This window comes from Amblyomma mixtum, chromosome 3 (assembly GCF_055824585.1).
Source record: "Amblyomma mixtum isolate Tamu chromosome 3, ASM5582458v1, whole genome shotgun sequence".
In the NCBI taxonomy this organism is placed as follows: domain Eukaryota; kingdom Metazoa; phylum Arthropoda; class Arachnida; order Ixodida; family Ixodidae; genus Amblyomma; species Amblyomma mixtum.
Window position 1 is genome coordinate 182,643,879 of NC_143014.1, and position 144,179 is coordinate 182,788,057.

General features: G+C 48.7%; 1 long non-coding RNA gene and 1 pseudogene across 1 annotated transcript; both read left to right on the forward strand.

Moving 5' to 3' along the window:
* Nucleotides 1-15,536: 15,536 nt before the first annotated feature.
* Nucleotides 15,537-87,344, forward strand: LOC149352937 (uncharacterized). The gene is made up of 2 exons (XR_016289567.1): nucleotides 15,537-15,637; nucleotides 87,072-87,344. It is a non-coding gene; the product is annotated as an uncharacterized LOC149352937 (long non-coding RNA).
* Nucleotides 28,693-29,527, forward strand: LOC149352938 (uncharacterized; annotated as a pseudogene).
* Nucleotides 87,345-144,179: the final 56,835 nt, after the last annotated feature.

Here is a 144,179-nt window from a genome sequence, read left to right on the forward strand (position 1 = left end):
CCCGAGGGGCGAAGTGCATAGCCTCGGTAGCAGCGTTTCGAAATTAGAATACAACGTCGGCAATAAAAATGGCGTTTTATTGAACGCCGCTAATTTTTTTTTTGCCCTCTTGTTCATGTAAACTTATTTGCGTTGCCATTAAATATATATACTGCACATATTCCGACATTCTTGTTTTCAGCTGCAATAATTTTTTAGGCAGCCGCAGCGGTATGGCTATGGCGGCTAGCATGGCAACCGTAGCAACCATCTGCAACCGTTTCGGTGTGACGGTGCAACAGTGCAGTGTTTGCAATCCAACGAGGTTCTTTGTCAGTGCAGTGAGTGTGTGCAACATGGAGTTCTGCGCAGCGGCTGATGCAAGAAGAGAGCGGGCGTCAGCTGCGCAGAAACGTTATCGTCGTGGGTCGCCATAATGCTTCAAAAAGGGAAGCACTGCTCCTGGCTTGTCTCGTCTTGCGAAGCCTTTTTTGTAATCGCCAATATTGCACAAAGCTCTTTGATAATCATAAAAAATTGCTTGCAGTTTGGAATCTACTGTACATTAACTGTACATTAAAGCTTTGAAGCGCGAAAAGTAATATTTTTTGTGCCTTACTTGAAAAGCCATCGTCACCACCATCAATTCCGAATGACACTTTATTTTTCCGTGTAGCAGCACGCCCCGAAAGTGTCACTCGTTCTGGAGAAGTGCACTTCGTGAGAGTGTCACTAAACTTTCCCGTGTGACAGGGGTTAGACTGCTCCCTCACTCCAGGGAGGATTTGTAGATGGACGGTTGCCTGCCCCCCTTCCACAAACGAGAAATTTTACATAGGAAAACCATGACGAACCACCCCCCCCCCCCCTTTTCCCCTCCATGGGCCCTCCTAGTATGACCCATAAATCCACCCCTGTCTCGCCCCTCCCCTCAAGTTCTCCCCGCTAGCTAGTCACCATGACAAACCACTCCAGGAACACTATTTCATTTTTCCGCAGCCAAATATAGCTACGTTCGGGGAGGTAGCAGTACGTGGTGATCGAAATACCATAGTGTGGTTCGTGACTGGCCGGCGCCTTCCTCGCTGGACATGACGACCTGCAAAGAGCCCTGGGCCGTACATTCGCACAGTGCCATTACGTATCACAAGTTACGTGAACACAGCCTCGTGTGTCTATCCACACGCGTTAACCGCGTTCAACTTGACAGCATTTCGCCGATATCCCCGCCCCGGCGGCGTTATGCAAAATACATGCACAGTCCCGGTGTTCGGGGACCGGACGCGGTCTTCCACGCCGTCGTCTCGGGGAGGGGCCGAGTCTCGAAGGTCGCCCAACGAGCGGTCTCCGGCAACGGCACGCCCGCCGCTGCCAGCGACGGGCCGTGGTGGCGGAGTCGCCGCCGCCTCGGTCGCCGCACACACGACCGGTGCCGCGGGGCGCGGCGGCCACGTGTGTGGTCCTCGCAGTCAACCGCGGCGGTCAGCGGCGGCCGGCCGGTCCCTGATGAATGGGGCGCGCTGCGAGGCTTGCTCCCGCTGCCCATTATGACTCTCGCGCCGCTCTGCGTGCGTGATAGATTTTTATCCCCGAAGCGGCGGAAGAAGACCTGCGCGCATGGCCGAGGCTTCCCTTTCCTCGGGCGCAGCTTCATCGCTCACGCTTTGCCGAAGAACGAGGGGAAGGCTTACCTGTCGAAAGCTGCTGCTGCTGCCGCCGCTGTTCCTGACTTTTCGGTCAACCTGCTGGTCGGAGGGCTCTCTTACGCTACGTGAGCTTGCCCGTTCTGGGCAGCAGGCTGGTTGCCGCGGTCGAAACCAAAGCATTCAGCAAAGCGAACGAATTTGAACACTGCTCCACTAACGCGGGCCAGTCTTCGCGTTGTGTCTAGTTAGGTCTCTTGTTCCATACAAACTCTGTTTTGCGTCCCGGCACTCAGTAAAAGCAGGCCGTATCATCTACGTTACCTCGCGTAGTAGTGTAGTGGCCGCCACGTCCCTGGCCTGCTCATCATCGACTGCGCTGCACGCAATAGGCGAAGCCAGACTGTTCAGCCGGCAGCAGTCCCACTCTGAGCCCTTGGCAGTCCGTCTTCTTTCCCTCTCCACTTTCTTTGCGATCCAAAGTGCGTAAGCGGCTCTCGATGACCACACGGATGGGTGCCCGAAGGTCCGCCCTAGCCCCGCCGCCGCCGAAGGGCTCTCACCATCGCTCTGACCTCCGCCGCGCGGCGGCTTCGCCCCCTTCGTGGCGGCGGGTCAGTCTGTCTTCCCGGGCGCAAGGAAAACGTTGTTCCTCTTCGCTCTTCTCTGGGAGACTGATGACAGCCCCGAACGAAGCAGCGGGCGTGAGGTCCGAGGCGTCTTTTTCTGGGAGCTCGTGTGGCGTAATGGATCCCCCCGGGTGATGAATAAGGCACCCAGTTCGCGGTATCTCGACGTGTACACGAGCGCTGCTTTCGTTTACCGCTGTGCCGAGGACGTTGATTGGTGTTTCTCTATTGCGGCGACCAGCTTGTTTGTTGCCCAACACGATCTCGGAAAAAAAAAAGGGGGGGGGGGATGAAGCAGTCCGAAGGCAACACCGAGGCCACACCGGCCACAGGTAAGGAGTGCAAGCTGATATATGTGAAGCTCTATATTGAAAACGGCCCAGAACTGGAGCCGCAGATACTTTTGCGCAAAATTACAAACGCCGCCTTTCAAGGGCACTGTTCAGCCTTGTACATTGCCTTTGCGCGCTTCGGCGAATACTGCTTCGTATGACTATAGGCGGATTTATAGAGGGAGAGGGAAAAATTATGCTCCTTCCTCCTCACCCACAGCATGATAAATTATATACCAAAACTAACCCCCCCCCCCCCCCTTCATTTTTTTCAGGGAATAAAGTTACAAAAATGCATTACGCATATGGGTCTACCTCTATGCCCTTTCCATCAGGACCGCCAAGAGTTGCCCACGAATCCGGCCCTGTAAAAGCCACAAGGGAGCGCAAGTGTTTTTACATATTTTGAACATGTCACCCCATTACGCTGCCCACTGCAGTTAATGTAAAACAGGCTGTTGAGGTTGCTAGACAGCGAAGTTGCGTTGCTAAATCGCCATTGTGTCCAGTTTAACGCTCTTACACGTTTTTAGGGGCTCATATACCTGCAGTTTAGCAGCGAACGTGTAGATAAGATTAAAGCGCATGGGACGATGCTTTTCTTGGATCTCGAAAATTTAGTCAATCATAAACTTTGACTAACAAGACAGATGGTGTAAAAAGAAACTTGTGGTCTCTTCGTCTTTCTCCTAGCCCACCTACGGTGCGAGGTTCCGCATGCAAGCGCGTGCGGGAATGCAAAACTCCCCTTCTTCATTCGCCATCAGTGCAAATGCCCCCAAGGTGTAAAAATGATCTATCAAGGTGCAAAGTGTCCAGTGAAGACTGCGTGGAAACACAGCAAGAGGGGAAAAGGAAAGGTCCTTCAGTCATGGTAGTTGCGCGAAACACACACACACACACACACACACACACACACACGCACGCACGCACGCACGCACACACACACACACACACACACACACACACACACACACACACACACACACACACACACACACACACACACACACACACACACACACACACACACACACACACACACACACACACACACACACACACACGACCACACACGACAGGGTAAAGACGAGCGTAAGACTATAGGAAAGGTATCCCGAGGAACATTAAATAATCCATGGCATTCAACCCGTTTATCAGCGAGAATAATATAAGCCATAAAACTACGGAGTATATGCAATTGAAATTAAGTCCTGACAGAACATGAGGTAACAGAAGTGAAGGCAAGCGCAACGACACAAGCGGATCAGACGTGTCATATGCAAAGCTTTTCGCGAGTAATTAAGCTCCGATCGCGACTGGCCAGCGCACTGGCTGCCTTCGCATTGACTATTGCGACAGGCCGCTCGGTACTCTAAAGTCAATACGAACGGAAGTTAGGAACGGTTCCGAGAGCTGTGCGTCACGTCCCCAATATCACTGCGGCATGACAAAAATTGTACATAATATACACTGTCGCGCACAAAAGTTCACATGATCCCCGAGCGTCGGCTGGGTGCGAGTGCACAAGTAGCGCAACCTATATAGTATACGTAGCGGTATACCATTGCAGCTCTCATTGACACTTCTTGGTCCAGGGGCACTGCTAGAATTCGTAGTTTCTTCGTCCATGCGTGCGTATGTCCGCATGTGCATGTGCATGTGTCTGTATGTGTGTGTCGTGGGGGGGGGGGGGGAGGTTATAAGGAATGCCCAGTGAGTTCTGCAGCTAAAATCCCCAACGAATAAAGCGCAATGCTCCAATCACGCAGAGCCTCGCGTGTTCATCTTTACATTGCGGCTGTTAAGAGAGTTTCCGCAGGAAAACTGCCTTCGAATGAAACCTGGGACTCCTTGTGCTACTGTCGCATGTTCTTGGACCTGGTCCATGTACGCGCTTCACTCCAGCACACGATTTGCCAATGGACATGCAGTCTCATTATTGCGTTTCATTGACTGTGCATGAACGCGTGTCTTCCGACCACTGACTTTGATTTTAAAATTGCGGTCTTAAGGCGCCCGTGTGCTGCGCGATGTCAGTGCACGTTAAAGATCCCCAGGTGGTCGAAATTATCCCTTAGCTCCCCACTACGGCACCTCTTTCTCTCTTTCTTATTTCACTCCCACCTTCCTCACTTCCCTTACGGCGTGGTTCGGGTGTCCGCCGAGGCGTGAGAAAATTCCTGCGCCATTCCCTTTCCTCAAAAAACCAAATTTCATTGCGCTGTAAACGCAGTGATAAGTACGGGCATACAGTGCTATAGATGGACGCAACATAGAAAGGAGAACATGTTTATTTCTTGGGTGACTAACCTTTTTCAGTCGCCGGCTCTGCTCTCCAAAACCATTACAATGAAGCCTCGTGAAAGGTGTGACCTAAACCTGCCGCTGAAGATATTACAGTGCTCCGAAGAAGCGGGGCAAAGAGAGAAATTTGCGCCAAATTTCGGGGGCATGCTGTTCTGGCTTCGCGTTATCACGCGTTCGCCATCAGATTACATGACTGCGCTTGTTGTAGAAGTGGTATAGGTGCACAATACCATGCGTCCTGCAAACGCATTCCGCCCCAGGGTGAATGGCCACTGCTAGTGAGGCGGTACGCCGAGGAGCCAGCGATCTTTGCGCCGCAGCGAAATGGACGCATCCTGCGCTGCAGACTGGTGGCTGAGCCCGTGATTCTCTAATGGGAATCTGCTTTGCAAAATGATGACTCCGGGCTGCGCTGTGACAGGCCCTCATTAGTGCGGATGAAGCGGCAGTGTCTTACATCGGGACACGCGTGCGCTATATACTACCCCCATGATTTGTTTCTCCACAGATGGATGGCGCACATTTAATTGTTTCCGCCGCAGGGCAGTCCGCATACGGGCGACTTCGGGCCGGGGCTTATGGTACCGCTGCGGGATGATCGTGGCACGGAGCGCCCGCTTTCCGCAGGGCTTCGAGAAGCGAGTGCCGACTGCGCACGCCCTCCGCTTGAGGGTCCGCCGTTTTGGTGCGCGCAGTGTATAGCCGCTCTGTGGAGGAGTGAGCGCTGCAAGAAAGAAGGGGGCAGCTTTACCGCGTGTGTCGTTCCTAAGAAAGGGCTTATTATAGGCGTGAAATGCTCACTGCTCATTATTGCTTACGCATGCACATTAAGCGACAAGCTTTTTTTTTTTTCTTCGGCACCTTATGCGCAGTTATCATCCATAAAGATTTACAGCACAGGCATTCATCGCCCACACTGGGTTTATTTCACATCAGTATAGATCCTGAAAAGCATTTTTTTCTTCTGTTTTTAAGCTCGACCTGTTAGATCTCCAAGCTTGGAAGCGACTAATCGGTGCTGGAAACCGTAGTCGTAGTCTCTTTTTGGTGACAAGCTTCTTTACGAAGCTTACAAGGGTAGAGGAGCGGGCTAGTTGGCTATTCATGCTTCTTAAAACAGCGCAAAGGATATGGACGAAGACACATGTGGACTTACACGGCGACAAGGAGTCGTAAAGATCACGCAGCTTCGTATTACAGACGCGTACGTTGCACGCGATGCGTACAACCAGCATATGTGTACATATAACCTCTCCCGAGGTTTTCAACAGTAATAGTAGCGGGTGTTTTTTTTAGAAGGTCCAAAATATTTAAAGAAAGGTAAATTCCTTTAGGTTTATTTTAACCCTGGGGCTATACTGAGGGCTACGGCGGATGCCAGGTAAGAGACAAACTACTTTAATTAGTTCCCTGATTAACTGAATACGTTAATTAAGTTTTATAATTTTTATTTTAGGGGATATGTTGTATTAGCAGAATGTGAGATCGTCTTCCAAACAGTCCAGCCAAGAAAAAAAAATTTAATGAAAAAATTTTTTGCGCGCGTTACGAAGCGAGAAAAAGTCCCCCTGGTAGGCAGCTTCACACTGTAACACAGCGTCTTTGAGCGCCTGTGACGTAATTCGTTCCGCCCTGTGCTTTGTGTCAGTGCGTTTTTGTTCCGACGCGGCATTCCGTGAGGCCGCGTCCGGGCTTCAGGTGACATCAGCCGTGTGACGCAAAGCGCAGGGCGGAGCGAACTACGTCAGAGGCGCTCACCGCCGCTGAGTTACGGTGTGAGGATGCCTACCAGGGTAACTTTTTCGCGCCTCGTAACGTGCGTGAGAAATTTTTAATTAAAATTGTTTTTTTCCCGGTTGGACTGTTTGGAGGACGATCTCCAATTCTGGGAATACAACATACCCCCTAAAATAAAAATTAGAAAAGTTTATTAACATATTTAGTTAATCAGTGAACTAATTAAATCACTTTTCCTCTTTCCTGGCGCCCGCCGTAGCCTCCAGTATAGCACCAGTGCTAAAATAAATCTAAAGCAATTTACCTTTTTTTATAATTTTGGACCTTCTAAAAAAAAACACCCGGTATACTGCAAGAATAAAACTGATCTAAGATTTTTAGCGATCACTTGATCCGCGTGGAAATATTTCGGCTGTTAGACTTCTGCACGATATTTGAGGTTGAACCGTAAAGCAGTGAACTGATCTGTTTTTTAAATTTAGGGTATGGAGCGTGCACGAAATGATCCGGTAAGAAATAGTGATCGTTTTTAAAGGCGGGGAAAGAATAAAATAATCGCAGTTACCTGCGCACGTTTATCTCGAGGCTGATAACATGTACTTGGAAAGTCGAACCGAGTACTACGAAGCGTGCTGTTCCGGTCGTCGGTTCCTGGCTATAACAAAAGAAGAAAAAAAGCATAGCTACATATGGAACGCTTCATCTCTTTGCCCCGTCTATCTTGCACCTGAGTATCGCAGCGATCGTCGAGGAGGAAGACCACAAACCGTGCTGCTAACTGTTATTTCAAAGCCTTTTGGTGTTTATTCAACCGGGTACGGATGCAGTGGGAGTAGTTGCTTGGTTTTAGATAGGAGCCGTGTATCCTGTTTGAGAAAAGTGAACACCAGGTTTACGCAATGCATTTTCCTGCGACGCCAGAGACGTCGAAGCGGCGCGTATGATTTACGTTCCTTATAGCGGTATGGTAACAAGAAAGGGCTGCTGTATTGACATCTACGCTTGTGCGCTGGGAGACGGTGTGGTGTCATGGATGCAATGTTTCATGAGAATTAGCGGAGATACGTGCAGGTTAGTAGCATTTGGCTAAGTTTAGTTTAAATCCCCTCATGCGCAATGCTGTCGGTCTATTTGGGGGCAATATGTTACCACACGTTAAACACCGTCTATTGCGCTGCAACCAATTAATCTAAAAATAAAATCGCTTTACGAAGCATCTCTTCCAAAGCCTGGTTTTGCCTTGCAATGCTCTGAGTTTATCTTCTCAATATAAAAGACAGCTGCTGCATATGTCCCTGAAGACGAGCATCGTGCATGCTAACGCAAAGTCCCAGGGTGCATATAGCATAAAATGTCTTGCAAATGCTGCGAAAAAGACTTCCTTTCCAAATTTTGCGCGCTACCCCGCATTTAGCTATAAAGTCGAAACTGCGCCCCCCCCCCCCCCCCCCCCCCCCTCCTCCACCCCACTTCCCCCGCCAGTTGGTCAGTCGGTGCACATTTTCCCTTGCACCAACGTCATTTTGGAGTCCTCCTATCAAGATTCACTGCCTGGAGTTTTTCTCTCTCTTTTTTTGCAGATTAGGTGCCATAAGTACTGCTACAACACTGCAAAACCGTGCCCCCGCATAGTAGTGGCGCTGTTCGCAGTGACACCACTGCCTGAGCAGGTTTTATAGCGTCCCTTTACATGTGAGATGAGGCGCGCGAGAGAGATAATGCGCAGTGTCCGGACTCACCCGGCTTCCGGGCGCGCAGGTAAGCGACAGCCTCCTCCTCCCCCTGCGGCGAACGCGCAGAAAGGGCTGGGAGCGAGATAGCAAATGGAGGAAGGCCAACCAAAGGGAATTTACGAAGTCCGCCAGGGAGACGTCCTCAAGCGACGGCGGTTTCCGCGCGCTTGTTGCTGGCTGCGCGCGCGGCCAAGATTTACGCGTTCCGCGTGGCCGCCTCTGTCGTCCTCTCTGCCCGAACCTTAGTTTACGGCCAGCGGGCCGGTCGTAAAGCTCCCTGACAAGGGGAACACTGAAATGCGAGGCCATTTCTCGCTCTTTGCCCATGCGCCGCTCCTCGCCTCTGCGTCGACGAGGCCCGGGGCGCGACGGGCCAACGACGCCGGCGACGAAGCGCGCAGAGGCGCGCGTTGACACCGTTCCTCGCATGCGCTCCTGATTTACGTGCCGTCCCCAAAGCTCCACGGGCGTGCGTGGGAGCTTCTCGTGGCCGCGCCGCCGCGGCGAGCGACGCCGCTACGCTGACCCATGCATGGCAGCCCCTTTATGCGCTGCACTGGGCCGAGCGGGTGGAGTGGCGACTCGCGTTACCGCGCCCGCGCCGGGGGCGGCCCTTCGCTCGCACCGCCAGCGCAGTGTTTTCCCAACCTCGGCATGTCGTGGCAACAGAAGTGGCGCAGATGGTAGAGGGCGCTGCGGCTCTCGAGTCTGCGATCAGTTGATGTATTTTACCACAACGCCGCACTGCTCGGGAGGAAACGTGAAGTAAGAGCAGGCAGTCGAGCCTCGAAAGACGCAGCGTGCTCCGTATTTAGTCACGGCCTGCTCCTCGTGACAAATTTGATATAAACAGGGCCTTTCCTTGTAAAGATTTTTTTTTCTATTCGTTGTCCTGCCTGTGTGCCATTGGGCAGCTTCCCCTTTGAGAAAGGAGCCGGCGGCTGGAAGTGCTTGGGAGCTATCGCCCTTGATCTCATATGCAATAGCTATCAACGCCATATATAGGGCAAAATACTGCATCGGCAACAGAATCATTGTAAGGTGGTCCCCGAGAATTCAGCCATGCATTAATTTCGCTACCTGGGCTATCGACTTTTGGAAAAGGAGTTGAAAAGTAGCAGGAAGATGCTTCTGGGCGCGTCCATATATACGCTGCTCTTTCCTTGCAGCAGGAATGAAGCTCGGTGCAGCCACCGGTGCAGCAGGTGTGCACTGGACGCTCGTTTAATTTTGGACCTGCAGATGCCAGAGAGATGGACAACCATTTGGATTTGGTTTGGCCAACCCCTTAAGGAGGCCATGGACACGCATGCATGTTAAACTGAGAGACAGAGCCCCGTGGGGATGAATTAGCGAAATCTGTAGATGCCAAATCGAATATGGATCTTCATGTATGCTGTATTTTCATCTTGATGATTGAAAATTTGTTTTTGAGGAAAGGAAATGACGCAGTAACTGTCTCACTTATCTCGGTGGACACCCGAACCGCGCCGTAAGTGAAGGGATAAAGGAGGGAGTGAAAGAAGAAAGGAAGAAAGAGGTGATGTAGTGGAGGACTCCGGAATAATTTCGATCTTTAACGTGCACTGACATCGCACAGCATACAGGCGCATTTTCGTTTCGCCTCCATTGAAACGTTTGAAACGTATCCGGCGCGGTGGTGTTCGAACCCGGGTACTGGCTCAGTAGACGAGCGCTTTAGCCACTGAGCCACCGTGGCGGGTAATTTCATCTTACATGATTTATTTACTGCCTACTGAATAATAAGCCCTATCGCCGCGCGGTATGGTTACTGTGGCTTCACGAGAGCGGTATTCCATGTAGAGCTGCTGACTGCTGTTCAGGTACTAATGGTTCTGCGATGATTAAGTTATTAATTCTTGACATGTTTAACACATATAATGCCTAGAGTATCACTTGAGGCGTAGATTAAAGATGCGAACAAATGCGTTGAAAACGAGAGCTTTATGACATAGATGAGATGTAATGATGGTATTTCCGCAAAGCTATTTAAATGCTCTTTAAATGCTCTTGTTTTCGGCGCCCTCTGCTCCGAGTTGTCAATGTCAGCGATAGCAATGACTCCGCGGCTTTCGAGTAAATTCAGAGGTGCGGAAGATGTGGTATTGGGTTTACGTTAGAGAGTGAAACTCGTAAATTTGGTGAGGAAAAATTTTCAGAAGTTCTTCCGATGCAGAAACGAAGAAAGGTATGTTGTGGGGCCTGTTGATCGTCCATATTCATGCGCAAAAACCACCTGAATAAACTAAACACACACAGAACGAATATGGACATCGAAACAGACAAACACATAGACACATAGGTACATAAACACGCAGACACATAGCCACAGACATAGACACAGGCGTATACATGGAAATAGCTCCTCCTTACTCCTATCTATGTCTTTTCTTTGTATATCGTCGTTTCTGTTGATCTTTCTTCATGAGCAAAAGTGCAACAGCTGCGTATAATGTGCCGTCGTCATATCTTGAAAAGGAAGAGGTCACCGACACTAACTTAGCATACTAAGCAGCAGGTTCAACTTTGGTCGCTGAACTTCAAAATAAAACTTTGTATTTTCTTTCTATACTGCAGCAAGAATCGAAGACAAAGAAGAGACAACAGACGAGAACTCTGCTGCACTGGCAACTCATCGTCCTCAACCCCAGGTGGTCGAAATTTCCGGAAACCTTCACTGCGGGGTCCCTCATAGCCTGAGTTGCTTCGGGACGCTAAACCCCCGTAAACCATAAACAATCACCTGTTGGCTGTTTTTTGTCTTTGTTTCTTCTCTGCAGCAGTATGTGGAAAACCTTGTATGTGGAGTATGTATGTGGAGATTTTTCTCTCATAACGCCGACAACGACGCCGTATATTCTCTATAACGGGCGACAGCATTTTATTAATGCTGTCGCGTTAAATATGCACCAGCTAGCTCAGCTATCCCCGATTTTAACGTTCACATATTGCAGTAAGAAAATGCCAATCATGTTCTAGTTTGCCCCTTTAGCTAAGAACAATTTCCTCGCTGAACTCGCGTGATTGGACCTTGCCAACAGTTGAAAGACAACGTGACAAGCTGGCAGTCGCATGACTCCGGCCTAATGTTGTTGCTGTTTCATCGGCGCCATTCTAGCATTAGTTAGGCACACTGGCCAGGACCGCACATATGGCCTGTGAGCTATTGTGCACAGTATATACCATACTGCGATACGATAGTGGCTCACAAGGAGGCGAATTTTCTATAAATCATGTCCGACATTTTGGGTACCAGGGCACAGTACTTGGATATGTAGCTGTCGGGCTTGAGCTGGCCTTGCCGTTCTCTTCCTCCGAATCAATTCACCCGCCATGTGTGCGTCTGTACGTGCGCGCGCAATCGGCTACAGCAGGGGTTCTCAAACTTTTTTGCTTGGAGGAACCCCAAAAGCCTTCAATAAATTCCAGGGAACCCCCCCTCCCGCTTTCACTTAGCAGCAATGTTGTCGAGTGCATTTTTGCAGAGAGAGTTGCAAAGGTTAAATGTTTATTGCACAGATTAATACAAATACTAAAGTGATGGGTGGTACTGCTTCCCTTTTAAGAGCAAGTCAAAGCGTGGCTCAGTAGCACTCAGAGACAGTCTCATATCAGCTGCCGGGTCAAGACCGGTGAGGGTTCTCGCGGAACACAAGAAGACAGCCCGCGGAACCCCTGTGTTCCGCGGAACCCAGTTTGAGAACCCCTGGGCTACAGTAAGCGAAACAGCTATTAAATTTTCAACGTTCGAGTGCCGTTATTCGCTTCGATTCCCAAACCTTGCAAGACTGCAAGAGCACGCGATTCGAGTGCCGTGTGAGCGGCGAGCACTGCCTGAGCGAGCCGGCCGCAATCACGGCGCGGGTCTGGAAAAGCGGGCCCAGGGACCGTGTTACCCTGCAGCGCACTGCGGCGAGGCTTTGTCGCGCCTATTCATTGCGATGATCCGAGGGTTGCGAGCGTGCTGTCGGCTCCCGCAGCATCTTTATTAACGGCCTCGGCGAAGGGCTCGACAGCCGAACCCGACAAGCGGCGGTGGGGCGATGGGGACCGCGTCATTTATCAGGCAACTGGGTGACGTGCCGGGCGCGGAACGCGGTCTCTCGATCGCGCTCTCTTCTATCCTCGCGACCTCCGGAAGTGCGCGAGAGGACACAACGACGGGGCTTGTGGTTGCCGGGCTCGATGTGCCACTTTGTTATTGGGGTGAACTCTCTGATTAATGTTTCTTCTGGGCCCATTCCGTTGGAGATTGCCACCTCCCTCCTCTGCTCCTGTTTCTTCTCCCGTGCGATCTGTTTCTTTCCGTCACGCAGTGCCTTCCAGAAGCCACAGAGAAAGAGAGAAAAGGGTGGGAGGGGGGGGGGGGGGATGAAAGAGAATAAGCGACAGAGCAGCATATACAACAATATAAAAGGAGCCTTCACGATCATTATATTACCCACGTTGCTACCGTGCTTCTAGATAATTGTCTTTCATCAATTTAATTTTTTCGTCTCACGACTGCTGCTATATAACATAAGCAGTGAAAGCCTATAACCATATTCTCTTCAGCTTGTCCACTCCCACATAATAGTTGTGAATGATTTGCTGCCTTAAACTATGCCAACATTGATGCTGGAAGATGTTACTGGAAGTACGAATAATTCTCTGGCCATCACGTTTCTGCTGGGTTATTTCCACCAAAAATTCACAGGGACGCCTAATTACCTGATGATGTGTTGGCAATGCGATAGCATTAGAAGCTGTTGATGCCTTTGCAGGAAGTGACGTCACTTCCGGTCTGGTGACACCACTTCCCTGCAGCCAATGCAGCCGACAAGGCTTTTAATTTTGCTGTCGCGTTAAGATGCCGCCCAGAGATATGTTTTCAAAGGGAAATATCTGAATTACATAGTTAGAATAGAGACGAACACGAGAATGCAAGCGAGGAGCCTACTTTTCAGTGCTTTTCTTTCATGTGTCATTATTGTAGCCAAAATTTTGGTATGCTTTGGTTTATATACCGTCCAATTTGTGTTGTCCAGTCCAGCCAAAATTATAGCCTTCCCCGGCAGCGTTGGGATAGCGGCACCAGTTGCGTCAGTTTGATACAAACACGCTTTTCTGCGCATTGCTGCTACGAAAGCAAAACACTGGTTGGAATTACGCCAAACTGCGCCGAAGGCCAGGCGCCCCAACAAGCATTTTTAGTGCGCAGCCCATAGGCGCCCGTTCGTGGCTTCCGCGTCGTAGTCGTTGGCGTCGGTGTTGTCGGCGTAGTCTTTGGCGTAGTCGGCGTAACCGGTTGTCCAAGTAGCAGAGCGAAACGCCACCTCCAAGGTGGCTGCCACGGGAAGATCCCAGACAGTGGCTAGCAGCGTAACACGCCACCTGCCAGCCATGAAGAAGTCCGCTCAAATTTCGCATTACCGGCGATCACAATCGTCTGTCAATTTTTTTTTGGGGGGTGGGTGGGGGGAAGGTGTTCTCTAGAGGTAAGCGAAAATAAGAAATTTCGAAGTCTTCGAATAGTGCATGCTCGCTATTCGAATCGATTCGCACCGTACTTTTGTCTTCCAAAGTATTCAACTCTTCTGAATATTCGCAAATTACGAAATTTTCTGTTCTAATGAACTCGCGGCCAACCATTTCACGGTTTCCAAAAGGCGCTCAGCAGACGCAGCATCTAGTACTTGTTACGTCACTTAAAGGGGCTCTGAAAAATCATCCAAGGAGAGCGCATCAACTATCTCAATCACTGCTCTGTGTTGTCATGAACACCTGAGCCAAATAATACACTTCTACTCGCAGCGGAGAACCCATAATCAAGAGCGAAAGATGGCGAGCCCTTCCCGGCGACTTTTTCAAGCTCGCTCCCTCCTCAGTCACTCGCACCTGCGTATACAAGTTGAGATATGGTTATCGGTTAGCTTCTTTCAGACGTCAGGCAGCTACCATTGCCACGGCCAATAAACCGCGGGGCTCCGGTGGGTGAGGAAGCTCCGCCTCCGGAGGTGGGGCCGGCGGAGGAGCGCCGACCATCCAGAGTGCAAAAACTTCAGTGACGAGAGAAGATAACTCAGCTCAGAAGATAACTAAGCGAGAGAGATAGCTCAGCTTCTACAAAGCGCCTTAAAAAAAATTCTTGCGGGACAATATTCCTGAAGCGGGTTGCTTTAACATCCCACGCATACCGCAGCTTTATTAGAGCCCCTTTCAGAGCCCTTTTAACTCGCACTTCCTTCGTATAACATATACAACCATGCGGCAGAAGTGCCCGCTCAATAAAAACATCGACCGTAAATAAAGTCAGTGCGTTGAAGACTGCCTAGAGCCGGTTGCTAATAGCGACCACCCTGCGTGAATAGTAGCACGCGCAGTTTTTTCAATGTCTCAGGGTTTTTCAATGATTTTTCGGCGCCAGAACAGCATGGAAACTCGCCAGGGACGTTTCGGTGCTGGTCTGGCGCGCAGCGAACTTTTGTGAAGTAGGAGCTAGCTTTCTTCTCCTGCACTTGCCTTATTCCCTGTGATGCTAGTCACGTCTGTACTGGCAAAATTTTGCGGTACTCGCGGACCGAAGAGGAGTAGCCGGCGCCTGCTGAGTGTGTCAACATCTCGTATCGCACGTTTAATAAACCACACATAAGGAGAAAGCGCGGCGCCAGTGCGTTTCTGCTTTCGTGTCCTTGTGTTTTCCTGCTCTGTCAACCACCGACATGGTTGGTTGGTTGGTTGGTTGGCCTCAAGTAGAATGGCACATACCCACTACGGGGGAGTGGCCAAGACACAGGCGGTGAACTGTTGGAATGATTAGGAGCTTTAGAGGAAAAGGAGAATTAATAGGGTATAGGCTGACAGATTGGACGACGCAACGAAAGGGGTCCTGTTACCTTTTCTACTTATTCACCCGCTTCCTCCTTCTCTCCCGGAGAGCTGCTTCCTTCTCTGCTACCTGCCTGTCGTGCCTCGATGCAGCTTAATTTACAAGATGGTCACGCCCATTGTTCGAGATGGAGACGACATTTTGAGGCATAGGGATTGTTCCGACACTTACAATGGAGAGAGAGCTTTTATAATTCAATATGAAATAAGGCTTCGATGTCTGGAAGCAGTATTGGACGCGCCAATGTGTCAACTACGCTAAAACGCCGATTTCCGCAATAAATATGTTGGTGTGGCTAAATGAGCCCGCGCCCCAAAACCCAGAAGTCCACCCTGGAAAGGAACACTCCACTCGGGAAGTGCCATCTGCCAGCACGAACGGAAAGGTGAGACCCTTCACGCTCTGGCATAGATGCAGGGAAGTTGTCCTGCTTGCACTCGGAGTTACCTATTTAATTATAACCGCAAACTTTTGAAAAAATTGAGGTGTACACTGTTATACCCACTCCTTCACAGCCGTTTACATTTCGTCAGTACCGTCAAATCGCTGTCCCCGAAGAGTGTCTTTCACTAGACCGAATAGATAAAAGTTGCAGGGCTCCAGATCCGGGCTGCGCAGTGTATGGGGACCTCCGACCAGCCTAATTTATTGACCACCTGATTTGTCGCAGAAGGTATGTGGGGTCGTCCATTGTCATTGTGAATGTGGATCTTGTTCGATCTCTTGCTCCTTACTACAGTTGACTCACTGACTCGAATCAGAAGCAACGGGCCATCATTGAGATTTTGGTTGGTTTGCTTTGTGTGGTTTACGGCCCAAAGTGACTTAGGTTATATGAGTGACGGCGTAATGAAGGGCTCCGGATAATTTCGACCACTAGGGGTTCTTTAATTTGCGCTCACATCGTACATTACACGGGTATCAAGCATTTCGCCTCCATCGATACGTGACCGCCGCGGCCGGGATCGAACCCTTGTCTTTCGGGCCAGCAGCCGAGCACCGTAACCACTGAGCAACCGCGGTGGCTTTAAGTTTTTGACGACGGGAGGATGCAGGATTTCCGACATCCACAGAAGGCTACTGAGTTTTTACGGAGATGATAACATTGACAAAAGTGGGAGGCTGAGATGGATGAAGAATTTTAATGAAAGGTAAACTACCACTGAAGACAAACAACCCAGTGAGATACCATCAACTGCAAGCCGTGGCACGAATCGTCAGCTAGTGGACGAATTGATTCGCACGGAGAGTCTAAGTCCGTGAGCTTGCTGCCGAATTTACTGCGGTCACAATGCCATTCACAAGATGATGGAAGACTTAACATATTGAAAAGTTTGTGCAGAGGGGGTATCTCGGCAGTTAACAAAACACTGCAAGGACAGGAGAGAGGAAGCCTGCTGTGATCTGTTGGAAGCGTTTGAAGCCGACGAAGGCACGCTTTTTTCCGAGCTGGTGGCAATAGATGAAACATGGGCGTGTCTTTATAATCCGGAAACGAAGAAACAATCCACAGAATGGCGTCACACCTCTTCACCAAGGCCTAAGAAGTTCAAGAGCTAGTGATCAGCACAGGAAATCACGGTGACTGTCTGTTTTTGGGATGACAAGGGTGTCATTCTTCTTGATTTTCTGGAACATGGACGTACCGTGGCCAGCCAGCGGTAGATAGAAACTCCTGAAAAGCTGAAAAAAGCCGTAAGGAGCAAGAGATCGAACAAGATCCACATTCACCATGACACTGCTCTACCACCCACATCTGCCACAAATCAGGCGATCGGCAAATTAGGCTGGTCGGTGGTCCCCATACACCGCGCTGCCCGGATCTGGAGCCCTCCAACTTCTACCTGTTCGGCCTGGTGAAAGAGAGTATTCGGGAACAGCGGTCTGATGATACTGACGAGGTGATAGTGAATGTGAAGAAATGGATACAATAGTGCACACCTCAATTTTTTCAAAGTGGATTTGAAAGTCAGGTTCAATGTTGGCGCAAATGTAACGCTTGCGATGGAGATTACATTCAGGAGTACCCATGTATTGAGAAAGAGTTGCTCTGCAAACATGAAGCATTTGAACCACGTATGCCAGTCAATGAAAAATTAAACCAACTTTTTCATTACTTTCGGTGCAGCGTCGGCTACAGGGTTTCGTCAGCGCGCACATTGCTCTGGAGCGCAGATCCTGTCCTGTAATCGTTCCTAAGTCGCCTCATCTGCTGACTATAAGAACCGGCAGATGTCAGTAACTTCCAGATTTATCCACTCATTGCCAGCCAGCGTTTTATCATTCCACCACTTTGTCGAGCTTGGAATGGCGTAGCGTAAGGTTTAAGGGATTCCACAATGCTTCGCCTGAAGAGCCACCGACGCTCTCTGGATGAGTAGAATGTTCCTTCTGGAAGGGCAGGGCGAGTAGCCTCCTGGAAACTAGGGGCGCCGCGGAAAGTGGGGCACGATCGAGGAGTGGCTGTACGACGAGGGCTGCAGCTGCTGACCGACTGTTTGTTAGCTTGGAGAGTAGGCAGCATCGGTCGCGTCGGCCTGCCGGCGGCGCGGGGACGCAGGCGCCGAGAGGAGGCACCTCGGAAGCGTGCGATCTCCCTGTGGGGTCCGGACGCGATGAAAGCGAGAAGGGCGTGCTCGCGCTCGTTCATCACTGTCCTGCTGCCGCCGAGCCTTTCTCGATCCCCCCGGATAGGCGCTGGTGCTGACTAAGTCCTCCGCCCAACGCCCTCCTCAGCCCTGGAGAGACACGCGAGCACCGCCGTGACGCACGCATGCTGCTCCTCTAAACTCTACAGCCAGGTGTGCACAGGCCAACAGCAGCCATATCATAGTTCAACACGTTTTCTGTCATTCCTTGTTGCTGTCATCGACCCTGTAAGACAACTAACTGGGCCCGAGCAACGACGAAGCTCTGACAGCTTACTGACTGCATAGATACCACTACACGCAACTGCAGCCGCACCACAGAAGTCATTATTGACTTCGGTTTCATCATAGAAGAACGTGTATTTCTGACAAGTAAACACGTAATGAAACATCATTAGTTGAAGGGAGCGTAAGAGCAGCAGAGAGGCTAGAAGTAGAAATTGCAAACCACTGGCATTGTCTTGGCGTGAAATTTAATTATGTTCCCTTTTTACAACGATTAAGCGGAAGTAGCACTACATAGACCGACAAGCAATGCGGGCACGCGCATTTTATCTGAGAACCATGGACTGTTTTTGTATAGTTTCGTTTTAGGAACCGCCGTAGTTGTTGGCGTGTCGAGGAAATCGGGATTGGTTGAGAGGGTCGTGACGTCACAACCACATTACCTCGCGCGGGTAATTTAAATACTCCACAGCGATCACAAAGTGCAACTGTGATGACGTCACTACACAATTCCTCATTGGTCGTCCACCACCATTACGTAGTGCCTCTGAAGATACAAAAGCCACTGCGCTGAAAAGAAGAAAAGGTCGAGCCGGGACTCGGACCGCTGCGCCTTGACTCGTGAGCCGGGCGTGCGCTACCCCTAAACCACTTAGGAACTGTTTTTTATTGCTAAAGCAATACTGCTTGCACTTTTCTGCCATCGATGGTCGTGGCGCCTCCTTACACAGCGGCGCGTCACGTGACTGTGTGTCGTCACGACAGACCGAGAGACGGGGCCCCAGCTCGCGCCATCGATGGCGGAGGTACAGCATTACACGCCGGCTGCGCCGCTACCGAGACAGGGCGCTCGCCAGAGCGGGATAAAACGGGGGGGGGGGGGGGGGGGGGGGGCTGCAGCTGCGCTCCTCTCAGTGCGCTATGTCGGATGATGTGTACAAGGTGAGGCTGGAACGATCTGCTGCGGCCAAGCGACGGCGCCGCGCCGAAGAAACAGACGAAGAACGGGAAGAACGGCTAGCTAAACAACGTGCGTATGCAGCAGCCTGGCGAGCACGCCGGTCAACATCGCTTGATGCGGGTGCATCTACAAGTGCAGTGCCAAGTTTAATGAGTGGTGTTAACGGTAGCGAAACTATGGAGATAGCCAGTTTGGAGACAAGTTCCATGGACGCTCTTAATGCCGAAGATACTTCAATGGGTGAAGAATCTATGAATAGTATGGAACGATACAATTTCAACAAAAGAAAACGCCGTGCTGAAGAAACGCCGGAACAGAGAGAAGAGCTGAACCAACCAGCTGAACCTAGATGAACCAGCTGAACCTAGGCGCAGCCAGGGAGGTATTGCTTTCGCAATCTTCCAGGCTTAACCAAGCTAAGCCACAGCCAATTTTTCCCTTTCATGGTATCGATTCTACATGGTTATATACAGAAATGATGCGTGTGTGTGTGTGTGTGTGTGTGTGTGTGTGTGTGTGTTTGTGTGTGTGTGTGTGTGTGTGTGTGTATGTGTGTGTGTGTGTGTGCGTGCGTGTGTGCGTGCGCGCGCGCGCGCGCGCGTGTGTGTGTGTGTGTGTGTGTGTGTGTGTGTGTGTGTGTGTGTGTGTGTGTGTGTGTGTGTGTGTGTGTGTGTGTGTGTGTGTGTGTGTGCGCTCGTGTTAGTGATAAAACAAGACCACTCATTAGGTACCATGACCATTAATTTCTTGTTTTATTTTCAACAAAATTTGGTCTACAGAAAGAAATGCTCCTTAGTTTTGCAAAAAACGCGGTAGTTCTTAGCAGGGGCATCGTTTTGCACCCGTTGTGGTAAGATACTACTTTTTCCTTGAGAAATAGCAGCGTTTCTTGCAAGCATCATGTTTATTCCTTTCTGCGAACACATTAGCCCATCGCATATAAAATTTTCATTCAAAGCAAGAAATGGTCGTGGGACCTTGATGACTGCCCTTTCTTTAATATACCTTATGCATACATCCATACCCCATACCTACAAAATGCAATGAATGACGTGGGCTCTCGGTATCAGAGAGAAAGGGGACTGAAGGCTGAGAGGCAAAATAATGAGTACGGACGGAAAGAGCCCTTCTTTGGACGCTGACCCGGTCAGCAGAAAACGCTACGGTGGGCCGCTGAGCGCGACTGCCGAGCCTCTACGTGCGTAAGGGATTGGTATTTCTTCTGTTCGACTGCCACAGTGCCCATTTACTCGCTTCCCGGGTTGCGACATATCGACCTGCCCGATTCCAAATAAGTGCTGCCTTCCTTCCTGGCAGCATTACCGCTGTGCCCACTGGGAAACGTGCTGTACATTCCAAGTATGGCGCTTGACCAGCCGGACATACTCTCACAGCGCATGAGAATGCGCGGTAATTAGGTGTCGCTCTTCTGGGATGGATGGGACGTAGCTGCCGCTGCACCTAGCGCCGCGACGGGGTGCGCACGGTGGCCGCCTACACCTGCGTGCACGCTAGCGAACGGGCGCCCGTTCCGCGCGAGGCATGCGCGCCGGCCCGACGCCCTGAAATGGAGTGCCTCCTCCTGCGAGCGGCGGCTCTCCGCGGGGTGCCTCACCGACACTCGGCTGCGTGCATCTCCCTGGACAGCGCCGAGGACAGGTGACTTCGGAACGATAACAATTAGTGATCCATCAAGGCCGTATCCACGCCGGGACCCTCCACGAAGGAGAAGTCTTGATTGCTGCCGCCCGTCGGTCTCCTTTTCCGTCTCTGCGGGCCACGCAACGAGGCGGCGGCAAGCGTATGCGACTTCTTGTACTACATCATTCTGTGCCGCCGCGTTGTCGTTCTCAGCTCTCCGCGTCCCAGTCTATGCAGTAGTGGGGTACGTTATGTGTCCGCGGCAGGTTAGACAACCCGTGTGGTTTGCATTCGGAAGAGCGCGACGAAAACTACTGTGACGCCGGTATCGTTCCCAACAAGTGGTTATATGCCACCGTGCACACCCTCTGTTCATCACTATTTGCATAAACCCGCTCGACGCCAGTTCTGGGTCGTCGTCTCCCTTCCTTGCGACTGAGAAGGGTGCTCTCGAATGACGGACTACGGCTATTCTGTAGCGCGCATATGATCGGACCGCTCGCCACTGTCGTCCGTGCACGCAACTTGGCCGGTGAAAAGTGTTACCGCTCCAGAACTTCCGCAAGACGTAGTAGAGCCACGATTTTCGCGGGTTCGCTGCCTTGCCGTGGTGCTGCGTGCATCCGGTGTGCGTTGCGCGAAACGGCGGAGGAAAGGCCCAAACGGTGCGTGAGTCCTCGAGACGCATCACGCGACGAGACGACTGTCAGCCGGAGCGGATCCAAAGCGTCATTGCTTCCTCTGCGCGTTCTTTGTTTCTATGGGCCTGCGTGTGCGTGCCACATAGACATTAGGCAGCACCGCCTCCGTCGCTCCCCTCCTGCGCTTTACAACTCTCTTTTATGCTGGTGCGTGCGTTTAGCGTCGGATCAGTGTCTGCAGCGGCAGTTTTGAACTTTTCACTGGTCTGACTCGACCACTTTATTTTTCTTTTCTGTTCTCACATCTCTGTTGGTTCATGCATTTTTGTCTGCGAAAATACTGTGCCGCTTCTGAGCTCCACTCAGCACGCAAAAGCTATAGGAGCAAACTATACGCTAGGTTCGAGAAGATGAACTTCTCTGTTTGTTTTGGATATATCTGCCTACTAAAAGAAAACTTGTGAGCGTAAGAAGCACTATGGTAGAAAAAAAAAACATAAAGAAGAGGAATTCTCTCAAAGTAACTGCCTAGTTCCATAGCAAAAGTTGAGATAGGTTTTTCGCGTAGTATGTCCGTTAGCGGCTCGATGATACGCCCGTGTTATAGTATACGAATCAGGGTACTGTTTCGTTTCACCCAGCCTCCACGGGCACCTGGTTTCTGACAGTCAAGGTGTTTGCTTTTGTCCATCAGATTATGCTGAATACGCTTACTTTTCTTTTGCTCCTTTTACGGCTACTTCGAAATCCCCAAACATATCTCGAGGTGCACGGGCAAAGTAACGGAAACAAAAATCCCCGAGTCGAGTAGCCGGGTCCAGCAGATGCTCTTAGTGTACACACGCTTTGTTCGCGCCGAACGGAGCTCAACCAGCTGTTCAATATTTACCGAGCTAATGAAGTTACCACCTATCTCGAGCTCGGGTTCGCCGGCTGAATTCTAAATGAAGCACCTAAGTGTGGCCATCTAATACGATTTGCATCCTCATCTTTGCTCTCATTCGGTTTCTCGGCTCACTGTCAAAGCGCGAAACTTGCTCCCGTCTCCTTCTGCTTTCTTTATCTCGTTAGCTCCTTGAGTTTTTAGCGCATATATGTAACACGTCCACTTTGCCGCCACGGTTTTATCTCTTCTTGCAACGCAAAAAAATAAAAGAAACACGATTCAATTTCTCCCGTGACTCGTTAGGTGCCGCCAGCTAATCAGCCCAAAGTTGATTTGGCCCAGCGAAGGTAAGCACGAAGTTGGGCTGCGAAATACTCGCTGAAGAGCTGACACGAGTGTGGACGCCTTTCTTCGGTGCCATTTGTTTTTCTACCTTTCCTTTTTTGTTCATGCACGTGCTATGCAAAGTGAGAAAGTCTGATTGGCCGCCACTTAATGACGCTGACGGGGCAAATGGAAAATGTGATGCCGAAAGCCGGACGGAGACATAGGGTCCTGAGAGGCGCTGAATAATGCATGACAAGTGCTGCACGTGGTCAGTCCAAACTAGTGGTAAATAATAAACCTGAAGTGTAAGTAGATTCTTCAATACACCTGACACTACAAAAAAGAAGGACCCTCCTTTGTTTTGTTATGCTTGTCTGTATCTCTCTCTCTCAGTTTTCCGTGTCCTCTCTTTCGTCCCCCCCCCCCCCCCCCCCTCTTTTTTTGCAGTCAACAAAGTAGTTTTCCATTCGTCTGCAAATACTTGGAGGAGAAATATGCTCCAGTAGGTCTTGCCTTGCGCGTAGCTTTTGCATCGGACCCTTAGTTTTGTTCCTTTATGTACTTATATTCATTTGCAAGCACAATGCATTCCGGAATAAAATATCAAAGAACAAATCGACGTCCTGCGGCCATTCTTGGAGCATGTACAGTCTCTGTCAAATGTAACAAGGCTGCATGGTTTGCTTTTAGCTTGTATAGTGGAGTCCTTGTGACTTTCCTAAACATCAGAATTTGTTTGAAGGTAAGAAGACCCCCAGTCCTTACCTTTAACAACCATTTCAGCTTCAGGGAAGCTGTAAGAGCTACACTGTATGAGCTAGAAGCAAACCATGCAGCCTGGTTACTTTTGACAAAGACTGTACTTGTGCAATAAATGCTCACATAATCAGAAATTCTGGACAAGCGCATTTTTGAATGGGAAGCTGTTTATGGGGGTAATTTTTTCATATATCGTAAGATTTTACTGTAACAATCAATATATCCGCAGATATTCCCTCGGCAAACTTTCAGTTTTTTGCTTTAACGATTTTGCTATTGTCAAAAACGTTCCCCTCGGTTTTCTATTGCAGTCCTCACTACTCGAATAGAGCGATGGACAAACTTTAAAAGCGGAGTTTGGCTACTCATCGCAAAAATTGGCCATAACTTTAAGTATTTTCATAACAGTACCTTGCAATATGTCACAGTTACCTCACAATTAAAATTTACCTGCAAAAATGCTGGACTTGAGTATATTCAACAATGCACCGATTTGAGCGATAAAATCGCCGCCTAAACGAAACACGCTACAAGATTTCACATTCAGGTCGTTCACTCAACATTCACTCCTTTCCGTGTAATGATATTGTCTTTCAAATTGTAAATATCACTATATCGTAAATAATTAAAGGCCTAACATCGCTTATTTATCCTCGCTATGCGCTTCTGCCAAGCTAACATTCTGTTTACACACAACGATGACGTCTACATCACATACAACAACTTTTTCTTGTCCGCTATCATGGGCATTTTGTGAGCCAATCCGGTCGACTCGTATTGTCTGCTTCATGTCAGTTACTATACTATTCAGTATTTAACGAATGCATATAACACCTCCGAACCAGGATGGAAATATAATCTTTCAAAACATCATTTCTCCAGATCATGTGTGGGGTTTACTTGAGTACACATGTGTTGCCTGTAATCCACGGCAGCCACACGTTGTCAGCCAACTATACTCGACGCTTCACTCACCGTATTAAACTATATCTACACTTAAAAGCACCCTAAACAGTCTGCCGCTCCCAACATGAAGGCCATTGCGCCGCTTCACGAAACCCGATTGCTCACTGTCTACGACTGTGAAACAGGCGCACTAAACAAATTTTGTGCGGTTGCTGCTCATACAGGCCGCAAGTCTGCTGCGTAACCGTACTTGCCAACCTAGCTCAAGCATACATGACAGCCGCTTGATTCACTGCGTAGTTTGTTAATTACACTGACAGGATGTCCTCGGGTGAAATTTCCTGCACGTCTTGAAAAATGATACGTTCTGAACCGGAAACAGTGTTCGCGGCACTCTAAGTTGCAGAGTGCTGAAATTCGTTCAACTAAAACACCTTCGGATCTTCGGATTGGATGCAACGGCGTTTAGCCGGCGGATTTTGCAGAAATTTGTTCAGGTGGCGTTCTCTCAAGTTGTATTTCACTGCATTAACTTCGAGAAACGTATAACTTGCCTATAGCCCAACAGCATCAAAGTTGACCGCAGTACATCAACACCGTCTGTTCTTGTCTAGCTTTCTCTGCTAATTTAAGATACAAGTCCATGGTAAAACCGCCAACTCGGCATTCGTTTCTATCACCACGGAATTTGTTAGAATGTGTCAATCTTTTAACAATTTCTCTGCGACACTGTAGACAGACGCTTTAACATTTTTGGGGCTCCTGGCAGGCGTCGAATAACGCACAGCTTTCCGGATCTTGTCTAAAGGAACGAATCGTCCAGACGCCACAAAAGTGCCTCACTGCAAAGCCCCTTCTCGTTGAGAACTCTGTATCTGGAGACATTTTTTGCACAAAATTAATTTGTGTCGTACGGTTTGAGGAACACATCCTTTCTCTCGTTGAAGTTTCACACAAACGAACAGCATTCATGTTCACCCACGGCCTGCTCTGGGCCAGTAATCTCATGCGTGTCGTTCAGGACAACTAGGAGAATTTTGTCTCTCAGGGGAAACAGCCACAGCAGTATCGAAAGCAAGCTAGGTGGTTTCTGCTGCGCCCCTCAGCCGTAGTACCACCTCGTACGTAGTGCCAGTGTCGGCGCACCAAGAAGGTCGTCGCCCCAGTAAGCCATCCCTCCGCGCGACTTAGCCTGAAAAAGAACAAATTTCCCGTCCACTCTGCACCAAACCAGTACGCAAGTCCCGCGACGGGAGCTCCACACCATGTCACCCAGGCCGCCCGGCCCCCTTCTTCTTCTCCCGAATTAGCAGCTGCCGGCCCTGATCTCGTCGATCACAGAAAGACACGCCAAAGTCTTGTCACGCGGGTTTCGGATGGCGTAGTAAGTACTGTTAAGATCGCAGAACACGAGCCTGGGAAGAATTAGTATCGGACGTGACTCATCGCAAAGAAAAGATGCGGCGAGGGCTGGCGACGGCGGCAGCAGCGGCGGACGCAGAAACGACGGCGGCGGCTGTAGTGTGGCCGAGTCTGTCCTCGGGTCACCGGACGGGGTGGTGCTGCTCAAGGTCAAGTGGTTGCTGTTGACTGAAAGGCGGCTGTGTCCTCTACAGAGGTCTCGTGCTTCGGTCATCTGGCGGGGGAGTTCTAGGACGTTCATTCACCTGCAGGGAGACTGCTGGAGACTTCTTGCCCGCGGAGGCAACACACAGAAGACTTGCCGCAGTGACGCATCAGTGTTTGATGACTCTGTCTTCCCCTTCCCATCGATCGAGCTGCGAGTGAGCGAGAGAGCCCAGCACCACCCCCTGCCGTGGGTGGTACCACCAGTGTCCACACGCGCCCATCTGATTGGACATCGATCTCTGAACTTTATTCCCCAGTCAGGGATGTGGGGAATCCGAAGCCTATTTAACGGGATGTTGTTTTATGGATGGCACCCCTTGTCGGACACCTGGGGTTCGGACCACTTCCCTATCACTCTGGCGCCAAAGACAGGGAAGAGGGTGGATGGAAGACAGTGCAAGGTCGTCCACTGGGACAAGTTCCGGGACCTCCTTCGCAGCTTCCCAGGGCAGGACGACATCTTGGCCCACGTGTCCCGCTGTGCTGAGTCAACCACGATCTGCTGCGAGGTCCCACCCAACCAGCCTGTCCCTCCAGCTGAGGGCCCAACGGCGAAGGGCAGAGCGAAGGGCCCTTCGCACGGACAGGCCAGAGCACTGGACGGAACACAACCGGCTGGATGCAACCTGCCGTCGGACCCACCACCGGCGCCGCAGGGAGTCCTGGGAGGGGATCTGTGCCTCCCTGGTGGCTGCCTGGAGCAGTGCCAGAGCCTGGCGCCTGTTCCGGTCTCTCCTAGAGCCTTCCGTCCAGCGTGCTCCCTATCTGGCCATCGCACTGGCAAGTGGGCTCACCTTCCAGCAGCTGGCCGACAAGCTGGCAGAGGCCCTCCTCCCTCGAGAGCCCCCTCCATCAGGGCTCTGCCCCAGGCGGACCATGAACCAGGGGGCAGGTGGACAACATGCAGCTGACATTGCGGCCATTTATTCCACCCATCTCACGAGGGCGGAACTCACCACTGCCCTGCAGCACTCCAAGCGCCGCAGTGCCCCCGGACCAGATTTCATCACCTACCAAATGCTGCGGAACCTGGACGACACCATGCAGTCCAGCCTCCTCCAGACCTTCAACGAAGTCTTGAAAATAGGCTGCCTACCCGAGGCCTGGCGCACGGCACTGGTGGTACCGGTCCTCAAGGCTGGCAAGCCACCTGCAGACCTCTAGTCGTACAGGCCCGTCTCCCTGACATCAGCCCCAGGGAAGCTCCTGGAGTCCGTGGCGTTGACGAGGCTGGAGTGGATCGCTGGGGCCACGGGCTACCTGCCCGAGCAGCAGTATGGCTTCAGGAGGTACTGCAGCACTGCAGATGCCATTTCAGACATCGTCTCCAGCCTCGAGGAGGCACGTCACTCTCGCCATGTCGTCTGCCTCGCCCTTCTGGACGTGCAGGGGGCACTCGACAACGTGACACACGAGGCGATCCTCGAGACTGTGGACTGCCTTGGTGTCACCGGCAACCTCCGGGGGTATGTGCAAGGCTTCCTTGGAGACCGCACCAGCTGTGTCCGGGCAGGAGGAGCTACCAGCGCCCCCAGCCACTCACGAGAGGAGTTCCCCAGGGAAGCGTGCTGAGCCCCATGCTCTTCAACCTGGTGATGGCGGAGCTCCCCCGCTGCCTTCCGGAGGGCCTGCGCCTCCCTGTCCGCATAGCTATCTATGCGGATGACATTGCCCTCTGGTGCTGCGGACCACGGCGCCAGAGGGTGGAGGTCATCAGAAACGTCCAGCGTGCCATCACCAGGGTGAGCTCCTACCTGGAACAGGTGGGCCTGCAGCTCGCCCCCACGAAGACCGAGGCCATGCTGCTCAACACCCGACCAGGAGCACGCCCGGGGAAGACGAGCCTGAGCATAGCGGGCCGGGAGCTACCATGGCGGCACACCTGCTGCTACCTGGGCCTCCTGATCGACCGCCACCTCACCTGGCAGCCTGCAGTGAAGGCCTTCTCCAGGCAGGCAGTCAGGGTCCGGGGCGCCATCCGGAAGCTCCTGGCTGGAGGGAGAGGCATCACACCACGCATGGGCCTCCAGTTCTTTCAGGCCATGGCAGGGGCGCAGTTCCTCTACGCCCTTCCACTGATAAAACTGACCATCAGGCAGCAGCTGTCCATCGAGCGCTGCCAGAGGGCTGCCATCCGCCTGTGCCTGGGCCTCCCTCGAGGCCCCCAAGTTCCTGCAACACTGGTAGAGGCGGGGGTGTGGCCCATGGAGCTCCAGGCCCAGAGGGCAGCATTCCACCATGTTGGGCGGCTCCACCTTGCCCCTGACGGACTGGGGAGAGTGGGGATGGCTGCTGTATAGTCTGCAGCCATTCTGAGCAACTCCAGGGTGGCCCTCCAGCTCCTGCAAGAGCCACGGTGCCGACTCTCCATCGTCAGCAAGCTGGCAGCCAGGCTGAACGGAATCTGCTCCCGCGGCTGCTCCATCTCCCTGGGCTGTATAGTCTGCAGACATTCTGAGCAACTCCAGGGTGGCCCTCCAGCTCCTGCAAGAGCCACGGTGCCGACTCTCCATCGTCAGCAAGCTGGCAGCCAGGCTGAACGGAATCTGCTCCCGCGGCTGCTCCATCTCCCTGGGCTGGGTCCCCAGCCCTGGCCTTTGAGCAACTGGTGGGGGGGGGGGGGGGGGGTGGTAGCCGGAGTGCCTTCCTACCCCGCCACGTCCAGACCTTGGACACCAGTTCCGGGTGCTCCTGCCAGCGCGAGGGGCCAGGCCAAAACGACTGACCCCAGCAGTCGGCCTCCGACAGGAGGCAGCGGTGACCCTGGAGGAGCACCTGGGAGGCTGCACGCAGCTGTACACGGATGGCTCCGTACTGATGGGTGCCTGCCCATCCGCAGCGGCGGCCTGCATTTCTCCGGCACTGGGCGAGAGAAGGCAGGCGAGGCTACCATTCGTGGCTAGCTCCACCACAGCTGAGCTGGCAGCCCTACACCTGGCTGCCGACATCCTGGACTCGCAGCCTGCTGTATAGTCTGCAGCCACTCTGAGCAACTCCAGGGTGGCCCTCCAGCTCCTGCAAGAGCCACGGTGCCGACTCCCCATCGTCAGCAAGCTGGCAGCCAGGCTGAACGGAATCTGCTCCCGCGGCTGCTCCATCTCCCTGGGCTGGGTCCCCAGCCACGTTGGCGTGCAGGGCAATGAAGCTGCCGATGCCCTGGCCAAAGCAGGTCATGGGGGATCCACTCCCTGTTGCACATCAGTGGTGCCCCTGGCACATCAGTGGTGCCCCTGGATGCTGCCCGTTCCATCACGGAGCGGCAACTTGTCCTGGAACACCCCGACCCCAGGGTCGCCCAAGGGACAACCCCCAGCTCCTGTCGGACAAGGGTATCCCAAGGCGGCAGAGGTCCTTCCTCCTCCGGCTCCGAGTGGGCTGCTCTTGGACTGGGGCAAGGCTCTACCGCAAGGGTTTGGCCCCCTGCGCAGACTGCCCCCGCTGTGGCCACCAGGACGAGACAATCGAACACATCCTGCGTGGATGCCCTGCCTTTGCCGCACATCAGGCAAAGCTTGCTGCTGGCTACAGGGCCCTGGGACTCCCGGCTGACACGGCAAGTGCCCTGCTGTTTCCTCGTGGACCCAACGCACCCAAGGCCCTTCGGTCTCTCCTTGCCTTCCTGGAGGACACGGGCCTGGATAGCTACTGCTAATCCACGGCGGCTGATGACAGCGACGGCGCCTCTTGAGACGCTACACTTTCTCTCCCTTTATACCCTTCCTCTCCCCCTCTACGTATTTTCCTCCCTATCAGCATGCCAGCAGTGGTGGTGGTGACAACTCGCCAGTCACAGGCCCGTACTAATTTCCTTTCCTTTTCTTTCATCCTCTTACTACTGCTACTACGACCGAAGCACTCCCTTCTCGACTGTAAATATTTAACATAAACCTTCTGTACAGTTTCCTCTATAGCGAGTTCGACATCGTCCTTCGGAGCCGGGACCTGCGGGGCTGAACGAGTCAGTCATCACCAGGACCCCTCCGTATTTAACAGTACCAACTTGAGAACATGGCTTGAGAGTGTCAGCAACAGGGAGTGTTTTCAGGCGTTACGAAAGCGTAAAATCAGTATCGCTGTTAAAGAGAGAAAGAAAAATAGAAAAAGGAAGGCAGGGAGGCAGGGAGGTTAACCAGAAGTGTGTTTCGGTGGGCTGTCAGAGTTCTGGCCCCGGTATTTTGTATCTCTGTCATTTCCTGTTACTCGTGAACTATCCCATTACGTAAACAGAGTGGAAAATGCGTTTTTCTCTCTTTGTCACCCGCTTCCCGGGCGCTGCTCAGCTCTGTGGACAATTAGAGCCCCCGTAACCAGAGTCGCAACGGGACAAATGGTTACGTGCCGCAGCCCATCAGAAAGATCAAAGCAGCGAAAACTGCGCACTAACAATACGATATACTCAATATACCACTAATGCTGCGGCAGCAAAAGATGCTTTGAATGAAGAGCAGGAACTCTAGCTGCAGCACGAGCGAGTGGCTACAGGAATCTTTTCCGCGTTCCCTTGCAGCGCCCGTAGAATGTACCAACCGTAGCTTTATCGTCGTTGGCCGGCGTTTAGCCAACATGTGGTCGCCGACCCAGGGCCGACGCTGGCCCTTATCGCATGGTCGAGAAAATCGGCAGCCTACCAGTGCCCATTTATCTGCCGACCGTTAGCAGTTGGGCATTTTTGGCGGGGTAAAGGGTAAAGATCATGGGACACATTCTTGAGCCATAGCGTTAACGGTCGCACCTTAGTCAGTCCGAAGTCTAAGCCCCACGAAGAGTCAATAAATGGTATTGTATGCGATGTTTATGCCCAGAAGCTGCACATGGGCTATTAGAGCAGTCGTAGTAGAGGGCTCTCGATTATTTCGGCCACACGTGGGTTTCTTTAACGGGCACTGCAATCGCAGAGCACACGGGCGTATTTGCATTTCGCCTCCCTCCAAATCCGGCCGCCGCAGCCGGTATTTGGCCCCCCACCATGGGATCAGCAGCCGAACGCCATAGAATAGCGAATTTGTTTGGGTGGAATTTTTCCATGTCAACGTTTGGCTGACAACTGTATGCTCGCCTATGAGGAGGGCTTGTGGGTGCGGCTGAATGACACCTACGGCAAGGAGGTGGACCATATTTTTGGCGTTCTTCAATGTGCACCGATGTCCGGAAAATCGTGAAGCGTTCCACATTTTAAAGCCATGAGTTGGATGCTGCACAATTTCTGAACTACGAGGAACAGGGAGTGTGTGCTAATTAAACCCCAATTAGCAGGAAATGCACTCTTTCACCAGAATACGATCTGGCTAACATTTGTCAGGACAGGACGCAACAGGATTTAACCATGCACGGGATTTAACCTTGGTTCTCTATTAGTTGGTCACAACCTCCTCCTCCTCCTCTCTTCATGCGACTAAAATAATCCTTTAAAACAGGATACTTGAAGGCCGCTGCGGGACTCACTCTGATGATGATTACGTCCCCCGCACTTCAACCCGGGTTCCATCAATGTGCACCGACATCCAAGAACACACGAGTCTTCCATCTCACTGGGGACAAAACGCGACCATCTGATGTCGAACCTGCGACGTCGTGGTAGTCAAAAGAGCGCTACAGCATCAGAGCCATTGAACAGCATGCCTCCGAAATCGGTCCTCTAAACAGGTGCGCAAGGCAGCGCCCCCCGGAGGAAACGCTCTGTCGTCCAGTGACGCGGCTGCTCGTTGCAGGCACCCATCGCACCGTGACAGGCATCAAGGAGAGCGAAGGCCTCGTACGCGCGAGGAGCGAAACGAAGCGAAAATGGGAGGTTGGCCCCGTCACGTGAATCTCGAAATCGCGGGCGTCGTTCTCAAAGGGCGAGGCGGCCGGCAAAGCGCGTGCCGTAAGGCTTCCTAGCTGGCGAGTCTCTCTCTCTCCCCCCACTTTCTTTTTTTCACACACACACACACACACACACACACACACACACACACACACACACACACACACACACACACACACACACACACACACACACACACACACACACACACACACACACACACACACACACACACACACACACACACACGCGCGCGCGCGCGCGCGCGCGCGCACGCACGCATGCACGCACGCACGCACGCACACACACACACAGCGCACCTCAAGGCTGGCATGCAACGCCTAGCTAGGAGAATCCCTCGCCTACCGCATCAAACAAAGCGCTCACAGACGCACACATAACCGCGCTTGAGCGCGTGGCTGAAAGCGCCTCTACCGCCCAGCACCTTTCTGCCCTCGAAGCAGCGGCTGTGGCGGTGCTCCCACGGCACGCGTGTATACGTTCGGCTGTCATCGCAAGCCGTCTTGTCAGGCTCGTTGGCTCGCCTTTATTGCGCTGCCCGTCATACGCGCGTTGCCCCGCTCTCTCTCTCTCTGCGCTGGAGCCGTGTTTGGCAGCCAGAGCTTATCGGATCGTTATTTGCCTTTCCAGAAACGCCCTGCGAGAGTGGCGCTACTTGTACTTAACGCGCATGCGTTCTGCTGCGCACCAAATACACGAGCGAGCAGCGAATGGAAACAAATAGGGAAACTGGCTGGGCACGGGAGGAGCGCCCGCTGCCAGGGAGGGGACGCGGCGGGGAAAGATGTCGGAGCCGGCTCCGTCATCTTTGCATTGGCCACGCTGTCGAACCAAGACGATCGAGCGAAGTCTAGCTTCAATTGCCTTCTGCTGTCTGCCTGCCCGTCGCTCGACCTCCTCCCCCTCGCTGCTCCGTCGGGAGTGTGTCGCCTTGTGCGCGCTTTAAACTTCTGGCTTTGCGTCGCCCTCACGAGACAGCTTCGTTTTCCCGCATACCTTTTGGACACCAGGCAACTGTGCGATGAATAAAAGTGCATGCGGCGATGCGCACCCGAAATCACAGCACCCCGGGCGGAATCAGAAGTCGTGCTGCTCCTGACATCTGCTCTGGCATCGTGCTCTTGACAGCTCGGTGCCACTGGCGGCAGAGGCTTTGCCCAACATTTTGCCCGCTCCGGAAGTAAAATGCAAAGCGCGTTGGTCAGCTCCTCCGAGCCCAGCTCTTGAGCTGCCCCGCTTCTGCGGACCTCGGTCAACCAAGTTTTGAGAAATATTGTTGCTGCCTAATTAAGGAATAACGATGTTGTGCAGCTGTCGTGGTCCATATTGCGCTGAGTACCTATTTTTGGTTTGATTTGTAGAGTTTAACGTCCCAAAGCGACTCAGGCTATGAGAGACGCCGTAGTGAAGGGCTCCGGAAGCATCGACATCGCACAGTACATGGGCCTGTAGAATTTCGCCTCCATCGAAATGCGACCGCCGCGGCTGGGATCGAACCCGCGTCTTTCGGGTCAGCAGCCGAGCGCCATAACCACTGAGCCACTGCGGCGGCCTGAGTCCCTATTTTTCTGAGCGGCGAAGTTCATGAACGGGGCCAGTTTCGGTGCTGGACACTGTTCTCGCATAGCGTTTCCGGTCGCTGCCTTTCGCCCGATCTAGCCTTATTCGATCATATATGTATATAGTTTCTTTCACTGTTGTAATGTCATGGCACTCGTTCCGCGTTAGTTTCCTCTACCGCGAAGCCGAAGATTTTAGCAGTTTCTGTTACGTTTAATTTTTTTCGGGCGCTTGCCGTATGGCGTAAGCTGGGGCTCGCGAAATACGAGAACCCGCCGCGATTGCTCAGTGGCCTTGGCCTTGGGCTGCTGATACCATAGTCGCGGGGTCGCGGGTTCAACTCAGCCGCGGCGGCATTATTTCGATGGAGGCGAAATACAAAAAGCGCCCTTTTCTTGTGCTATGCCAACGCATGTTAAAGAACCTCAGAGGGACTAAATTAATCCGCAACCATCCACTGCGGCGTCCCTCAAGCCCATGTGCAGCTTCGGGACGTTAAACCCCACACACCAACACGAGCGATAGACATATTCGCGTAGGCTATTCTCACGCAGGAACTTGGGCAGGCTCAGGCTGTTATTATCACACTACTTTTCGCCGTTTGGTTTCAATACTTGCGATCAAAATTAGTTCCCTGGAGGTCGAAATCGCAGCAGCTCTTTTCACGTGCTGTCGAGTGGTCGCGGCAAATCGGGATGAGGCGTTACTGTCAGCTGTTGCAAACAGGCGCCGGCGGATCCGTCGCGTGATTTCTGCACTGTTAATCAGCGTGGCTGACTATTTTCTTCTTTTGAACAAAATGCGCTGAATTTCAAATGAGAAAACCTATGGTTAAGGCTAGCGAGAAGCGTAAAACGCATATTAGAACACTTCAGATGGCGTCGGCGGCCATGCTGCGCAGATTACATCTACGTCGTTTTTCCATCATTTGTTAAATTTAATCCTTGTTTTTCCAGTGAATCTTTGCAAGGAGGACACCTCTGTCACCAACCCTCTAGAAGCGTTCGTAGTACGCATGACAAGCTCTTCCCGTGCGATAAAGCGACCTCCCTCGGACTGCCTCCTCTTCCATCTTTCACTGTTGCTGGCGCGACGTGCAAGAAAAGCACCAGTTCAACATGGCCGCGTTCCTATAGGTGCGGCAGCCAGACACGTCAGAAGCCTAAATAACACGTTCGGGCGCTTTTAACGCGAGCGTGTCGCCATCAGCGCGCCTGCTACAGTACGCCGCGTCTCAGCGGGGCAACAGCATGTCCATCGCGCACACGGCTCATAACCCAACGACCACCGGTCACCGCGCGGCTAACCATACGCCCCTCCTCTCTCTCGGCTCTTCAGTGTCACGCATACAGGGTGGGAAGGGGGGGGAGGCTGACGTGCGTCCTCCGCGCTGCTGCACAGGCCGCGCCGTCATCGCGAGTGCAAAGCGGCGGCCGCGACGCGGGCGCTCCCTACGTGTCAGCCGTCAGGGCAGGCGACTAGAAAGCTAGCGACGTTTCGGCTGGCGCCGTAATTATTGTCTTCAGCAGGTTCCTGTCGGCCCGAGTGACGCCCCTGACAACGCGGGCGTGTTCTCTGTGGCTTGCCCCTATAAAGATTTCTCCGCTCCTGCGGGCGCGCCGTCAGCAACGACGCGCCGCCGCCGCTTCTCTTCGTTGCACACTGCACCGACCCTCACCGTGGGACAGCGGTGTGTTATTTTCGCGGGTCAGAAGAGGCCGTCCGCAGGCTTCTCTTTTTCTCTCTCTCTCTTTCCGGCAGCCGCATGCGTGACGTAAAAACCGCGTTCTGCTGCGGTGACCTGTCCAGTGCTGCCGATATATACAGCCGGGCATGCATCACTTGTCCATTCTCGACGCCAGGCGCGGGCGCTCACACACTTTCGAATGTTTAGTTTTGCCTCATTTTTTCGCATCTTTTGCAGTTGCCTGTTTCATCGGTCGCTCACATCGTGTTTTCAACGTCACTATTTATTGCTTTTTTATTTTAAAACGCTTGATCCGTCCGTCAAAGCTGTCCTGCTTTCACGGCCACCGCTCGCGCAGTCACCTGCGCGTTTAGTCCCCATTTTGGAGCCTCTCTGATGACTCTGGCCGGCCCGAGCAAGTGTGCATGCAGCTCGTCTTGGTTGACTTGTTTGCGTACCCGTTTTTGTTTGTGCGATCCCGACGAGTCTTCAACACTGCCATTCGCGACTGGCAGCTGCCGTCCTCTGAAATGAAGCGCCGTCACGTTCCTTATCGCAAACATGACGTTCACGGCGTTCTTGACGCGATTTAGGTTTTGCAAGCGCCTACTCGAAGCGTGTGTTTAGCGCCGCATCTTTCAGCGCACCTGAGATGGTGTTGACATTCCAATGCACCTTTCTAGAAATTGCGTTTCGTTACGCGTTCAACGCGCGCCATAATTGTGTGGCGCCTACCCTTCAGCGGCCTCTGGTATTAATGGAGCGCAGATGGTGGTGAACGGCATACGTCAATGCCATAGCGCGTAAATTTCCCTCATGCCATGGCGCGAAGTCAGGCCCGCATGAGTAATCTCCGCTCCGGTAGTCCGAAGTGATTTTTTTTTTTCAAATGTACAGTAAAGAAGACAACGATAATCTCTGGATCCATGAAACTTTTACTGGCGAGGAATAGATGAAATTATGTCCGGAACATTAAACAGCTACCATCCTATAGACCCCAATAAGAAAAAGCAATGAACGCGTCAGTATACTATTGCGATACAGAAATCCAGATCACTGTTTTAAACCTTCTGCAATAATATATAAAAAAAATTGTTTAAGACTAACATATCACGACCACATGACTCAAACAAGAGGCAAGCACCTCAACAGGCAAGCGACAAGAGAAAGTGTGCATCCTCGTTCGTTGAATATACGCCCAACGCTGGTCCTCATGGCTTGGCTTTTCTTTCTGGGGGTGGTGGAATCTGCCCTTCACTCTTCATTCTCATTCTTTCTTGATCACTGTAGTTTCAATTTGAGCTGTGGCATTTATTGCTTAGCTTCGGAAGCGGCATAACAGGTGCCTCAGTAGACAGAGAACAACCACTAGGATGAGCTTTTCAGTAAACAGAAAAGTGTTAACAAAAATGTAAATTCAAGCCATCCACTTCAATATTTCGTTAGCTCTAAAAAAGGCACGTTGTGTGTCGATGTGCGCGCGATGTTTACGAGGGATCTTAGATGAATGAACAATTGCTATACGAGCATATTTCTGTCGTTTCACTCTTTAGAAGCACTTTGCCTTTGCCTCTTATATTAAGTCTGTGCAGCCTTCTCCAGCGTTTCTCTCATCCTGGAAAGGCTTTCAATGGACGCATGCAGCACAGTTGGTTTGTGTTTAGCAACGAAGTCTAAGAAAGCTCCAGGTCTTACTACGTTTAACCCTAGCCTGGTGCTTGGTTTCTCCGTGGTGAAAGGCTTGGAAAATGGGTCTGTGACACAACCTGACGCAGATAGAAACAAAAAAAAAGGACACCTTGTGCCATGGCTATTTCTGGCCAAGCTGCCCTCACGGCATGAAAATCCATTGTCACACTCCCGAAACAAAGAAGGAAGCAATTGGCATAGCGGATATGTTTCAGGTTTTCGCACATAATTGTGGAACCACAGCATGGCGTCAGCAGGGCCGGATTGTCGACTGGTTGGTTGTCTTTTCCCAACCAGTGGGTTTCGGCACCGGGCGAAGATTTATTAAAAACAAATGTGGCGTCAACGGCGCAATTCATTCATTGTATATAAATATTTTATTTCCTGATAAATAAACTTCTTACTCATGTATCGCGACTAATTCGTTTTGACTTCAAAGTCACGCCAAAGACGAGAACGCGCGTAGCTTTATCCCGCAGCATTTCTATTCGATGCGTGGTAGGCCAGCAGCATTGGGAAACAGCAAAACCAGTGCACAGTAAGTTCGCTCGTAATGAACAGAGTATAGCCATTAAACATTACTAACTACTCAATACCTCTCTCTTTTACTTGCCACCGAGTGATGTATTTTTTCTGAAATCTGCAACTCTACAAATTAAAATTCCGCTGTTGCCGGCTTCAGTGAACAAAACAAATGCATTTATTCTTCAGGTCATGCCTTGGCAATACTTTTACGTAGATATTAAAAAAAAATCACTCCAAGGAATTTCTGTAGTACTATTGTACACGAGCCCTACCTCCACCATGCAGTTCCTGAAAATGCAGCAAGAGAAAATGGGAAAAAAATTTATAAAATGGCATTTGGACCACGCAGTAATACTGCACTTTCGTGTAGTATTAATCACTAGGCTAGAAAAATTTTATATCGGTATAAGAAGTGCATAAAGCAAAATGTTCTACAGGCCTGATCTTTCTTAGTTGCATTTTGGCTTTGTCTCTGGGGGGCTGGAAGCCCCAAAGCGTGACTCAAACCTGCGCTTGTTCAGGAGTAGTGTCGCCTCGTTTTTGGTCGAGTACGGATGTTGCAGGCGTCCCGCTGTTTCCACAGTGTTTGCAAACAAATCATAAATCAAAGAGCGCCATCGAATGCGAGCTCTGAGAGTCTTGCTTTGCCGGCACCTGTCTCTGCTGAGAAACATTTCATTTGTCAAGCCTTCCTTTGCCTGAAGTGCGCCCGAAAAGAAACGGGAAAGGAGTTCTCTGATCGGTGACGCTAATTATCTTTGGTGAGTAATGTGCTGGACTCAAGCTGGGTAAATCAGCCCTTTACCTTAGCGCAGTAATGATCACGTGCCGCGTACGGCATAACTTGCTGAAATTACGCGTCAAACGTCGTATTGAACGAGTTTTAGTTCAGTCCTTGATTACACGCATTTGAATGTTGGACGCCGCACGCTTCCTCATTCAAGAGTCCCGAGCTCTCTAAGAGCCCTCGATAATTTTGACCTTTATTCTTTCGCCAATCTCTCACTCCTGCTTTCTCACTATACTAACGCTATACATTTACGTTTCCTTGTACTGTGCACAGTATTGCGATGTGTTCCACATCAGAGGCATGATCAAAAGTTTGTCCTATTATTGCGGCTTTTAGATTCTTTTATCTCACTACTTCGTGTGGTGGAGTAGAAGCAACAGAATCGCGAGGAGACGGCTTCTCCTCCACTCTCGCGCACACCCGAGCTAACCACATACGCGTCTGAGAACGACTTCTCGGACTCGTAGCCTACGCTTCACTGCGAGAAATTGCGAGATTGAATGTAAGCCCGCAGGAGCGTCGACAGCGTCCACAGAGTCGTGAGTTCCGACGCCACAGTTACAGTTACAGTTACAGTTACGACGTCGTCTGTACACCAGCGTCAAGTGTTTAAGGGGCACGCGAGTCACTAAAAAATAAAATTTTATTCCAGCCATCGCATGTAACCTGGAACTGAAGCAGGCTGCGCTGTAGTGCGGGAATGCGGCAAAATGCCCGCCATCTTCAGGTTTTTCTCCTTTGCTAGAATGAAATAATAATTTTGAGTGACTTCGTTGCCAGGTAGATTTTTGACACCGTGTGTGCCATGCACTTGTTCCTCTCTCTCCTGTTTCACCCCTTTACCTTTTCTCTCGCAGCGCGGCTTGAGTGTCCACTCAAAAGGAAAAAAGTGTCAGGCCTACTCTTTCTTCAGAACGGTCACAAAAGTGCATCACATAAACTCGAAGCATTTATAGAACGGCGCATCTGCCAGGGATCGCGCTCACGACTGTTGAATCGAAGACTGGCCGTTACTAGACCGTCAGAACAGACGTTGGTAACAGAGAAAATTCATTCAGCATCAATGAAACGCGTAGGCTCCTTGTAAATAACGTTTGCTTTACTCATCACAAATGCGCGTTTGCGAGCACGCTGCGGTACGCCTTGTAAATATATAGGCAATGCGGTTATGACGGCTTTCTCTCTCTATTTTTTTTTTTTTTGCTGAATGAGAGCAAGACTTATGTTGGCGCCAATTCACTGTATAATTTGGGATTTTAAAGCGATAGCTTTAATGGCACCGTGTCGCACAAAAGCCAGCGTCGTCGTCGTTGGCAGTGAGCGAAAAATCCCCAGAGAACAACCTAGGCGACAGTTGGGACACATGACCTTGTGACGTCATCACAACCTGCCCCCGTGGCAGGTGGCAGTTAAATTAATGACTAGTCGCGAGAGGCTGCTCAGGAAGAGCAATTGAGTCTCACAAGCACCCCCGATGGCTGCGTTTGAAACAGCCACCTGCCGGGGCAGTGACGCACCGCTTAACCGCTCTACACCTGCGCCAGGAATGGCATGACTCCCAGTGATCTATGAATGTAATATAGAGGATGACTAACTTCCGCACATATTGTCATTAACCCAATAAAGCTATGGCTCCATAGTCTTAAGGCTGACCTCAAGGGCCCCTTGCAGCTCTTAACTGAGCAATTTCCAGCTAAGCATTACGCCCTGCTGAGAGAAACGGCATGCGACATGTATATCACTTATTTATCATTTATTTACTTTCTGAGCCGTTTTGATGAACGCTATTCTTGCTATTCACGCATTAAAGCGCGTCATTCACATTTATATGTGTTCTCAGCTGAAGACTTCGGGGCTAAATTTTTTCCAATCTCCCAATCCAATCCAAATAAATTTGCTCACGCAGCGAAGTCGGTTGACTTCTTGACGTTAAGGGATGGGGGTCGCATTCGCCTTTGATGTCCTCTATACAATAAATAAATAAATAAATAAATAAATAAATAAATAAATAAATAAATAAATAAATAAATAAATAAATAAATAAAAGAATGTGATGGCGGAATCTGTTTCGTCTCATTTTTTTGTTGGCATCCAAAGAGCGCGTCTAACAACGCGGCATACAGGAACTAAAGCGGTACTGTTCGTGTTTCCGTTCGATACCTTTCTCAGTACTCACAAATAAACAGTCGCCGAAAAACACTCCATACAATTTTTGTTTTTAGTAAAAATCGAGTCTGTGGCTTTATCTGGGTATGCTGCCTGCCCGGCAGCAAAAGAAGCATTCGTCGTTGAGAAAATAGTATTTAAATATTTTCACGGAACTTGGCTCAAACTCGTGACGTCCACACTGAAAAGTACTCCGTCATCAGCGATGTGAAGTGAATGGCGGCTGTCAAGTGAACGGCGTTTACTTGTCTAATCTGGATGGCCACCACAGTATTTCGTGTATTAACGCGATAGCGTTAAAGTCCCCGTTGTCCAGAAAATTCTGTGTCAGCGTTGTCGGCGTTGGGGGGGAAAAATCACGACCATGGCTCCGGCAGGTGGTCCCCAGAGAGCAAGCAAGGAGGCAGGTGGGCCACCTAGGTCACGTGACCTTGCGCCGTCATCACAACCTGCCCACCGCATTGTGAGCGAACTGCCCACCCTGGCAGGTGGCAGTTAAATTAATGATTGGTCGCTCGGGAAGAGCAATCTTGGCCGCACAAGGCCCACCGCTGGGAGCACCTAGCATCGCAGGGCAGTCGAGCATCACATAACCGCTGTACCACTGCACCAGGAGGGGTATGAGGACTCCCAGGGATCTATGGATGTAAAGTAAACAGTGCCTTTCTTCGGTTTGGTTTGGTTTATGGGGTTTAACGTCCCAAAGCGACTAAGGCTATGAGAGACGCCGTAGTGGAGGGCTCCGGAAATTTCGACCACCTGGGGTTCTTTAACGTGCACTGACATCGCACAGTACACGGGCCTCTAGAATTTCTCCTCCAAAGAAATTCTAGCCGCCGCGGCCGGGATCGAACCCGCGTCTTTCTGGTCAGCAGTCGAGCACCATAGCCACTGAGCCACCGCGGCGAGTGCCCTTCTTCATATGTGTTAATTAAACCATTACGCTGACGCGTCACACCCTTAAAGCGAAGCCTAAGTGTCCCCTCCATTTTTTTTTTCGTTTTCTGCAGCTTATAAAAGCTCTATTTTCATCGAAAGTAGCGTTTTTGTCGCTCGAATGAAGCAATTCATCGGTACAGACCAGCTTCAATTTGTCCTCATGTACTACCTTTAATCTCATCACTATGCGCCAACACGCAGCTTGTGGCATTTCGTTCCTCTACGGACCACCCGAAAGTATCTTAGGCCGTATCGACCTTTACTTCCCTGTGCAACTCAGTTTTTTTTTGTTTTTTTTTCTCAGAATCTGAGCGCTGTGCGTGTTGATGCGGGAATGCCACCGCCTAGGTGGTGTAAAAATTATGTTTCAATGCTACTTCTTTTTGACTTTCGTCGCCGGCCGAAACGTCGCGTAGTGGAAGTCAGGAATAAAAGAAAATATCAGGAAAAAAAATTGCGTATGATACCAGCGCAGGCAACAAAAAATAGTACTAAACGACATTCATGGCCATGACAAAAGTATTGAAGACTCTGTTGGGCACAATTCGCGGCTGCCTAATGGCTAAAAAATAAATGTGATAGGACCTGGAAGGCTGGTAGGGACCGACAGGCGAACTTAGCTTTCATTCTGTTCTCATAACAGCCATGTGCTGAATGTGCACAAGGCCAAGCAGTTCTGTTACTGACTGATCGAACGAAGGCGGCACTCGCCACGCTTGATGTCGTCAACATCGCTGTAGCCTTTCAGGAGGCGCTGCCATTACTGGAAATTACTGGACGGCTTGGCGTAAAGAGAGGCGTCCCCATGGGCCACAAGCGCTCCCTCGCGGCGCAGGCACGGAGTGACAGGTATACGGCCGTCCTCTCTCCTCTCTCCTCACGGCGCCTGCCAACGTCCCTTGTTCGAGTACATGAGTGACAAGCTTCCGCGGAGGGGAAGTACCTTGACTCCCACGTCGCGGAACGCGCCCTGTATCAACGAGGCATCAATAGCATCTGTATCGGATGTTTGCTCTTGTTGTAGTCATTGTTCTCTTGTAACTCCACCTTACTTAAGGTTTGTTTCCCCTTTCAATAAAGTTCCTTGAACTTTCATCTTTCACGTTGGTCAATGGGCTAGGTAATTAAAACGTGGAAATAAGCACATTTGTATCCGCGTATGGAAAGTTTCAAGAAAAGGCACATTGCCTGAGCGAAAAAAAAAAAAAACATGCTCTTGCTGACATCGCTGACTTTTCATCGGTTGTGCACGAGTGGACACGAACAGCGTTAAATGGTGTAAATATCCATGAGGACGTGAATGCGTGTGACGAAGATGGCATTCTATAGGTTGTTACATGGGAGGCAGTGCATGCACTGTTGTCCTTCTTCGTTTCGGGGGGAATATGCTTTATTTATTTGGTTTAACAACAAATTGCAACGATAAGCATATTTCTTTCGCCTTCCAAATCAGCTATGATGGCCGGAGTGAGTTCCGAAAAGGCTAAACTTGATCCTTTCTAATCCGTCAAAGGGGAAGAAGGTTAGCGAGCAAACAAACGCAAGTTAGCAAGCGAATTAATGCCTGCCCAAGCAGCGTCGTGACTAGAGCAGTAGCGAGGTTCTGAATGTTCTTCACGTGATACAGCTTAAATGCGAGTCATGGTGGCATGAAGTATACTTTTATGTGAGGCTATTACTATTCCTTAAGTCACACGACGTGCTTTCTCGCGATGTCACATTGTGGAGGAAAAGGCTGTGATGTCAGCACTACAAATTCTGTCCTAGACCTGTAACCTGATGTAATGAGCTTAACATGCTGCATGTTTCGTCAGCAGAAGTGTCAGTGCTCCTTGTGAATAAGAGCGCTGGGAATTAGTCAATTTCATACCACGGAATCACCGATAACGACCAGTTTTTCAGAATTTGAAATCATGGCGCGTGGATAGCCGACGTGTCAGGCAAGCGTGCCCTAACTGACATGGCACTTTTTCTAACTTTCTTCTTGCGAACTGAAAGTCGGCATAGTTAACAAGGTTGCCAACTTCTCTGAGGTTCATTCCTCGAAATGACGGCCTATTACTTTCATTACAAATTCGTGAGCGGCCCACTTTAAAACAGCCGGGGACAGAATACTGATGGGGGAAGTTATGTTAGCTTGAGTTAGGTTGAGTCGTGTAAGCCTAGGCGTATAAGGCGCAGAGCCGTCGTACGCTTTCTACAGGTCACGTAGTACAACCAGAGCAAAGTAGAGGCAACGCGCCATCAGTTGGCATCATTTCCGGCGTCCGATCTACGAGCTTTTCTCTTGGACACCAGCGGCGTTAATGGGATAAAAGTTGAAGTTATCGCCCCCTCCCCTCTCTCCCCTAGGCTTCGCTCACCCCTGCTCGAGCTCTAAGGCAGATACGGCCGCTCCGAATGCGCGGCTCGGTGGCCTGCATTCGCTGCTCCAGTCTGCGGGGCAGTGAGTGTGTGTACACGCCTAATGCCCATGGCACACGGGGGTTCTGGCAGCGGCCAGCGATCTGCTCCGACGGCTTTGGCGGGTTGGATTTTGGGCAGGATCGCGGAATGATAAAGCGCTGTTTGGGCTGACGTTGAAGGATCTGGGGCCGTGGCGCGATCCGGCCCGAAATAATGATAGAGCACCGAACCAAGCCCGCCGCCCCGGGGCATCCATCATACGGCGGCCCTTCCAGCCTCCTCCTCGAATGCCCCGGCGGCGGCGTTGGCGGCCGGGCTCCCGGCTGCAGCCGCCTCTTCCCTCGCGCGCGCACACGGCATGCATGCTCACTTCTCGGGGGCCGCGTATATGAGAGGATCGCGCCGTCAGAGCTCTGACGACGCTCGCTGCCCCAGTCACGGCGTCCAGAGTGCGCGCGCGAGTGGCGAAGCTGACCGATGGGCACGGACCCAGGTGGGTTGGTGAGCAACCTCTGTGTGAAAGTGGCCCCAGCCTCGAGGTTGGACACCTCTGCCGATGGGGCTTACGTGCCACTAGCTGCCGAGTTTGATACCGAGAATTCGCTTCCAACAACTAGAGGCTGCGGTTGGCGATGGCAGAGACGCGCGGCGCGTGAACTGAAAACGCAGCCGTGAGCGTTTGCTTAACACTGCTTGCACGAGCTAGCCAATAAGGGCGAATCGGCTGTCACCTATGGTGAAGTCATCCGAAATACCGAGGAACGAAATAAAAAATTGGAGGGGACGCTTAAGCTCTGCCTAAAGGGGCCACGACAGGGTCATTTTTCATATTGCAGTTTTAATTGTACTTCAGCAATTAAAACAAGAGCCTCTGATTCAGTTTCCACAATTTTGGTGCCCATGGCGCACTGTATATTCGAAAAAGTGCGATCGAAATTGAGGCCAGGAAACTCCTCCCACCGGCAGCGACCGCCATATTGAATGCTCTCGTTACGTCACTAGGGCATACACGGAGCAACGTCGTGTGCTATCGTTGATGCAATGCGGGAAGCGAGCTCTCTTGTCGCCTGTACTTACTTTCGTGGGCGATCGCAGTAGCAGCCGTCCCTCATATATATGTGACTAGTGCCGCAAAAGTGATAACAGTAAAGTAGTTTTCCGGTAGGGTCCGGTCACCGATGCGACGCGATCGACGGTCGGTGGGCTGGTCGGTATGCAGGTGCCGTCGCTGACGCACCGGTATGTCACGATGGAAGCGACGACGACGCCAACACGACCAACACCGCGTATCGTAGTAGTGTAAAGAGTGCGCTTCGGTGAACTTTTGCCAGATTCTTACATTTCGGTGGACGGCAGACTGCCGGTCCCTTGCCCCTTTTGTGACGAGGCCTAGCGAGTCAGCAGGATTCGTGTGTGCAATTTCGGCGATTATGGAGAGTGAATTCACAGCTCTTAGCGCATGCAAACAGCCGTCGAGCGTAGTTTTGCCTAAAGTGACTTCAAAGCGACGACTGCCTACATTGCAGGACGCCCGTACAGCAAGGGTAAAGGGCCGATTTGACCCGGTCTGCAGATCATGTGTGCGTTGAAGGTCGGCAGCCGGCAGCGGTCGTCGGCGTCGACTGTGGACAACAGTTTTGGCTGTTTTCATTATTGCAAGTGGTGTCCAAGCGTATTTTCAGGTAAACCGATCTAAAATCGAGTATTGGTATTGACATCGGAGGAAGTCGATACAATCAGCAAGAAGCGCCGTACGTACGCGAGGCGTTTCCCAAGTAGGCGATAGCAGCATCGGCTATTATTGCAGTGTTATCGTAGTATGTAAACGAGTCAAACTACATTTTCTAAGCAAGAGTAGATAATATTTAAGCTATGGGGAGCCCACCTTGCGTCATGCCAAGCGAACACTCAGTACTGTTTGAGCACTGTAAACAACCTCAGCGCGGGGCTGCAGTAAAGGTAAGCGTCGCATTCCTGGGGCACTTAGCGCACGCAGAGTAATGCTAAATGATGCACCATTACCTTGAATCACTCATTTAGGTTGCGGCGACTATCCGTCGGTGCGGGCAGTGAAACATATTCGAGTCGCAGTGTTGGCGTCCGCTAGCAGCTTGGTTCTGTAAAAGGGTTCTAAGAGCCGAAAGAAATGTATGTTCGACTTACGCAAACACACATGAAGCGGGGAGGCAGTCGCATTTGGCACTTTCTCTACTCCTTTCGTGCCGCAAGGTAATGCCACCTTGTGATAATTTGAGTTTATTTACCGAGCCGACGAATAGCGGGCAAGAACAGCCAACATGAACTGGTGGGCGAGTTGGTCTGACATATTTTCTAGTGAAGCAGCGCAACGGCACAAGGCCAACGGAAGAAGAGGACAAACACAGCGCTGAACTGACAACAAATGTTTATTCCGGATGCAATCAGCATATATATACATCAGCACCTTTGAAAAAACAACAAAAGAAAGAGATAGGAGCGGAAGGTATCATCCCAGTCACTATGCGCATGCAGCTGTATCGCGTGTACATCGGTCATATGACATCAGATAGTTGTGCTCTTTCAACGAAATGGCTACGGAAGGTGTGCTGATACAATTCTCACCCAGCTTCATGATTTCAGATGCCTCGATTATCTCTCTAGTAAGTTTATCTTTGTGTTTGGTAACTACATGGCTGTTTTTGAATTTCGGAAAACAGGAACAATCCCGACAGTGAATACCTATGTGGCGGGCCGCATTCTTAACGTTGTTTCCATGTTCTCTAAATCTTTCATTTAGACAACGGCCCGTTTGGCCGATGTATGAAGCACCACACGTCAGCGGGACTGAATACACCACGTTACCTTGGCATGGCACGTACTTCGTCCTGTGGTTTTTCTTGCAGTCACGACCAGATTCTGATCTTTTATCCTGGCCGTTCACCCTCGCACACAAGCCACTGAGTCTCACAGGCGCTGAAAAAACAACATCAACTCCAGCCTTTTTACCTATTCTTTTGAGATTGTGGGACAAGACATGGACATAGGGTATAATTGCCAGATTTCTTTGTTTAGAAAGAGGAGCAGCGTTGCCCCCCTTTAGCTTTTTCAAAATCCCTTCTGCTACTGAGGCCAGAATATGAAGGGGGTATTTTGCATCGGTTAGTCTTTCAACCTGATTGAAGAAACTATGTTTTATCTTGTGTGGACAGGATTTTTTCATGGCATTTTGAAAACATGACGCCACAATGCCTCTTTTCACGAGCTTCGAATGGGCTGAGCTATAAGGAAGTAAGGGCTTTTTGCTTCTAGGTTCAAAAGCCCAGCATACATGGAAATCATTGAAATATAAGGTCAAATCAAGGAACTTAATGCGATCGTTCACAGCCACTTCATGTGTAATTTCCAGCGGAGAAAGCACGTCCGAGAACATCGCGCACAGCTCATTCACTTCCGAAGCGAACCTAGCCGGGTCACAATCTAGCAAAATAAGGTAATCATCTACATATCTGAACACTCTGGAAACTGTAGAGTTCATCAGCGATTGTTCGAGTGCCCTGTCAAGCTTAGCTAGAAAGATGTCACTAAGCAAAGGAGCGATACAAGATCCTATGCAGATCCCATTCTTTTGAATAAAAACAGTGCCTTCCCATTCTGCATAGGTTGACTGAAAGTACACTTGCAGCAGGTCTAAAAAGCTATCTGCAGAAATGCCACAGGCATTCTGAAATGCTACCGCTCCGTAGTCGTCAATTGCTTCACTAACGCACTTTAACAGCTTGTCATGAGGGATGGAATAATACAGGTCTTTTGCGTCAATGGAAAATGCGCGTAATGACTTGGTCTGGTTAGTTTTTAAAAATTCAATCACTTCGTCCGACTTCTTTACCTGATAAGGGTCGTCAATAGTTAGGTGAGCTAGGTTACTTTGTAAAAACTTGCCCAGGCTCTTCTGCCACGTGTCCTTCTCAGAAACGATCACCCGTAAAGGCACGTCTACTTTGTGCGTTTTCGCGCTAAAAAACATGTCGAGGCTCCATCTTATACATTTGTCAATAGAGGTTAAAAGCGCCTCTAAATTTAACTGTTTGCACAACTGTTTTGCCTTTAATTTGGCTTTTACCAGGCAAGATCTTCTGCATTCTTTGAAGAGTGAGCGGACCGCATCACCGGCTTTTTGCTGGAAGCTATGCTTGGAAAATACAGCAAAACCCCCTTCCTTGTCTGCAATCAACAAAACTAGAGCGTTTTCACGCAAGTATCGGACGGTCTTATCTACTGGCAAATGTATTCCACGTACTCTCGGGCGCAGCACATCAACTCCATCCGAAACGCACCTGCTGGCATCTGGTTCCTCAGCTCGTCGGGACACGCGCCTTACCATTGCCAGTAGTTCTGGTGGCCTCAACTTAGGCTCAACAGCAAACTTTGGGCCAAGGCGTAGGACTCGTTGAACATCCTCCGGAATGTAAACTCCATCCACATTGTGCAGTTGGTTCGGCATCCCTCCAGGTTTTCTTGGGACAAGCCCTCGGAGGCTTGGGAGAAGCTGCTGCCACAAGAACTCGGTGGTGCTATTGATGATGCGGCTAATTCCGTGCCACTGCCGTATCCAGACACCCGGCTCGTTGCGGAGCTGTAGAAGAAGCTTTAGATGATCCTTGCACAGCCTCACTTGTCGTTGCCATTCGGTCCTTAGAAATTTGCACATCCTCATGCCGTGGCTAACAGAAGGCAAAAAGCCTCCAAACAACGCCAGCACTTCAGGAGGAAGGATCCGCTTTCGAATACAGAAACCAAGCATTCGCGATTTGCATGACGCATTAGCAATGGCTGGGACGAAATGGGACGGTTCAACAACAGAGGACGAATAGATAGAGCCCCTTGTACAAGAAATAAAGTTGTACAACATGAACTGGTGGGCGAGTTGGTCTGACATATTTTCTAGTGAAGCAGCGCAACGGCACAAGGCCAACGGAAGAAGAGGACAAACACAGCGCTGAACTGACAACAAATGTTTATTCCGGATGCAATCAGCATATATATACATCAGCACCTTTGAAAAAACAACAAAAGAAAGAGATAGGAGCGGAAGGTATCATCCCAGTCACTATGCGCATGCAGCTGTATCGCGTGTACATCGGTCATATGACATCAGATAGTTGTGCTCTTTCAACGAAATGGCTACGGAAGGTGTGCTGATACAATTCTCACCCAGCTTCATGATTTCAGATGCCTCGATTATCTCTCTAGTAAGTTTATCTTTGTGTTTGGTAACTACATGGCTGTTTTTGAATTTCGGAAAACAGGAACAATCCCGACAGTGAATACCTATGTGGCGGGCCGCATTCTTAACGTTGTTTCCATGTTCTCTAAATCTTTCATTTAGACAACGGCCCGTTTGGCCGATGTATGAAGCACCACACGTCAGCGGGACTGAATACACCACGTTACCTTGGCATGGCACGTACTTCGTCCTGTGGTTTTTCTTGCAGTCACGACCAGATTCTGATCTTTTATCCTGGCCGTTCACCCTCGCACACAAGCCACTGAGTCTCACAGGCGCTGAAAAAACAACATCAACTCCAGCCTTTTTACCTATTCTTTTGAGATTGTGGGACAAGACATGGACATAGGGTATAATTGCCAGATTTCTTTGTTTAGAAAGAGGAGCAGCGTTGCCCCCCTTTAGCTTTTTCAAAATCCCTTCTGCTACTGAGGCCAGAATATGAAGGGGGTATTTTGCATCGGTTAGTCTTTCAACCTGATTGAAGAAACTATGTTTTATCTTGTGTGGACAGGATTTTTTCATGGCATTTTGAAAACATGACGCCACAATGCCTCTTTTCACGAGCTTCGAATGGGCTGAGCTATAAGGAAGTAAGGGCTTTTTGCTTCTAGGTTCAAAAGCCCAGCATACATGGAAATCATTGAAATATAAGGTCAAATCAAGGAACTTAATGCGATCGTTCACAGCCACTTCATGTGTAATTTCCAGGGGAGAAAGCACGTCCGAGAACATCCGAGAAACGTCCGAGAAACAACGTCCGAGAAACAACGTTAAGAATGCGGCCCGCCACATAGGTATTCACTGTCGGGATTGTTCCTGTTTTCCGAAATTCAAAAACAGCCATGTAGTTACCAAACACAAAGATAAACTTACTAGAGAGATAATCGAGGCATCTGAAATCATGAAGCTGGGTGAGAATTGTATCAGCACACCTTCCGTAGCCATTTCGTTGAAAGAGCACAACTATCTGATGTCATATGACCGATGTACACGCGATACAGCTGCATGCGCATAGTGACTGGGATGATACCTTCCGCTCCTATCTCTTTCTTTTGTTGTTTTTTCAAAGGTGCTGATGTATATATATGCTGATTGCATCCGGAATAAACATTTGTTGTCAGTTCAGCGCTGTGTTTGTCCTCTTCTTCCGTTGGCCTTGTGCCGTTGCGCTGCTTCACTAAAAAAAAGAACAGCCAGCGACAGATCGCCACGCCGTTGACAGTGCACATCGGCGAAGGCATGATAGACAAGTGCCATTTTTAACACACGAAAGCACTTCACTGCTTCTAAGTGTAAATAATGAAGCAGGGGTGCACCGATTTCTGTTTCCTCAATAATCAGAAAACAGGCGCCACGAGCAAGTTCGCTTTCTCAAGGATCACTGAAGTCGCGTACTAAGCGGAAGGCTTCCGAAAAGAAAACACTGAAAATGCTGTTTATTTCGCTAAGCTAAAAGAAAAAAACTTTTCGAGCAACCGCCGTTAACGGTGTGCGAGCAAGCACCTTAACGCAGCGAACAGCGCGCAGCAGACGACGCGGGGCGGGTATGCCCTTGTGACATCAGCGATCAGAGGTTGCCAGAGCAGCAAGCAGTTCGCAAGAGAAACGAGAAAAATTCGTTTTAAAGCTATCTACCGCACAGAATCAACTGACACTTCGGGGAATTGTAGTTTAACGTGTTGGGAATTATATGCAATAAGAAGGGGATGTGCGAAAATAGGCTGTCATGGCACCTTTAAGGACATGCATGACGCGATAGCGTAATTCCCATACATGCAGAGGGTCATTCTCTACATTACATTCATAGATCCCTGGGAGTCCTCATACCCCTCCTGGCGCAGTGGTGCAGCGGTCAAGTGTTGCTCGACTGCCCTGCGATGGTAGGTGCGCCCAGCGGTGGGACCTGTGTGGCCCAGGTTGCTCTTCCCGAGCGACCAGTCATTAATTAAACTGCCACCTGCCAAGGTGGCCAGTTTGCGGATTATCCGGCAGGCAGGTTGTGGCTCACCGAACTGTAGCCTAGGTGGCCCACCTGACTCCTACGTTGCTCCCTGGGTACCACCTGCCAGAGCCATGCCGGTGATTTTTCGCTCACAACGCCGACAACGCCGACACCGGATTTTCTGGAGAATGGGGCCTTTAACGCTAACGCGTTGAAAGTTAAACTGAGTAGACGTGAGAAAGCATGTGTTTGGCCTGGTCGGCTCATGGTTTTGCTTTGCTGGGTCGTCGGCACGTCTGGCGACGGCATTAGTGCGACAGTAGTGAAGGGTGGGAAGCGCCGCCGACGAAGACTCTTGCACAAGCAAACGATGAAGCAGCGGGGCGTGAAGCAGGGTTACAAGGAGCAGTTCTACAGCGCAAGCCTCAGCGGGCCGCATCAAGAGCTTCGTCATCTTCGGCGTGGGTGCATGATCAGCTTCTTCATTCCAGTACTATTAGTTGATGAAAACAACGTTGTGCAATGCACAGCTCCATAGTGCGTGCATTAGTTCCATAATAGCATTAGTTGATGAAGGCGACGATGTGCAATGCACACCGCCAAAGTGTTGCAGGTGTGGTCGAGGCGTGTTCGGCTGCGGCGTTAGCAGTGCTATCGCGCAGTGTCCAGCGATGCTGATCTGTTCGCGCCGACGCGGGATCTAATCCCAGTCCCGGCAGTAATTATTTTGTTTATTTATTTGTGGCTTGGCCAAAGTCAACCTCAAGGTGAAACTTTACGCAAACTCGATGAACGAGTTTGGCATCGTGAAGTAATGCTTTCACACTAAAAGGAAAACAAGCAGACGACATATTGTAGCGTCGAGACGGTCCGCTATCCATGTGCGCCACTAAAAATCATTTGATCCATAGTACGTCGGAAACACGCCTTTACAGATCTCCAATAATAATCTTCGTAACTCCCATTGCGCATTCTGCTAGTAAACCCTGAAAGCATGTCGCGAATTCGCAAGACAATTCTCATCTCTGACGTGTTTCCTCCCCCGGAGCGGTGCACCGCTGCACTATGAGAATTTGGACCCTATGGAGCTAATATAGTCGCGTGAGAAGCAGTTGGATGAAAGTTCTGGAGGCATAATCGCAGCGCCTTAGCAGGTGGCGCCTATGTCCTAGTCATCCGCATACAAGAGGGTTGTAGCGTAGATATCTTGTGCTCATGCCAGCATTTCCTGCCTGAGAACCGGTAATCAGAGTCCTTTCCCACAATCCTGGCATGGTGACGTACACGTATGCTGGCACAGGCACTGCAATCATGGCAACGACACCTCCGCACGGTGCGCACTTTGACAGAAGAGAGGACATGTGCACAACAATAATTATCGAACGTGTCCGTGGTTTTGTATCTGCGTCACCATACATGTAAGGGATGCCTAATGGTCCATATATAGGATCGGCGGAATATGCAGTAAGAGTGTGACGACACTTATGTGGCTCGGGAGTCGGTGGTCTTTGGTCCGTGCTCTCTGGTCATGAGAATCGTTGCACCTGTTGACACACCTCGAGGAACATACTATGACGAAGGTTGCTCTTTGCATATAGGGCGCGGATATTCAGACATTGGCTTTGCAATATGCATAAGCACGGGTAAATTACATAGAAACCCTAGGATCACTGTTTCGCATAATTCGATGGACTTCAGGGACATCCTTACATTTTCCCGCTCAACAATGTGGACAGATGCGAAACGAAAGTAAGCTGCTTGTCTTGGTAAGCTTTCCCGCGAAAGTGGGCTTCCTTCAAATGCGCGCCGCTGACAGACAGCAGGCGCAGCGGCAGCATGGAGTGGCAGCATTCGCCGAGGGAGCTGTAAACATGGCAAGGAGGGATCATCCACCGCCACGGCTCTACACTCGGCTGGAAAGCGGCGGCTGGTCGCAGCATTCGAGACGGCTCTGACCGTTGCTGGCGGCGCGGTAGTCTGTCGGATTCGCTGTTCGCCTCCGAAGACCTAGCACCTCTTTTCTCGATGGTGTTGCCACCATCAGTGGCCCGATCCGCGCACGACTGCTTATCTGTTCCGAGTGCTGCTGCTTACGGCCACAGCCCGCGCTTGTTTGAGCGAGGACACGCGGGCACGCGAGATAGTGCGCGCACATGCCGCATAAGCTGAGAACGTAGAAACGCATTCGTTCCTCTCTACCCACCACGGCCAGGGCACTTCGGAAACCGTGGGAAACGAAGCGAAACGAAAATATCAGTCGAGCATAAAGGCTTGACTGATATTTATGCTATACTGACTGATAGAGCTCTCCCGCGCGTCAGCAATCCGCACGCGACAATCAGTGACAGATATATGGCTCGCGGCTATTTTTCCTTATCTCCCTAACCGAGCTCCGCTACAGTGTTTTCAACTTCATGAGCGCTGTGTCCCTCAACCGCTATCAATGCTCCCATCTCTGCAGAAAAAAAAAAAATATATATATATATATATATATATATATATATATATATATATATATATATATATATATATATATATATATATATATATATATATATATATATATATATATATATATCTATGTGCATCTTCCGCGCTTTGCACGGCGTGGGGACACTAATGCGAATGACATAAATATTATATGCACCAGTGGAGAAATCACACTTTTACAGTGACAGCGTTATTCGTCTGGAGGTTAACTGGCAGCAGCATGTTGCTTGCTTTCTTCGAGCTTCAAGTATCGCGCAGATGGCGTCACTATTTTGGTTGCTCTGTCGATTGTACAGAGGTACCGATTTTATATATATATATATATATATATATATATATATATAGCCCCGCCGCGGTGGCTCAGTGGTTACGGCGCTCGGCTGCTGACCCGAAAGACGCGGGTTCGATCCCGGCTTCGGCGGCTGGATTTCGATGAAGGCGAAATTCTAGAGGCCCGTGTACTGTGCGATGTCAGTGCACGTTAAAGAATCCCAGGTGGTCGAAATTTCCGGAGCCCTTCACTACGGCGTCCCTCATAGCCTGAGTTGCTTTGGGACGTTAAAGCCCAATAAACCAAGCCATATATATATATAAGATGCGAAATTGAGGAACGCTTCGTTTATTGGGAGTCGACGTTTCGGACAGAGCCTGTCCTTTTTCAAGACTGGGTCTTGAAAAAGGACAGGCTCTATCCGAAACGTCGACTCCCAATAAACGAAGCGTTTCTGAGTCTTGAAAAAGGACAGGCTCTGTCCGAAACGTCGACTCCCAATAAACGAAGAGTTTCTCAATTTGGCATCTTATTTAAACTAGCAACCAAGTACGTTTATCTTATTGTGCTATATATATATATGGTTTGGTTTATGGGGTTTAACGTCCCAAAGCGACTAAGGCTATGAGAGACGCCGTAGTGGAGGGCTCCGGAAATTTCGACCACCTGGGGTTCTTTAACGTGCACTGACATCGCACAGTACACGGGCCTCTAGAATTTCTCCTCCAAAGAAATTCTAGCCGCCGCGGCCGGGATCGAACCCGCGTCTTTTGGGTCAGCAGCCGAGCACCATAACCGCTGAGCCACCGCGGCGGCTATATATATATATATATATATATATATATATATATATATATATATATATATATATATATATATATATATATATATATATATATATATATATATATATATGACAGAAGCCAACAGCCACAGAAACCAAGGGGCACAGGGGATTTTTTTTAAGTTATTTATTTTGTGGTGTTGATCAATTTAGAATATTACTGAATATGTTATCGTTTAAAGATAACTGATTAGAAAAGCAGAAGAAAAAACAACCACCTGCCGCCGGTGGGATCCGAACCCACGACCTCCGAATTACGCGTCCGGTGCTCTACCTCTGAGCTACGGCGACGGCTGTCAATTCTTCTGCTTTCGGGGGTATTTTATGTTTACAAGTAACCTAACCTTGAGAGTGTTCATCAGCGCCACCCACGTTCATAAGCGGCGGACGTAGAACGTCCTGGGTTACCGCAGGTGTGACGTAGAACGTCATCGAACGGAGAGGGTGGAAGCTGCGTGAGAACCCTCTTATGCTTCCTAAGGCGTCAAGGCTGCCAGAATCGAGGCCCTCGCTAAGCAATTAAGCAAACAAGGGAAGGGGATGAGGGGCTCGTTATAAATATGACAGAAGCCAACAGCCACAGAAACCAAGGGGCACAGGGGATTTTTTTTAAGTTATTTATTTTGTGGTGTTGATCAATTTAGAATATTACTGAATATGTTATCGTTTAAAGATAACTGATTAGAAAAGCAGAAGAAAAGCAGAAGAATTGACAGCCGTCGCCGTAGCTCAGAGGTAGAGCACCGGACGCGTAATTCGGAGGTCGTGGGTTCGGATCCCACCGGCGGCAGGTGGTTGTTTTTTCTTCTGCTTTTCTAATCAGTTATCTTTAAACGATAACATATTCAGTAATATTCTAAATTGATCAACACCACAAAATAAATAACTTAAAAAAAAAATCCCCTGTGCCCCTTGGTTTCTGTGGCTGTTGGCTTCTGTCATATTTATAACGAGCCCCTCATCCCCTTCCCTTGTTTGCTTAATTGCTTAGCGAGGGCCTCGATTCTGGCAGCCTTGACGCCTTAGGAAGCATAAGAGGGTTCTCACGCAGCTTCCACCCTCTCCGTTCGATGACGTTCTACGTCACACCTGCGGTAACCCAGGACGTTCTACGTCCGCCGCTTATGAACGTGGGTGGCGCTGATGAACACTCTCAAGGTTAGGTTACTTGTAAACATAAAATACCCCCGAAAGCAGAAGAATTGACAGCCGTCGCCGTAGCTCAGAGGTAGAGCACCGGACGCGTAATTCGGAGGTCGTGGGTTCGGATCCCACCGGCGGCAGGTGGTTGTTTTTTCTTCTGCTTTTCTAATCAGTTATCTTTAAACGATAACATATTCAGTAATATTCTAAATTGATCGACACCACAAAATAAATAACTTAAAAAAAAAATCCCCTGTGCCCCTTGGTTTCTGTGGCTGTTGGCTTCTGTCATATTTATAACGAGCCCCTCATCCCCTTCCCTTGTTTGCTTAATTGCTTAGCGAGGGCCTCGATTCTGGCAGCCTTGACGCCTTAGGAAGCATAAGAGGGTTCTCACGCAGCTTCCACCCTCTCCGTTCGATGACGTTCTACGTCACACCTGCGGTAACCCAGGACGTTCTACGTCCGCCGCTTATGAACGTGGGTGGCGCTGATGAACACTCTCAAGGTTAGGTTACTTGTAAACATAAAATACCCCCGAAAGCAGAAGAATTGACAGCCGTCGCCGTAGCTCAGAGGTAGAGCACCGGACGCGTAATTCGGAGGTCGTGGGTTCGGATCCCACCGGCGGCAGGTGGTTGTTTTTTCTTCTGCTTTTCTAATCAGTTATCTTTAAACGATAACATATTCAGTAATATTCTAAATTGATCAACACCACAAAATAAATAACTTAAAAAAAAAATCCCCTGTGCCCCTTGGTTTCTGTGGCTGTTGGCTTCTGTCATATTTATAACGAGCCCCTCATCCCCTTCCCTTGTTTGCTTAATTGCTTAGCGAGGGCCTCGATTCTGGCAGCCTTGACGCCTTAGGAAGCATAAGAGGGTTCTCACGCAGCTTCCACCCTCTCCGTTCGATGACGTTCTACGTCACACCTGCGGTAACCCAGGACGTTCTACGTCCGCCGCTTATGAACGTGGGTGGCGCTGATGAACACTCTCAAGGTTAGGTTACTTGTAAACATAAAATACCCCCGAAAGCAGAAGAATTGACAGCCGTCGCCGTAGCTCAGAGGTAGAGCACCGGACGCGTAATTCGGAGGTCGTGGGTTCGGATCCCACCGGCGGCAGGTGGTTGTTTTTTCTTCTGCTTTTCTAATCAGTTATCTTTAAACGATAACATATTCAGTAATATTCTAAATTGATCAACACCACAAAATAAACAACTTAAAAAAAAAAAAAATCCCCTGTGCCCCTTGGTTTCTGTGGCTGTTGGCTTCTGTCATATTTATAACGAGCCCCTCATCCCCTTCCCTTGTTTGCTTAATTGCTTAGCGAGGGCCTCGATTCTGGCAGCCTTGACGCCTTAGGAATCATAAGATGGTTCTCACGCAGCTTCCACCCTCTCCGTTCGATGACGTTCTACGTCACACCTGCGGTAACCCAGGACGTTCTACGTCCGCCGCTTATGAACGTGGGTGGCGCTGATGAACACTCTCAAGGTTAGGTTACTTGTAAACATAAAATACCCCCGAAAGCAGAAGAATTGACAGCCGTCGCCGTAGCTCAGAGGTAGAGCACCGGACGCGTAATTCGGAGGTCGTGGGTTCGGATCCCACCGGCGGCAGGTGGTTGTTTTTTCTTCTGCTTTTCTAATCAGTTATCTTTAAACGATAACATATTCAGTAATATTCTAAATTGATCAACACCACAAAATAAATAACTTAAAAAAAAAATCCCCTGTGCCCCTTGGTTTCTGTGGCTGTTGGCTTCTGTCATATTTATAACGAGCCCCTCATCCCCTTCCCTTGTTTGCTTAATTGCTTAGCGAGGGCCTCGATTCTGGCAGCCTTGACGCCTTAGGAAGCATAAGAGGGTTCTCACGCAGCTTCCACCCTCTCCGTTCGATGACGTTCTACGTCACACCTGCGGTAACCCAGGACGTTCTACGTCCGCCGCTTATGAACGTGGGTGGCGCTGATGAACACTCTCAAGGTTAGGTTACTTGTAAACATAAAATACCCCCGAAAGCAGAAGAATTGACAGCCGTCGCCGTAGCTCAGAGGTAGAGCACCGGACGCGTAATTCGGAGGTCGTGGGTTCGGATCCCACCGGCGGCAGGTGGTTGTTTTTTCTTCTGCTTTTCTAATCAGTTATCTTTAAACGATAACATATTCAGTAATATTCTAAATTGATCAACACCACAAAATAAATAACTTAAAAAAAATCCCCTGTGCCCCTTGGTTTCTGTGGCTGTTGGCTTCTGTCATATTTATAACGAGCCCCTCATCCCCTTCCCTTATATATATATATATATATATATATATATATATATATATATATATATATATATATATATATATATATATATATATATATATATATATATATATATATATATATATATATACACACTACGAACAGGCAGACTGGCTATTGCTTATTTAACTGTTTATTGGACAAAGTGGCGCTCACAAAGAGTCACAGAAGAAAACGTACTGCAGTCTCCGCCGCCGTGTCACTTTCTTTTCTTCGTATTTATCACAAAAAAGAAAACTCGGCGGCGACGATAGCAAACACATGCTTTTTCCGGTGGTAAATATAAGAACGAGAGTCAACACCAGCCGCATCCTCTTTAAAGGTGACTCAGAGCTCCCTAGGTAAGGCACCCAAATATTCAGGAAAACTCACGAAAGAGGGAAATTAATCGTCCGTGAGTGATCGTGAATCGATTGCAAATATCCTATATTTGTGCCCAGGTTCCGCACACCTGAAAACACGCACTCCGTGGCTGATAGAAGTACGATAAGGCATCAAAATGGCGACGATGCACAAAGAACAAAGGTTGAGTATAAACATAATAAACGCGGCACTACAATGACTTATTGGTGTCCGGCTCGGTAGACGTTCATGTTTCAGACCAGTTTATTTTTTTCGTTCGGCGCACTACAGCGATGTAAACAATCCATACGCCTAACAATACGCCCCTGTGAAGTCGACAGGAAACGACGTCAGCATCTACAAAACAGCTCCGTCATGAGCGCAGAACAATGCCCTCCTGACTGACGTCCGAAGCTGTCCGAAAGTCCACATCCGTTAGTAAGCTCACATCCTGATTCCGTTCAGCCTCGGCGCTGCCAAGATAACATGGCATCCTCGTTTGGCGTACACTGTAAAACACCACTTTACATGAGGAGACGATATGGCCGACGCTGCTGACATCGCACTTGGAGCAACATCATGAATGAATTCGTAGAGCCGCATGGTTTACCACTGAATCCGCTACGCGTCGCGTGCCTTTACCATTCGCGAGCCCACGGCCGACGTCGGCATCTGATGCCCATAGCCTCTCTAGCCTGCGGGCGAGGCGCAGCGCAACTCGAATTTCCCCGCGCGCACGCTCCCGATGCCGAGCGGAATGCGCGGAATCGCGAGGGTTTCCCATCTCCTCGAGGGGCAGGGACGACGAGGCCGCGGGCAGTCCCCCTTTCCCATCCTCGGGGAACGAGAGCCACAATGGGTGCCATCCATCACGGGCGCCCATTCCGGCGGCGACAGACGGCGAAAGGCCTCGATTCAGTCCCCAGGAAAAGGATGGCCCCGACAATCGAGCGGCCAACGCAGCCGCCGCCGCCCCCGCTCCTTCGGCCGCCTCGCGCGGCATCGCACACCCGTTCATCTATCTCTCCGGCCCGTATACGTATACACACAGCGACCGCATGCTGGCTGCGCCGATGACGCTCCGAGCGCTGAAGGCCTCTTCGTCGGGCGTCACATCCGGCGGCGCGCATTCTTCGGCGTTTCTGTCGTCGCCCGCTAGCGCACTTTTCTCTCTGGCTCGATTTGTAACAAACTCGGCTTTGCGCTGCCGACGCTGCTGCCTCCTTCACCCACTTCCGCGATCTCTTAGGCGCCCGTCTTCCGCCTCGAAACCGCGCGTCTGTCTTTGTGCGCGCCTGCTGCTCGTGGAGTAAGTGAGCCGAAAAACGAGACGCACACTTCTCTTTCCGTGAAGACTGCAGCGAACGCGAACTACTCTTTCGTTGCGAGGCTCCTCAGAGGCTGCGCGAAGCCTTCGGGGCTTCTTGAATAAGATCGCGTCTGTCGTTCCAGCCCGTTACTTGCGGCAGCATCGGGGCCAATAAGATTCACCTAAACGACCACGAAACTATGCTGGGCTTTTCCGCTCATAGTGGCCGTCGGTCGACTGTCTACCCAGACGCTTGGACGTTCGCCGGTCTTCAGAACGGCGAATGAAATCAAAATGTTTTGATTTACACGATAATACGTTGTACGATGTTATTCTTACACCGTGGTAGCTGCATTGAGGAATTCCTCGGAGACAAGTGGGATCCGTGTCGTCGTAATATGCTGTAACCGAAAACTTCGGCGTTCACATCGTCGCTCATGGGAATATCCACGACCGCGAGTGTCGACGAGTGGGCGCTGTCGAGAATGTGTGGTCACATGATCTGGCTAGGCCTTGCTCATGGTGATGTCGATGGCTGCGGCTACTTCCCATCCAGTTATAGAAGCGTGAAAGCGCTGTTTTCTTTTTCTAATTATTTAATGCAGTGCGCTTGTAAGATGGCAGAAGAAAAAAACTGGCACCGGAGATATCAGTGGACAAGGCACGACTCAGTGTTTAGAAGCTCGGTGCCAGTGGCACTGTCATACTGAGCACGAGGTCGTCAGTTTGATCCTGGCCACGATATGACGCATTTTGGTGGAGGCGATGTGAAAAAAAAAAAGTTCGTGTACTGAGATTTTAATTTATGTTAACCGCGTGTGGTCGCAATTAATCCAGAGTACGGAGTATCTAAAAGCCGCTGCCTCAAGTTTTCCAAGTGAATTGATAAAGTGGCTAGCATTTTACAAGCGAAAAGCTGCAGCAGGCAATGGAGAGAACTGTAAAAAAAAGCAAGACAGAGTTTAAACAAACTGCAGCGGTTAGCGATCCTTGTGCATGAATTTTCCACCTCTATGCTGAATATTTGGTTTAACATAATGAAGAAGATGCGGGAAATAACGAGTCATTTTTTTTTTAATTGACAATCTCTGCAGTAGAACCGCGTATCGACAACATTATACGCAGGCTCCGCTTACTCTAAGGCCCCCATATCGCGTGTGCCATAAGGGCTATGTAATGTCACTAGTTTTCGCTTATGCCGGCAGAAGAATGTCAAATGTTCACAGTGTCGTGCACACTCCTTTTACCAACCTGTTTCTCAAAGCAAACTCAAATGCTCAGCTAGCAGAAAGGCAGAAAGCATGCTGCATGTTTGCTCACTGCAAAAGCTACAAGAGTCCCAGCAAGGCAACAAAACATATAAATGGCCCTAGTGCTACACCATACTTTGCTGTTGATTTTACGTCCCTGGGCATCTGTATACAGTTACACTGTTATTTACTAGCCAAATTATAATTTTTTTTTTGCTATATGCACTGATTTCCTACAGTTTTGCAACGTAGCGGCCGTAAACATGAAATCATGAAAGTTCAGAACTTTTATTCCATATTCTTATTGCATATTAGAGGGTTGAACACTTCGACCTTTACCGCCTATAACAGCAATTACGGATCATGGCAGTGGACTTTCGAAAGACTGCCTGCTCTTCAAGCTCTGTGACATCAAGAGTTTGCTTCCTCAAGCTATATGACGGCGCGACTTTAGCTTCATTTACACTTTTTTTTTTTTTAACAGGGCTTTTCTGCGCACATTTTCCAAGAAAAGGTGGGGCATTACAGTCGTTGTGTGATGCTCCCCCCCCCCCCCCCCCCCCCGACTTGATCGACGGACGTTTTTCTGAACAAACGCGGTGCCCACGGCGGCTCGCGGAGCTGAGTAAGACAAAAGCAGAGCAGTGCGGGGAGGGAGACGCATGCAAAGAGCTCAGGTGCTTATGTGCCACGCATAAAATACCAACAGCCGCCTGGCAACACTTCTGCGCGGAACGCATCCGTCAAGAACATCGCAGGCGCTTTTGCCACGGGAAGCAGTTTCACGCTCGACAGCGGAGCGGCCGTGGCCAGTGCTCCCGACCTGAATGCCCTCCGGAGTAGCAGCAGACAAAGGAGTCAATCCATCTCACTTGCCCGGGCATATCACTGATTTCCAAGAGGTGGGTCCGGGGGGCTCAAGTGACGCACATATTTCTTCGTTACGGCGCCCATTGGCAACGCTAGAGGAAGAAAAATGCCGAGGTGGGGCCCCATAGCTTCCGCGCGTGCGTGCGGCTGGCTGGAATGGCGAGGGCCACGCCACGGGAAGGAGGCCACTTTCCGACGGCTGGAGCGAAATTTTGGAGTTCGCACCCTGCGAGCATCCATCTACCTACTGCCGGGCGTTTTCTGTATTGCTTCTTACGTGTATTATTCCTTGTCGTTTGTGTGGACAGTACTTCAATCATGGCGGTTCTTTCCCAAAAATATGCCGTCGTGCAGCGCAAGGGGTCAGAAAGTGTTCCTAAAAACTCCACTAAACGGTGAAGTTTCGCACACTAGATAGCGTCGCCAAAAATAACGGGTAGTAAGCACTAGCATGTAGAAGGACGTCTAGTGGGCTCACGGCGTGAGAGGTCTGCACCGCCATGAGGGCTCGCTTTCTCTCTCTCTCTCTCTCACACACACACACACACACACACACACACACACACACACACACACACACACACACACACACACACACGCGCGCGCGCGCGCGCGCGCGCGCACGCACGCACGCACACACACACACACACATGCAGGTAAAGCGCCAACGTGCGCGTTAGTCTAATGCTTCTGCTTCTGTTCTCTTTATTGATGAGTGTATAATTGCAGCTAAGGTGAAGTGAACCTTTTTCGCCCGCGGGCAACGCAAACCATCCTGCTGTTGTTGTTATTTTTTTGTTGTTTGCTGTTGTTGTCACTCCTCTCCCCTTTCGTGCCCACCACCCGGAAGACACAGGTGTCGCGCAGAAAAGCCACTTGTTCACCATTTGGTTGCCAGGTTGGTATGAAAAGCCCCTCCACAAGCATTATCCCTGTAGTTACTCCACTCTATGCTACTCCATACTAAGTCCTACCTGAAGAGCGGCTGTGCATAAAATTTCACTGTATGCGTGGTTACTTTCAGCGTTGGTTATATGTAGCGCTCTGTTAGCGCACCATGCCCGGCCTCTGTGGAGTGCACAGTCGATGCCTGCGTAAGAAATGTTCGCTCATGATGATTCAATAATCTCTGGTTTGACTGAAACAAAAACTTCTTGCACGTAATGTCGATGATCGTCCACAACGTTCATCTACTGTCTTTTTGGTTACCGCCATTTCCCTGTAAAAGGCCATCGGTCCATCCTGTGCCCGAAGTACTTCCTGAAACCACCCTGAAATCCTCATTGCGGACGCTCATCTCTGGCGTGCAGTGTAGCGTCGTGCACTGACTTCTGCCAGTCGCAGCAGCTGGCACACAGGCAAAATGCTACGAGATGACGCGGCGCTCGAGACACTGAACATACCACTCCCGTATACGCATGGCAGAGTGCTGAGGCTAGGCATCAACATCTGCAGCAGGTAACTTAGGAACTGCAGTCAGGAACCAGAGCTAAAGCGTATTAGTGAGCAGGAATCCACCAAATCGCGATTTCTCAAATCATGATGTGTTTGTGCCGTGATATGTAAAAGAATAACTGGGCTTATAATAACGAGTAATCAAACTTACGTTCATTCACACAAGCACTTGCACGCACGCAAGCAAGCACGCATCGGCGAAGCACTGCTTTGGCAGGCCGATCTTTCTCATTTTATTCAATGATTAAAAGCTTGTCTAAGACCGTACATCAAGGATCTCCACAGCGTTACTTTATAAACGTATATGCACAGCGAATAGTCGAACACGCCGCAGCCCTGATCTGCGCTTCGATGAGCTGCTTCCTGTACGTGGTAATGTGTTTGACGAAAGACAGACGCGACAAGGGCAGTGTGTATGCACCCGTTAATCCAATTTCACACCTACCTTGTCATTTCAATATCCTTCATTAAAATTATCGCTCCATTGCGACGTCAAGGATGTACAGTTAAATTCATTTTCTTCCTGTCCTGTTGATATCGTTAGTCCCGTTATCAACTCGAGCCCACTTATAATGACCACAGCTGTAACAAACGTTCGCTTATTATGAATGAGGGCGGTTCTGCGTTAGCCTCCTATGCGCAAGGAGGGATGCCAGTGACCGGCGGCAGCCTTTTTTCATTGGCAAGTCTCGCGCAATGCAATTCTTATGGAGGAACATTTTCGTACGCTGCAGGCCGAACACTAAGGCCTGGATGACGCGTGGCTTTTTTGTTTTTATACGACAAGCGTGCAACCAGGCGTGAGTTCCAATGGCGCAACGGGTGCCGCGCGGTTTTATCCTTGAGGGGCTTGTTGAGTTCGACCATGACATGTAGAAAATACCAGTTTTCCAGCTCGTGCTTGATAACTGCAACGCATCACGTGTTGCCTTCTCTTGTTCTGGTGATGTTTTCCTCGCCGCCAAATGTCGAGTGCAAGATCCAGAAACCGCATATGGGCGTCATTCACGGCCGGACTCAAGATGTCCTATCATCAGGCCATCATCCAGCTCTGGCTGGTAGCAGTTTACACACCAGATGGCGGTGTTCCGGTTAGGATATCTTTGCTTGCTGCTGTGGAAATTATTAAGAACGTGGATGGGACTGATTGCTGATAGCATCAGAAATTACTTCCGCAAAGCGTGCTTTGTGGACCGAGGAACGACTGAGAACACTGTTGAACATCCACGCGATTAGACACACATGGATTTGTAGCGATGCGTTGTTGACGCACATATGGCCGAACATGATGTCGCCTGAGAAGACTTCCTTGGTGCGGATTATGACGCGAGCGTCGCAAAGTCATACACTGACGAAACCATTGTGCGCGAAGTACGAGCGCTGCCCGAGCGACGAGAATCTGATGGCGATGACGAGAAGGCTGACATGCCACTAGTTACCGTGAACACTTAACCACGATTAGTTGCGTCCTGTTCTTAAAGCAGCTTAATTGTTGGCGCTCAGTGCCTCGGTGAGGAACAATGACCGAATTGAAGGCTTGGAAAGCGCCTTGATATCGTCTCCTTTGAAGAAGCCGATACACGTAACAAACTTTTGTCAGAAATAAACGTCAGTTCCGTTGGACTTCGTGTTTCTGGTTGTACAATGACAAGTACACTTACTGCGGGCCTCGGTTACAACAAACGCAATCCGCACGCGACCGCCAGTTCGTTATAAGTGGGCTCGACTGTACTCCTTCATTTATTGTTATTGTTCGAGAAACGAAGCAAAAGAAAGAAGAATACGATGCGTTTGCCCAAAGCACGGTATATGTTCAGATCTGAAATAGCTGGCGCGGCTCCGATGCGCCCAGCTTGATTCGCAAGTCATCCATGATGCATGCGCAAGCCGCCGATCTCCTGCACGAAGTTTCTTTTTTGTCTGTTCCTTTCAGTATCTACATGGCACTTTGAAATCGCTCACCAAGCGGCGGCCATCCCAACCATGTTCGAATATTGACCGCCGCCACTTGCGCCCTTGCGCGTGTGGCAACGGCGTTCAATAATCGAGCACAAGCGGCGTTTAAAGCCCGCCGCCGTGGCGTGCGCATGCCCCGGCCTGGCTGCCCTCAGCTGCGGAGTGGCGCCGGAACCGATAAGCGTCTTCTAATTACTTTGCAAAGCCATTTGAGACGTTTTGTTTCGGTGGTCTGTGCGTGGCCGGGCACTGCGGGCTCCATTTGCCCAGGGGCCATTATGTTACTTTTGCTCGCGCAGATGGCATCTTGATTGCTTCCCCCCACCTCCCCCCCTCCCTTCCCTTCTTTCTCTCGCCCTCTCATGCTTAGCTTCGCAGTTCTGGAAAAGTGCGCGGGAGTAGATTGCGATAGGCGCTCTGGTTCGTGTAACGCTGGCCTCCAGCTTTTTTTTCGTTGTCTGAGTCTCCGAGCGAGGAGCAACGCGCGACTGCATGCACACTGACAAGCAGCCATAGCGACCCCCTGTTTTAGACTTTAGCTGCTCCCTTTGTGGAAATAACGGCGGTGGAGCCAACCGAGGATGTACACTTCGAGGGAGATAGTATACATATATATGAAGCCAGCCACTCTGAGTCGCGGCTGCGAGCAATGGAAACGGCTCAAAATGGCTGTCCCTGCTGCCCTTCTCCTCAGATATAACCACGGAATCATTAAAAAATAAATGTGGTTTAAATCGAAAGCAGGCAGAGTAGAGAAAGGGAAGTCCTCTTTTTTTTTTCTTCCTGCCACAGTTTGGTTCGAAAGACAGTACCAGCAATTTCAGTTTGTATTTGGTTTTCCTCCTGTTTCACTCTGAACGAAGACCAAAGAACTTTGCTGAACTATCAAAACTTGTTCGCAGAATGAATAGGTGCATTGCGATGACGTTCAAAAGCATTTAACTTTTTTTTCTTGGATTTTTTTTTTATATTCGCATAACTGTTATTATGGAGTCCTGTCCGCTTACTGTGCCGAACGTAGTACAATATGAAAGCAACAGAGGCTCACAACCTTGCTTCCATGGCTTCCATGCTTCCAAAAAAACAAAAAACATGTGCCATCATCGGTTTATTCCGTTAGCCCTATTTGTCTGATATTTCAGCCAGTGAAGCTGTAACTAATTAGGTTTTTATGCGAAGCATATTACTAGAGCTACACTACAGCCCGTCGAGCGCGGCGGTGGAGCTACCATTGACCTTTAGCGTGACCACGTGACCCCACGTGACAACATGACGTCACAGCAGAGGAGAGATGGGCTGCCGGCTCGCGCGGTCGGCCGCGGCGGTGGAGGCTCCACATCAGAGGCGCTGCAGCTGACCACGTGACGCTACAGCAGCGGTATAAAGCTGAGCTTGCCTCGCTCTCCGGGCACTTACGAGGCGGCCAGGTGTTGGGATGCCGCCTAGAAGCAGGGCTGATTTGAACGAGAAGCGAAAGCTTCAGCGTGCCACAGAGACCGACGAAGAGCGGGATGAACGTCTGGCTAAGCGGCGTGCTCAATATGCGGCTCGGCGACAACGTTCTACAAAAGGAAAGCCATGTATTACCAAGCCTAGCCATCAATATGCTTCGCATCTGACTAGGCTTAACCTTAGCTAAGCCTCAGCCATTTTTTATCTGCTCCTCCCCCAGGCAGAGACTTCGTAACTCATTTTGTCTTGCTGTGTAAAGGGCATCCCACGTGACGGAAGGGCTTAACAGAAGCTTACAGCGCTGCGGGCATGAAACACAGCTCCGTTCCCCGTCGAGCTGGAGAAGGGCGAAATGCTTTTATTTACTTCTTGAGAATAGTACAGAGCAGTTAATAATAAATAAGTGCCCTTAAAACGGCTTGAAGTTTGTATAACGTTTCCAATTGAAGGCTACACGTTTCTAGAACATTTAGATCCGCAAGTTGTAGCTTCGGTGCACAAAGACAAAGCTAGCAAGCGAGCACTGCTGGGCGAGGGATCGATGCACAAAACACGCACTTCCGCTGCGAACATTGCGGAATCCGCACGCTTTGCTGGAAACGAGACTAACGGTTCACTGTGAAGCTACAGCTATGAAAATGACGCCATACCTCTTTCGTTTGAAGCGTCAAAATATTTTTCTGGACGTTATGCGTGTCTTGAGTCGAATGAAGGTGCATTGTTAATTTCAGCCATTGAACTAAGTCAACCTGAAGCACCGTGACCTGAAGTAAGAAAAATACTACTGCTTGTTGCACGTGACCAGAAACAATGCTACTTAAGTTTAATTCACACGTCATTCACAAGTTCCTTTGCATTGTTATTGCTATCTTTGTTGTTATTATCCCTATTGTTATCATTATTATTTTTGTGAAACTGCTTAGAAGACAGCATGCTCTTTTCTTTGTGCGCGGTACCACTTTTTAACTCAAAACAGAATTTCAACTAACTCAGATCAAAGTTTGATTGAGTGTTAATATTCGAAGTCTGCCTAAAAATACTGGCAAGGATTAAAGTTCCTAGCTGAATGTTCAGCTGGCTCTGGAAACGTTTTAGTGGTAATAAAAATCGATGTTCGCCAGGCTTGCCTTGACACGTTCACTATGCAGGGGTTTTCCGTCCGTTTTGTTGCGAGAAACGGCCATCGTGGCGGCGGTACTGCTCTCTTTGTGAGCGAAAATTCTGAAGTTTTTTCTGCAGACGCACCTTTTGTGCTTGCTGAGTCTCTGATGGTCATAGTTTTGTAAGGGGTGATTTCCTGTGCGTCTGTTATCACTTATCGACTCTCACTTTGGAGCCACTAAAGGTTTCTTGTAGAGCTTCATGAAACATTGCTGTGTTTAATTTCTATGGAGCAATTCTGTTTGATTGGAGACCTTAATATCAACGTTTTGTACCTTACAAAAGTACCTGTCAGTGATGACTTATCTACAATGTCCGCTTATGATCTGGCATACATTATCGTAGCTCCTACTATAGAGGAATTAGTTGATAATAGACTAAAGAAGTCCTGCTTGCAGCTTATGGCAGTCAGAGCTCCTAAATGTTCATTTGTGTCATGTACTATTTTACAAAAGGTTGGCCGTCTTGCTTTACCAACCGCATCTGGAACTCCATCTGCTGGACAGCGCAGACACCTTTCCCTATTTTGAAGCCATCCAAGCTCGATAATCTTACCGTTTCGTTTGATTGGGCATCCTCAACTAAGGAATTTTTGTTGGGCAAAAAACGAAGAAATTGTAATTACGTAGGATTCGGTTCGCAAATATACCAGTTAGAAAAAGTCATTGCTAGAAAAAGACGGAAATGTTTGCTGCAACTTCGTATAGATACTTAGCGGAAATGACGCAAAGAAAATCCGAGAAACCAAGCCCTACGATTAGAATACGAGTCGCAAAAAAATAGGGTTGTCGCCCTTCTGCGTGGTGCCAAACGCAGTTACTTTTCCCATAAATTTCAGCAACCTTCAAATAATGTCAGTGAAACGTGGTGTTTGATAACTTTTCTCAGGGGTGTGAGTTCCAGTAAAACTTCTGTTATAGATCCTTTTAGTCGGCCTCCGCCAGCAGTGGCAGATGCTTTCAATAGGCACTTTGCAAGAGCTTCTCAAATTGCTGCTTCACTATCCACAAACACTCGGTACTAACGCAATCCACATCTGTGCCAGTTTTTATTCCTGGAATGTCTAGGAGTGAATTGGAAGGGATTCTTATCCGTTTTCGTCCGATCAAGCTTCCTGAATATGATGGAATATTTTACAAATTATCCGGAGGAATTTTAATGAGCTGTCAGATAATATTCTTTGCGAACTGAATGTCATTTTTTTAGGTTGACGGAATTCCCGAAAGCCGAAAAGCTGCAGTTCTTTTACCACAACTTAATTATGAGACGAGAGATAAAGCCTAAAACTACCGGCCAATTTCGATCTTACCTGGAATTACTCAAGTCTTAGAGGAATTGCTGTTTCAGAGTATGTCTTTTATTAATGAATTTTCTATGCTGACTTATCTTCAGTCTGGCTTCGTTTTTGGGCGTGATACGGTTGCACTCTTTCAGAAATTTCCAGATCACCTATTCTCAACATTTAATCACTATCTTTTCTCGCGTACTCTATTCCTAGATGTAGCGAAAGCTTTTGACACCCTGAATCATCAAATATTTTTCGGCAAACTGTATTCTTTTGGGATTCTGGGGCCTTTTTACAAAATTTTACTGTGTTTATTTCAGTCGCCATGTGTATTGTGTTTATAGTGTGCCATCGTGGTCCGGGCGCAGAAGACGACGACAGCCCCAGCACGCTGCCAAGCACGCGCAGACTGAATTTCGTGGCTGCTTAAAGGGGTGAAGACACCAAATTTTGAAGCTATAAAAAGCGGGCTATGGGATTTCTATGTATGTAAGGGAACTCACACCCAGGTGTCGGACACAACAAACGCTTAAAAAATATTTTAATTCGGTTCCAAAGATTACCTAAATGCTCACTCTCACGATCTAGACCCATCGCTAGCGCCATCAATGCTGAAGTCACAAGGTAGGTAGAAAAATTAAAGTTTTAGTGACGTCATACCAAAATACAGTGACGTACGATGAGCGGGGCACAGCCACAGCCGCGTGAGCGCAGTCGACGCTCCAGCGAGCCGCATTTGCTGCGAACCGCCACTCGCTCGGTTAGTTTTTGTCAACGTATTGCCGAACTATGCTTAAGCACACATGTGCGAAAAGTGAGCGCGATCTGCGGCGCGCCGTTGCGAACAGCGTCGCAACGTCCGATCGCAGCTCGTCGCCTGCGTCCGGCCTACTAGCTGTCAACGGCGGGCCGCTCGCGGCAAACGCAACGACGGGAAGCGGCAGCCAATGCGAGCGCAGAGAGCGGCAGCGTCATGATGACATAGGCGCACTCCTTGGAGCCGGGCGGCCTGCGCCAGTCCTCGTGCCGACCGCCCACATCTGAAGAACGCGATAGTATTGTTTGTTCGCGTTCATAGCAAGCCCTGGGATATATGAATATCAAAAATATGAATACATGAATATCAATGAATATGAATATCAAAAATATGAATATCAAAAGCACTTTCAATTGCTCATTTTCATTCCTTTTTTCTCTAAGGCAGTCTAATTTTATGACTAAGTCTTGCTGTTGACAGTCGAGTTTAATTCGCACGACATGCCGCTCTTATGGCTCAGGCAAGTCTGATCTTTGTTGCTTACTTACCTAAATCTGTGAGTAATTTATGATCATCATTATTAATATTATATCCTTCTATATGGGATCCTCTCAGCACTTTTTAAATATAAGCTTGAAAAGTAGCTCAAGTCATTTTGATAGGTTTTTTTTGTCCATATTTTGTTATCCTCATGCTGGTGTCTAGAAGCATTCTTTTTTTTCTTTTTCCTATCGACCCTAAAGATTATCGAACCTTCATTGTGTGAATATTTGTTACTTAATATCTATTTGTGTGTTTCTTATGTTTTTCATAATCTTGTGCTTAAGATACTTTCTTTACATTCGGTCAGTGAATTGTTGTCCTCAATTCCTGTTTTTATTTGCTGCATTGGTTTCGCATTCCTTGTGACCAAATTGATGTGTAACATCAATTTTCATATTCTTCTCTATTTGTGACTTCTTAAAAGCCAATGAAGTATGTTTTTTTCCGCTGGTTTTCTCTATGTTGTTTCGCTGATTTTGTCGCTCCTAGTCCCTCAAGCCATTTTTGGCTTTGACAGGCCAATATTTAATATGTAATATGGAAACTATCAATAAATGTTGTTATTATTATTGTTATTATTATTGTTACCACTAGAACTATATTCATGCCAGCGCCTCTAAGAACAAGGTCATGTGCTTCGTATCGCCCCATAAACAGGCCGTAATGGATGGAGCTCTGTTTTTACATACAGATGACCGTTTTCCTTGCTGTTGTATCCAGGCCTGTTCAAAATGTGGACTCTTTTAAATATTTGGGAGTGTATTTTGACAGTGATGGTGCGCTCGCAGCCTCGGTGGCTCAGTGTTTATGGTGCTCGGCTGCTGGTCCAAAAGACGCGGGTTCGATCCCGGCCGCAGCGGTCGCATTTCGATGGATGCGAACTTCTAGAGGCTCGTGTACTGTACGATGTCAATGCACGTCCCCAGGTGGTCGAAACTATCCGGAGCCCTCCACTACGACGTCTCTCATAGCCTTAGTCGCTTTCGGACGTTACCCCATAAAACCAAAACCAAACCATGGAGCACTCATATCACGTATGCTTGTCGCAAGCTCCGCAGTGCATCGTGGCTGATGTTCAATATAATATCTTCCACTCTTTTGTCTGCTCGTAAGATGGACGCTTGCGCACTCGCCTATAGCATTGCACGCTACTCCATAGCACTGTTTAGAAACTGCTCTGTGCATCTTCGAAAAAGCGTTTATGTTGTGTTAGGAGGAATTTTGAAGAGCGTACCGTACAACGTTCCCAAAAGATATATCCTCGTTTGACTTCCTTAGAACGCTTTCTTTTCGTCCTCTTTTTGTGCAGTTATCGCACGCTAGTTTTCGGGTAGCGATTTTAAGAATGTCAATGTCCCATGTAGCACATGAAGAAAATCCTCACGATATGTTGTACCGCGCCGTTTAATGCACTTTGCTAGAGGAACCCGGGCAATATATACCACTACTGTTTTCAGTCTCCCACCAGGCGAGTACGTCGAAGTCTAAGACCGCGCTAAAAAATTTGTTAAGAACTTAACAGCTCAGTTTTGCAATCCTATAAGATGCCACCCCAGAGTGGCTGAATTAATTCTGTCCTCTTATATTCACTTGTACTTTTTGTCTTATTTACTTTTCTTTTTATTTGTTTCGTTAAATTGCATCTCTTAAACAGCACAGAGATTCTTTTCCTTGTGTGTTTCATCTGTATCTGACTATATTTTTCTGTGACGAAACTGCATCATTGTTAAGTTGCATATTTGTGCAATAAACATTATTATTAAGGTCGTTCTTTGTTTTCATTTCCTTTGTTTTTCTCTTTGTTCTTTATACCTGTTGCCTGTTCTAGCTGTTTTCATGATTTCGCTTTTTGTTGTGCTTTCTCTTCGCTGTCAAGCCTTTGTCTGAAGCAGAGGCCTAGTTGATACGTTTTTTTTTTCTATCTCCTTATCTGCGGCCATACTTCACTTTTTTATTTCCCTTTGTGGGGAAATGAATGAGCATTTTTGTGTGTGTGTATGGTGTACCAGCAACAAGACCTTAGGGTTGTTCGTGGGCACCGAAAATAAAGGTATATTATTATTATTATTATTATTATTATTATTATTATTATTATTATTATTATTATTATTATTATTATTATTATTATTATTATTATTATTATTATTATTATTATTATTATTATTATTATTATTATTATTATTTATTTATTTATTTATTTGAGGGCTCTACTAAGGTCCACGAAGCGCCAGTACTTTTTTCAAAAATTTCGCCAGTCGTCAAGGAATGCCGCTAAAACGTGGTCACTGATAAACCATCTTCGTGGAGAAAATTCCGCAAGTACCTCCCGCTTTCTTTCTTTCCGGGAGATTACATCGAAGTCGCTGATAGCTTTAATCGTTTTTTTGCACTGTCCTCAGAGAAAGCATCTTCCAGTCGGCACACTGAAAGAATCAAACTCTGCGTGCGCTTTTCTAGCCAGCATTACGAAACAAGAACTACATGATATAATCGTTAGCTTCAAGCGAAATAAACCTCCTGGTATTGACGGCTTGTCAGCAGATTTGCTCCAAAGGAATTTCGAGGCATTGTCTGATGTCCTGATTTACATGCTGAACGGTTTTCTACACACTGCGTTTTTTAACTTAAAACTGCTATAGTTAAGCCGGTATTTAAAGGAGGACAGAAAAACGACATGAAAAACTATCGACCCATCTAGATCTTGCCTATACTTTCCCACATAATCGAAAAATTCCTTTTGAGATCCATGTCATCCTTTGTTGAAAAATTTTCTATTTTGTCAACCCGTTAGTTTGGTTTCGTTCCCGGTCGTGGTACTGTAGCTCTTCTGGAAGGGTTCTCAGATGAACTTTTCTCAGCTTTCGATCAAAATTTGTTCAGTGTTGCTTTATTTTTAGACATTTCAAAAGCTTTTGAAACAGTTCATCACGGCATTTTATTAGAAAAACTGTACTCCATGGGTTTCAGAGGTCCGTTTTACGACGTGCTCAAGAATTATCTTTCCGGTCGATCACAAGTTGTTGTGTTAGACGGGATGACAAATTTCAGTAGTAAACTTCCATTGAAGGCCGGAGTTCCGCAGGGCTCTATATTATCACCCCTTCTGTTCAATCTGTTTGTTAATGACTTATCCGAAGTAATTTCCAAAGGTCTAATATTTCAATACGCCGACGACACTGTTCTGCTTTCCAAACATTTTTCTTACAACACGGCCATTACTAATCTCCAGAATAACATACACAAAACAATAACTTGGTTCACTAATAACTGTTTGGAAGTTAACCCGGTAAAAACAAAACTCGTTTGCTTCAGATCCCCATTAAAACTACCAGCTATAGATGCGCCGGTTTTTCTACATATTCACAACTGTTTTCCCTGTCGGTGCTGCCGGTCACCTATGTGAATTGGTAAAATACCTGGGAGTCTTCTTCGACAGTGATATGTCTTGGCACAGCCAGCTATCACACGTCTGCGATAAGCTAAGGAGCGCAGCCTGGTTGTTTTTCCATATAAAATCAATTGTTCCTTTTCACATAAAAAAAAAATATTGCGCATGCTCTGGTGTACAGCATTCTCCGATATGGAATTACTATTTTTACTTTTTGCTCAGCCAGATGGCAAAACATAGTTGACACTTTATTAAGAAACATACTGACAAATATAGCATATAACGCCCCATTTTCTGTATCTGATAACATTTCCACGGCCCTTGGTCTTCCATGCTTTCGAACGCTCTTTCTACAGACTGTAGTGGTACGACATTTCTGGGACAGCAACTTCAAAGTGCATCATGTAGCTTCCCGAAGCCTACGTAGTACCATTCGTTTTAAGGTACCGCGCTCCTCAACAAGGTATGGGGAAGCCAGGCGCTGTGTTTATGTTCCCCAAAATTTTAATGATTTGCCAGAGGAGGTGCTTTCCGCAACATCAAAAAAAGCATTAAAAATCATGGTTCAGTCATTGTAACACGGTTCCTATTTGTCTAAATTTTCATGATCAGGCACGAAGTGTTAAATTACTATTGTGTTAACGTAGGCTCTTGCAGTTTATTTTTATCTCTTGTTGATGTCACTTTCCTGAACTATTACACCTTGTTCACTACTCATTTCATGTTATTGTTTTGATATGTTGTGTTAATATTTGGTCATATTTCATGTTTGTATTGCACGTCCGCCTGCCGACTTTGCCGGGCCCAGTCCCTCAAGCCACTAGAGGCTTTGACGGGCCCGTTTCTTTATTCTGTATATACTAAGTGCAATAAAAGATATTATTATTATTATTATTATTATTATTATTATTATTATTATTATTATTATTATTATTATTATTATTATTATTATTATTATTATTATTATTATTATTATTATTATTATTATAAAAAGTGTAGCGTTAAAAAGTGCGTTAAAAAGTGTAGCGTACAACACTTCTGTGCCTAAGGAGGATTTGTTTCTTAGCTTTAGTTTCCCAAAATTTAACAATGTCTTTCTTCAGTATGCCGCCGTCAGACATATGTGGACTAACGAATTCAAAGTTGCTCGGTCATCTGGTCATAACCTCCGTTCTGTCTCCACCTATGAACTACCAATTACTAGAACTAAATACGGAGAAAGCCAGCGTTGCTTTTATGTCCCCGCAATATTTAACAGTCTACCTAATGAAATAAAGGTACTGAAGAATAAGAAGGCAATAAAGAAAGCCCTCATAACCTACACTGTCTTAAAGGAAAAGACAGTATAAAGGAAGAAGTGCTCCAGATTTGTTTTCTTGTGTTCTTAGGGTATAACGCTCTCATCACCTTCTTTTTTTTTCGGTTTTAGTAAGTAACCTAAAGCAAACCACTTGATCATTTCCTGTTGTTAATGACTTTATTGTGTTTCCTTGAAGTGTTTTTTTCTTTTCCTTGTGCATTGTCAATTTGAAATGTTTTTCCTGAGTAGGAAAAAAAGAGATTTGCCGTCTGCTGCCGGGTTTTGCCCAACAAGCCACTGATGGCTTTGGCATGCCCGGAATTGTATTGTATTGCCTGACAGGAAATAAAATTATTATTATTATTATTGTTATTATTATTATTATTATTATTATTATTATTATTATTATTATTATTATTATTATTATTATTATTGTTATTATTATTATTATTATTATTATTATTATTATTATTATTATTATTATTATTATTATTATTATTATTATTATTGTTATTATTATTATTATTATTATTATTATTTCCCCGCAGGGAGGCGTCTGCAGCATGCAGACGTTGGTGAGTGGCGACACCACGGGGTTAACCCGAGCATCCGCAGGGACATCCCCGCAGGGGGATGATGGTGAACAATGCGTCACCACGGACCCGAGCATCCGCGCTTAGCCGTGCGTGGCATCGCCGTGTCCGGGGAAAAGGGGATCCTGGTGGTTGAGCCGATGCCGAGCGTTTGGACCCTTAAGGCCCCTCGGCGGAGGCAACACACCACTTTGGCCCCAGCTTCCTGTAGACGGCACCTCCGGCCTGACCCGACCGGGGGAAATCGGCAGTCGCCTTTTCCTATCCTCCCCTCTATCTTTCACTTTCCTACTTCCTTTCTTACAACTCTCCTGTATCCTCCTCTCTTCTTCGGTTTTTCCTCTTTTTCCTGGCGGCGAGGGTTAACCGTGTGTGACCAACTACCCTGAGTTGAGTCATATTAGGTTATAGTTAAGGTGTACAGCTGGCGTGGGCAGGACTTTCTTTCAAGTTCCTGTCGCGTCCCCTTGTTGGGCTCCATGGTGGGTGGCTGGCACCATGACCGAAAAACATCAATTTTTTATGGCTCCCCCCCTTTCCAAACCTGATCGCTCTCTTAAAAGAGTGCGGAACGAAGCAGAGTACTTTTTTTCCAAAAAGAAACCAACATTCGCCAAATTCCATGTCGTCCACAGTGAAGTGCAAGATAAACAGGCCAGAATTCTATCCCCCTTCATCGTATCGAAATGCTTAACAGAAGCTTTGGGCCCTGGCTACAAAGTATCAAAAATGGCCAGCGGCGATCTATTGCTGGAACTCCGAGATAATGTTCAAACTTCCAAACTCGCAAACATAGTGTGTATGGGGGAGACACCTGTCTCCATCACAGCACACCGATCCCTCAACACTGTCCGTGGCGTCATCTCCGAAAATGATTTTCTACATCTCACAGAAAAAGAAATGCTGGAAGGCCTTTCCGATCAAAACGTCATTGATGTGTACCGAATCAAAATCCGTAAGGACAACAAAGATGTAGATACCAAACACCTGGTCCTGACTTTCAACACATGCACATTGCCAGAAACCATCGACGTTGGATACCTCAAAGTAAATGTTAGACACTATATCCCTAACCCCCGAAGGTGCTTTAATTGTCAACGGTTTGGACACGGATCACAGAGTTGCCGAGGCCGCAAAACTTGCGCGAAATGCGCGTCAAAGGACCACCATTCTGAGGAATGTGACGCAGCTCTACGCTGCGCTAACTGTGAAGGCGACCATGCTGCGTACTCCAGGGCATGTCCGTCCTGGAAGAAGGAAAAGGAAATAATCACCATAAAAACAAAGGAGAATATATCATTTCGAGAAGCAAGAAAGCGATTCGCAGTCACGAACACTTTCTCTTTCACAGCGAAACCAAACTTCGCTGATGTGGTGCGCAGGGGCGTAGCACCACACAGCACTCCTGCACCTGCCGCGGCCACTTCCACCGCGCCTGTGGCAGTGCCACCCACGCCCCAGGCAGAGACAGCGAAAGCTGCTCTGCCAACCCCAAAACAGGGAATGCCGGCCCATGGGCCAGCATCCCGCAGGACTTCCCCCCGTCGGGGGAGGCCTGAACCCCACACGCCCGCGGCTTCACCGCGGTCTTCCAGCACCTCTGACGAGGTGATGGATCTAACCCCCAGCCCGCCTGCTTTACAGCGGCGGAACAGCTCTCTTGAGCGGAAGAAGGACAGGGCCCTCATAACGGGCCCAGAAAATAAGTAAACACTTTATTGTCCCTACCCCAAACATAAACATGGCTTTTCTAGTTCAGTGGAACTGTAGAGGATTGTTGAGAAATTACGATGACATAAAAAACATTTTAGGGTCAATGTCACCCGTAGCCTTATGTCTCCAGGAAACCAATCTAGGTCCACAACATATGAACATCCTGAAGCATTATAAAACTTTTAGACGAGATCGTGAGCAGGCAAATAGACTCTCGGGAGGCGTCGCGATTGTCGTACAAAGCGGCGTCCCTGCTCAAGAGATCAGACTCACAACAAAACTGGAGGCAGTTGCGGTCAGCATTGTCAGCTACAAAACTATAACTATCTGTTCTGTATATCTTCCTCCACATATAACATTAACAGTCCGTGACCTACAGGAACTCATCAATGAACTGCCAGAACCATATCTAGTAGTCGGGGATTTTAACGCTCACTCCCCTTTTTGGGGAAGTGAGCGCTATGACTCTAGGGGTCAAATAATCGAAGATTTTATCCTCACAAATAGTGTATGCCTTTTAAATACAGAAAAAGCCACATACTGCTCCCCTGCCTCAGGTAAAATGACCTGTCTAGATTTGTCTTTTAGTTCACCTTCTGTTTTTAACGATTTTAGCTGGGACGTTATTGACAACCCTTATGGCAGTGATCACCTCCCTGTACTAATCACTTTAACATCCACACCGGAAATAATCCCCACAAGGCCACGGCGCTGGAAGCTTCACCTCGCCGACTGGTCGCTTTTTAGAGCAAATGCAAATTTAGAAAATATACTTTTAGATAATCTCTCCATCGACCAGATAAACGAAAAGTTCACTAACTGTATCATAACTGCCGCACTCACAGCTATTCCTCAGTCGTCAGGAGTAGCGCGACAAAACCATAAAGTATGGTGGACAAAGGAATGTAAAGAAGCAAAAAAACAGCAAAATAGAGCGTGGGGTAAATTCCGCAGATATCCGACACATGAAAATCTCTTGAATTTTAAAAAGGCAAAAGCTAAAGCTCGGTACGTCCGTCGCAGTGCCGAGAAAGCTTCATGGCAAAATTATGTTTCATCTATCAACAGTCAGATCCCATCTAAAAAAATGTGGGAGCAGGTTCGAAAATTAAATGGCACCTTTTCACCATTCACAATTCCTTTTTTAACAACACCCGGCACACAAACAAGCATAGAGGAACAGGCAGACATATTAGGGGAACATTTTGCTGCAGTCTCAAGTTCATCTCACTATACACAGTCTTTCTTAAAATACAAAAACACAGCCGAAAAACAAAGACTTCCAACTAGTGGAGGGGCAAACCAAAAATATAACAGTGTGATTACCCTCCAAGAAATAAATACAGTACTGTCTGCTGGAAAAAAAACCGCTCCAGGACCCGACCAAATCCACTACGAAATGCTGGCCCATCTCTCTCAACCTGCCGTAGAAGCACTTTTAAGGTTCTTTAACACAGTTTGGATATCGGGAAAAATACCTGAAGCCTGGAAAAAAGCTATTATTGTGCCGCTTCTTAAACCTAGTAAACCCCCAACCTCTCCTAGCAGTTATAGACCCATAGCCCTGACCAGTTGCCTCGCCAAATCCTTCGAAAGTGTTCTAAATATACGACTAACCTTTGTTCTTCAATCCTGTGAACTTCTTGATATCCACCAGTGTGGTTTTAAAAAGGGATGCTCAACTACAGATCACCTAGTCCGTCTCGAAAATACAGTCAGAGAAGCTTTTATACACAAACAACACTGTCTTGCCGTCTTTTTTGATTTAGAAAAAGCATATGATACAACCTGGAGGTTCGGGATCCTCCAGGACTTAGCTGAACTTGGCATCCGTGGCAGAATGCTGAACTCCATTAAAGACTTTTTATCTAACCGTTCATTTAATGTCCGTCTAGGCTCAACCCTTTCGAGGGATTTTATTCAGGAAAATGGAGTGCCTCAAGGATGTATTTTAAGCACAACTCTTTTTATTGTAAAAATGAATTCTCTTAACAAAATAATACCAAAGTCTGTTATGTATTCACTTTATGTGGACGACCTCCAGATAGCTTACACATCCTCCAACATATCAACATGTGAAAGACAAATACAGCTGACAATAAATAAACTGACAACATGGGCAGGAAAAACGGTTTCCGATTTTCACCACAGAAAACAGTGGCCATTCCGTTTTCACTCAAACGAGGCTTACAGGCAGACCCCACCCTACACCTGAACGAAATAGATTTACCCGTAAAAAATGAACATAAATTTCTAGGCATAACATTTGACAGAAAACTCACTTTCCTGCCTCATATTAACGCGTTAAAAAAGAAAACTTCCCGATCACTAAACGTACTCAAAGTCCTTTCGCATAAACACTGGGGTTCTGACAGAGCAAGCCTTCTAAAAATTTATCGTTCCGTGGTACGATCCTCATTAGACTATGGTAGTATAATATATGGTTCAGCAAGACCCTCGTACTTGAAGCGACTTGACCCAGTGCACAATTTAGGTTTACGTCTTTCAACTGGTGCTTATAGGACGTCGCCTATAACCAGTCTTTATGTTGAATGTAATGAACCATCACTTACAGACAGACAAATCATGCTCACATGCTCATACATTCTAAAAATCCGTTCCCTACCGAAACATATCTGTTACGAAATAGTTACAAAGTGTCCATCCAGAACACTTTTTAATAACAAACCACAAACTACCAGGCCACTCCTCCTGCGTTTTGAAGAGATGTGCGAGAGTCTCGGGGTACTAAACACGTTGCCTAACATTGCGCTCAGAGGAGAGCCACTACCTCCATGGTACAACTTTCCTCCAATATGCGACTTCACTCTTACACAGTTTCACAAAACGCAAACCCCACAACAACATATAGTACAAGAATTTCTCGCACTCGAGGTAAAATACAATGGTTTTATGGACTTTTATACGGACGGTTCAAAAACAGATGCCTACGTAGGAAGTGCAGTAGTACGGGGTCATGAGAAAGAAATAATCAGACTTCCACAGTGTGCATCAATTTTCACAGCCGAATGTTATGCTGTAGGCTTAGCCGTAAAAAAAGTATTAAATGAAAACCTCAGAAACAGTATAATTTACACAGACTCTCTTAGTTTACTTACAGCTCTCCATTCTAGAAATGCAATTACTCCGATCCTCGGTGACATCATACACAACATAGCAAAAGCCATAGCTCAAGGAAAAAACATAAAACTTTGTTGGGTGCCGAGTCACGTCGGAATTAAAGGCAACGAGAGAGCAGACCTCTGCGCTGCGCAGGCTCGTAGCAAGCAAATAACGAAAGTAGATATTCCCTTTAAAGATTGCATGAACTCGGTAGTTAAAGAAAAAGTTCGTATATGGCCGGTTGGTCCGATCGTACGTTGGTCAGCGGTACTTTGTCCGCTCGTCCGGCGACACGTTGCCGGTTGGGGCAGCAACTCCAAACTTCTTCAGACAAAACTGATTTAATCAAGACGAGACCGAAATACAAACACTTAAAGAAAAGGCGGTTTAAAGAAAGGCTGTTAAAAAAAAGGCCGTCGAAAAGCGGCCGAGACTGGGACTCGGCGCGCTCGTCCCGCTCTTTGTTTGCAGCGGTTTTTATCCCCTAGATAATTGGGCGGAGCTTTAATAAACCGGCTCTCGCCCAATTCCAACCAATACTGCTGCAGTGGCACTGCGCATACAAGTAGGTGGAGCCCAGTGCACGCCAGGGCCCGACTCTGGAGGCGCCACTGCTTAGCTAGACAGTCGGGGGTTTAAGGAGTCGTCGACCTTATTGTCCCCCACCCCCACTTCTATGTTTGTCAAGGGATCCTTTCAAGGGGTCGTCGGCCCCTTGGTCCCCGACAAGGCGGTCGCGGTCTTTCCCGCAGCCTTGGACGGCATCCGAAGCATCCGAAGCGCGCGACCCGCTGTCGCCATTCCTAACCCCTCCAGACGGACACGGTAGGGGGAAATTAGCTACTAGCGCCATAGGCTTCTGCCTTAACACCTCCCCACCAAGAATGTTGGGTGGACGCTCGCCGTACACACAACATACCAAAGCGCGCAAAAGTACAAAAGACCCGGCCGTGAACAACAAAAAGAAAAAAAACAATAGCACAAAAAAAAACGGATCTCAACTGAGCGCTGTACGAACAACATAAAAAAGGAGCGCTTCTGCGTCCTACTAACAACTGCACAAAGAGCATGTTCAAGACCACATGATGCATGCATCAACACTCACACTCCTTAACTTCTTTTCACAAGCAACCACAACAGTAGAAACACTCGTAACATGGGAGTCCAACATCAATGCACTTGAGTTCACAGTCCACCACGTTCCCCCACTCTCACCCACTGCCCCATTGTGTGCCCGAGCCAAGGAACATTTTTACGCTTTATGCGACCTGGCAGTGGCAGAGTGGGCTAAAGCTGAGGACATAGGCATTCGTCGCTAGCCACCAGGATCGAATCCCTGATCGGTTCTCATAATAGTAAACATTACGTGCCGCAGCGTGCACAATCCCCACATTCTTCCTGCTTTCCGCGGTCGCTCATCTCCTACCGCAGTGGAGCCGCCGCCCGTATGCGCATACGGTGCACAAGCCTCCGCACAAGGCTCTAAGTGCTTGTGCCTAGAGGGCCCTCTTGAATGTGGCATGGCCAGCTCAACCAATTCACCGTAACTGCCCTCTAGGTTTGCGATCCACCTGCTGCGGAGACCCGCCAGGAGATTGCAGGATGGGTCGCGTTTCGACCCCATCAGCGGCGGTGTATCTTCGTCTCCTTCAGAGAGTGAGATGAATTCGTCGTCTTCGTCACTGCTCAGACTCCTTTCATCGACCGCCATACTCATTGCGGTGTTACCTGAATCCGAGTTTCTCGGATCGGAACAGTCTGGCTCACCCAGCTGTTCTTCCGGCTTCTCGGAAGCTACAGCCTGTGCTACGGATGCTTTCTGAGCCATGCCGCTCTCGCCACACCCTGCTTTACATACTGCCGCTTCAGCTGGCAACAAAATGTCGCGCTGGGCAACCCGGCCGGCCGAGCCGTTCATACCGTTTTGCTCATCAGTGCCATTAGCACCACTACTAACATGTACGGCTTCCTCGCCAGAGTTGGCCTGCACAGTTTCATCACGAGACGAATTTTTGCCTGTAATGTCTGCGGAGCTCGCCTCCACCTCGGGATTCAAAGACTCCTGGTCTTTGTCAACAATAATGCCTGACTCCACAACTCGCGGCTCCTCGACGCTAGTGATCGCCGCCCTGTCTGCAGGAACCCGAGGTTCCTCTTGACTGCTCTCTAACGGAACCGACTGCATGCCGCTGCTGCTATCCGCTTCACTCACTACTTTGATCAGCGTTTGATCAGCGTCCCATACAATACGGTAGGACGGCAACTGTGACGTCTCCGTCAGTCCACTGGCCGCTCTCCGTGAGCGTTCCTCCTTCATAATCCTTTTCTTCTCCTGCCGTAGCTTCTCTTCGGCTGCCGCTAGCTGACGCTTCAGGTCAAGAATATAAGCGTCGCTTCGCTCCTTTGCTTTGGCTCGCTCAGCCTCTGACATTTGAGGCCGCTCCTGGCCATCCCAATACCCATAGCCATGTCCACTCCACCAGCCAACTGTGGCCATTGTGCCCTGTTACTCTAACCTTGCGGCTCAAGCACTCCCGAGGCAAGTAAAGTGAGAATGGAGAAACTCACTCATCATGGCACTTGATCCGTGGTAGCAGCAGATCTCGTCCTAGGGTTCAGAAGTGAGTCCGGATACCCGAGCTCGCAGCAGGCCCATCACTTCCTCTCGGCAGACGAAGTTGCACAGTGCCGCCGAAGTCGCGGCGCTTCGCTCCGTCGGTCTGGCTTCGCTCGCTCCTCGGCACTGTCGTGGAGTCTTGGCTCCGAGGCCTCTCCCAAAGAAATCACCTCACTTGGACCTTGGTCCCCGGGGCTTCTCGCCAAGATGTTGCCCCGTCAGGCTTCCGGAAGGTACTGCCTCCAACCGCTCGCAGAAAGCCGCTCGGACTATCCTGGTCACGGCACCAGTTAAAAAGGAAAAGATCGGATTTGGCCGGTTGGTCCGATCGTACGTTGGTCAGCGGTACTTTGTCCGCTCGTCCGGCGACACGTTGCCGGTTGGGGCAGCAACTCCAAACTTCTTCAGACAAAACTGATTTAATCAAGACGAGACCGAAATACAAACACTTAAAGAAAAGGCGGTTTAAAGAAAGGCTGTTAAAAAAAAGGCCGTCGAAAAGCGGCCGAGACTGGGACTCGGCGCGCTCGTCCCGCTCTTTGTTTGCAGCGGTTTTTATCCCCTAGATAATTGGGCGGAGCTTTAATAAACCGGCTCTCGCCCAATTCCAACCAATACTGCTGCAGTGGCACTGCGCATACAAGTAGGTGGAGCCCAGTGCACGCCAGGGCCCGACTCTGGAGGCGCCACTGCTTAGCTAGACAGTCGGGGGTTTAAGGAGTCGTCGACCTTATTGTCCCCCACCCCCACTTCTATGTTTGTCAAGGGATCCTTTCAAGGGGTCGTCGGCCCCTTGGTCCCCGACAAGGCGGTCGCGGTCTTTCCCGCAGCCTTGGACGGCATCCGAAGCATCCGAAGCGCGCGACCCGCTGTCGCCATTCCTAACCCCTCCAGACGGACACGGTAGGGGGAAATTAGCTACTAGCGCCATAGGCTTCTGCCTTAACATCGGTACTTTGTGAAATAAAGAAAAAAATGGCAGTCTGCCTGGGACAATGAAGCCAACAACAAACTACACTTCATAAAACCAGTTTTAAGAGAATGGAAATCCTGCACCCACCAAGAACGCTTCAAAGAAGTCATTCTTTGTCGTCTTCGCATAGGACACACTCACCTGACACACAATTTCCTACTGACAAAAAAAGATCAACCTATTTGCGAGGAATGCGGAGTTGAAGTTACGATTAACCACATTTTATTCTCTTGTACGAAATTGGAAAAAATAAGGAAAAAGTACTTTACTCAATTTTATAACGAATACATCCCTTTTCACCCTAAACTGCTTTTAGGAGATAATGCAATTGTTGATATATCACATGTTTTTAGCTTTCTTAAAGAATCAGGATTTCTTAAGTGTCTCTAAATGTGTTTTACCCACTGGTCTGTTTTAATTCTAATGCACCTCGGCCACTTTCTCACTCGCGAGAAGACGGCTGAGGTCCCTATTCCATTGGTTGGGGACCTCGAGATCCTTGCACAGCCAAGGATGGCTGCTGAGGTGTCCAACCCTCTTTAAAGCTTTGACCATAAGTCACTTCTAAACTTTTGTCTTACGTTTATACTAGGTTGCATGAATTAACTTTTTAGGCCCTTTACACCACCGTTCATTTAGTCTTTTGGATAACATCCTATATAAAACAATTTTCTTTACCCCGAGCTTGGCGCATGATAGCCTTAGTTGCTTATGCGCCATTAAACACAACACAACATTATTATTATTATTATTATTATTATTATTATTATTATTATTATTATTATTATTATTATTATTATTATTATTATTATTATTATTATTATTATTATTATTATTATTATTATTATTATTATTATTATTATTATACAGTGTTCTCACATACGCCTTAACTGCATTTGCGCCATGTCCTTCACGCTGGCATTGCCGTATTGATAGTATACTAAAAAACATGTTGAAGAGCATTGTGTACAATTGTCACATGCCATCCGGCACGGACGTCTTTCAGTTCCTAGGTCTTCCGTCATTTCATTCTCTTTTTGTGCACACAGTTGTTCACCGGCATTTTTGGAATTCAGACTTTTTAATTATTAATACTCCTAAACGGAAGTTAAGGAAAACATTTCGTTATTATGTACCGCGGTGTGTAACTAGATACGGGAAAGCAAGGCGCTGTGCTTATGTACCTGAAATCTTTAATGAATTACCGGATGAAATTTTTGCTGTAACTTCTATGCGTGAACTGAAGACGCATCTGAAAGCCCTGTGTTGATCTTGGTATTCTTCTGTTAGAGTGAAGTTATGCTTAAAATATTCGTTATTTCATTTATTTTCATTTTTATTTTGACGTATACTCTGGGCTTAGAGCTGAATTTCTGAATACTTATGCTGTTAACCTGTGTTTTCCAAATTTTTTTTTTTTTTGCTCTCGCTTGGGTGTAACGAGAAGCGTTGCTGTATCTATTGCCTTTTTTGTAGTCCTGGCCGTAACTGCCGGGCCCAGTCACTCAAGCCTCTTGTTGGCTTTGACGGGCCTGAACCATATTGCATCATCTACAAAGTCGCAATAAACATTATTATTATTATTATTATTATTATTATTATTATTATTATTATTATTATTATTATTATTATTATTATTATTATTATTATTATTAGGCATGCTCGCGCAAGTCTTTGCAGGCTTTGGCTGCCAGCAATATTCTGTATTCCCATTTTTCTATTTTCTGTTCGCAATAAACATTATTATTATTTGAAATCACGCCTTCTGAAGGCTGTTTTTATGTTCTACATGCTCGTCTTGTGCTCGTCAGAAATTTTTATAGACACAACCATGAATCTCTTCGTCGCAACTTTGTGCTTCTTTTGCGGTATTATAAGCGCTAACGTCATTACCAAGAGAGTGCTACAAGTTCTCCTTGTCGTGATACTCTTTTCGCACTCAGCGGCTTTCGGCGTATCCAAAACTCAGAGCGCGTTAGACTATAAGCGCCCATGCGCCACGAGGCGCGCACCGTGCAAGTCAGCTGAGTGCGAAAATTGAATAACTTCGCGGTCCTTGACTTACGCGCCACAAAGGTAAGAATAAAATACAGACCATGGGATGCGTAACACACGTTCCTTTTTCTCCATTTTCATCGCCATTCTCGTCCTCATATCATTGGTGGCGTTCGTGAAGCTGGTCGTTTTTATGTTTTGTCCTGCAGAAACAAAATTGTGCCCCACGGAGGTGGAAGTGGGAGTGCTGATGAGGAGATTCTTGCGCAATGTGCTTACGCACTGGTAACTTTGTTTATGGCGCTGTCATAGGACCGCGAAACATGCGGAAAGAAGTGGAAAGGTTACAGCCTGTTGCAACACGGCTCCTTTTTTTAGTTTTCTGCCGCCGCCTGAATGCACTTTAAGTTGCTATGCTCGACCTTCGCCGCTATTCTCTTGTTTTTACTCTTGTATGCATCTCCCTTCGCGCAACCTCTTCACAGTTTAACAGCATTGCGTGACTCGGCAACTGTGCTTCAGTTACGACAGCGCTTTGTAAATTACCTCTGGCAGATTTTTTTTTTTTTTTGAAGGGCAAACATGAAAGTGTCGCATGGTGTCCCCTTTGTTGGCCCTTTAAGCCTACGCCTATTACCTATATAAATCGGAACGTTTCCCATTTAAGCACGAAGTGCTTATATTTGAAATTAACCAGGCTCAAGTAAAGCTGTCGGACCATTGAATTTCTTCACAGCCTTTCCACAAACACGGTCTGAACTCAGTCATCAAGTAACAAGGCTCTACTTCGTCGGCTAAGCAGGCGAAGTACAGCCTTGTTAAGGTCCCTTGTAGGGCGCTTGAGGACATATGCAATGTTAATGTTGGCTCTATGCTGTAAAACCCCGTGCTAGCCGAAATGAGGCTGCCCAAACGAAACCTCTGTCGGTCCCGCAAAGGCCGTCGTTGGACTGGGAAATCGGCGGTCCCTTTTAGGGTACTTGAGGACAGATGCAACGTCAATGTGGTATCTGTGGGGGATAACCTCATCAAGCCCTTTCGGGGCTGTCCACACAAAGCCGCAGTGCGTCCCGTATCGGCCATGGCGAGGCTGGAAAAAGGGCATGAAAAAGGGCAAACTAGCGCTGATCATCGGCATCACCACGGATGTAGTTGCCATTACATTTTTAGGTATATTCGAGCACTTTTAACCGAATAGTTGCAGTGTGCCGAAAGGAACTAATGTGACTGTTTCCATGACTGTTCGTGTTTTCGCAGAACTCAAGAGAAGACAGTCTGCAAGAGCTTGTTCAAGTTCACTTGCGTGGGCTTGCATCCGCCTCGTCGTCATGCAGCCGGACGCCCTGCCAGACGCCAGCCTTCAACTCATGCATGTGGCACAGTCATACCGTATTTCGCAAGGCTCGTTCAGAGCGCTGGAAGCCTATGTCTCATGAATTACAGCGCTCTTTTTGCAAAGTAATTCCGGGACCGAGGACCCGATAAGCTTTTCAGTAAAGGAATCCTAATAAAACTTGCATTAGTTGTGGAGTTTGTTCATGCATTTTGCTTTCTAATTTAGACTTTCCGGGTACATCGAGTTGTTTTGACGCTAATCAACTGCAACTGAATAATATGTGCACAAACACTGAAAACTACCCGTAGTGCTTTAAGCAAGCAATAACGTCGATACTTCCCATTCACTGCCTAGCGCACAGAGACTTTTTTTTTTTCTTTGCCTTTGGCTCGCATTAAATGCGGGGCCCTGGATAGATATTTTCAGCAAAGCTCATTTGAAGTCAAACGCCTCTTGTGGTGGCGCGTAGTGATCGATTTTCTTTGTAATCCACAGTTGCCTTGCTACATCGCTTTTGAATGCACGGCAGCTGCAGGTGGAAGGCTGGAGTTAAAGGAGGCACGATTCCTAAAGAAACGAAACGACGGTCCAGTCGTAAGCTACTACACAAAACGCTATAGCAGGACCTTTGTGTCACGTGACCCTCCAGTCCATTGGTTGCTTCGATGAAATGCGCCACTTCGTGCTGCTTTTGTCCCACATCTGCTCTTCCCTTCGTCAACCTGTTATGGCACAATGCATCTCAGAGCGGCGTTTCTCATCACCTCGACCATGGGGAGGAAAATGTGCGGGGAACGCGGCTGCCTCGCGATTCTCAGCCCCGGCTGAAAAGCGTTGTCAGCAGTCACGATCTGCGCGCCCATGTACACGCCGCAGCAGCACGACGCTCGCAACACGTGCGCATGCATGCGCGCCGAGCGACACAAAGCAGAGCGCCTTCTCGTCGCTCGCCTCGGACGTGCGCGTTGGCCGCCCTTGAGGTATTTGTTGCCGCGTGCTGCGAGGCCCACGTCGCCCGCGGCTCAAGAAAGACGGGAAATGGAAACCGGCGAGAAAATCAGGGCACAATGAAAAGGACGGAGAACAGGAGCGCGCCGGTGTAGCGCCTCTCAACGGGTGTACGCGGACGCGCTACGTATTCCCATAGCCGCGTGAGGGAGCATGGCGAGGCGGCGAAATCATTACAAGCCGCGCTTATCTCAAACAGAAGCGTTGCGCCGCCAGGTATGAATTCGTTTCCACTCCCATTGTGTCGCCAACTTTCAAAAAGAGCGCAAGCAGCAGCAGAGCGCGTCTGTGGCTTTTTTTCGACACACGGGCTCGACTCCCGCGTTTGCTTTCGCTTTCCTGCCTTTCTGCGCGCAGCGCTGTTGGGTTCTCCCTTTCGTTTTCCGTTTTCTTCTCCCACCTTTCTTCCGCCAGCGAGCCGGCTTCTTTTGCTTTCAACGCGCGCTGTTCATTTTGGCGAACGGGGTCCGCGCCGCATTCTGACGCGCGCGAGGATTGTGGTGTACGACACGCTGTTTACATGTAATCCTTTTGTAGGCCCGCTTGTCGCGCGGGTCGAGGGGAAGAACTTAATCGCGTTTCTTCAGAACGGAGATTGGGATTCGGCCCTTCTAAACAGACGCGGCCCCCTTTTCTGCCTCGCGCTGCTGCTCTCTTTGTGGTGAGTATGCGCTCGCGCGCATGAGCCGTGTTCGCTGCGCCTTTATGCAGCATAGCAGGCCAGGGAGGGGGATCTCGGTTTCTGGGTGGCTGGCAGAATGGATCGCTGTGCTATAAGGCGCGCGATGCAACGTTTATAAGTCGTGGCGATGCTTCATATCGCCCCAACGGGAAGACCAACCGTTTGGCTAGCTTCGCCTCAGAGAGTCGGTATCGGCTCCATTGCTTCGGGCGCCGAGCGCAAAAGGACGGCTTGTTGGGTAGCGCGCATATGTATTGTCACGGTTTGCTGCCTTCGCGGCAGAGATCGCGCTCCAAGTTTCTCAGTTCGGGGCAAAGAAGCGGATTATCTTGATCTTTTTTCGAACTTGCATGTTCGGCTGGAGTATATTCTATGCTGGCCGTGGCTGCTCGCGGACGTCATATGGCGACCTGCTTTGACCGCAGAAGCATTGCTACTGCTTCCTCTGAGTCCATTCTCGCTTACTTTCCTCCTCTATTTTTCTTTTTTTGCTGTGTGTTCAGTGCCTTTCAAAAGGCTTCGGGCATTCGCCGCGTTCGCATACAATAACTCGCGGCCACAAACGCATAAGTAATGCGGAGCATACATTTCTCATGCAAAAGAAGTCCGCATTTTCGGCGGCAGAGAGCGTATCGGATCCGACAGAAGGCACTGACGATACGCTTTTCGAGCATCTGCTTCACGGTTTCATGTTAAGCACACCCTTCGCAAACTGCCTGCTTTCCGCGCACGTCGCATAAAAACTCAGCTGCTGCTGCTGCCAATACACCCATCTCCGAGTCGCTTCGCACTTCTTGAAACACGATGCCGCATCTCTATATACTCTTGCATTTCACTTTGCTTTTCCCGAACGCTCGCTCGCTCACTCGCTGTCGAATCGAAGGTGCGCCTTCGCAGGAGCGAAAAGAAGGCTAGTGCCCGAAGCCACTGACAACAGTCAGCGTTTAGCATGCGAACACTCTGTTTTGTAGGCGGACCTTGAAATACACCCGCGCTCCGGGGGTTCCGCTCGTAACGTCCGACTCTGGGCTACAGAGGACATGTGTATACATTGAGGGCTCTCGCTTTCGGGGTGGCGCATCGCGGCATGCGCCACCGCCGTCATCGATACAGTCCCCGCAGGAGACCGCGGTGCGGGTTGTAATGTATGCCCGGCAGCGCGGTACTTGGCCGCCCAGCGGGACGCCTGACGACCGGTGTCCGCGCGGATACACACATCGGCTCTTGTGGCCATTGTAAGGCTCTCAGCGTGACACCACACCAGGGAACGAGTGATGGGGAGGGTTCCGTTGGTAATTTTCGTAGCTGTCTTTAGTTGAAAACGGATATGTTGCCGAAGCGTTTCTCGTTGTCTCCTTCTCCTTTCATCCTGCGCCTTTTTTTTTTCTTTAGAAATTACCCGCAACAGCCGCCCTTTTCCAACCTTCCTATCATCCGCAACCATTTTCTTTCTTTTTCGATTTTTTTTTCGTACGCTCTCCGCTTCCCGCGGCGTTTGTTGGTTTGCTGCTCAGCAGGGCAGCGCATTCTGGAGAGAGACCACCAACCGATGGGAAAAAAGATGAGTAGGCGCGAATGACCGACGCGGGAAGAAAGGCGGCCGGGGAAAAGGATCGCGCCTCTCGCCTCCTTTCCCCTCCGCCTCCTTTCTCCCTGGGTCTCGTCCCGGGTCGGGCCCTGCCAGGCTGCCACTCGAACTGCCTTCCTCCCTCAACCGACTCCGGGTTCGGCCAGCGCCCCCTCCGGCTCTCCGTGACCTCGGATTCGCGGACCAATGCCCACCGACAATGGCGATTGGTGGAGCCTTCGCTCAGGTCGCATCGCACGCGGCACCGCGTAAATAGAAAGAATAGGGAGAGAGAGAGAGGCGGATAAGTACGGGACTCGAGTCTCCTGGGCGTGCTCCTTGCTTAACCGGACGCGACGTAGCGGAAAAGCTGTCGCGGTGGGGAGCGCAGTATACATGAACAAGCTGTGCGGACACATTGAAAAGATACTCGCGAGTAGATAGAAAGCGCGAGCCATAGATGGAGGAGGAGGGTGGCAGGGCATGTAAAGCGGAATACCCCTCGTAACAACAAGGGCGACGATGAAGGTCGCCGCTGCGACCACAAAAGAGAGAAGGAGTACTCTCCCGCGGAGCATATGGAAAGTGATCGCCGCCATGTCGCTCTGCAGCGGCGCGGAAGGCGTGGGGAGAGGCGTTTACCAGCGCATGCTAAGTGGCGCGTAATTTGAAAGTAAGATGTCCCGACACACCAGTACGAGCGGGAGCTGCCGCGGACGAGACAAACTACACACACACACGCACACATACACACGCGTGCGCGCGCCGCGGCCCGGCCGTGTTCTCAAAGAAGAAAACTGTCTCTTTCAGACAGGCCGAAACGAAGCGCGTAGAGCGCACCTTTGGGCGTGTGCGCGCGACCGCGGTGCTCGCCGGCGTGCGAGACGAGCCGCGACGCTCCCGAGTGTTTTGTGGCGGCGGCGCTGTCCAACACCGCGGTTCCTTCGTCGTATTATTTATCATTCCCCGCCGTCTTTCTAAGCAGCGAGCGTTCCTTCTCGCGCGGAGAGGTGAACACCGCCTTCCCCACTGTCGCCATTTCCCCTCCACACAGTCCTTCCTTCTCCTGCACGCCCTCCACCTCTTTTGCGAAGCGTTACAAAGAGTCGGTGGTGGTGTTGGTGACAATAAATTGTTCGCGCCTCATTTGCAATGCTGATTTGATACTACTCTTACACAGTGCCCACTTCGTGTCTTGCGGCGTTCTCTGCGACGTTCGCAAAGCGAGGCCGCCAGAAAGAATCCGCGCATCGACGCCCACTGTGCGTCTCACTTTCTCTGCGCCGAGCGCTGTTGTCCTGCAGGGGCCCGTATGCCGGAACACGTCGTATGCACACATGCGCCGCGAGGCGAGAACCTCATGAAAACGAAGCTCGACGTGTGAAGAAAAGGACTCGTGGCGTTCTTGCCGCGACCGCGGGACTGTAGCTGTGATGCACAAGGACCTGTGGAGCTTCCTGCCGTCCTCCGCTGCGGTATAGCGACGAGTAGTGGCTTTTTTTTTTTTCGTGCCGAAGAATTCATGCCCGCTCGTCGTGAATATGAAACTGAGGTTCACCTTGAAATACTAGCCCCGCTCTCCACCCAGGCCTTGTTTTCTTGTTTTTTTATCTAGGAAGAATCGCCGTATTGCTTTTATGCGCGAGTGTCAAGTAGCGCTCAATTTGACGGCCAATATAACTGCCCCTCAGGTACAGCCGCAATGTAAGAACGGACTAGAGGGAATCTTTTTATATAAACCCGGCAGCAGAGAGTGAGGAGGCGACAGAGGACCCAATCAGAGCAAAGCTGTTCCGTTAGATCAGCAGCCCACATGGTTAATATAGAATTAGTGTGCACTCATTAACAGGAACGTATACATAAAGATTGAGGTTTGCCGCTCAGAAAAAGAAGCCAGTGCTGAAAGTTAGGCTGAAGTCCGGTCCTCTATGATCGATATAAAGCTATAAATCACAGCGACGTGAAGATGAAAGCTGCCACCTTGTCAGAGGGTTCAGTGCAGTGAAAAAGTAGGCATAACAGGCTATAAGGAATTTAAATAAGCAGAGCAAGCTTGTTGTTTTTTAAACGGCGTTTATTCCTAAAACGGGCACGTTTGACATTACTGTTCACAGCTGGAAGTGAGCATTGCACAGCAATGGGCAACTCGCGCGCATCTAAAAACCTTCTACACGTTTCTGCGTCTGCACGGTGGCTGGCGGTGCCCGAAGTCAGCGATTTGCTTTGTCGAAAAATATCCCCACAACTATACGTCTGGTGAGTACCTCAACGCACGTGGTTGAGGCTGCAGCCTCTGTAGTTAGTGCGGCACTGTGGACTCAATTTCACACGGACTCATACCAAGCTGTACCTCTTCTTTGTTGTAAAGTTGAAGGTAATATAAAATGGTCATATCATGTGTCAGCGCCCTTTACATGCCTTTTACATGACCCATCGTTTCCTGTTACCCGTTACCCGTTAGTGAAGCGAGCAAGGCATTAGCCACGTACATCATCGGCACTTCTCCACGTTTCCTACGAGCGCTGCATCGATATTGTCATCGTTATCTACTGATTTCAGTTTCAGCTTGCACATTGCCTCCAAACCGGGCGCATTTTTATGCTTGCAAGCATTAGCTATGCATACACTGCAAGGTGACGTAACGTCAGCCAAGCACGCTGACCTTCGGCCTCCTAGCGGCATACTTGTGAGTACCACAGGACCGTACATGACGTCTGGAACCGGCTCAGAAGTATTCAGCAAAGACAGCTGTGGATCAGGCATGTTACATCACGGAATCCCATTTCTGATAAAACGTTTACTCACGCTCCTGGCATTCCTCCGATCATGAGCATTTTTTTGTTTTTGGATCCTAGCTCTCTCACGTCATTCTAAAGAACATAACCCATATAGTCAACGTGTGTCTGATATACAGGTTGCTTTCGGCCAGTGTTTCTTCGATAATTTCTGAAGAAAACAGGATCAAAGGCGTGTTTTCAAAGCGTTGTCGTTTTGAAGGCTGTCAAGGGCGCGCATCATGCGTCCAGTTATGACGTCATGGTGCAGAGCGAGAAAATTTTGGTCGCAAGGCAATAAGCACGAGTGGGGCTACGCTCTAGCTGCATCCAGACTTTATTCTCACAAGTCGGTAACCAACTGAGAGTTCAGTATGGCAGCATCTAGCCGTATTTTGCGGCCTATCAAAAAGCCTGCAGCCTTTTATTCCTTTGCCTGGAGTACACCATAAGCATGAAAGGGTCATGTTCAATGCCGCAGCCGATAAGTCTTTCAACTATAGACAAAAAGGTAGGTATTTCTGGCCTTTTTAAGGCGGAAGCCTTTAATGTCTCATCGTTGTAAGCAGGAGCTGTCGACAGAAATGTCACGCATTTCAATTGGTCGAAACGCTCGTGACGTCACAGTGCGCGAAATTCAAACGGGACCAATTGTACTTTGGCTACTAACCATGCAACCAATTAAAGGGATCGTATAGTGATGCTCCAAGTAAGTTTGAATGAGTTTAGTTACTTGCTTACTTAACCAATTAGTCTAATTAACCTTTCTAGTCAGAACAGATAAATAAATAAAACCGAGTAAGAAATTCGCCGAGCTTGGAAGTCGAACCCCGGTCTCCGGAGTGCGAGTCGAGCACGCTACCACTCCGCCATGCCAGCTTGATGGTTTGGAATGAACAAAGCTGCGTCTAGTGAACACGGTGTCTCCGTTCACTCCCATCTTCCTCCCTTCCCGTTACGGTGAGGTTTAGGTGTCCACCGAGGTATGAGAGACAGATACATTTGCTTTACTCAAAAAAGAATTAACCGACGAGCAAGGCGTATTTGTCCGCGTTTCAGATTGGTTCAAATTTTCGTGACGTCACCGCGCGAGAATTTTGACGGGTGTCCACCGAAATATGTGAGACAGTTACTTCGCAGCTTCATTTCCTCAAATACAATTTTCGACTAGTGTCTACTGAGATATGTGAGACAGTTAATGCGTAATTTCCTTTCCTCAAATATAATTTTCATTTTCTTCATTACGGCCCCTCTTTCTTCTTTCACTCACACTTCCTCCCTTCCTGTACGGTGCGGCTCAGGTGATCACCGAGATGACAGAGAATTACAGCCCCATTTCCTTTCCTCAAAAAGCGTTGCGTTCAAAGGGCAACGCATCGCGCCGAACGGGTGGTGGCGCTCCTTGGACTCCGTGTCAGCGCTACAACACGCTGTCGCGTTCCACTCCTAAAAGCGAAGCTTAAGCGTCATTAATTGACAGTTAATTAATGCACGAACAAAATGTGCGTGAACAATCGTAGCAGAATGCAGCCCTCAGGCTTTCGCCTTTCACCACTTTAGCCGATAAAGTTCCTCGTAACTTTTTTTCCTGAGCAGCTTGAAAAATACAGAAATTTAGGGAATAAAAGAGAATTTGGTTCTCAAAATTCTCTGAAAATTCGTACAGATTTGGTTTTGGCAAAATTTTATTCATTATACAGAAGGAAAATTCTTCAACCGGAGGATCACTGCCATCAAATTGCTACAAACGCACACTTACGGTCATAAACTACAACCTAAAAATGGCGCACACCCATGTCGGCATAAGCGGGAACCATTGTGGTTGTGAACCTGTCGTACCCAGCAATTTCGGACAAAAGCATTTTTCCACAGGAAAGCGTTCATAGACCAAAATTATTCATATGTTGTAATATTCCGCTATAACAATCGATATATCCACAGATCTCCCGTCGGCAGGCTTGAATGTTCTTGCTATCAAGGCTTTTGCTGTCGTCAAAAGCGTTCCCCGTTGATTTTCAATGGCAGCCTTAACTGCTCGTTGCGAGCAGTGGAGGAAGCTTCAAAGAGATTTTGGTACCATGGCAGGAATGGACCATTGCCTTCAATATTCACATAACAGTACCTTCCAATATTCCAGTATTAAAAATGTTTGTCCTAGAATGCTAGACATGCTTGTCGCCACGACATCGACATCATCGCTGCGACAATTAACTGAGGCTTTCTTCCTCATTCGACAGGCACCGCGGGCTTGCCAGCGTCATCAGCTCCTCGTCGTCTTTCCCTCTACCGGCATACGGGAATCTTCATCCTCCCCCCACACCAACCACGCGCTACGCCAGCAGCGTTTCTGTAAGTCGTCCCAGCGAGTGTTAGATGCAATCTGGACGAATCGGTGGTGCGTGCGTGATTTCCTCATCTTTCTCTTGTGTCCTTTAATGTCAACTGACGGACCATGGTCTAGTGAAACTCAGTGAGCGCCTGTGAGCTCCGCCTACTGAGCACTTCGAGCTGAAGGGACATTTTGTAGACAGCTCAGATATTTTTTTTTTTCGCATTTACAGCATATACTCAGGTACAACATTTCGTTTTCTAAAATCTCGAAACCTGCCTGAGGTGCACGTAATTCTTGGTTTAAATGAAAGGTGTGCGCCGTATCGACCGCCAACACGGTACTCATACACGAGCCGCGTCAAAGTTGACATTCCTTGCTCGCATCGAGTGCGCCACAAACTTGAAAGGTGCATCCGTGCGCGCGACCAGCGTGGAGCACCGCCTGGGCCGAAAAATCCGAGGCCAGCCGCCACTTGGCCATGGATACTTGAACCCGGGCAGTGTTTCAATGGGAGCCCCCGGTGAGCCGGACTGCATGAATTCTATATTGAGCTGCAGGGCACGAAGAAATTCATCTTTGCACGAGTCCAGTGCCCCAAAACTTTTTGCAGGGGGTATACATACGTGGCATCTGTGCTTGCATGGGTTATTTTTTTGCTGTGCTCCCCCCCAATATTTCATTGAGTTCGAGTTTGAGTTTGAGTTTATTAACATTCTAGTTCTGAGTACAGAAAACAAAGGGCCGTGAACAAAAGGTACGAAACCGGTACCTGGCTGGTAATTGCTAATTGGTAATTGGTACCGGTACCTGGCCGGTAATTGCTTCTTGGTAATTGCTAATTGGTACCGGTACCTGGCCGGTAATTGCTTCTTTCTTCCTGTCTAAAATTATTAACAATGCGTTGTTTTTTTTCTCACGGAAGACAGTCATCTCTGCCGCACACTGACACGTGGGCTCATTTGTATGCACGAAACGCTGTTAGTCCGAGCTTTAGCTTTTATCATGCAGTTCTGCGTCTGTTTCAAGGCAAAATCCCGATTTCCGTAGTCACCTGGTACCACGTCACGCATATCGCTGTCAGAAACAGTGCGACCCCAATCGATCACCATGCCTGCACGAACGAGATCTCAGCCGCGCGGACTCTGAGCACAGCTCTGGCGTCGCTGAACCGCAGCCGTCGCTCGGCAGCAACATTGTTTGAATTGTCTCGCAAGAAAGAATCTCGCATCTCATTTCGTACGTGCGCGTGTTTGCGCTCGCTCGGTTGGAAAATTTCTCTTTCCCGCTCGATGTTGACTCCTCTGCGGTCGCGAGGTGCCTGCCGTTCCTTTCCTGTTTTCATTCTTTCTTATTGCCGTTAACGACCCTGCGTATACAAATAGGTCGGCGTCGCATATGCGGCAACATCTGTTTCAAACATTTGCATATCAGTCATCACCGAGCAACCACGATCCTAGCAGAGCAGGAGGAGGGAGTCTGCGCGCTTAACTCCTCCGCGCAGTCCTTTCCTTCCCCATCACTCCTGGCACGCTGCTCTGCATATAGGCGCAGTGGAAATGCGGCGCCCGAGGAGATGGATGAAAACAAATGAGGACCGTTTTGGGAGGGAACTCAACGCACCAGAATCATCAGTGGTTAAAAAAGAAAGCGTCAGACGGCGCTGGATGGGACCCAAAGCTCGATGGAGATAAAAGGGGAACCGAGGCAAAAAAAGTAAAAATGGAAGCGTTATTTGCGTTTTTCCGTGTTCACTTACGCCCCTCCCTTTTAGCCCCGAAGCAATGATAAATGAAGCGGTGCCGTTTTGGGCGAAGATAATGCATTCTTTCTTGAACGGCGGCGTTTCTCTAATCTTTTCTTTTTCCTTGCTCTCGTCTACCCTTCCCTGCGGCCTTTCTTTTCCGCGCACCGTTCCTCTTTTTTTTTTATTTTTACCACGATTTGTTTGCGGTTCGCTATGCCTGTATTTGTGTTCCCCGTTCGGTCTTGTGCGCCGAGAGGGAGCGTCGGCGTTCGCGCTGTCATTTTTCATTGGCGGCGAGAGAGAAAGACGCAGTAGTGCAGGAAATTACTTTTAGATTTCAATCAAAAACGCGCGTTTGCCTCGACCCTAACGTTCTTCGCAGCCTCCCGCCCTTTTCTTTCCTCCCGTGCTGCAGCGCGGTGGTCTCTCCCGTGCGCAAACAAAACAACTCCGTCGCCACGACGGAACCTCTTCCATTTGCGGAAAGTCGGTCGAGCACTCGGCGACAAGCCCACGCGCCTTCAACCCGCAGGAAACGAGCGCCGGGCCCGGCCGGAGAGCGGCCAAAGAGGGGGAATATTAAGCGTGTATGGAGTGGGATCCGGCGCGATCAGATGCCTTCCGTTTCCGAAGCTGAGCATACGAGGCGCACTCTCCGCTCTGCGTGCAAGCCACACGGACGAGTGGTCTTCGCTTTTCTTTTTCTTTTTCCCGTGTCTCGACCGAGCAGCGTTTGAGCCATCCCGCACAGTCTTCGTTTATTGTGTGCGTGTGTTTGTGTGCTTGCGTGTGTGTGTTTTTTTTTTCATCTCTTTCTCTCTCTCTCTCTATTTATTTCATTTTATTTTTTGCGCCGTTTCGAAAAGAGCGGACGTTCCGGGCGCCTTCAATATTTGATAACACCTGTCGCCTGTACCGTCGCTGTTAACACCGCAGGTTGTAAAAGCAGCCACAATACCAGGAGAATTTCCCTTGGATCCCCTTTACGCACCGCCTATCTCCAAGCGAGCGCCTCAGTCTGAATGGGCGATCATTTCACTGCACTAGCCCGCGGCACACTATCGGGAAATGCGCCTGCTCTCGCCTTTACACGGAGTGGCGTAGAGTAAGCTTGAGGTTTCGATGCACGTATAGTAAAGCCTTTCGAACCATTGGTAGTAAAGCATTCATCACGATGGCTGCCGACTACCGATGTGCACAAAAGAGAGGTGCGGATACGTAAACATATCAGCAACGCGCCTGATCGCAGCCGCCAGTCTATACCCTCGTTGAGCACAAAACGAAGAAACGACCGAGTTGCTTGCAAAGCTTTAGGATGTATGAACGACTGGCCTCCTCGGTGCGTCCACATTCGCCTGCAACCAGAAAAACGGACTTCGGCGTCCACTACAAAAACTCTTGCGTTATTATTCAATGAGCGAACATCTATGGCGTGTAGTAATGTCTATTTCGTACAGTTATTCTCTGAACGTGTGTGACAGTGTCGCAAATTAACACCGTGGTCCCCAACAAGGTGAACAAACTATATGCAGCTTCCCAAGAGTACCGCGAAGTGGCTTCTGCAGCAGCAGCCATCCTACTGAGTCAAGTGCAGAACAGAAAGGAAAGTTTCTCTAAAAAGAGAAGGCATAGTTTTCCTTTTCAGGGCCCGGCAATGTAAGCACATATAGTTTCGACCTCCTCGGGCTCTACGACGATGAAGGATGGTATAAGCGCTGATGGTACAGAAGAATTCTATAAGCAGCGACACGCTGACGTCGCTTGGATACAAATAAGCTAACCGACACTGCTTACGACATTAGCAGTTTGCGCAGCACTTATTTTTCCCGCCGTTCGGTCTCTTACGAGTTCGTATGAGCATACGTTACCGTAGCCATCATAATCGCCTCAGCATTCCTCAATGGCGGTATCATCCTGGTGGCAGGGAAAGGGTCCCCTGCCACACAATTTGACCCATGTGTGGGTACTGTTCGGCCATGTATATGTCGCGATATTCCAAGATGATGATGCCGCTGCTGCACACGTAGAATTTTCAACTCCCATCGTCGTCATCAACGTCTTTCGAGTGCACAGCTTTCTTTTCTACTCGCTGAAAAGCTGTGCGTACCTCATGCACAGTTTCGAAACGCGTTTGCGACACGGCGTCAACTTATATATAGTCACTGACGTCATTTTTCTCACAGCCTTCCAGGTCGCCGTCGTCGTCCGACAGGCGGCGCGCTTTACCCCTCTACAGTGTTAAACGGGAATTCACGTCAATTAAGCACCCATTTAATTGAGCTAACCCCTTTGGCTCCATAAATATCAAGTGTATTGAAAAGACTTCCTTTAATTCGAACTCCGCATAGTTCGAACGAATCTTCGGTCTCTTTTTTTTTTTTTTTTCTTGTGGAGTCTGGGGAACATACAGCCATAGAGGGGTGACATCATGAGCTACCTACCATTCCAGGAATCGGAAGTGCGCCAGATTATTTGTCTCGTTGAGCCGTTGCACGTCCCCTCATGGAGCGTTTTCAATGTGCGAGATTCAGTGAGATCCCGGAGGAACTCCTATGACGCCCGCTGAACACCGCCTGTGAACGTTTTTAGCTTGAAATTTCGGGGCGCTGGCCAAGTTTTATTCGACCGTGCGTAGAAGACAGTCATGTTTAATATTCAATAAGTCGTCAGTGTCGGCTATCCCAGACCACTCAGAATCGATCCCATAGTTTACCGTGGATCTAAGAGATGTCGTCGTCTTCACTGAAGCGAACGAATAACGCCACCTGCGAAGAGCCGCTGCTGTCGAGCAGCTGTGGAAACTGCGTTGACCGATCCTGTCGGCGGGTGACATTAAAGGCTGAATGGGTTCGTGCTCGCATTTGCCTCTCTCCAGGGCTCATCGCTGCAAAGCCATATGGCACGAGGACAGGGCCGTGTTTCATCGCATTACGGCCGAGCAATGCAGTGGCAGCGGCGGAGTGTGAACGAGGTTCTCTCGCCGGCTTCACTCCGTAGGGCGGGCCGTGCTGACGACTACGGCGGCGGCCCTCAAAAGAGCAAGTCCTCCACCTCATGGGAGTCCGTAGTGCGCGCTCAGAAAAGCGGTTCACGGAGCCCATCGCGTATGCAAAAACAAGCGCCGCCGTCGTTGGATCCTGTTTGGTCGGGCCCGGCGGTTCCCTTTGGGTCGAGCGCCAGCCATTGCGCCTAAAGGACCGAGTCGCGGCTTGGCGCTGAAATCCACTTAGACGCGACGCCCCGCGCGCACCGAGCTCATATGAGAGAGCCTCTTTGAGGCCGCACACGTGGCGCCGCGTCTCATAAATTCCAAGCACGCGCTCTTATTGGATGATGGCGGCTCTCCTCATACGCGACCATACCGTCAGGAGCAAAGCGGCGCCGCAACAGTCGCGGCTGTTGCGGATGTTTTATGTATGTGGCATTTCGATTCGGGCGCGGGCCAAAGAGCTCCGCCTCCCCGCGTTCGCACACAATCCGGCGAGAGGACAATTGGATCATGCGGCCTTTTTCCTCTCGTCGGCGGCAGCGAGGAGGACGGTCAGAGCGGCCAGTTCGCGACGCCAGCAGGGACCTCAGGAGAGCCGCTGATTGGCCGGACGCGTTTAGCGTGAAACAGAGCGCCATGCAGCAGTCGCAGACAGAACGGCGAAAAAGAGTCTTTCCCAATCAGCCCAAATACGAGGCGACAGCGGTCCTCCCCCACCGCCGCGGCTAGGCGGGGCAGCAGGCGCCGCGACGAGGGCCGCCATCCGCGCGCTGTCCGGATCCTCGGCGCGCTCGCCGCCGTTCGTGACACGCCGGCGCAACTCCCTTTCCTGGGGGACGCCTCGTAAATCCCATAAACGGCGCCGGAGCGCCCGTTTGTCCCCGAGTCGGCTGAGCCGGAGACGAACGCGGACGCGCAGTGTAGCGCCCTCGCGCTTCCTCTCTCTGTCCCTAAATCACGCGCTTCTGTCGTCGCTGCGTGGCAGAAACACGATTCGCCTGTTTTGAATTCGGTTCGCGGGTGGAAGCCGCGCGATATGCAACAGCCTGCCCCTGCACGCGGCGGCGTGTCGCTCGCCGGCTGCAGCGTCGCCGAGGATAAATGCAGACGTGGCGGTGTGTGTATGCGCGGCGCAAATTGGCTCGGTCTTTTGCGACGTCGTCGAGGCGGAAGTTTTTTTGCGAGCGGCCCTCGGGGAAATCAGGCTGCATAAGCCCAAAGGGGCGGCGGTGGAGGGAGGGGTCTTTTATGCGTTTGTTATGAGACGAACGCTCGAATAAAGATTGCGATCGCGTCCCGCGTGCGCTCGCGGCCTATGGCTTTCTGTGGCGCAGCGCGCGCGAAACAGATTGGGTACGGGGATTTGGAGTTACTCTCGAACAGGCCCGATAAGCGAGGCAATGAGCGGCCGGCTTAGCGATCGCTCGCGAGCGCCCAGATTGCCTTCCTGCGTCCCGAGCGCGAGGTGCGCGCCTCCGTTCGGTGGCGTTTAATGCGAGCGGGCGCGCACTTTTATGCCCCCTTCGGGCTGTCTGCTCCCGGCCAAGGAGTTCGGAGCAGGGGTTCACGCAGCAACTGATCCCGGAGTCGATTGCGCCGCGTCTCAGTGTCACGGCTTGTAATCGTTCCCCCGGTCTGGCCACGGCGAAATCGCGCGTGACGTGCAACGGTGGCGCCACTGGCGGCACCGTCGTCTCGTCGCCTCGTCGTCTTCGCTCAGTTGTGAGACAAAGTGAATTGGAGTCGGCGGACACGGGACTGCTCCGGTTGGGGGCCCCTTTTTTCCGCAGTACGCTCCAGCTCAAACACAAAATTGTGACTTCTCAGGAGCGACCGTTGGTGTGCACCTACGGGGCCGTTGCTGTAAGAAGTAAGCGGTCTGATGCTCGACATTGGAGCTTGGTGTGCGAGTTAATCACTGTTCGTAACTGCCGTGAAAAAAAAATAATAAAAACAAACAACATGCAAGAAAGACTGAGCGAGGGCTTGGAAACCAAGCCCTGACTAATACTGTCTAGGCTCACTCCTCAAGCCTTAACGCGAACTTCTGAACATGACTTTTAAATTTTATGTGCTGTAAAGAACCATCGCCGTGCATCTTCCCAGCTTTCCTAGACATTCACAAACTAGCACCATCTGTCTGCCGCTGGTAGCGAACTAGGTGTAACTGAAAGGGGGTATTTTAAATTCGTAATTTTCAGAAAGCTAGAAAGTTCCGACAGTGTCTGTGTGAACGTGGCGATTTTCATGGCAGAAACTTCCTCCTCGCTGGAAAATCTGAACAATAAAATGTTTCCTGCGCTCACACGAACTATTTCCGACAGCCGTAGAGTATCAGTGGAATGCGGAACATTCGAAATTCCCGCAGTTATTTTGAGAGCTCAGCGCCACGCGGCGCATGGTGGTAGCCGAGAGAACTAGAAGCGTTCATCCAGATTTCTGTGCAACAGTACTGTTTGTCCAACAATGCTGGCAACAATACTCGCTGTGCTTTACATTGTGCTTCTCGGGCCAGTGGTAATGCCCAGCTCGTCAGCTGCATTCCTTCGTGGTAGCTGTTTTTGTTACCGAAGCTGAGCCACAAGTCAGCCGAAAGAAGGAGGGGCAGGGTCGCACTAAAAATTACACCACATTGCTTAGCAAAAATTTTTCACTTTTCGCAGAAGTCATCGCGTCTCGCAGGTAAGCTGCTTGAAAAGCTTTCGTCGTCATGCAGCGTCTCCACATCCTTCCCGCCGCAAGCCGTTCAAGGTGCTGCTTGCATGCTCTTCGTACGAAATGCTTGGTTAGCGTTTGCCTTATTTCTGTGTCACGGTTGAACGACATCACCGAAGTGTTCACCACGCATATGGAGCAAGTGCAGCGTTCGCTGAAGAAACAGCGATGCATTGAAACAATGCCAATGCTATCCAATGTCCGCAAAAAGAAACTTACACTCCACTGGGCTGTAAATACCTGATCTTCAAGCACTGCGAGAGACACACGGAACTGCGGTGACAAAAATGCCGGCCGCGGAGTAACGTGAAGCGCGCTGGATTAGGGAATGCATCGCAGTCGAATATTACAGAAATCGCGCAAAAAAGAAAATGCGGTTTAACACAGCAGTAATTACTGTTCTTACCTTGCCAATAAAACAAAGGCTTTCGATTTATCATTAATAATTGGCCAAGCAGCGGGTGTTCACTGTGAACGAGTACACGGCTCAAGTGTGCAACAGTTTTGCGAGAGACGAGAAGGCACCTTTCCAAAGCGCTTCCTCCTTGAGAACGCAGAGCACCGATGGTTGTGCTCATTCATAAGGTCGGTGTGTCGCCGATGGTACTCGGGCCCAGTACCTCTTGTATACGAGACAGGGTCAACTTCCAGGGAAATGGGACAGCTATGTCTGCCACCAACTCTCTAAAACTCCCTTTTCTTACGGGTTACCGTGTGCAAAGATGCCTACATCCTTCTGGATGAAGACGACCTTTTAAAGGGCCACTGCCCAGGGTCCGGACATTTTTGAAAAACAAGCCCACTGCATAGATGAGGCATCGAAGATAACCTCTGCAAAATACTAGAGCCATGCGCGCCCCGAAAAGCTGCGAAAATTCAAATCAAAGCCCGTTCGTTCTTTCCTTCCTTCAAAAACGGGCCCGGCCCACTACTCTGCACCCCGCTGACGTCAAGGGGGGCTACTTTCACTAAAGGCACTCCATTGGTGCATCGTTCTGACTGACGGGAGAAGGTTGGGCGTAGCCTTGGCGTCGCGTCGTCTGCACAAGGCTTTCCGCAGCGCCTTCTGTTCTGGCTCATGCCTACAAACCCGCATGAAGGAACAAAAAAAAAAAAAAACTGCGGAGGGAGCGTGCGGCGACAGCCTTGAACCCTAGCCATAAAAAGTAAAAAAATAGTAAAACTGAGGGAGTTGGTTCGCCCCCCCCCTCCCCCCCCGCCGTGATCACGTCATTCTTCTCAGTTTCTTTTCTTCTATGAGAGCCCCCCAAAACAAGGTTTTAATTAGTAGTGCAGCAGAGCCTTTCCCTCGCTCGCCCGCTTGACTGCTCCGCACACACACCGCTTATCTTTCGTGCATCTTGCGTACGCCTTGACTCCAATGAATGACATATGCTTTGAAGCGGAGAAAAGACACAAGCACACAGAACACAAACACGCATGGAGAAAAGCAAACGGGCGGTTGCCGGGTCCGCGCTTCGCCGTGTATTTCGAACACAACCGACTTTCGCCCCTCCGCTCGTGAAACGGTGGGGAGGCCTAAAAGAAAATGAAAAGGTGGCTCGTTAACTGGGAATGACAAACAGATGTATGAAAGGATGCGCTCGCTAACAAGTCTAGGTGGTCGAGCCGATCGCGCCTCTCGATCGTTCAGTGCGCGGAGAAAATGCAAAAACCAAGAAAAGAATTCTATTGAAGGCGGGGCCATGACGTCGCCCTGTGACGCACTCCACAGACACCACGCCTCCGGCTTACACCGGAGAAGGAAGGGGTGATTTTGCCTTACCGAGCCTACTCGACGAGGAGCGGGAGAGAAGAATTTCGAGGAGGGAATGGAAGGAGAGGAGGCTCGCTCAAAGAGAGGTAGAGAGTGTCTGCTGCGCTGGGGTGGGCATGGGCCCTTTAAGAGAGTTCGACGTGGCGATGTAACAGGGTACAAGAGCGTGGACTCGAAACGTGTGACCTCACATTCATTCCCCCCCCCCCCTTTTTTTTTGTACATCCTTCGAATATGCGCTGGCAGGAAAGGAAATCGAATGATTTTAATTATTCGTTTCGTTGTCGTTTCGGTTCTTCTGCGAAGCTCACCGTGTTTGATTCAACAATGCCACGTGCGGTGTTGTGCAGTTAAAAGCAGCTTCCTGCCCAAGTGTTATTAAGCAGCAATTCTCGCTGTTACCCAAATGTGTAATCGATCGAACTCCCAGCGAGCAAAAAGGTCGCGTGCAAACCCATTGTTAGAATATATATATTGTTGTCGTTGCGATGACAAATACTGTGGTGACCTTTCATTTCTTGCGCACGCATATGCTTCCTTGCTAGTCATGGTTTCGATTTTTTTTTTCGACGTCAATGCAGCTTTGTGTGCATTCAGGGTACAAATCATGAATCGCATTTCGTAAGAATATTTTTCCCAGTTCACTATTTGGGCTCTTTGTTATTGCTCGGCTCCGCCTTTGGAACTTGAGCCGACTGGCGTTCCTTGGTGCAGCTAGCATCACAGGCTGCGACTATACATTATAAATGGGCCCAAGAATGAACCGAAATACGAACCGTTCCAAAACACGGGTATATGCCTCTTTGCATTCTTGTCCTCCCTGTCGTTCTCTAATATTTCGCAACAAGGAGCAATTGGTACGCCATTCAATATCCGAAGCCAATTTTTTATTTTTTCTTCAATATTTTCATTGAATTCGCTTCGACTTTTCTCCTGTACGCCCGCGTTAGACCCAAACACCGATAAATGCAACCGTCTCTCCTTTTCTGTAATTTTTATTTTGTAGTGTTGATTTACTTCAAAGAGTCGGGCGTGAGAAAACAAGGAAATTAAGGACACGTTTGGCAATCAAAAACCGGAACAGCAGCTCAGCGGCACAACAGAAATGTGCATGCACGAGTAATTTTTTTTTAAATCATAAGCACCATGATCCCGATACAGAGCAAAACGATGCAGGGCTGCGATTCAGGCTGCTAAATTTTACCTAGTGGTGTCATTTTACCTTTAGTCTGCATGTACTGACTTTGCACGAGCTACGGCTCTTCTAATCCCAGTAGTTAGCGCGGGTTAATAATAAATACTTTATTCACACCAAAGAAACAATACAAGACGCGGACGCGCCAAAGCCTCAATTGGGCTTGTAGGGCGCCGTCCGGCAGCAGCAACAACCTGTGTTACCAAATCAATTCATTGTTTTGTGTACTACATTAAAACATATGCACTAGAGCTGTTCAAGCTCGGCAATAGCATCACGTAACTGTCTGCGAGTGTTCAAGTTGAAAACATTATCAGGCATCTCATTGAATATACATGGGATATAATATGACCTCATAGACATACCAAAATGAGTTCGCACTGCAGGGACAATATATCGAGAAACTTTTCTTAATGGGATTGGTTTAACGTTGTGGAACCGAAATTCAGAGTTCCAGAAATATCTGAGTACAGTGACTTGTTTGAACACAATGTCAAAGGAAGGCAGACCTGAAGAAAGGAATACACTTTGCTGTTTATGGGGTATTGAATAGATGACACTCTTAGCCATATTCTTGAGAATACGGTTTATCCTATTTTTCCATGTTGCAGAACAGTTGAAGAAACAGCACATGCCATATCTCAGCAGAGAATACCCCAAAGACTGTGCAATTAAACGTCTTATGGCAAATGGCAGGTAGGCCCTTAGAGCATAGAGCAAGCATGCGACGCCTCTAAGCTTCTTACTGAGGTGTGCCATGTGCGTGTTCCAGGATAAATCACTGTCAAAGTAAATGCCAAGGTATTTCACGGACGGAACACATGTAATGGGGTAGCAAGAACATGCAGTGCAACTGGAGCTGTGCAAAAAAACCGCAGCGTTTTTCGGGATTGGCTTGTGTGCATTTTTAAAGCACACTAGATGAGTTTTTTGGGGGTTTATATCAATCAGGTTACATTGAAACCAATCATATAGATTAGTAGCGTCCTGTTGAAGTTGACGGAGTGCGCAAGAAAAATCTGTATTAGATGAGATGAGGAGGGTGTCATCTGCATATTGATAAATCTGTGATGAAGTTATAATGCTGGGGAGGTCATTAACATAGAGATTAAATAAGAGGGGTGATAAGATGGATCCCTGGGGAACACCACTATATAAGTCTATAGTTCTGCTTTGCACAGGTCCAAGTTCCACCATTTGAGATCGCTGAGACACATAATTTCTTAGTAACATTTGAAAAGGACCACGAAAACCATAGCAAAACAACTTTTCACAGAGAATATCATGGTGAACAGTATTAAATGCCTTCCTGACATCAAGAAAGAGACCAAATGCCACTTCATTTTGATCAAAACTAGAATGAACGGAATCCGACATCTTTTCTAATAACGTTTGGGTACCAGAACCAGCAACAAATCCGTATTGATGTGGGCTAAGCACGTTATGCCTCAGCAAAAATGCTGACATTGTACATAAGACGTGTTTTTCTAAAATTTGTGATATACACGACACGATAGATATTGGGCGATAATTCGTGATATCATTTCTTTTGCCACCCTTGTAAAGTGGTATAACACGCGCTTGTTTAAGAGAGCATGGTAAGAAGCCACTTTCAATCATATCATTTAGCATAAAAAGAAGGACACACTTCAAGCTTTGGAAGTTTCTGGAAAGGTCGCTGATAAATATTCCATCAATTCCAGCCGATTTGTTATGCCGTAGACTGGAGATTATGCTGAAAAGATCTGGCTCTGTTATGTGTGGAAGAAATGCTGAGTCAATCACAGAAGAAGGAAGTAACGGCGAACGTGATGTGGCACGGGCAATGCGCTGTTCTTTAGAAAAAAAGTTATTAAAATCATTTGCCAAAGAGGATGTCAAGTGACCAAAACTATGCTCTATTGCATCCTTGACCGGTCTACGCTGACGCCCGCGCAGTTCGTTCACGATAGCCCAAGTTTTGGCCACGTCATGGTGGCAATTGCGAAACTGGCTAGCATAGTAACGCCTTTTAGAGGACCGAAGAAGAGCGGTTACTTTGTTCCTAGCAGCCCGAAATTCATTTCGTAAGTTTGCATTTTTTGGTGAAGCGCGACATTTTGACCACAGCGCTTCTTTGCATCTAATGGCTGCGAGAATGTCAGCTGTAAGCCAGAAGCAATTATTATTTCGTTTTTTGGCAATGATACATTTTTTGCAGGATTCTTTTAAATTTTTAAGAACCAAAACAAAGTTATCGTAGGCGGTATCTTTGTTATTTCGTGATATAAATGAGTTCCAGTCGAAGGATGACACCTTACTGTCAAATAGTTTTCGATCTAGTATAGTCATAACACACCTGCTATCATTAGGTTTCTGTGCAGAATCGACCTTAGCAAAGTGGCATAGCGTAAAGTAATGATCCGCTAATTTCTTTCGAATGACAGCTGCCATAACATAAGACAAGTCCGACGCGCGTACGTTAACGTGGTCTATGCAAGTTTTACACAAACTGTTGTTTACGATCTCTTCTCTAGTAGGATCTGAAAGTAGTGTTTCTATACCATGATCCGCAAGGGCATTTAGGTAGCTTTGTGCAGATGCTCTCTCAGGCTTTAACAGATCAATATTCAAGTCACCCATTATGCATAGGTTACCTTGGCTAAACCTTTGCTTACAAACGTCATGCAATGCTGTGATAAAATTAGCCACGTTTCCAGACGGTGGTCGGTATATGATAAGGAGATGACTCGAAATGTTGCTGTACGAAATTTCAAATCCCATTGCCTCTGCAGCGTTGATGGAGATGTTGATATTGGAAACCGATAATGAATCCTTGAAGAAAACAGCAATTCCTCCACCCTTACCCATTTGGCGGGTAAGGAAATGCTCCGTATAACCCGGAAGCTTGAACATGCAGGTAATATTGTCAGCAATATTTACCTCTGTGAAAGCAAATACGTCTACTACTTGGTAAAGGTCTTGTGCGATTACCAGAAATTGATTCCAATGTTTTCGAATGCTTCTAATGTTAATGTGAAGAATAGTAAGAGAACTCAAAGAAACTGGATGGAATGATTGGAAACAGACGTCAAAACTTGAAAAAGAAGCCATAGCAGTAATAGTGAATTTCTTGCTGGAAGGAACCCAGCAAAAAGAAGAAATCAAACATCGTGATGAAGCAAGTCTCTCATAACACGCTTTGGACGCGCTCACAACTGCTGCAGTCATTACGCGTGTTCTGAAGCGTTAAGCAGCAGCCACGACACGAGTCATAACCGATGAGCCGGGCTAAACCTACGTATTCGTGTAATTAACACCGACGCACCAGACGATTTCACCCGTTTTACGATCGTTCGAGTTGCGCGCGCTCAGGCATGCCGTGCGGCTAGCGCCGACTGGTGGAAAAAAATCCATCAATGCGGGCATAGCGCCCGAGGGTGAAGCTTGTCAGTAAGTGGCATTCGCCACGACGCAATGCAAGCACATGTGACGCGCGGTGTCGTGTGGAGACATTAAGAAAATGCGCGGGCAGCATGCACACCACAGAAGAACTAAAAAAAAAAAACGAATAAATAATGCGTCACAGCTGCTCCCAAGCACGACGCGCTCACGCATCTGGAAACAAAATGGCGGAAAACGCAAATATCGGTCATTAAGCGTTCCCGCCTAGCGCCCTCTTCGGGGAAGAGCCGCAAACAAACAATTAGCGTAAAGTGTGTCGCGGTTTTGCAACATTGCATTTCGTCGCCCTCGTCGACATCGGGTCGAACCCGAAGCGCGCGCGCACGTGTTCCTGTGTGCGAAGGAAGCGGGGGAGGGGGGGGGGGGTCACGTGGCCTAAAGAAAACAAGTAAAAGGACTGACAGCTTGAGCGCGCTATGGCAGTAGCGAAATAAAGAAAGCAAGAAAAATACAATCAGAAGAAAAAAAGAAAACGGAATACGACGGCGGTGGCGGAGAAAGAGGAGGAGCCTCGTTGCTGAGTCATTTCACGTACACAGCCAATTAGGCGCGATTCCCGTCGCGGCGAGCATTTAAACGGCATCATGCATTATGGATATCGATTAAATACAAACCTTCTCCGGCTGCGCCCGCCAGACCAGACAGCATAACGTATAGCGTCTGGTTCGACTTGGGGGCCGAGACGCGAGAACGCAACGGGAACGACTCGCGAGGAAGAGAAGGCAGGCAGGCAGTGGAAAGAAGAAAAACAAAAGAAGGAAGGCAAAGGAACGAAGAGAAAAAGAAGATAGAGAGCGACGAATGGTGGGGAAGAACAAGGGACAAGCGGAGGGGGAGAAAAAGAGCGCGCGAATAGGCGCGCATTCGAGGAGAATGATGTGGGAGTCTCTGAAGCGATATAGCGGCGGCATAAACTTGACCGTGCGCGCTGGCGTGCGGGAGAATAACGACGACCAGCCGGGAGGACGGATGAGGAGGAGGCCGCTAATTAAGCGACATGATTGAGTGCGCGTTTTGGGGCGCTGAAATTATTTAGAGGACTGTGGCCAGCGCCGCGCCGAGAGTCGTTTTCTTGGTTAATGGCGAAGAAAACCTCCTCTCTGCCCTTCTCATTTTTTTTTAATTTTCTCTCTCCCTCGCATCTCTTCCTCTCCTTTTACTCTTTCTTCCTGGCCGTCCTGTGCGCTGTTGTCTCGGGACAGTAATTGTTGCATGCTGCGTGTAACTGCAGCCGCGCATGTGTGAGTGCCTGGAACGGGGAAGCTCGAGTCAGCAAACAACGAACTAACGGGAATCATGTGAAAATTGCTCTGTTATTTCCAAGCGCTTAGTCTAACCGTAATATGTAATGGGGCAGGGACCGACGTCAAAACAATCGTACTTCGGCCGCCATCTTTGGTATTTACGGGCTCTATATGCCAGTCCCCGGCTTTCAGCGATTTGGTATTGTGAAACTCGAATGCGGGCGAGAAAATTTGCTCGGTGCATCTTTACTAATGCTGAGAGTATAGTTTCCGCCGGCGTTTCCATTGGTATTCCCTCATAATACTTGTTATCTGCACCTTTAAAGGCGTGCACTAGACCATGGGTGCCAACCGCGCAGCAAGAGGACCACGATCATTCGCTCCAGCTCCGGCGAGGCAGAGACGTGCGAGGGGCTTAGGAGGTGACCGGGCTACAGTTAGGAAATTACCATGAGTAAAAGTGTCATTGTATGCTATTTCTAGCGCATGCACGGTGCAATGCACTGACTTGCTCTTCAACGAAGGCCTGTAAACAAAGAAAATAATAATAACAAAAAGAAAGAAAGTCAACCGCTGCTGAGGAGTACAATGCGGTGCAGCAAGACCTATGGGCCTTCCAAATAGGGCTCCTTATGCGCTTCCGATGAGAAAATAATGCCTTTGTTGGCACGCGTCAGCCTGGGATGACGTGAGCAGCCGCACAAGCTTCCTCCACGTAATACCTGCAGCAGTCGAATGATTGCGCGCTTTCCGTATGCCATGCATGCAACAGAGAGATGAAAATGAGCGAAAGATATGCTCCAATAGCAAGTCACTTGGACAGAAAATAGAGGTGAACTGCCGGCCATTATTGCAAAAAAAAAAAAGTTTAAAATCAACTGAGGTTAAAGGGAGAGAACGGCAAATATTGTATGCTTTCAGACGATATGCGAAATGCGCAGCGCTATATCTTAGCGCTCCAAGAACCAGGTCAGCCATGTTTGTTCGGTCGAGAAAACGAAACCGCTGCCCGGCGTTGGGTAAAGCCCATGGTAAAGACGGCTGCGCTTCGTGCGAAAGGTGACGCCGAAGCAGTGTCGCGCTGCGCTGTTCATTTTTCGAGGATGCTGCGAGGCGTACGGGAAACATTTACTTTTTTTTACTCTGCTCGAACGTTTTAATAACGCCAAATGCAATGCGAGAAATTGCAGTTTGCGACTACGGTTTGCGCCAAACAGTTTTGTGTGATGACTGTTCACAAAGTTTTACAGGTGATCTGCGTTCAAATTAAGATATGAATCACTTTTTGTGGTCCGTAGTTAGAATAGGAGCCGATTTCGTGCATTCATTAAATTTCCGATTGGGCATAGTCGGTCTGAAGTAAACAAATCGACACGCACTTGCACGACGAAACAGATGAGGCAATTTTTTTTTTTTTTCAGCTAGCTTACGCCGCTGTTGTTCATACGTCTAGTACGCCACAGAGAAGAGCTGTAATTAATTTGCCGGCAAATAGCGGCTATGAGCATTCAGTGCGCTCCAGCTTCAAACCTCGGTCGGTCGAGCCGTGGCGTTCTAGAGTGCACTCAAAGAACCATGCGCCGATTACGGCCTAGTTCGCTTAGCTACCGTGTTTGTTCAGTTCTGCGGTTCTTCCTGTGTTGAGTTTGTTTTAGAAGATCTAGCAAAGCCCTCTTTACCGTGAAGTTGTCTCAAGGTGACATGCACTGTTTTCCTGTTTTCCTCTAATATCGGACGATTGTGCCTGCATGTTCTGCGCGCTAACGCGTATGTATCAAGCGTCATGTATCGAGGGCCCGTGATGAAAAGAAATTAGAACAGCGGAGCGCGCAAGCTCCGCTCTGTTTGCATTTCTATTCATCACCCCTGTATACAGTGCGTGGTGCCAGAGCATTCACAATGCGCCCCGGCAAGTCTAGATCTCTCACCGAGCGTTCATAGCGCTGCAGGCGTATGCACCCAGTCTCACAAGCAGTGTCTCAGGCGTAGCACGTTTTGCGGCCCACAACACACAGCTTTCTCGTGCGTTTGAGAGGCAGACATCAAGGCCTGTTTCACACAAAAACTGGATACCGTCCTCACAGCCCATCAGGCTCGATCAATTTCTACCTGCCCAAATGAGAGCCTGCACGGAGATAGCACGGGAGTCCAGTCACTCGAGAGCCGCTCGTAGAGGGAGACCATTTGGGCCAGCCGTCCTGCACAGGAGAGAAATTGAGTGTAAGGGCCATAAAACTAGAGAACTGGGACTGCTAGTCTTTGCTTACGGAGCCATATTGGTTCGTGTTTACAAGCGATCTCGGAAAGTACTGCAGTACGCATCCCCGAACGGGCTGACAAACCTGACAAACCATGGATGCTTGCTGCTTTGAACGAATACGCCTAGCATTACGAACTGATAATCTAAAAATCCCCCAGTATTGCCGATTAACCCCGGAAAGAGTTAACACTTGCGCTGCAACCATTATAATAACGGCTGTTGTGTTTAAATATCGACCTTGCATAATAAAGAGCCTATTCAGCATAAACTGATTCGTTAATGGTTATTTATATTCAGTTTACGTAACAAGTTTACAATCATGTTTCAATTCAAACTTAACTGACCTAACTATATGGATGCTACCAGAACGTTACCAATACGAAACATAGTAAAACTATTCCTTTGCGCAGAAAGTAATCGAATGCCTTGCATGTAATTTTTTCTAACCTTTCTGAAACATCATGCGTACATGCCACGGTGACGCTTTAAAAGCCAACAACGTATGCGTGGCTCCTGCGGAAATGTTGCAAAAGCATTTTTAGAACCACTTTAATTGCGTCTAGTTTCATTGCGTCTTTACTGCAAGAACAGCGAAAAAAAAAGTGTACTGCATTCTTTGAAGTTAATGCTGAAGATGACTTTTGCTTTCTAGACCGTTTTTTTCGTGTTCCAGCCATGTGTATATGATTCTAGTCAATGTTCCGTAAACTTTGCTTCAAAGTTCTACATTTAACCCAGTGATGAGCTTTTTATTGAGCGTTCCATGAGAAACAAGGTGTAGAGAAGTTATTGCCAAGCGAAATTACTTGAGATCCGATTGCCTTGTAGGCACTTGGCTTCCTGTGGACCCATGCCAGCTGAGAACGTTCTCACATTATAACAAATGAGTGCAATCAAATATGAGCTTTAATTGATAGGCCATGTACTCTACAAAGACTCAATAAGTGGCGAACTGAAGCCCAGAGTGCATTTTTCTAAGGGAAGCTTTGAAGCGTGAAATAGACTTGACTGTGGGGGCTGAGTATTGCAAAAGCAAAGAGTGCCGCTGGAGTGAGTCCTTTCGGGAATAATCGCGCTGCCGCAACCATTAGTTCATCAAAGAGCAACTATTTCCCCTCTGGCGGCTCACTGCAAAGGGATGTCAGCCACAGCAAGTCTCCACACGTACTAGCCATTCGTCGCAATAACTAAATGGACAAAGTGGTGTAGTCAGTCCCATAGTACGAATTCTTGGATTCGAGCGCAGAAGTATCAAGAAAATTATCATGTGTCCAAGCCTGAAGCTCTTGAAAGTTCCTTTACCTGTCCGGACGAATCCCAAGAACAGGGAGTGGCTCTGCCGGCCCAACTCACACAGCCTTAGGCATCACGGACACTTTAGAAGTATTTCAAGGGGTTCGCCAGACAATCCTAAACACTCTGTTCACTCTTGTCCTGTCTATGTCTCCCACGGGACCAACTGGGTGCCTAGAATACATAACATAACTTCTTTTAGTTGCACGAACGACAGACACATTGCTTGCTGTTGCTCTTGCGAAGTGCTTCTTCAGCAACGTTGTCGAGGCTACAGCTGGTCATTAGACAACCAGGGGCCGAATCCTAAAAATTTCTCGCGCGCTGCATGGTCCGTGATCGCTCGATTCCGTATGTTTCGTACCTCGGACTATCGTGACTGCTGAGGTCACGTTCGTGAGCCAGTCACAGAGTGTTCCTGCGTGCGAACAGCTATTGCCGTTTGTCGCGTCCCCCAAGGCATTTATGCATAGGAATGTCTTAAAAAAAAAGAAAGAAAGCTTTGAGCACCCGGCCCCTCGTTTGATGCCACCAGCGAAGCATCTTACAACGCTGCCACTTTTTAGGCTGGTGAGTGCTTTGGTCACCACATCCCTCGTATTGTTTACTTTGTTTTTGTGCTCAGCCAGATTAGCTACTGTATAGAAGCTTGGGAATACGTATCTAGATCCAGTTATCCGCACCCAAAAACGAGCAGTTAAGATTGTTACATTTTCGAAGTGCATTGACTCAGCAGAGTTCTTATTCAATTCGCTCAGATTGCAACCTCTGAACTCTGTATATATATTGCAAACCGGAGCCCTAGTACATATTGTACTTTGTAATGACCTACTTCCACTTCCCACCAGAAGCTCCAGAAGCATGAGAGTTGCAACCCAGCCCAATTTTAACCGCCCACCATGCCATAACGCTTACTGCCGAAGACTAATCGAGTTTAATGGTGCCCAGATCTAGAATGTAATTCCTAATGATTTAACAATTAAAAGCAACTTTGCACTCCGCCTTAAGACGTTCTTGCTGGACCACTATAGAAAGCCTGTGTGAACAGTTGTTTTGTTCCTGGCATCTAAATTTGTCCTTTCGTGAGCCTTTGCTGTTGTACAATAAGGTGTATTTGAACCAACACTATCCCTCTGGCTATGGGTCCAAACATATCTTGGGTATTTTTCGGACATTGCGTGCATAATAAAAAAAACATAGCTGCACTATTTTCCAGCTATTTTGACAGAATGGTTTGGTTTATTGCGGTTTAACGTCCCAAAGCGACTCAGGTTATATGAGGGACGCCGTAGTGAAGGTCTCCGGAAATTTCGCTAGCCTGAGGATGTCTAACGTGCACTGACATCGCGCAGTACACGGGCCTGTAAAATTTCGCCTCCATCGAAATTCGACTGCAGCGGCCGGGATCGAGCCTGCGTCTTTCGCGTCAGCAGCCGAGCGCCATAACCACTGAGCCACCGCGGCGGCGCCTTGGACAAAATGGGGCAAAACCGCTTGTGGGAAAAAATTTCATAGCGGCCTTAGCTGCGCACCCGTGCGAAGGCATTGCAAGAGTCCCTGCCCTTTCCTGAAGAACGTCATCATTGTCGGACAACAATTACGCGCTCCCAGCGTGCACAGAAATAGCCCATACTTTTATTCGACGCCGCCATCTCGAACAAAGAACGCTAAGCGAACAACCAGAGCAAAGACAACAAACGTTCATTCAAGAAAGTTGCAGCGCAGCAGCTGTATACGAAGCTCAGGCAAGGTTCTATAAGGCTCCTGTGGGGCAGAAGGAATCCGGAGATATATCTTAAAGACGCCGACAGGACGCAAGCACTTCAGTGGCCAGTACTACTGCGCCATTCTCTCTCGAAACACCTCTCTTTGGCAGACGAATGCAGGGCCCTCGTCATACTGTAGAGCCCTGAGGCGCCCATGTCCAGACGCCGCATTCAGGCTTGTCAACAACTGCCCACGAAAAAAAAAAAAACAGTACTTCCAGATATTTCTGCGAGAAGCCTTGGACGTGCCCAGAACACGTTGCCTCTGCATTGTTGTTTGATCAAATAATCAATCAATCAATCAATCAATCAATCAATCAATCAATCAATCAATCAATCAATCAATCAATCAATCAATCAATCAATCAATCAATCAATCAATCAATAATCAATATTTAAATTCAGGTGCCCAGGAAGGTATAACCCTAGGGTTTCGGTAATGGTACACTGTACACAAAACAATTTAGAAACATTATCTCAGAAGGCAAAACAAAAACAAAACAATGAGAAACAACAGAGCATTAAACTGGCAAGACGATGAAAAACAGCACGTGCCAATGGAGCTTGCAGATAGAGACAAAAGCATGAGAAACGAGTACGAAGCACATGGAAAGTAAGAAGAGAGAAGAGAGAAAACAAAAAAGAAGCAGCGATCTTGTGCATTTGTGAAAAGCAGCCGGAACGCCGCGGCTTTCATTTCGTTCGAGAACATAGGACATGGAGCTTTGGAATATGTCAGGGCGGTCGGAGAAAGTATCCGCTCACTCGGCCTACTAAAGCACAAACTAACAAAGCCAGAAAGAACCAGATAATCAGTTTTTAGTGAGAACATTAATTGGCTGAAATTGTCCTCGGTGTCCCTGTAATAGGCCTAAGCAGGTTCATTAGGAATTCGGGACAGGGGTCTAGTTTATTTGCTTTTCCGCCACACGGCGCAGGACAAGAAACTCCACCTTGGGGGATTCCCCTAAACATCTGACCAGGACAAGAAACTGACAACTGTGTTTTTCCTGAAAAAAAAAAAGTGCCCCCAAATCGCCCGTTTCGAACGGTATCAGCAAAGTTGCACTTCCAATCTTGTAGGGATATTGCAGTTGCTGCCTTTTGCGACTGTATGAGACAACTGGTTTTCGCGGCATTCAGAACTGGATTATTTTTGCAGCGCCACCGATGGAGTGATAAGATGTCAACCTGGATATAACAACAGCCACCACAACAATTATAAAAATGGCTGGTGGTTTAGCATTGCTAAGCACGAAATATTGTCCGAAAGCACACATTTTTTTCAGGTGAACACCACTGCTACGTATCTGAAAACGCGATTGAGGGAGCCAGTTGTGCACGTCTTCCACTTTTGCGTCGTCAGTGCCAATTTACCCAATGTGCGCCGGCGGCCTGTGTTCCACTGCCGCGTTTCTGCAGCAGTGTTGTCAACGGCAACGCGTATTGCCCTAGTGCCGTGTTTCTGCTGAAACGTTGTCCACGCCAACGCGTGCAGTACACATCTCTCTACCACTACCCCACATAGCTCAAAGCGCGAATATTAGTTTCAGGGTAGTATTAGTCGATGTAGAACACGATGTGCAATGCGCGGCGCGAGAGTGTGAGGTAGTTTAACACGAGGCGCCATGGCCAGCGGAGCTGATCTGTTCCCGCCGCCGAGGGTTCGAATCCCAATCGCGGATGTTCATTTGATTTTGTTTTTATGTATATATTTCACTTGGCACAAACCCACAAACGTCGCAAGATCTTGCTCGGAGTTCAACCATCGGAATAGTGCTTTCGCACTAATAATGTCATGAATACGATGATGAAACTGAAAGTATACGAACATTGGAGCTATGTCTCCAGTGTGTTCTGAACGTCCGATTCTGGCACCTTTATTTTGGATGTGATAGTCATCCTTACTAATACTACTATTGGTAGCAGTAGTCATTGTGGTGCAGCAAAGTACTAGAAGTAGTAACAACTGCGATACTTCTTTGTCCGCTTAATAAGGGTAGAATAGAGCTATGGAAAAGTATGGGCTCCCAGCCACCGCATCTCCGCGCCGTATGGCGTCAGGAGCGGAGGCCGTATTCGCGCCGTATCACTCCACAGGCGGCAGGCGCGTCCTCCGCCTTGGCGCCTTGTCTCGTGTCGGAGCCAGATGCGAAGCCCGCCTCCGCCGCACACGCGCTCGAGGAAGCAGCAGCAGCGGCAGACGGAAATGATTAGGGGCGATTCGAGTGGTCGTTTCATTCTGCTCGCGGCCTGTATAATGGATGAGGTGCCGTCCTAGCAGGACCACGCGTCGTGCTCGTCCCGTCGAAGAGCAAACAAATGGCGCGACTCGTTTCGTTTTCGCGCGCGGCCCTGCGCCTGACGTTCCATTTATCAAAAACGGGCCGAGCGTTTAATGAAGAGACGGAAAGTTGCTCGCCGCCGTCGGCGCGGCGGCGACGACGGCAGTGATTATCTTTGGCGGCCTCCGCGCAAGCACGTGCGGTGACGGCTGCAAGCGTGCGCCTTTCAGCCGAATGCATACAATTATTTCGAGCTCCGGAGGCCGCAGTCAGCGCTCTTAATTAGCAGGAGGTCTCCTGGCCCTATCAAAATTAATGCGCCATGCACTGAAGGAAATTAATCTGCCGAGCGCGCACACGCGTGGGAACGGCCTATCGTCCAATGGAAACATTAACGACTGCAGCCGGCATGCCATTTTCTCCCCTTCTTCCCTTCGTTCACTTCCGAGTCGATTGCGCTGGCAAACCGGTACGCTCCTTAGCGCCGCGCATATGAGGGCCGACGTAATAATTACCTATTGAAAAATAATGGTGTAATTGTGCGGGAAGCCATTCGATGCGTGGCAGCTTTACAAGTGCGACTGTGCGGATATCTGAGCGGCGCTGAGCGATCGCTCTCTCGCTCGCATAAGCCGGCGAAAGCATTCCTCTTCCGCCTTAAGGAAACGCTCTGGGGCAATTAATTTTTCGACGTTCGGCGACGAGGCCCCGCATGCGCGGAGTTACTTAGTTTCCCCAGTCCCCATGACTCAGCCGTTCGAACAACGATCTGCGCGAGAAATGCGTGACGCCGCGCCGTGGCTCGCACGAAAATGCGGTTCGTTTATTGCCTGTGGCGTGCCTGTGTGCCGCGCGCGTGATGTCGGTTGGAGCCGAGTGAAATACTGCCCGCTCTTGGGAAAGCGGCAGCCATAGAAACGGATTAAAAACGAGCCCGGCGGGTCAGCGTTTATGAAGCGTAAACAATATTGCCGCGCCGCGGTTCACGCGGAGAAAGATGGGGGGCCACCGACGCGACGGCCCATGCATGTGTATACGGCCCCGGCGGCATCGCGCCGCGCGGCGTCTACATTGAGAAATACAAATAGCCGATCGTTCGCCAGGATTTACTGGGCGCCAATGGGAGTATCCACTTCCTCCGTCTTCGCTGCGCGCGGCGAGCGAAAGCATTGCGGTCGGATCCGATAACTCAAACGAAGAAGCGCGCCTCCCGGCCATTGGCGGCGGGGAACCACATAAATAAAGAGCGGGCCCCAGTCGGCGCTCTTCGGAAGCGGGGGTTAATAGCACATAAACGGCCCGGAGCCGGCGCTCAGCCGCGTCGCGGACGCGGGCGCAGATGTTCGCCGTTTGTTAATTCCGAGCGGGCGCATACGCACGCACCAGGCGCGAACCCGTGCAGCTGCCCCTCACGCCTCGCGCTTCCTCCCGGCCAGTGCTATACCGGGAAGAGGCTCTTTCTTCGCCCCGCCGGCCCAAACTCGGGCAACTATCTCGCTCGAGCTGCTCGGGGCGAAGGGCTCCGGGAACCAGGTCCTATAGAGATCGTTTATATATGCTTGTGCCGTACGCATATAATGTGCAGCTGGTCACGTGTACTTTGGCTGCTCGATTTCTAGGCCTGGGGATGATAAACACGACCATTACTCCCGCTATTGTTTGAATTTCAACTTAAACTATCGTTAGTACAAGCCGACAGAAATCGCACACACGGAATGGTAACTGTAGTATCCATGGGAGGAACACGAAGGCATGGGGAATACTTTCCGTGTTCAAGGCACAAAACTGAGGTAATGAAAAGCAGTCCGTGGGCGTTCTGAGTTGATAACAATCGCAAATTTGTTATTGGTGGCGTGTTAACCATAGTTGTGATATGACATCTCTCCAGAATCGTGCAAAGGAAGCCGCTGTACGCCAAAATGTTCAATGCTTTATTTCTTTCTGTAAGTCGCCCCTGAAAGCGCCTGCGCTCACTCAAACCTTTTTGCAGCTGGAAGAAAATTCTCGCAGAGATGAATAGAAAAACGCACCGTCAACGACATTGCCGCAGATCGAGGAGCATGCCGGAATCATCTGCATATTTTGACTGTACATTTTACCTTTATATTCTAGCTGCTTCGCGTTGTTGCCTGTAGTATATACCATTGCGATTTAGCAACATCTTTTAAAGTAAGTACTGACTTAGAGGATTTCGCACATGCGGCTGATTTTGTACTCTAAATATTGATGCAATCAGCGTTCGAACAATGCTGCAGGGAATAGGGCATGGCCTCACCAAAGTAGGAGAGTTGAACCTATTTTGCAGAGTATAGCGGGTAACATTTTCTCCCGAACAATTCAAGTTTTTATCTTTTCATCACAAAACAAGTCCTTGAAATCGACGCACACTTGGAAGTTACAATACATGCATTTAAGAACGTCCGCAGCGTTTCGAAACTAGAACAGAATAAATCCATAGGCTACAATACACAAGAAAGCGCCACGAGCCCTCGGTGTAAAGGTCATTTACCGACCCGAGAACCGGGCTAGGCCGTTAGGCATATGTTGAACACTGATTAAATATGGCAAATTAGCCCCCAAAGATGCCTTGACACATGCGACACGCCGTGTAACCCGCGCACACAAAGACAAGCTCAAACACTTGCACACATGCGCGCACGAACACACACGCCTTCTGTCACGTATAAATAGCTAAATGTGCCGGATTCCAGCTACGCGTATACTGTATGTTTTTGGAGCTGGATCGAACGCGGCAAAGTTAGTGCGATAAGTTCAAAGTCTTCGCAGTGAATTCGCTTTCATTTGAGACAGTTGTGCGCTTGTTTGATGGTTCACAAGATTATTATATGTTTTATTTCGGCTAGTCGGTACATTGTGCTTAATGAAGTAAATCGGTGCAAAAGACGAGGACAAGTGAAGGTAAACTGCGGTGCTTCGGCACAGCTTTTTGGGCACGCTTTCTAGAGGCTAGGCTAGATCGCTATTCGCATCAAAGCGTTGATAACGCTGTCCTTTTCGGTGCAGACGTCACGAGTTATTAATCGAGTGGCGCGAAAATTTTTAAATGCAATTTACTCATCTATAAATGCTGCTGTAGAAACATTAATACAAGCAGAACGAGCCATGGAATCTGTGTTTGCTACGAAAAAAAGTTGTACGGAGTTGTCCTCAGTGTTTCTTTAATGGCAGCCCTTCTTGACGATGAATTACTCAAAATCTTTTACTTAAACTTCCATTGGGAAATCCTGGTTTGTCGGGGTGGCCTCAGCCTGTGCTGGGAGACACGCAGCAGACATTCGAAAGTTGGCATACGTTCGGGACTGCACTTCAGAGAAGCACATTGCATTCTGTTCACTTTTGGTTAATTGTTACACTTCGCTATATTTGCCTTGTGCGAAAGAGGGCATTCCCTTCTGTGGCTTAATTTACAAGAATTCCCACGCAAAATTTTTTTTTCAGTCTGTCTATAGGCTTCCTATAGAGTTTCGTCCTTAAATTCTAAAGCCTTTCTATGGACAGATCCTGTAGACTGGTCTATAGACAGTACGAATCCTATAGACAGTCTATAGACAATCTATGAATTTATGCCCGTATACTTTTAGTAGATTCTTTTCTATAGACGGTCTACATACTACGAAAAGACAAAAATAAATGTGTATAGGAAGTCAGTAGAGTCTATAAGAAGTCTATAGAAAGCCTATAGACCATTTTTATAAGTCCTGGCTTCGCAGTTGTGCGCATGTGGCTGCTAACAAACCTAGCAGACAAACGACACGCTGCGCACGGTACAGCCACGTGGCCCTTGGCACGCAGCTTCTATGCAGTGCCAGTAGACTTTTCAAAAAACTACGCGGGACGAATTGCTGATGCCTTGTATAACCAAGCGGTTAATTTGCGTAAACCATGACCCCAGAAAGGTACGGACGTGCGATATTCACCGCTACTACCGCCCCTGCCTTATCTGTGACCAGACATGGGCGCTGAATGTAAAACACAGCCGCCGTGTTACTCAAGTCAAGCTGACGCATTCGCTAGTATCTTCTGGGTACAAGGCTACAGCCATTGTTTAGGTTATTGGGCGGGTGAAATGAGTTTTCGTGATCCTTCTACCTACTGTTGTGCCATTATTCCTTGTTGACAGGGGCATTGTATATTCTTTCAAAGAAATGGAAGCGGATTGCTACAGCAAAGCTGTAGACGCGACTTGAAAGCGCTCTTTTTCCATGGCTACTTGAACAGGCAGTGCAGATGTGCCACATCTTTTCATACACCAGCGCAGAAGACAATACGTACAAAATTAGAAAAGATTCAGAAAAAAAATATTACTCGGGTACTCAAAATTACCCCGACGCACAGAACAAAATGTGTACGCATTGGATAGCAATGGTACAGATCATTACTGGTAGAATTTTATCAGCGTGAACAGCGTAGAAATAAGAAATGTAGACGAATTTCAACTGGCGGCAGGTAACGGCAGGATGCCTTTTTACTTTTTGGAATCAGTGTTTAATGACAAGGTTACGCTAACGGGGATTGCAAGCGCCCTTATACGCCGGAGTCCATGTTTCCCTCTCGTCCATCCTGTTCCTTAGGGTTCCCACAAATTGCCTCAAGGTAGGCTTATAAGTCACAGTTAAAGAGCATAAAATGGAAATGCTCTTCCGAGGATACCGCAGATGATGACCTCTTCTAGTCACTCAGAAGGGCAGCATGAACCTTGAGTGACAGCACTGAGTCGCCGTTACCACTATTAAGCCCCAATCTCTCTTTATATTAAGTTCAACGAGAACAACAACAACTGTGTTCTTGGACTTCAAATATTTTTGTTGTAGAATCTGCACAGGGCCTCTTGCTTGCCCTATACGATAGCAGTGACTGTTATCGGCATACATATAACAATGAGGATAATTGTAAGCCAAATGAGCAACTCTATGGAAAGCAGCGAACACAGTCAGCGAATATCTGCATCAGTTCCTTAAGCCTTGCGATGAGCGTGTATCTGCAGACGCCGGTCTCCTTTGATACAATAAAAGTTTATTCTCTCTCTCTCTCTCTCTCTCTCTCTCTCTCTCTATGGGAAGTTTAATGCGCCTTAAAATTGCATTAGCCTGGCTTTATACACCTATGTGTACCTTGGGTGTTTCGGCTCAGATGTGATTCCGCGCGAATGCATTTCACAAGCTGCACGTTGAATTGATTAAGCGCGTAAGTGTAACAGCCGTCGCATGCGTTTTTGTCGCTATCGTCTAGAAGCGATGTGCATCTCCAGACGCCGGCAGTTTCCGGCGTCGTGCAGTGTAAACATCCCGTCTTGGCCCACCCATGCTGAGCGATAATCATGAGCTGCGGTTTTCGCAACGCGTGATTTACGGGCCCTGCTGAGCTTAGCATCTCATTTCTTCAAGTCCACTGCTGCTGGTAAACTTGTGCCCGGCAAACCTCGAACGAGAGAAGGGGCAGCATATGTTCCCCAATTTTTTTGTTTTATGTTTTTCAGTTCGCGTGATTAAGAAGGTTCGCTCTATTCATCGAAGGTTTCCAGCAGCTGTCTGTTGTAAACCCCAGGTTGCTCTTCCTCTCCCCACAGACTATTAATAGGGCTGCCACCTGCCACAGTGGGTAGTTTGCTCACAATCCGGTGGGCAGGTTGTGCCACAAGGCCACGTGACCTAAGTGGCCCGCGTGCCACCCAGGCGATTGGCACCCAGCTCTCGCAGGCCGCCGAGGGACAAGACAGACAAACAGAGGCCACCTGCCAAAAGCAGGCTTCACACAGACATACTACGGATTCTAGATGGAGCGGAAGCCCTCGTGCTGGCGCACTAAAAAAGGAACGGCAGAGACCTTAACCCGAACAGCATTCTGTTCGCTGTCCTACACAGCGGGAAAGACACACAGAGCAGTAGGGAGAAAGGCAGGGCAGGGGCGCACGCGTGTGTGAGCCACGCGACACTGACCAGGCTATAGACCAAGGGTGGCCAGACAGGCATACTCAGAGAGCCATAAAAATTAATATTTTTTTTTTGCCAAGAGCCGGAATATAAGGGGGGCGTGGAAACTTTAAAAAAAAATTCTTGCAACACGCATCATTTCGCGAATTCTCCGCAGGATGGCGCCTACTGGCAACAGCTCCCGCAGGGAGCAGAGTAGCGCGACTCTTTTCGACGCGCCGCTCGTAACACTATTCGCGGAGCGGCGATCATAGTACCCCGCTTATGTATTTTGTTCCTGTTCTTGTCAGATCATACCTATCGCTGGTGCCGGAGGTAGCCAGCCGCTCCCATCTTTAACACCGTCTGCTTTGTTATCCGACTGAGGGGGAATTGTTAATCCCCCACTGGGATGAGGAGGGGTGCCTTCTCTTGGAGTTCCTGCCACACGAGAGGCGGCTTTCCCGCAGAGCTTGGAACAAAGTGGCGGACCTTCGCGCAACCCGGCTCTCTGCGTGCGCCTCTCTTCTAGAACATAAGGAAAAGCTGTCTTTAGAGGCAGAAATGGGAGGATGGGGGAGGGGGGGGGGGGGGATTCATATGCCAGTGAGTCGTGAGCCGCACTTGGACCCACGAGAAGCCTCAGTTTGGCCAGGCTTTATTTGATCACGTGACATTTCCGTCATCGCCAGCTTTCGGGCCTTCTTTCGACGGCTGCGGGCGCGCTGGCACCCTGCTGCAAGGCGCTGTTTCGGCTCTCGCTGAGGATAATGAGCTGGCGGACAGCACAAAAGCCTCGTGTGGTTGCGCATGGTATGTGCTGGCGCTACAAAATTTTGATTAAACCACCTGATTTTCTTGTCCCTTTCTGGCTGCTCGCATCGTCTCAAACATGCCGACGAACCGGCCAGCCATCTGCGCGTTTTTATTTTTTTTAAATCAGTTCAGCGTCTAACGCTTTTGGTGAACCGCAACATTCGTCTTCAAACTGCATAGATAAAAACCGCAGCACTGTCGGTGAGTTCGTTTTCCATGGCTCAGTATTTTTGCCGAAAAGATAAATATTGCGTAAAGACTTCAGAATGTTACAATTAGCATTCTATACAAGAATTACGACTCAGCGTGCAGACGCGTGTAATCCCCGGATGATTGCCAAGATATCATTTTATCCTCCGCTATTGTTCCAGCTTCCGAAGGAAGTATGCGCACGTTATTTTCGACTTTGCTCCAGCGATAGTTGGACTTAAGACTGCACCGCAGTTTAGTATCTTGCAGATGAAGTCGGCTGGAATCGGCTAAAATATACAAAATGTCATCATTAGAAACTTCACCCCTAAACCATGCATATACGCGCATTTATAAACGCATTCGATGAATCGCGTCAAAGCCGTTGACAGTGAGCATATGGTTACAAGCATGCGCACACTGACCTGCTTTCTCCTCACTATGACTTAATTATGGATTTATTCGCACTAATTACCACAACGCGATTCTTTTCAACACCCTACGCCAGCAACGCGGTGACAGTATTAACGCTGAGATCAAGATCCCCAGCTCGGTCCCGCACCTAATGATGGCGCTGAAATATGCTTTCGCGTGGGATTTGTTGATGATGATTTTTTACGGCGCAAGGGCATCTGTGGCCAAACAGTGCTATGGCACAAGGTTTTCTCGTTTGCTCATTGTGGGGTGAAAGAGCCATTTCCCAAGCATTTCATCCTAGAGAAGCCGAGCACCAGACCAGGGGAAAGCTTGTACCCTTTGTATCATCATTGGGTACACGGCGGCAGTGGGGATCGAACCCCACACCTTCCGCATGCAAGGTGGACGTTGGGATTTGTGAGAATTGTGTTTTTTTTTTTCGGTACAGGAACTGACAGACGTTATATCCTCACTGAAATCACGATATGATCTTGCAGCACAGTTCTAAGAAAAACGATGGACTATGCAGTGAAGTTCGCGGCCCAATGCATTGTTTGACGCGTCTGGGTTCGCGAAAAAAAAAACCCATTGAGTTTCTTCTTTTCTGCCTTCCGCACAACGGCAGAGAAGGGGGTGAGTCACAGACGCTACTCAGCGGGATAAGGGAGCCGGACAGTGAAGGATTTCGAGAATACAGGAAAGTTCAAACCCCTCCAGGAGCGCATACGTCGGGTCGCCCACTGTGCACACTCTTGCGGAGAGGCGGACGCACGTGGGCAGCGGAGAACGGTCATAATCCGCGTCGTGTGGCTTTTGTTCCATGTCTGCGGCGCCGCTGCTCAAAGCGCAGGGCGTCTATGACAGCGCTCGTTGGCAGCTTGAGGCACGGTCAACGAGGCATTGCCCCGCTAGTTGCAGACATGAGGAATGACAGCTCGCTAGTGCGAGTCAACCTCAGCTCACATGCACAGGGAAGGGACAAGCGAGAGACGCGCTTTGTACGAATTTCTGTCCATCCGTCTGCTGTGCATGATGACAGTTTGTGAGGGACGGAGCCGAACAGATGGGCTTTGAAGATTGCCTTTCCTCGCAACTGGGTTTAACAGACGGTGAAACAACCCACACTCGTAGGAAAGCGAGAATTTTCGTGAAGCTCGCAGGAAGAACGGAGAATCCTCGGAAATCTGTGTGGTGTTTCCAAAAGTGTACATACTTGTACAGTGTTGGTCTTATCTTTTTTCCCCAATCGTAGATTTGCTATGTTTTCTTTTCCCCAGTCTTTAGTTGGTGATGATTTCCTTTAACCAATGGTTTGGTATAGTTTGGTTTGGTTTATTGGGGTTTAATGTCCCAAAGCAACTTAGGCCATAGTGAAGGGCTCCGGAAATTTCGACCACCTGGGGTTCTTCAACGTGCACTGACATCGCACAGTACACGGGCCTCTAGAATTTCGCCTTCATCGAAATTCAGCCGCCGAGGGGCCGGGATCGAACCCGCGTCTTTCGGGTCAGCAGCCGAGCGCCGTAACCACTGAGCCACCGCGGCGGGGCTCCTTTAACCAATGAATTATTGGGTGGATGTTTGTGAATTTGCCAAATTGGTTATTGTCGCCACACCGAGGGCGGGGACATGGGGTTTAAAACCAGCAGTGTCGGTGGGACTGAGGGCTAGTTTCTTCAGGTAAAACCACGAGTCAGTCAAATGTAATTAACTTTTCTCCTTGCTTGTATCTTTCTTTTATTAACTGTTAATAAAAAGTTAACCTCTCCAGAAGTGTCCTCGAGCAGCGTGATTGAGCAATATCGAATATGCAAGACGTCAAGCATCCTTTTAATCACCAAACCCGATTTCCTTCTATAAGATGGAGAGAGGAAAAATTAACTTCTGTCACGGCCCGTGCCCCATACGTAAACAGCGTCGTCAATTTTTCTGTCAGTGAACCACCGGAAAATCAGCGCTACTCTCCTGCACATTTCTTCAAAAACATGCTTGACATCCGTGCCAAAGCCGCGGTGTTAAAAAAGGCACTTGACATTCATACACCAGCTGAGGAGTGGTTCCGAAGACCAGAAATGACGGTCGTCCGAGTAGCGCCACCTGTTGTGCACAGTGCAAACTGCTCCCTGTAAACGGTCACAGCAGCGCCTTGAGAACTTAGTGAGCCTTGGAGCTGCTACAGTTCTTGCAGTCTTCCCGTTTTCAACCAGGAGCGGATTTAGGAGAGGGGTGTGGCAGCGGAATGAAGGGAGTGGTTACCCCCGCACACACACTATCAAGCGTGAAATTATTATCAGGAGAATCATGTTAAGTTCCATTTTTGTTTTCGACCAAAAAATAGAAGAAATACATGTTTGAAATGGGACCGCCCCCTCCAAGAGTGACCCATAAATCCGCCCCTATTTTAAACCACGTCCCAAAGCCGGAAATGCAAGCACTCCATGCTATAGTTCACAGGACAAAATTAGACGCATGACATTATTTTTTAATTGCTCTATTTCACTAAAAAAAAAGCAAGCTTCATTGCAGGGGAAGTGAAAAGTGGGGAAAAATTGTATAAACCAGTATGATCTCGATTCTGCGGCCGTTCAAGCCCTAGACCACTGCGGTCACGGGAAAAAAGCGGCTATAAAAAGAAATGGTCCCTGCCCTTCAATTTTGCGTCAAGAGAATTTTACAGTTGCAACGTCATTCATGAGGCGAGCAGTCGTGATATGCGCTATTGGTCTCCTGGAAATGCTGCAGATGAAAAAGAAGGGAGGCATGAGATATAGGTCATTTCTCAACCAGGTTTCGACCGCCTTCTGCCAACTTGCTCAGCGCGAGGAAATGTTTGCAGATATTCTCAGGCGATTACGCAACACTGCTCGCCAGGCGTGCCACAGTGGCCACAGCGCGGCATCCGCCTGCAGGGCCGTCGCGGCGGCCACTTATCAGAGCGGTGCGCCGAGCGAGGCGCCTGGAAAGGGACGCGCGCGTGATTGAAATAAGACGGAGCTCCAGTCCATTAAGCAAATTACCCTTCATTCGAGCGGCTATCTTGGCTAGGCAGCTCCGCTGATAAGGCGCACCACGTGCAGGCGCCCGGCCTATCGCAACCGCTCACCGCCCGTGTTAGAGGCATGGAACTCCGCGCTGGTGCACGGCTGCTGTTCTGCCGGTTCCACTTCTTAACGTTTCACCGGGTTAGGACGGCATGCCCGTCACGTTCTGCATGTGCAGAAATATGAGCGCAATCTCGTCTTGCGAGCGCTCGGCTATAGCCTGTCTCTCTCTCTTCCTCTCCTTTTAAGGTGCACTCTTTCCTCTGTTGCAACGTGTCTATTTGCGTGTAAAGAAAGCATTTGAAGGCAGAGAGGAAGTATTTCTTAACAACTTCGTTTATATGTCATCTATGAAGCCCACAGAGGGAATTCAGCCCCTCACAGAATTGGTTTGGTTTGGTTTATGGGGTTTAACGTCCCAAAGCGACGAAGGCTATGAGAGACGCCGTAGTGGAGGGCTCCGGAAATTTCGACCACCTGGGGTTCTTTAACGTGCACTGACATCGCACAGTACACGGGCCTCTAGAATTTCTTCTCCGAAGAAATTCAGTCGCCGCGGCTGGGATCGAACCCGCGTCTTTCTGGTCAGCAGCCGAGCACCATAACCGCTGGGCCACCGCGGCGGCCCTCACAGAATTACTACCACATGGTGTCTGACCATATAAGTTACCAACGAAGGACGCATGCTTTCTGCGTTTTGCATCGCGAAATAATAAAAAAAAAATGGAGTCGATCTCGTCGTCCAGACTAGAGTGCGAGCATGAAATACTCTGCACTGAAGGCGTCAAACATTCTAGGACACCTCGTCAAAGGCAGTATAGCCGCACTCGAATGTTGGCCTGTCCCTTTGGGAGCTTGACAGGCCACCACCCTGGCCCACTTTTATTCTTGGACCTGGGCAGCGCGCATGATTTCCCTGGCTGCTTTTTCGGCTTGAGGAGCCGCTGTCATAAGCCGCTTCTCTTCCAGCTGAACAGTGTGGTCAGCATCCCTGGCCACTTTCGGTGCTTTATGTGCTTTTGGTGCTTTTTCCGCTAGGCAGCGCGCTCAGCGTCTCCCGCTGCTTTGTTTGTTTTTTTTTTTTGTTGCATCTTATATAGCGCTCTTCTGCTCCTCTTCAACTTTATAAGGATGTGTTAGCCTGCCTAGGCCGCTTTCTCACCTTCGTGTGCGGCTGCATAAAACTGGCATTGGCGATACAGGCTGCAGTTTATATCTCTTGAGTCAATCACTGCATTCCACGGCCACGGTTGCAACGCCACTTGCGTCAAGCATTAGGAAGAGCAGAACAAACGGGTGAAAGGTGGGGAGAACAACTCCTTACAACAGTAGCACGATAGTCGACCACTTTAAACAGATTGGGCGAGAGCTTGGGGCTATATATTGACGAGTGCTCTATTAGTCGTCGAGTAGCGGAGCGGACCTGTTTGCGCCAGCGCTGGTTCGAATGCCGGTCGGAACTGCTGGGTGGCATTCGGGAGGGAAGTTTCGGAATGGTTCGGATATGTGCAGTCTTTGTCAAAAGTAACCAGGCTCCATGGTTTGCTTCTCATTCGTATAACAGAGCCCTCACAGCTTCCCTAAAGATCAAAAAGTTCTTTGAAGGTGAGGTCAGGGGTTCTTCTTACCATACAGAGATTTAGAGCTTGAGGGCTGGCATAATAGCTTTAATATATACGACTGAGAAGAAAAACGTGCAGCCTGGTTACTTTTGACGAAGGCTGTACGTTATCTTGTTCCCCCTTAGGTTATGTTTCATATTCGGCCTCGGGCTCGCCGGGGTTTCCGGACGATGCTGGCCTGATTTTGCCGACAGTGGAAGCATTTCATGCTTAAAGACCAGCTGTAGTGTAGTCAGAGCAGGAGTAAATAGGTTGCATTACTGTCTCCATCCTGGGATTTACCACCGTTTTCCCTCTTGGTGTGAAAGAGGGGGAAGAACAGCTTGCGCTCACTGCATGGCTCCATCACTGCGGCTCTCCTCCAGGCGGCCGAATCAATCCCAGCGTCTCCTCTGTTGCAAGACGTCCCTTCTCGGCCGGCCTCGAAGTACCCTTGCTTTCCCGCCAGCATGATTGCGCAACATGGGTTGCGCGGTTAGTCGCATTACTGTGCCGCTTGTAAAGCCGTGGCTATTGTGCCCTACTTATTTTTGCTGCAACCTGAGGGTTGGATTGTGAGCGAGAATTGCTGACTCTCACTGCAGGCTTTTTCCGCAAGTTTGTACTGCGTGCGTTGACTGCCTTGTGTACGGAAGGTTTGATCGTTGCTTAGGGCAAGCATAGCGCCTCTTTTTCTGCTTTTTTGAGGTAAAAGGCATGAAAGACCAGTCTCCGAACTTGTGGTGCAGTTTATTTCCATTACGGGAGATATTAAGGAGGAACAAATTTTGAGCGTATCTGCAGTCACAAATTCATTACCGCCCCTGTTCATCGCACAATACACCATTAATCATGCATTTCAAGACTTGAGAGGATCTTATCACCTAAATATTGCTTCATCGGGCCCTCTTAGGGTCTCTGTAACAAACATATCGTCCGGGAGTCCTTTTACTAGGCCAAAAATGAAGGAAAAATAAAAACCTGCGCCAAGAAACAGCCAAGGCTTAAAATAGCTCAGAAAAATCAACAAACTTGGTAGGCGCAGTACACTGCAGGCATAACGCTACTTCCTAACAGTGAAGTATTTCCTGTCGCCCAGTCCTCCGTGTACGCAGAGCAGGACAAAAAGAAAGGATAAGTGAGAGGCGTTCGTTCGTCGCCAGTCCTTTCCAACGCCTTCCCTTCCCGGAGTGTCAGAGAAGCATGGCCCTTTAATGGCCAGCCTAGGATTTAGGGCCTCCATTACTCTTTCCAGTGCCGTCGCTCGGAGAGAAACGCGTTGACCGTTATTTTGCGAGAGCCGTTCATCACCCAGCGCCTCATCGATCCTCGCCTCCGGTTTCCTGTGTGGTCTTCCGTGCTTGGCAGGTCGCACGTTTGCTTCACGTCTTTTCCTTAGCCAGAACTTGGGCGCAGGGGAATGTATCACGGCAAAATTGCTCGACAAGGTTTGCCTTGTAGAGGTGGCTGTCATTCTCCAATCGATGCTGGCGGTGCGGGAGGCCTTCGTTTATTTCGTTTATTTCGTTTTCTCTCTGTAACGAAGGTACCGGATGGATTTGCGATAATATACTGAGCAGGGAAGAGTGCGTTTACAGGTGGTTAAGGTGTATGCGTGACTGGAAAGTTTATTTCAGTAGGGTGATATTCCTCAGCCAAAACTATACTTTGACATGCATCAGAAAGCTTGCAATTTTTGCGGAATTTTGCTGCAGCCAAAAATGGAAATTTTGGCTGCTGCACACCACCTCGTTATACACAGTGGCATGGGCTGGGAAAATTTAATTTTTCGATATTTGCCCCTGTCCCAAATTCACAACATACTTTCTGCTGTATACCGTACCAAAACACTGATGTGCTAATGCTCTGCGCTAATAACCTAAGCATTCTATTTAGCGGTAATTGAAACACAAATGATCGTAAACTACTGATGAAGCATTTATAGCTGTTCTTGCAGAAGGAAATGCTGTATCCAGTACAAAAGTAGCGGAACTTGAGAACAGCTTTGCCGAAATCAGCGCACTGACCGATGTGCGTGAACTATGGTCCTGTTTCAAAAACATTGTAAATACTTGCGAAAAGAGATACGTTCCGCTTCGAAAAAAAACGCATAAGCAGGGAGTACCCGTGGATAACGCGCGAGATAATTCAACTTAAAAGAAAAATAAAACGACGGCGTAAAAAAGGAAACAAGAATGACATTGCAAGTCTTGTTAGCTGCTTACAGAGCAAAATCCGAGATGCAAAAACTCGCTTCTTTGATTTGACGCTGCCTTCCTTCATGGCTCACAACCCTCATAAGTTTTGGCGCTACTTATCTGAAGAACAGTCAACTGGTTCCATCATTACAGATTTCAGTGACACCATAAGTAAACCTGATGACATTGCAAATGAATTCAATAAGTTTTTCCAGTCCGTTTTCACCAGAACAGCCTCTCACGCTTCTCTACCCGCATACACAATCAAGGAACCCATGACAGAACTAATCATTAGTGAAGATGGAATCCTTTCTCTTTTGCAAATACTTGACGCAAAAAAATCTCCGGGTCCTGATTCCATCTCAAACACATTTTTAGTCCGATACGCTGACTGGGTGTCTAAATACCTGCATAAAATTTACACAACATCTTTACAAACACTCGCAATTCCAGATGACTGGCGCTGTGCCAAAATAATTCCTGTACACAAATCGGGTCCTAAAACTGAACTGAATAATTACCGTCCGATATCGTTAACAAGCACTAGTTGTAAAATGATGGAACACATTATTTTTAAAGCCATAATCTCATATCTAGAAAATAATAACCTCATTTATGAAAAACAACATGGTTTCAAAACAGGGCTTTCAACAGTAACGCAGCTTGCTGAAATTACTCATGACATCGCTAACACAATTAATGAAGGCTACCAGATAGATGCTATATGCTTAGACTTCTCTAAAGCGTTTGATGTTGTTCCTCACGATGACCTTGTAACAAAATTACTATCTTTTGGCATTGATCGCAACATTGTGTCATGGATTTCCTGCTATTTGAAGAACAGAAAACAATGTGTTAAAATAGGTGAATACGTTTCGCAAAACCTGGATGTGTATTCGGGTGTACCCCAGGGATCAGTACTTGCGCCTCTTTTGTTCCTCATTTATATAAATGATATTCATTCCTGTGTTAGTTCATCGATCCAGCTTCGCCTTTTTGCAGACGATTGTGTCGTATATATAGCTGTAAAAAAATCTCACGATCAAATTCACCTTAACAATTCTCTAGAATCAATCCACGCTTGGTGTATGACCTGGGGAATGAAACTTAACGCAGATAAGACCAAGAGTATCACGTTCACTAATAAGAAGCATCCTCTAAGTTTTACATACACACTTGGTGACACACAGGTTAAAAAATATGATCAGGTGAAGTATCTGGGGCTCATCCTAACATCTAACCTGCGTTGGGAGCCCTACATCAAATCCATTTGTTCTAAAGCTGAAGGTAAATTACATTATTTAAGGAGAAAGCTCCGTAACACGCCGGCCCATATTAAACTCAGTGCCTATAAAACTCTTACAAGACCTACTCTAGAATATGCGGATGTAGTCTGGAGCCTCCATCAAAAAAGTTTAATCAACAAATTAGAGCGCATCCAAAAACTAGCAGTGAGGTTTGTCTATTCAAAGTATTCACGCCAAACTAGCGCTACCAGTCTAATAGTTCAGTCAAATTTACAAAGCCTGTCACAGAGAAGAATCATTTCAAGATTAAAGTTTTTGTTCCAACTTCTTCACGGTCACTTCAAAATAGCAAATTCACAATACTTACACCCGCCATTCAAACACTCGTCTAGAACAAACCATAGTAAAACACTTCGTCAACCAGTCAGCCGTTTAAATATCCACAAGTACTCCCTGTTTCCAGATGCTATATCATATTGGAATAAATTGCCTGAAGATGCGGTGAAGTGTACGTCCGTGGAACTATTTCTTAATTATATCGCAAAAATTGACTTTTCTGTTTAAATCTCTCCTAATCTTTTTGTGTTTGGGTCAGAGAACATCTCTGTATTTTTCAATTTTTGTTTTTACTCTGTTTGATCAATGATGCATTGTAAACACTCCTGCATGGGCCCGAAAAGGGCCTGCAGTATGTTCAAATAAATAAATAAATAAATAAGATGGACCTACCACAAAAACCCAAGTGGAAGTTGACTTCGAAAAAAGGTGGAATGCCAAAATACATCACTGGGTTGTTGCTTATACATAGGTATAGGTTGCCGAGAGGGCGGGGAATCACATGGTCCGCGTGTTGACACACGAATGGTACCGGCAGCCAGAACGATGACGCTTTTTTTTTTAGCTCTTGCTTGGCTTCGAGTGTCGTTAGAAGCAGTGGAGAAACCTGCTTAATCGAGCAACTGCCCCTAGTGGGTAATGACAGCGAACAGCGCTAAGCTAGCATGCGATGTTTGTCGATGACATGAAGCCTCCTAGCCTGCACAGGCGCACAAGTCAAAACGCGCAACTGACGTACCTGATCCAGCGGTACACCAACCACGCCGACGGCTTCCGCACTTGATAAATTTTCTCGTGTGTCTGAGTGGAACTCCTACTCTATAGCCGCCTAGATGCGGCACGCATAGCAAAGACACTGACATAGTAGGTTAAAACGGAATTTCGATAATTGAATTTGACGTACGCTTATCATTTCTTTTTTTTTTTTCAGTTTCAACGGAGAAGTAAATCTCGTACACGTAAGCAACCTGTCGAGAAGAAAAAAATTACTATTGTACGTGCCTAACGTTGTTTGAAGTGTATTTTGCGTGATCCTTCTAGCCTGCGCGTCTGCGTAGACGTCACGCAAGTGGCACCTGTAACATCTAGCTTCTAGTGTCTAAAATGGGGAGAGAGACTTCTGCAGCCTGTTCTGGTTGTGCAGTCCTTTGAGACCTCCGAGAACATGCTACTTCAATGACTAAATTCTTTCTCGTATGTTCTTGGCGAAACATTCTCTCAGATGAACCTAGCGAGGAATCGGCAAGCCAGTATCTCGCGGTTGGACTTTTCGGTTTAAATTGAAAATCAAAACCCTAAAATTATGCCAAATTAATTTTTTTAAATATGGTTTTAACCGCAAAAGGTCTGCATCCTTGACATGAGCGCACGAGCTAACTGGCCATGAGTGCAAGTTACAAGCGTTAGGAAGAGAAAATTAAACAAGTCCAAAAGCCAGCGGCCTGGTGAGGCAGTGTTATCGTTTTACTATGGTTGTGAGTTTTGAAGCACTGCTTTGTAGGGGTGTGCGAATATTCGAAATTTTCGAATATAATTCGAATATTATATTTTTAGTATTCGTATTCGATTCGAAGTCCAAGTATTCGTGTTGTCTCGAATATTCCACCCGACGGGAATATTGGTATCTAGCCGAATATTCATTGTGAGCACCGGCGTTCATTTCGGTCCGCAACCCTATCGACAAAGACATAACAACAAGGCGGCGCCCAGAGCAATGCGCATGGACCTCCAAGGGCCATGCCGTAGCTGACTGCGCTGGTGAGCTTCTTTGTGGCTATACCTGCGAAGCTGATGTAGTCAGAGCTGTGCATGAAGTACCTCGCAATACGTGCCAGTTCAGTGCCAAGTGAGAGGGCATTTTCTGTGGCTGGAGGAGTCGTTTCAGCTAGAAGGGAACTACTTCTGCCTGACCATGTGGAGCAGCGGGTTTTCCTTCACGACAACCTTTTATGTTCATCCCAGCAACGCGCGTTCGTGCTGATGGCAAGCTAGCCTTAATCAATGCTGTGTACCAGCCATCTTCTCTGATATTTCCACTCTTTTAAGAATAATGTTCGAGACTGATGCTTTTTGTGCAGCGACACACACATTTTGTGTTCATTTAATTATCGATAGTTGAACTGTGATGTTCTTGGGTGCTCAAATAAATGTTTTGTAGTGGTTAAATGCGTCTGTCCTTGATTATTCGATATTCGATTCGATATTCGGAGCCAAGTATCCGTATTCGATTCGTATTCGAAGAATTTGATATTCGCACACCCCTACTGCTTTGCGAACTTGAGTACGCGCCGGTGCTGACTAGCTGACTGGGAGGCTCTGCTTTCTCGCTAAGCGTCGCCTACTAACTAGCGTAGCGTCCTCTGCTCACAGATGTTACCACTTGCTTGCTTTACTTCCTTGGTTAGGTGTGTTTCCACTGCTTGCAGTAACAATTACAGCGTTTCTAACCGTAACAAGCCACTATAAACGCGAAAACATGCACAATCATCACGAAAAAATGTCATTCCCTGTGTTAAATTTGAAAAGGCATCCCTGCACTCCAGGCGTGTAATGAAAAAAGAGAAAAGGGAAAAGCGAAACGGACCCGAAGAACGCCTGAACCTTGCTTTGGTCGGGCGTGTTTGGGGCGGTTGAGTCGTATAGGATATCTACGACGAAGGAGGCTGAGTGTGGCCGACATACTTCCCACTTGCTGCATACTGTGGCCACACAGTTCGTGTTACATTATTTTACTGGTCTCACCTGCACGAGCACTGTAAATATTGTTAAATAAATGTATATATATGGTTCGGAGAGGGTCTCATCTCTGCTCCGTGACATGTCGCTGTGTCAGTGAGCCCCAGTGCGGCCAGCAACGTTATCCCACTACAGCGAGAGTCAATAGCAGCAACATATGTTCCGCGACAATTCACCAGCCGTTCTCTCCCTGCCGTCATCACGTTTTACGTGGCACTCTGCTTCCTTCTGGATTTCTGCTGCGGTCACCTTTTCTTTCTTTGCATTCCGAAACTTTGGGATCGTGAAACGCTAACTGCTTTCATCGTCCCATCTCTGAGCATTAGAATGGGCAGTGTGTCGCAAGTAAAAAATGCACGAGCATTTATTCCAACTAGATACGCGGTTTGTGACATGAAGGCGGCCGGTTTGAGCCGCCGCGGTGGCTCAGTGGCTATGGTGCTCGGCTACTGACCCAAAGGACGTGGGTTCGATCCCGGCCGCGGCGGCTGGAATTTCTTTGGAGGAGAAATTCTAGAGGCCCGTGTACTGTGCGATGTCAGTGCACGTTAAAGAACCCCAGGTGGTCGAAATTTCCGGAGCCCTCCACTTCGGCGTCTCTCATAGCCTTAGTCGCTTTGGGACGTTAAACCCCATAAACCAAACCAATCAAAATTTTGATGCCTGCCGCCTTTCTACCTTCTGATGCCTTAGATAACCCTCAAGATTAGCAGCAAACTGCCTTCGCTCGGCTTCGAGCACCTTCGGAATACATACGATACGCTTGAAAGTTTCTTTCTTACATTCGTGAACGTCCTGGTAGCCACCTTCGATTCGGTCATCGACTGGGCCTTACTGCGATGCAACCGTCGATTCGAGGCAACCTGGCATTTCACGAGACTCTTTAGCGCTTTACTCCTTGGAGAGCTCGCTTACTGAACCACTCAAAGGCCACCTGTAACCGCGACCACAAGACACGTGACGTGAGGGCCACCGCACTGCACCCCACACATCCCATCCCACGCCGTCTACCACGCACGCGCGAACAGACACACGGACGGACAGATTTTGAGGCTTTGCATTCCTTGAATATACAGCCTATCGCTTATCGAAATATCGGACACACTAGAAGGCAACTGTACGAAGGAAATCACTCCAAAACTATCAGTCTTCGACGACTTCAGGACCACAAATGTTTTGAGGGAGCGGCCGCCACTTAGGATGTTTTCCTTGGCGCCCTTTTTTCATGGGGAATCAGTCCGAAACTTGGCTCTCTTTTTCCACACCTTCTGGTACGCGAAAATTCGGTTCACCTAGACGACCTTACGTGAATTTCGAAACCTACTTCACGTTGTCAACCTTTCAGGTTCGACTACTTAATTCGAACGACTACCAACGAAGTACACGCCGCTTCGCGCCGTTTCTCACGGCGTCGCCAATTTCTTGCTGTATGAGGTAGCTTCGAAGCCCGAGCTGAGCTTAGCTGACTCGCTGTCGCTCCGTCCATTGTCGCACTCTTTGGTTGCTTGCCTTCGATGACGGACGTGTGTAACGCAGCCCATGGCCACATTCTTTCCGAGTAACTGCTGGGTTCTGAAAGACGCCCGTGATGACCCCAACCCGTCTGACCAGGCGAAAGTGCGGAGCCCGGGAAAAGCTGCGAACGCATCGTGCTTTCTTCTCACATCGCCCCTGCGCTGCATGCCGTCAACAGCAGTGCCTGCGGCGATGACCTCGCGGTGCGCGCGCGCCTACCCCGCGGCAGAAAAAGAAAAGAGCCTGCCAGTCAGTTGTCTGTGGGCCCGGCGCACGCCGTTCACTTTGAAATGGCAGACAGACAGCCGTTCGGCGGTCGGATTTAAGTCATCCGCGGCTGACAAGCCCAACGGCGCCGTGTGACGCCCCTGCGCGCGCTTGGGCAAACAAAGCGCCGCTGCATCGGGCACCTGCGGACGGATGAATCGGTCGGCGCGACGCGCGTCTGCTCCGGCTGACCCGCCGTCGCTGTTGCGACGGTTGCGCTTCGTTGTCGCTGCTGTACGGTGCAGCGCTGGCGAAGATGATTTGGCCTGAACGGAGTGCTTGCCCTTAAGCGAGAGTCTGTTTCACGCAGGGGGGATCCCAGCGTTCATTGTTACACTGAGAGCTGGTCCAGTTTTCTTTGCAAGACTGCTGGGCCGCGACTTGCGCGTTATGGTCTTCTTATTTTTCTTCCATCGCACAGGCTGCCATATCAAGCGCGTGCGGAATGCGCTATTGTTTATGGCCCATGTGTTGGGCGACGCGTTTATAAGTTTTCTGCTCTAAATGAGTGCTGCATATGTGGTCGAAACATTGTACCAACTGCGGCGGAGTAAGCAGAAAGCACAGCGCCGAATGACGAATGATTGAGAAAGGCTTGCAGAGATAGAATAATCAGTATGTGCCGGAAAACATCGACGAAAGCGTACGCATTGCTAATTAATGGCACTCTTGCACAACCTACTCGGTTCGCACAGCAGCTCGGTTTAAGTGTGGGCGTCTTCATAGAAACCTCGATTTTGGGAACTTTGATGGCTAACGAGTGGGATTCCACCGCCATTTGTCAGGCAGGAACTTTGTCTTAGGCGAGAGGAAGTAGCCGATAGAGAGCACATGTGCAAGCCTCGGCCGCAGTTCCGTCCCCTGAGCGCGGAATGCACGCAACTAACTGCCCGGCCACTGAGCAGAGGCAGCAGCCGGCGAGGCGGCGGCAGCAGCAGCAGCAGCAAGAGCGGCGGCACTCAGTCGCTGTCCCGACGCGGCCAAAGGGCAGGCGTGCGTTGGGTTGCCCCTTGTCACTTCCAGGTCCCTGCGCACGCGGCGACGGCCGCCGATGGCTCAAGCTTGATGGACAGGCCACACAGCTGTCAGTGCATGTCGCACGGCGCACTGGCCTCTCGACGGCGATGGATCCGGCCTCTTCTTCTCGCGCTGCGCTTGTTTGAGATGTGTACGCGCAATCGCTTCGCAGGTGGACAGCGAAGCTTACCAAACAACGTGCGGCTGTTGGAAAAGCGTGTCCACCAGTGACGGGCGGCTGCAACAATGACCATTCAAAACCGCGGATTGTAGCGAAGAGCGCGCAATGCGGTTCTGTCCCGTTTGTTATGACACCAAATTCGCAACTTATTGTCCGATCGTGGGGACCGTGATGGAGAGCTTATTTTGTTCCTGGGCCTGACCAATATAGAAAACGGGAAAACGCACCGGCAAGTCACAAGATTGGTTTCCGGCTGTTTGATTTCTTTTTAGGTGCCATTGTTTCCTCTCGGAGCAGATCGACGGACTGTTAGAATGTTAGACTGCTGTTGGGACTAACGCAGTACAACAGCGGTGTCACCGACAGTGTGCAAATGACGGTAATGCAACTCGACGGGAGGACAGAGCGCTTAGAGGTGTATTCAGGGCATCTTCTGGCTGGTGATAGCTTTTCACGCGGGTCCATGCATAGCTGTTCAATTAGCTTCAAAAGTGAAGTTAGAATCTTCACATCACGTCCCGAGGACATTGCCCTGTCCGTATTCGTTTTCAAAATAAGGCTTAATGCGGGCTACATTCTAGGAGCTTGTTTCTTTTTTTACTAGTCGTTTTGTTTCTTTACACAGTGCCTAATCTTCGCAGTGAAGCGTGCGAGAGCGTACCGTATTTTCGGGCACACTTCGAAGAAGCACAAACAAAACACTACACCTAGTGACGAAGGTCAGGCACGGTCGGGTCTGACGTTAATGAAAGCAGTTGTGCTTCCCTGTCTGCCCATCAGAGAAGAACAACTTGCTTGTCATGCTTTGGCTGAGAAGGCTGCGCGTCGTAGTCAAGTCGCCGCACCCGAAGAGGTGACAGCAAAGGTCTGCTATTAAAATGGGATATCTACTCCCTTTCTTAACACGCACAAAGCGAAAAACGCTGTAGAAATAGAAAATGATCTTTTGTTCTCCGAAAATAAAAATCAGCTTCTGCTGGCTGCCATGTCTAGTAAAGGTTCTGCCAAATGAAGTATAACGCGATTCTCTTCTAGAGCTACCTCAAGGATAGCTGCTCACTCACCAACAAACCCTTAGGTCGTTCTTTCTTTCACAGAAGCATTATAATTTAGGACGACTAATGTGTCCGACCCCAGCATATTTATTGTGCCTTCCGAAGGCTTCTTGTTTTCGGCCCTCGCGTTTGCGTCTCGGTGCACACAGTCCACGCAGGACGGGCTCACTAACAGCTCGCAGTTAGGCTGTCGAGACCACGTGAATTTGACGTGGAGAAAAGTATACGTAATTTTTTTTTCTTCATGCTCATCTTCTATCAACAAATAAATACCTTACCACCTACTCGCCTCGATATGTCGGGTAATTGATCAGTTTATTAGAATTTAGAATTATAATGACATTGTTAGCGAGAGAATAACAGTAGCGGTTTTTGAGAGAAGCCAACAGCCACAGAAACCAAGGAGCACAGGGGATTTTTTTTAATTAATTTATTTTTTTGTGGTGTTGATCAAGTAAGAAAATTACTGAATATGTTGTCGCTTAAAGCTGATTGATTAGAAAAGCAGAAGAAGAATGTGCACAGCACCAACATGAAAAATATAAAATGAACGATGATGGCCAAATAGCTTGCCACTTTATCTAAGCTCTAAATAAGCCCCCCCCCCCCCCCCCCCCCCCCCGAAAATTTTTTGAACTGTCACCGACCGCAGCATAGCCCAAGTACATATCGCGAATTCTGCTATAATAGTTTTGTTCTTGCCTGGATCGTCTGTCTTTCCGTGTGTAAAGTTTACTATCTGTGATTGCACAAGATGTTTGTCTTGTTTGACGCATTATATTGAGTGACTAGATACGTAGATTTAATCGAGACATGTGTATTTAAATATCTTGCTGCGAGGTTTTGTGTATACATACAGTGACTTTGTTTCCAGGGGCACTTTTTTGTCCTTTATCAAGTTGTATCTTCGCATTTCTAATACTCCATTTTATGTTCGCACTTTTAATGTGTATTTTGCAGAACTCCTCGTTTATACATGTGCTCGCTGTTGCGACTAAAATTTCGGTTCAATTACTCGCAATACATGACCGGTGACAGCTGCTGTTGCGCAGACAGCGTCATTGAGATTTTTCTTTGGCCGATGCATATGTACAAAAATGTAAAGGTTCTTGAACGACAAAGATACATTAAAATATTTGTCCTCTACTTGCTCATTTCATGGCCTTTGCCTTTTTCATGTCAGCGGCATGCACTGCTTTGCTGGTTTCGGACTGATACACACTAACATGGAAGCACTGGTGTCAGTTATGTCTGCCACGATTTTTAAGACACACGAATGCATTCTTTTATTTCAAAAAAGTATTTATTTCACTTGTCTAGACAGTGCGTAGCGTTATCTAATACAAAATGGCACTGCCAATGGGAATGCAGCTATTATTCTTGCGTTTGATCACAAATTCTATGAGGAGGCCGCGCTGCAACATGAGCCTCTCCTGCCCGAACAAAATTTGTGGCTACGCCACTGCCTGTCGCACATAATACGACTTATGCGACCATAACCTGTTTGTCGCACTTTAACTAGCTGTGGCATGTATACAATCTGTAATGCGACAGCTTCAGGTCAAGTGGAGAGGAACAGGACTCCAAGTTCTCCGCGCGCGTGCGCACAATGACGGCGCAATATGAACCACAGAAAGCAAAAGAAACCGACAATTGCAGCCCAGCCCGCTGACAGCAGACTGGACCTGCTGACGTCGTACACGGGGGAAACACAAATTCAAATCGCTCAAGATCGTGATAGCCTGTAGACATTTGCCCGCACGGCACAGGACGGTGTCTACGCAGCAGAAAGAGGAATGGACCGCCATAAATCTTCCGGCTGCCTTGGCTGCCTTGCACGCAGACTGCGAACATTAATCGCCGCGATCTGTCAGCGCAGGCAGGCTGGACGGAAAAGGAGGAAAAGCAAGAGACAGCTCGAGGGGGGAGGGGAGAAGCATTTCATTGTTGGCAGTGTTGTTTGGATTCGAGCCCCTCTCTCTCTCCGCGTAGCGGCGCGAGAAAAAGACCGCGCAATTTATGCGCGGCTGACAGACCAAGAGCACGAGCCCGGCGGGAAGGGCGGGAGGAGGGATTGTACGTGGCCTTTCATTTCGTGCGTGAATTGCCGCGGCAAGCGTGTACACATCATATATATGTGTGTCGGGCGGCATGCTTTTGTAAGTCACGACACTGCGCAGCAGCCGAGCCAGAGCTAACGGGAGGCCACAAATAATGTGCCTACTTTATGTCCGCGGCGAATTGCTCGCTACGCGCCCACAGCGGTGGTAGTTCGGCATAATTAAATGGCTTATGCAAGCGGCTGGGAGCAAATGTTTCTCTGAGGAGTGACTTAAAATGTCTGATACTTATTCATTTATGCGTTGCGTGTAGCTTCGCGCATGCACCGTGTGCATTGCGTGTCTACGTGTGGGTAAGTGCGCACGATAACACGCACGCACAAAGGAAGAGAGGGAGTAAAAAAAAAAAAAAAAACAGAAGACGCGGCGATGTTTCTGTCGTCGCTGGCTGGGGATATTTATGTAATCTGCCCATCTGCGACGACGGACCTTAGGAATGCATGAAAATAACCCCGTGATTACGTAAATGTCACGCTGCCCTCCAGTGCAAAAAGACAACTACAAAGTGGCAGATTGGCGTTTTCAAAAGCACCTTCCTGAATAGATGCCGGGGCGATTTGAGGGGAACTGATGGTTTTTGCGTGCCCTCCCGGTTACAGATCGCACGCCGGCGTGACATCGCACGGCTCCGTGAGCTTACGACGGTTGAATTACATGAAAAAAATTGAATCGAAGGTTGATGCACCGCTTATTCAGCCATGTCTGAACTACTTTTTCTACATGTGGACTAAAGTCAAGTGCAACAGCAGGAAAGTGCAGTGGTGTGATGGGCTGAATACACACGGCCAAAAGAACGAAAGTTCAGAATATGAAGGGAGAGTTTCACATTTGTGCTACATTAATTGGCAAACGAACGTGCACAGACGCATACTGAACCGTATACTGCACATCTGAATAGCGTTCAAGAATTAAAGCATTAGTTTTCTGCTAATTTCTTTGAAAGCATTCTCCCGAACAATTTCTTACTCCTAGTACTGCCTGAAAAACCAGACGAAAGGCATGAAGGAAATATACGGAGTATGATTTTGAAACGAAAAATCAGAAAGCGCCGTCAGAGTTTCGACATTTTTATGCAGAACAAAAAAGCAATAAACTCGTACAAAAATGTTATTGCAAATAAAGGGAACCAGCGAAAAAAGACGCAACACAAGAACAAAGAAGGCACACACCACAACGCTGGTATGTTATGAGTCTCATTAGCAATTACTATAGTTCGTACTGAATTAAGTATGGTTGGGCCCTTTCCCACGCATGGTTCTACGCGTCAAGGAAGACTACGTCTTGCAGT